Genomic DNA, 123829 nt, shown 5'->3' with positions numbered 1-123829 from the left:
CAGCCTAAGGATTGATACCTTCGCATGGGGTGGCTCGAACCTTAAAGAGGGACAGAGGAAGGCTAAAGACCAAAGCAGGCCCATCACAGTGATGCACCAGGCCGAGTCTGTGTTGCGGCAATAGAGTCACAGCCCCCCTTCCAAGGGGAAGTGGAAGGTCGCATGTCAATACTGCAACAGCGAACACTGGCTGTCACAGTGCGACGCATTCAAGAAACTGACCACCGCTGAAGTAAGTCAGTGGATTAAGGCTAACCGCCGCTGCTTCCGCTGCGCTCACGGCCACATGGCAGCAGAGTGCCGCCTTAAGAAGAAGTGTGGCAAGTGTGACAGCGCTCACCTCGAAGCACTGCACGAGTGCAACAAGCAGAACCCAGCTCCATGACCAACTCGGGAGCCGACGTACTCTACATCGACCCCGCGAAGAGTGGTAGTTCCAGAGTGCTCCTCAAGGTGGTCCGAGTGCTCCTTAGTCACCGGGATAAAATACTCAACACCTACTCCGTCCTTGACAACGGGTCGTAGAAGACACTCCTCCTTGCCTCCGCCGCAACCCAGTTGGACCTGCGGGGACCCGAGGAGACCATGACTCTCCGTACCATTCGTCGAGACTTGAAGACCATCAGAGGTGAAAGTGTCTCGTTCACCATTGCAGCGATTGACCAGCCTGAGAAGCGGTACGTCATTGGCAAGGCATTCACGAGCTATGACATTGGCTTGTCACGTTACGATTACCCCATCCAACAACTGAAGGAAAAGTATGACCACCTACGGCAACTGCCCATACCGCCTATCAGCGGCGCCACACTGACCCTACTCATTGGGTTCGACCACGCGGACCTCATCGTCCCTACGGACGCGGTCCACATCGGACCCAGAGGATGCCCAGCCGCTGTTAAGACCCGGCTGGGGTGGACGCTCCAGGGACCCCTCTCCGGGCCTTCCAGCCGACCAACGTCCACCTGCTGCCTTTACACCAAGGCGAGCGACACGGACCCCACTCTCCTACAGCACGTTGAGCGGTTATGGACACTAGATACGCTGCCATTCAAGAATGAACGGAAGATGGTCCGGTCCAAGGAGGGCAAGTTTGCCATCGCTCTACTAGAGCAGAAGACTACTAGGGTCGAGGTCAACGGCGTGCCTAAGGGAGCGACGCACCACTACCTACATAGCACTGAGCGGCGCCACGCCAAGAACCCCAAACAAGCGGCGATCTATCGCGCAGAGATCGAGAAGCTGGTGGCGGCCGGCCACATAAAGAAAATCGATGACCGCGAGGCAGAAGGGACGACAGAGTCCTGGTATGTGCCCCACCACAAGGTCACACACAACGGCAAAGACCGCATTGTGTTCAATTGCAGCCATCAGATTGGACAGCAGAATCTGAATAGCCTACTCCTGCCCAGTCCCACACTTGGACCCTCCCTCCTCTGCGTCCTGATACATTTCCGTCAGGACAAAGTGGCCATCAGCGGTGACATCAAGGGGATGTTCTTACAAGTCCGGCTGATGGAGGAAGACAAGTCTTTACTGAGGTTTCTGTGGAGGGAGAGGCTCGACGACGAACAACCCTCGATATACCAATGGGAGGTACTCCCCTTCGGCACCACCTGCAGCCCGTGCTGCGCCACGTTCGCGTTACAGAAGCATGTGGCCGAAGACCCCGGAGCTGGCGATGATGTCCGACACAGCGTTGAGCGATGTTTCTTTTAAAGATTTATTTTTTAGCGTTCATCACTTTTTACTACTGGGCAGTCCAGTAGAGAGAGAGAGAGGAGGAACAGGAGACAGAGTGGGGGGAAGACATTCGGCAAATAACCATGGGTCCGGGAATCGAACCCGGGTCGGCCGTGCCGCGACTCAACGCGTTATGTGGTTCGCCACTGGGGCGCCCGTTGAGCGATGTTTCTACGTGGACAACTGTCTACAGAGCGTATCCACACCAGGAGAAGCAGAGAACATCATGATGAAGCTACGGGCTTCGCTAGCCAAAGGTGGATTCGACCTCCGACAGTGGGCCAGTAGCGACCCTCAAGTCCTCCGGCACCTCCCTCCAGAGACAAAGGCAGCGAGACCTGGATGGTGCACACCCCAGGCGAAGCGCAAGAGATTACCCTGGGTCTCGTCTGGTGCTTTAAAACGGACTCGCTTCACTACCGGCACACACCTCTGAGGACGGACCAGGAGGCGTCCATGACTAGGCTGACCACTCGGCGGAGTGTGTACCGAACACTCGCCAGCCAGTACGACCCCATGGGGTGCATCCTCCCCTACACCACCCGGGCAAAGATGCTGGTGAGAGAACTATGGGCAAAGGAGCAGGGCTGGGATGACCCCATACCCGAGCACCTAGCCGCCAAATGGAGAGAGTGGGAGGATGAACTCGTCTTACTCCGCGAGGTTACCATCCCGCGGAGCTACTTCCCTCCTACCATGCGCTTGGAGACTTGTGAGATCAACCTGCACGTCTTCAGCGATGCCTCGGAAATGGCATACGGATCAGTGGCCTACCTGAGGGCTTGAGAAGAGGGAGGAGAAGTCCACGTAGCTCGAGGATTGCTCCCCGCAAGCAGCAGTCGATTCCGCGACTGGAGCTCTGCGCAGCCCTGGTAGGCGCACAACTCGCCAAAATGGTGAAAGAGGAGCTCACCATACCGGTGCCTGAGATCATCCTATGGTCAGACTCTATGACCGTGATCACCTGGCTCCAGTCCCCCTCCTGCCGGTACAAGGTGTTTGTAGGAGTCCGCATATCGGAAATCCAGGACCTGGTAGGAGCGGAATGTTGGAGATATGTTGACACCAAGCAGAACCCGGCGGATGTCATCACACGGGGGATGTCCCTAGCTGACCTCACCCGTCCCAACTCATACAGTGACCGTCCAGAGTTCCTCAGACTCCTGGATGGGGAAGTGGCCTATCCCAACACCTCGGGATGCGAACCAGGACGAGTCAGAAATAAAGAAGTCCATGTTCTGCGGGCTGAGTCAAGCCCAGGCCCCAACGGGCCCAGACTTAGACGACTGCCAGACTCTGGAGAGTGCCCAAAAAAGGACATTCCTCTGGCACCACCAGGAGCTCCCCCCACCACAGACCTCAGTGCAGCCACCTACGAGGAAGCGGAACTCCTGGTGCTGCAGAGGGCGCAGAGAGACTCTTTCCCAGAGGAAAGGGAGTGTCTGACTAGGGCGAAGCCGGTCCCATCAGACAGTAGACTCATCACCTTGGCCCCAGAGATCGACGCCCAGGGCCTCATTAGGGTGGGGGGCCGGTTGAGACGGGCCCCGGACTTGGCCGAGGATGTGAAGCATCCCATCGTCCTAAGCAACCGACACAGGGTAACAGACCTGATCATTCAGAAGTATGACGAGGTGGTGTGTCACGCGTGGACTGAGCGAATGTTCGTGGAGATCCGGCGGCGCTTCTGGATACTCCAAGGGAGAGAAGCTGTACGCCGGTTCCAACGAACTTGCCCTACCTGTCGCAAGTGGAGAGCACAGCCTATTATACCGAAGATGGCAGATCTGCCTCCCTGCCGCCTCAGAGTCAGCGAGCGGGCCTTCCATTCCACGGGAGTGGATTGCTTCGGGCCCTTCAATGTTAAGAGAGGAAGAGGAACAGAGAAGAGGTGGGGTATTGTGTATAAATGCATGACCACCAGAGCTGTCCACATTGAGCTCCTCCAGTCTATGAGTACAGACTCGTTCCTCATGTCCTTCCGGAGGTTTCAGGCGAGGAGAGGGACCCCCTCAGTACTATTGTCCGACCAGGGGACAAATTTCCGAGGAGGAGACACGGAACTGAGGGAGAGCTTCCTGAGCATGGGTGAGGAACTCAAGGCCCGCCTCGCTCCGTCTCAGGTCACCTTCCAGTTCAATCCACCGAATGCTCCCCATTTCGGGGGAACATGGGAGAGGGAGGTCCGATCAATTAAGACTGCTCTGTACACCGTGCTTGGAGCCCAGACGGTGGGCGATGAAGTCCTAGCTACGGTCCTTACTGAGATTGAGGGAGTCCTAAACTCCAAGCCCCTCGGCTACATTTCAAGCGACGTAGCTGACGTCGACCCCATCACCCCAAACTACCTCTTGATGTGGCGGCTGGACCCTGCACTTCCTCAGACTGTGTACAGACAGGACGAAATGAGCGGAAGGAGAATGTGGAGACACAGCCAAGTGCTGGCCGACCAGTTTTGGGCTCGCTTCCTCCTACACTACCTACCCTCCCTTCAGACCCACCATAAATGGGTGAAAGACAGAGACAACCTGACTGTGGGGACCGTCGTGATGGTCATAGACCAGTTACTACCCCGAGCTACGTGGCCAGCCGGCCGTGTGAGCCGAGTTATCAAGGGCTCGGATGGGAAGGTCAGAGCTGCAGAGGTCATCGTCCAAGGGCGGACCTATACCAGACCAGTAGCTAAGTTGATTGAGCTTCCTGCTTTCCCTGACTCCCCTGACAATGACGATAACCCATCGACTTCATAGCTTACCCCCAACTCCCCATAGGCCCTTATGGAGAGATCGACTTGACATTTGATATGAATCTGTACCCCAATTTTTTGTTTGCTAATTAGATTCCGACTAATTAGGGTGCGGCTGTTCTGAAGGTCCAGATTAACACCTAAAGTCCACGTTTATTATTTTCTATACCTTATATTGTTTATTTGTATAAGATATATATTTACGCTGTTTATTTACCTGAGAGTATTTTTATCATTCGCCCTTTTCATATGTCCCTTCATCGCGCCGTAGACAGCGTGAGTCCATGCACCTGTAGAATGTACGTAAAATGCCCAGTGTTGGCGCAGCAGGAAAACAGCTACAGCGAATTACGAGAGAGCTGGTTTGCTAGTGAGATGTAATTAAAACGTTGGTGAGCTACGAGTTGGAAACGGCAGCGTGACATAGTTGGGAGAAGTAAAGTAATATACTTCGATATAGATCTGCCGACGTGCAGATAGCAAAGGACGGTGGAAGAGACTTTGGGCTGAGTTCAGCTGCGTTCTGGATTCAGCTAGCTACTGCGGTTAGCCCCCCTATCCAGCGACGACAGGACTGTCTCCCACGGGTCTACTCTGCATCGAACATCGTCTCCGTCCTCGTCTTTCTCCCTCTGGCTATTCACCACGCCCCCTCCATTCAGACCTCCAACGATCTGGTACCATTAGTTTAGGACCTATAATAATTCTGACATTCGTTGCCTATAAATTGTATAATTCATTCGGACATTGTTCCATGTAAATTGTATTTGTATAGGGAAATCAATGTTAAATATTACATGTGTGTTTTATGTTAAACATTAAATGTGATTATTCAACTTGGTACCCTTGTCCCCTCCCAGTTAATAGAGTGTCCGCCATCTTGTGTATATTTAATATTGGTTAATTAATAATTTAGTATTTGTCAAGCTCATTATTTAAATACAGTCAGGGTTGTGTAGCCCCTCAGCTACACTCACCTAATAATCATTTCCTCCCCATGAAGAAAGAGCCATCATGCACCTTGCAATATATTGTGTAATTCATATCACCAGTTCATTCATATTAACAGTTTCTGATTAAAAAAAATGTAACAGCATAAAAGGCCAAAAAGAAAACATTACACAGACCCCTGAAAATATCATGTTAGCTGTCTTAAACAACAGCTTAGAGGTCATGTGTTCTGTTTGGGCCAAGTCTCATCATGGCTGATATCCCATATTTACAACAGCAAAGCCAAGTGTCGCTTATTCAATTAGCTTCCCCTCACCTATCCCCCAATGTCAAAAGGCAGACGTGCAAACTGGAAGTAGGGTAAAGGTACTTTAGCACTGTATCCTCTAAACATAACAATGATGACCTTTCCAACCAGCACTCCAAGTCAAATTGGCTTTGTCCCAAATACCAAGACTACTCTACTGTTTCTATATATAGCAAGCTCACAAAGCTGGTTCAAACACCACATCAAATATTATCATTGGCACAAAGCAAAAACATCTTAAGCTAGGATTATAGAGGATTCTATTATTGAACATGTTTATCTAGGTTGTGTGGACAAGTACGAACCCGGAATAGATCTATGGATACATCTTTCATTGTAAAAGGTCTTGCCCTTGATGTGACTCTATATGAACTCAAACAGAATGGCTGTGACTCTGTGTTTACTGAAAGAGCTCGTGCTCAGCCCACATAAACACACAAATCATTTCTCAAAGCAAAGTGTCACAACTCAACCGTGCAGGCCAACCTTGAGCCACTACCGCTTATGTAAGGCTTTGGTCTTCCGGTTAGGATAGCACTACAGTGTATACCTTGAGTGTCCTGAAAGGCGCCTTATAAATAAAATGTATTATTATTATGTTAATCCATTGCAGATTACTGATTACTTGCTTCAAATTGTAATCAGTAACGCAATCAACAAGAAATCGGATTACTTTCAGTAACTTTAGGATTACTTCCCGAGCAGGTAAACATGTAGATGTAGAGACTGTGTATTGTCACCATCTATGACCAGTATCTGCCTTTCTTTAGATGTGTACAATTATGTTAGTGGCTTTAATATCACAATTTCAAATGTGTTGCTAATTAATCAAACAAGTAATAATCACATTTTATTCCTCTAAAGTATTATCTGATTATTGCTGTTTTACAGTAACTGTAAGATATTACTGTCATATGGGCGGCTGATTGGCGCAGTGGGCAAGGCGCTCGCCACTAACGCAGGAGACGCTGGGTTCGAGCCCAGCTCTCGGCGTTGCTACCGGCTGGCCGGTCGTTCATACTAACACAATTGGCAAGTGTTAGAGGGTGGGAAAAGCCGGTGGGTGGGGATTGGACGTTGTGGATAGCGACTCCTACAGGTCGGTTTGGTTACACCGGTGCATACGGAAGCAGGAAGTAGCGGGGGCAGCATGAGCCTCCCACGTGTTACTTCTCGCCACTGAGAGTTCGAGCTGCTGAGGTGAAAATATGCGACAGGCTGCCTCCTCGTGTACTGGAGGGGACACGTGATGCAAGGCTTCTATCCTCACTACAGCCGACCAGTGGGAGGCATAGTCTAGCAGCGTTCAAGACAGGGGAGGGAAGAATTGGATAATACGAAATTGGGATGGGAGAAAAATTGAAAAAATGGGGAGAAAAAGTGGATAAAAAGAAAAAATATATATATTACTGTCATGCACCTCCAAGCCTCCAGGCTTCCCGCCTTCTATAACCCTTGGTTTATCTCACTCTATCCAAACCTAGCTACTCTCTCTCTCTCTCCTAAGTACAGGATAGGGTGCAGGTGTGTGAAGACCGGAGGAGCAGCTGATTGACATCTACCGGCTGATTACTCTTCCTATTTAGACCTGGCTTAGATGTCATGAGGCTGCCAGATCGTAGTTCCTTATTACCAGTCAGTCCGTATTATCTTGCCTTGTCTCATGTCAGTCCGTGTTCTAATTGCTTTACCTAACGTTTCTTGTCATCCTTGCTCGCAGTTCGTTACCTGGCTCCACACCCTGTTCCCGCGTATTGGATCCCTGTGTATGACCTCCGCCTGCCTGACCATTCTCTCTGTGTGTATCCCTGGACAGTTTGAGAACCCGCTCCCGGCTACGACCCTCCGCTTGTCTGACTACCCTGAGACTCGTTCACTCCCTGGACTGCCTAGTGACCTGGTTTCCATATTCTTATTTTCTTATTAAATACACCCGTCATTTGGGTTTTCTCTGATTCCACATCATCTCTGCATGTTTGTGTCTGCAACTGTGTTCTGGCTTAGTTAAACTATTACAATTACAATGTGTGTGCTCACACTTGTTCTTGATAATATCTGCTCTGTATGTAGGGCTGGACACATACTGTAAATTGATGCTGAGGACTAGCAGGAGATGACAAGATAAGATAGGGGTGGTAGAACACAATGTTGCATCTTTCTCTCCTTCCCCCTGTCTGTCTTTACCTCTCCTTCCCTCTGTCTGTCTTTACCTCTCCTTCCCTCTGTCTCTCTCCTTCACTCTTGTCTGCCTCTACCTCTCCTTCACTCTTGTATGGATCTCTCCTTCCCCCTATCTGTCTCTACCTCTCCTTCCCTCTGTCTCTCTCTCCTTCCATCTGTCTGTCTCTCTCTTCCCTCCTTCCCTCTGTCTCTACCTCTCATTCCCTGTCTCTCTCTACCTCTCATTCCCTGTCTCTCTCATTCCCTCTCTACCTCCCCTTCCCTCTGTCTCTCTCTCCTTCCCTGTCTGTCTCTATCTCTTTCCCTCTGTCTCTCTCTACCTCCCCATCCCTCTGTCTACCTCTCCTTCACTCTGTCTCTCTCTCATTCCCCCTGTCTGTCTCTACCTCTCATTCCCTGTCTCTCTCTCTTTCAGTCTGTCTCTACCTCTACTTCCCTCTGTCTGTCTCTCTCTCCTTCCCTGTCTCTCTCTCCTTCACCCTGTCTGTCTCTACCTCTCCTTCCCCCTGTATCTCTCTCTCCTTGACTTCTATTGGTGAGGTGGCTGTCTGTCAAAATGAAGCGCTGTGACAACCAAAAAGGCTCTCGCAAAGACATGGATGATTCAGGTGGTGCAGACGGAGGGTGAACGGACGGATGAGATGTGATGGAAAGACTGACATACTGTATGCACTGAGACAACAGAGGGAAATGGTGTGAGTTAGTGAGACCCACGAGGACAGAGTCTGTGTGACAAATTTCCCAGCTGATTGGACAACAAAGTGACTGTCTTGTCTTGTAAATAAAATGACAGGGTAAATAATGCAGTGTGCGTGCATCGCATGTAAAGTGTGATATCAAACCAAAACAGAATTTGGTGCCACCACAATATCACAGAAAAGATGATGAACCAGAATACTGACTCATAGCCCAGTCAGAGTGGCATGTTTACTCTCCAACGCTACATTAACTAGACCTGAGCTGTAGGGAAACAAGCCCCACCTGGTCCATCTGCAGGCTATTAAGTGATGTAAGAGTTCCTCTTCCTCTGATGAAATAAACTATGAAATATCTGGTGGGTTATTTAGTGGGACATTCCATCTTCTAGTGTGCTAACAGAAGAAATCATTGAATTATCGATTCGTTCATTTGATTTGAAATGCGAAGTAACTGGCAGGACAAGCATTTTCAAACTTTGCTTTAATCCCTGAAGAAAGGGAACAAAGGACAGACAATAGTAAAACAACAAATGATGTAGACTAGAGTGTGCTGCTAGGTTCACAGTCGTTATGGTTTATCTGATAGTTTACTTTCACAGTCTTGATGGTTTATCTGCTAGTTTCACAGTCCTTCCTGATGTTTATCTGCTAGTTTCACAGTCCTTCCTGATGTTTATCTGCTAGTTTCACCATCCTGATGGTTTCTGCTGCCCTGCATCTCATTCATACCAGTCACTGTGTGCGTGTGTGTGTGTTCACATGCCACTCAGCAGTTTGCTCAATAGTACCTGGGTGAGAAGAGGAACCTGAAATGAATCAAACTAGCACACAACTAATTCTCACTCTAAATACTGTGCAGTGTGCACACACGCGCTCACACACACACACACACACACACACACACACACACACACACATACACATACACACACATCAACACATATTCCAATAAAAAAAACTGACAGGAGGCCACAGTAAGCAAGCCAGTCAGTTGCCCTATTTCACTATGATGTTACTATGTAGACAGAAGGCATATTGCTGCCATAGCAATGTATTATTAACAACAACAGCTGTATTGAAATTAGATTTGTAAATTGTCAAAGTATTACAATTGTTCTTTATTACAGTTGTAGTTATTATAAAATCAATTGACAAAAGTAATACATAAGCCTTGTCTTTCAATTCAACAAAAAGCCATTGCAATAGTTAAAAAAATAGCTAAATCATAACCCCAACCCAGGACACATTCCGTTTCTATAGCGACATCACAGTGAAACAGCACAATTTCCTTGTTGGTGGAGACACAGTGATGTCCTCTCTGGATATGTCCTATAATGTCCAAGTCTTGCTTCCAAACTGTTCCCTAACAAGTGTGTCCGCTTGCTCCTCGCCTGCTGCTCTCGTGTCAGGGAACGCTTCCTCCCCGGTCAGTCTCCTGACAGCCTTCAACCACACTCCAACCGGTCTCTGCATGGCCTCCCCTCCAGCTGGTCGTCCTGGAGGCTGGTTGTCCAGCCTCATCTCCCTGGTCGTCTCACTGACTCTGGCAGACGGTTCCTCCACTCTTTCCTCCGGCCGCCGCCTTCTTCCGTCTCTTGTTGAGCAGCGGGTTGCTGGACGTGTCCAGGTCCTTGATCTTCACCTGGTCGTAGTCCACACGCATAGTGGCCAGAGCACTGGTCATCTCCTCCTGAGAGAGAGAGAGAGAGAGAGAGAGAGAGAGAGAGAGAGAGAGAGAGAGAGAGAGAGAGAGAGACAGACAGACAGACAGACAGAGAGGCAGGCAGACAGACAGACAGATAGAGAGGTAGACAGACAGAGAGGTAGACACAGACAGACAGATAGAGAGGTAGGGAGAGTGGAAGATTCAGAGTTGGGTTTGATTGATTGATTGAAAACTTTATTAACAGATTGCAGAATACAGTACGGCTCAATGCACACAATTGTTAAGGGGATGCAGACCAGAGAAATAATTTCGTCTTGTTTACATCAGGGTCCCCCATTTTCAATTAATCATGAAGTGTATGGGTCTCTGAGTACATTTCAACCTAGATGGTAGATCCTCTGATCCACACATCATTCATACCAGGGAGCTACTGGTTCAACCACAGTCCTCACATATCATATGCTATGATACATTATGATATGATATGATATGATATTTGAGCATTTAGCATTTAAAAAAACTTTTTTTTTGTACCTCATTGTTTGCATTTTGTACTTAATTTTGTACTTCAGGTTGTACTTTAGTTTGTATATTGTATATTTTGTATAGTGTTTTGCATAGTGTTTGGACTTTATTCCTTTTCCTTTTTTTTACTGTATGAAGCACATTATATTATGAGGGGGCTCATACAGAACCAAGCTTTTCACTGTAATGTACATGTACTTTATACATGACAAATAAAACTTGAACTTGATATGATATGCTATGCTATGATATGTGTAGAGAATAAACTATAGACTAACTCCTAAACTACAGACTAATACAAGCCTGCCTGGCTCCCTGTGATGGCTGCTTCCCCCTTGTGGCAGTCAGAGAATCAGTTTGAGAACAATTGAATGGATTTTAAAATAAATACATTTTTAACTATTTTAAACTTTGAGGAAATGGTCTGGAATTAAATTTACAATCTTGATATTTTGAATGGGAACACATTCAGTACTTTTATTTGGTCAACATTTCTCAAATCAAGACCAACGTCTGGGTGTAACCCCCCCCCCCCACCTCCAATGTACAGCACCCGCCCACCCACCCAACACCACCCCACCCACCCAACCTCCCCCAATGTACAGTTTCTACGTCAAATGTATATACACTCTTTTTCTGGACACTTTTTGTATCACAAACAGTACTGTATTTGCAAATCTGATATGTCATAAATGTATAGATGTAGCAGTACTGTCTATCTGTATGTCATGTATGTCATATATGTTATGATGAATTGAAAATGGGGGACAATGATGTAAACAAGACGAAAGTCTTTCTCTGGTCTGCATCCCCTTAACAATTGTATGTATTGAGCTGTACTGCACTGTACCCATTCTGCAATCTGTTAATAAACTTTTCAATCAATTCAATCAATCAAGTCAGTATACAGGTGTAATGTCAGCGAATGACCAAAGGGTGTCAGTGTTGCTGTACTTCTCACCTTGACGTCATCCCACATCTCCCGGTCCTCAGTCAGAACTCTGGTGGTGTGGAGAGGAGTGGAGGGCACCACCATCGACTGCTGCATAGAGGAAATACACTCACAAATGTGAGATAAACACACACACGTGCAGACATGGAGGCACACACCGGGGTTGCTCAATGTAGGACCCATGGGTAAATTCTGGCCTCCACATCATTAGTTTTGGCCCTTCAAGTGGTTCCAGATATTCTGTTTAGCCTATTTTGATGTAATTAAAAAAAAATCTTACTTGGTACAAGGTACAAACACAAAAGTAGACCTAAGACACTGTTATTTACTTGTTGCATTTATTAAATGATCGATGTCCAGTCACACTATTTGGACCATGGCTCTCCATGTCAAAACCTTTGTGCACCCCGGCATTAGACAAACCCCTACACTAGACAAACCCATACACTAGACAAACCCCTGCACTAGACAAACCCCTGCACTAGACAAACAGGAAGATGTAACCACATGCAGTAACATCCATACATCCACTCTTTCACTTCCCTTTTATCAACATCAACATCTATCAACATCTAACATCAACACATATCAACATCTAACATCAACATCAACATCTATCAACATCTAACACAGGTCTCTGTAGAGCAGGGGTGGGCAATTATTTTTCCCAGGGGGCCGAATGAGCAACTGAAAATATGTTGGGGGGCCGGGCCAAAATTCCAAACTCAATTATGCATAATATACATTTTATTTCTATATAAAAAGCAGTAAATGGCATTGTTTTGACCCCTGGTAAGAGTGTATGTTATTATTTGGCAATTAAAATGTGAGGTTAGCTTTCAAAAATATCATTTATTCAAATAGAATTTATTTCCAAAATGATAAACAAAATGTGAAACATTAATAACAAAGGGCATTTTGAGTTTCATATACTATTGAAACAAGGATTTTCTTAGCTTTCTAAAGACATCACATCATCTTATAGCAAAAATAAACAAGACATGTCACTGAACTGTGTAAATAAAAGTGTCCCCGTTTTGTAGCCTTTTTTACTTTACATGCCTATATTAAACATTTAATGTTTTCAGAACTGTGCAAAAAAAAGAAGAAAAAAATATCAAGTGTCCCATTTCACTTGTTATATTTCCACATTTTAGTGTTCTTCAGTTCTTTTTTTTTTTTTCATTCAGTGTGAGAAATCCAGTCTCTGTTGAGCTTTAACAAGTCCATCAAAGTCAGGTTGCATGTCTGAGGTGGAGATGCGAAGCACAGCTGCCAGATGTTCATCAGTGAGAGAGGATCTGTACCTGGACTTGGTAAACGTCATGACTGAGTATGTCTGTTCACATATGTAGGTGGATCCAAAGAGAACCAACATCTTCTGAGCATATCTCCTAAGCGTATATTGTGCGTGTGAACGTTGACATGAAAAGAAAAAAGTAATATTTTTTTATTTATTTTTTTATCGTGTAATCTTTCGCGGGCCGGTCAGAATCATACAATGCCGTACAATGCCCAGGTCTGCTGTAGAGGCATTCAACCTAGTTGACAGAGCAAAGGATAGTTGATTGATTGAACATTTTATTAACAGATTGCAGAATGGGTACAATACAGTACAGCTCAATAAACACAATTTTTTATTTTTTTTTTATCCACTTTTTCTCCCATTTTCTATATTTTTTCCCATCCCAATTTCGTATCATCCAATTCGACCCTCCCCTGTCACGAACGCTGTTTCTTGCCTCCCACAAGCCGGCTGCAATGTGGACTAAGTCACACATAGCACAAGTCCCCTCCGGTACTTGAGGTAACAGCAGTCGCATCTTTTCACCTGCGCAGCTCGATCTCTCAGTGGCGAGGAGTAACGCGTGGGAGGCTCACGCTGCCCCCGACACTTCCTGATTCTACTGCGCAGGCGCACCAACCGACCTGTAGGAGTCGCTGTCCGCAACGCCCGATCCCCACCCATCAGTTTCCCACCCCCTAATACGGCCAATGTGTATTAGTATGAACGACCAGCTAAACTGAAAGCAATGTGGAGCGCTGGGCTCGAACAGGCGAGCCCAGCGTCTCCGCATTCGTGGCGAGCGCCTTGCCCACTATGCCACGTAGCCGCCAATACACACAATTGTTAAGGGGATGCAGACCATGGGCCCTGTTCCTCGTACCTGGCTAACTGAGTTAGCCGGATAATTTTCAGCATAGCTTGACTTAAGCCAGACCTTTCCGTTCCCCGACGTTGGATTTTCTAAATCGCTATGGCAACAGATCAAAAAGTTTTAACCTGGTCGAGGGCAGGGTTTAGTTCAGTTAGCTGGATAAACCATGGCCACGCCCTCGCAAAGAGCTTCCTGAAATAATTCTCACAGTCTAGATCTCATTATACCAGTCTGAATTATGTTTTTGTGCTTCGTTTTTCTAGAGGGGGCTTTTGAAATGTAAAATAATAGACCTAAAATGCTGATAATAAATCATATTCAGCCTATGGATTTACTTTGACCTAAATAATGCACGTCATATATACGGCGCTCGGAGTCGCGATACACACACTATGTGGTTATTTTAATAAGGGAGCATTGCAAATGTGAATCCCATGGGGATATTTTTAATGAATAAAACGGGCGTTTGGCTCTGATTAGTTTCATATTCTCCGCTGTTGATGTATTTGCTTAATGGAGCACCCGGATTGTGTTTCATTCAAGCATAAATTGAAGCGTCTTTATGCGTGGACTGTGGATTATGAACTACGAGGAATCTGAATCTGTGGATTGTTGAATTGTATCACTGTCACTCACACGTTATTATGATATTGTAACTGGGATTAAAATGTCTGATGAGATGAGCTGTTTGACGGATTTGAGAAATTGAATGAGCCGTTGACATTTGATGAATGCATTTGAGAAAATGCATTTATCTGTTCAATCACTGTTATCTGATGATGAACATGGTGTCACTGGTATAAACCAAAGGTTAATCAATTCAATGCATGTATGGATGATGACCGAAACAGATTAAAACCTGATTAATAGTGAAACTGCAAGCCTTAGCTTATCAGTGAGCTGGATGCAATCCTACCTGGAGGGGAGAGAACAGATGGTAGAGGTAAACGGTACTCTACCCCCCCCCCTCACAGTGAGCTGTGGTGTTCCACAAGGAAGCATACTAGGACCGCTACTCTTCCTAATTTATGCAAATGACATGTCGTCAGCCTGTGACTGCAACTTGTTCCTGTTTGCAGACGACTCAGCCCTGCTGGTCTCTGACAAGAACAAATTGCAGGTTGAAAAAACCCTCAGCACGGAACTAGGCAAAATCTGCATATGGCTCGCTGATAACAAACTATCATTACACATGGGCAAAACAGAGTCCATTCTCTTCGGTTCAAATAACAAACTCAGCAAGACCGACGGATTCTCAGTTACAGTGGGTGACAATATTGTCACAAGGAAAGACGAAATTACCTACCTGGGTTCCATCCTAGAGGCAAATCTTTCCTGTGACAAAATGGCAACCAATGTAATAAAAAAAGTCAACCAACGAACTAGATTCTTGTACCGGATCTCCTCTCTGGTAAACAAGAATACCCTGAAGACTCTGGCAGGAGCACTCATTCAAGGGTACTATGACTATGCGTGCACCTCATGGTACCAAAGCACCTCAAAGGCGCTTAAAACAAAATTACAAACATCACAAAACAAACTGGTCAGACTACTACTTGACCTGAACCCCAGAACCCACCTCACCCCTGCCCACTTTGCCAACCTAGGATGGCTTAGAGTAGACGACAGAGTACAGCAACTTGCAATGGGCCTGGTCTACAAGATACACTATACGACCGGGGTGCCCATGTACATGTCAAAATACTTCCCAAAGGTCAGTGAATACCACAACCACTACACCAGAGGAAGCTCAACAAATCATGTTAAACCCAGATTCGGCTCAAACAAGGGACTAAACACGTTTCGCAATTATGCCACAACAATGTGGAACGCCCTACCCAAAGCTGTAAAGGAATGTGAATCCCTGCCCACATTCAAAACCGCTCTTAAAGAGCACCTACGCCTACGGGAGGCTGCAATTCGAAACTGGCCACCGTAAATGCCCAAAACCCCCACCACCTCCTAATAGACAGTCTCCTCACCACCGCATGTATATATTCCCTCCCCGCCGTATGTATATTTCCCTCCCACCCACCCACCCCCTCCTAATGTACAGTCCCCTCCCCATCATATGTATATACTCTGTCAGGATCTAGGGGTAACAGTACTGTATATTTGAATACCGTTATGTCACAAATGTATCAGTACTAAATACCTATATGTCCCTATGCCATAAATGTCATGTATGTTGTGTATGTCATAAATGTCTATATGAATTGAAAATGGGGGACCCTGATGGAAACAAGACAAACGTCTTTCTCAGGTCTGCATCCCCTTAACAATTGTATGTATTGAGCCGTACTGTATTGTACCCATTCTGCAATCTGTTAAATAAAGTTTTCATTCATTCATTCATTCATTCATTCATTCATCCCTCCAAGCCTCTCTGACACCGTTATTTCGGGGGTCGCGCCTTGAAAACTTTGAGAACCATGTATTTATATATAAAGTACATGATACCTAAGCTGAGCGCATACAGTACAGATATCCTCATAAGTATCTATTAATTCGTATCAATTAGATACTCTTTGGGCCTGTTTGTATCTACTTATTCTGAAAGAGTTGAACTAATTATTTTCACTAGCAATAGATCTCATTCGATTATTCATTCCATTAAGCCTACTGCCAGCAGGCACATTTAAATAAATATAATCTGATTGATTGGGGTAATGAGGGATTTAACATTAGCCTATAGATTATGCATTTAACTTGTCGGCAAGGCTATTGAGCCGTACTGTATTGTACCCATTCTGCAATCTGTTAATAAAGTTTTCAATCAATCAATGCCGTTAGAAAATCAGGATTTCTGCGATTGACACCTGCTGTCTTTTCAGGTGAGGCGGCCGCGTCTATACTTTCCGTAGCCGCATTTCTGGCGGTCGCTCTCTGATTGGCCACTGACTGACGCTCTCTGATTGGCCAATGACATGTTTGCCCAATCGCGTGACGAGCTGTGTCTTTGCCCATTTCCACGTCGAACAGCCTGCAAACTACCTGGCGTTCTATCGGCATGCTCTAAGACAAACTCTAACCTTAACCAACTTCGAAAGAGTGCCTAAGCTTAACCGTCGAAAGAACTTGCCGTCACACTCTAAGACAAACTCTAACCTTAACCAACTTCGAAGAGTGCCTAAGCCTAACCAGTGTAGAAACTGAAGTCAGCCAATCAGAGAGCGTCTGCCAGAAATGCGGCTACGGAAAGTATAGACGCGAGGCGGCCGCGCGCAATTATCAAGTCTGGTTGGAATTAACGATCAGCGTCCGAGGAACAGGGAAAGCCCAGATTCAAACATCGGGTTAATTGAATCTGGATAATGGGACTTTTGATCGACTTAGTTGAACCAGGTACGGGGAATAAAGACTTTCGTCTTGTTTACACCAGGGTCCCCCATTTTCAATTCATCATAACATATATGACATACATGACATACAGATAGACAGTACTGCTACATCTATACATTTATGACATACCAGATTTACAAATACAGTACTGTTTGTGATACAAAAAGAGTTTAAAAAAGAAAGTACATTTGACGAAGAAACTGTACATTGGAGGAGGAGGTGGGAGGGGGGGGTTGGGTAGGTGGGGTGGGGTGGGGGGAGGGGGTAACTGTACATTGGAAGTGGTTGGGTGGGTGGGGTGGGGGGTGGGGTGGGTAGGCGGGGGGGGGGGGGTGGTAACTGTACATTGGATTATCGACAAAACCTTACTTGGTCAAAGAAGAGGGTCTCGTGTATTACTGGGTTAGGACATTTACTGTACATTGGAGGGGGTTGTGTTAGGATATTTACAGGGGCCAGTTTTCGAATTGCAGTCTCCCGTAGGTGCTCCTTGAGAGTGGTTTTAAAAGTGGGTAGTGATTCACATTCCTTTACAGCTGTGGGTAGGGCATTCCACATTGATGTGGCATAATTGCGAAACGTGTTTAGTCCCTTGTTTGAGCCGAATCTGGGTTTAACATGATTTGTGGAGCTCCCTCTGGTGTTTTGGTCGTGGTATTCACTGACCTTTGGGAAGTATTTTGACATGTACATGGGTACCTTAGTCGTGTAGTGTATCTTGTAGACTAGGCCCATTGCAAGTTGCTGTACTCTGTCGTCTACTCTAAGCCATCCTAGGTTGTCAAAGTGGGCAGGGGTGAGGTGGGTTCTAGGAGTAAGGTCAAGCAGTAGTCTGACCAGTTTGTTTTGAGATGTTTGTAATTTAGTTTGTAGCGCATTTGAGGTGCTTTGGTACCATGAGGTGCAAGCATAGTCGTAGTACCCTTGAATGAGTGCTCCTGCCAGAGTCTTCAGGGTATTCTTGTTTACCAGAGAGGAGATCCGGTACAAGAATTGAGTTTGTTGGTTGACTTTTTTTATTACATTGGATGCCATTTTGTCACAGGAAAGATTTGCCTCTAGGATGGAACCTAGGTATGTAATTTCATCTTTCCTTGTGACAATAATGTCACCCACTGTAACTGAGAAGCCGTCGGTCTTGCTGAGTTTGTTATTTGAACCGAAGAGAATGGACTCTGTTTTGCCCAGGTGTAATGATAGTTTGTTATCAGCGAGCCAGGTGCAGATTTTGCCTAGTTCCGAGCTGAGGGTTTTTTCAACCTGTAACTTGTTCTTGTCAGAGACCAGCAGGGCTGAGTCATCCGCGAACAGGAACAAGTTGCAGTCACAAGCTGACGACATGTCATCTGCATAAATTAGGAACAGTAGCGGTCCTAGTATGCTTCCTTGTGGAACACCACAGCTCACTTTGAGGGGGGTTGATAGTGTACCATTTACCTCCACCATCTGTTCTCTCCCCTCCAGGTAGGATTGCATCCAGCTCACTGATAGACTATCAAAACCAATTGCTTTTAGCTTGTCAATCAGAATGGTGTGATTGACAGTGTCGAAGGCCTTTTGTAGGTCCAGCATGACCATGCTGCAGTATTTGCCCGTGTCCACCTCTTGTTTGATGTGGTCGTTTAAATAGAGAAGGCATGTGTCAGTGGTACAATCCTGTACAATCCTGTACAATTCTGTACAATCCGGTGTAGTGGTAAACATAATGCTCACTAAATAATTATATTATAGAATATATAGTAAATGTAGTCCATAATTACTTCTAAAGTATTTCTATTTTTACACATGTCAAAAGAAATACAGTATGTGTACCTTTTCCACCACTGCCTACAGTTCTGGAAACTATCATGTTGCTGATCATATTGTTCAGATGGAACTAACTGTGAAATAATTAAGCAATGATACACAAGTAGAAGTAGAAGAGCCATAATGTGAGATTGTGGCTCTTACTGTATGCGCTGCGGTTTCAGGCACGAGGCCAAATGCTGAGTACCGTAGATCTAGATCAGATAGATCCATGTAGAGAACCACCCCAATATAAGTCATATACTGTACTTCAATAGTCCGTAGATCTAGATCAGGTAGATCCATGGTAGACAGTACAGATGGTAAGCGCATTTCCCATGATGTTGGAGTGTTGCTTTAACTAACTGGTATTATATTGCATTATGCAGTATATTGTAACACAGAGACTCACATTGATCCAGGGCTGGTTCATAAACTGAATGATGGTCATTCTCTCGTTGGGGTCTGTCTTCAGCAGCTGGTAGATCAGGTCCTTGGCTGGAAGAGCAAAGCCGACCACAGATAGACTCAGGATCAGGACTCCATTCACACAGTAGCCCCAGTGGGAATCAAACCCCTAACCATGGTAGTGTTGCCACACTCTATCTATAGAGCTACACAGGACCTCAATTTTTACAATAAAGAGTATTTCTACCTTTACCCGAACACCAATACACCAGGATATGTGAACCTTTACTGGAGTACTATTCTATCAGGGTACTTGCACCTACATATTCTACCAGGGTACTTGTAGTTATGTCAGAGTACTATTCTATAATATCAGGGAACTATTACCAGAGTATCATTTTACAAGGGTACTTGTACCAGAGTATTATTTTACAAGGGTACTTGTACCAGAGTATTATTTTACAAGGGTAATTGTACCAGAGTACTATTTTACAAGGGTACTTGTGTAACGGATGGTATCGTGAAGCGCAGTCACGAAGGGCTGCGGTGAGTAGCGGTGCTCACACGCAGATGCAGACACGTTACAAAGCAGTGAATTCACCTCTTGGTATAGCGGTCTGTGCTGTTGCACGCGGCGTGGGAGACCCGTGTTCGAAACTCCCTCGGGGCATCGAAGTTTGAGGTGACGTTGTCACAACTGTTACACTTGTACCAGAGTACTATTTTACAAGGGTACTTGTACTTGTACCAGAGTACTATTCTACCAGATAACTTGTACTCGTACCAGAGTACTATTCTACCAGATAACTTGTACTCGTACCTGAGTACTATTCTACCAGGGTACTTGTACTTGTACCTGAGTACTATTCTACCAGGGTACTTGTACTTGTACCACTATTGTACCAGAGTACTACTGTACCAGAGTACTACTGTACTAGTGTAGTGATCTCACCTTCCTGCGACACCTCGGCCCACTCTGGGTTGGGGAACTCATACTGGCCCATCCTGATCCTCCTCTTCATCCCTGGAGAGATGGCCTGACCTGTGTTAGAGTAGAACGGAGGGAAACCACACAACCTGGTGGAGAGAGAGAGAAAGAGAGAGAGAGAGAGAGAGAGAGATGAAGAGAGAGAGAGAGAGAGAGAGAGAGAGAGAGAGAGAGAGAGAGAGAGAGAGAGAGAGAGAGAGAGAGAGAGAGAGAGAGGGAGAGAGAGAGAGAGAGAGAGATGGAGAGAGAGAGAGAGCGAGAGAGAGATGGAGAGAGATAGAGAGAGAGAGAGATGGAGAGAGATAGAGAGAGAGAGAGAGAGAGAGAGAGAGAGAGAGAGAGAGAGAGAGAGAGAGAGAGAGAGAGAGAGAGAGAGAGAGAGAAAAAAGAGAGAGATAGAGAGGGAGTGAGAGAGAGAGTGAGAGAGAGATAGAGGGAGAGAGAGGGGGAGAGAGAGACAGGGAGAGGGAGAGAAAGAGAGATGGAGAAAGAGATAGAGAGGGAGGGAGAGAGGGAGAGACAGAGAGAGGGAGAGAGAGGGTGGGAGAGGGAGAGGGAGAGAAAGAGAGAGAGAGACAGAGAGAGACAGAGAGATAGAGAGAAAGAGAGAGAGATAGGGAGAGAGAAACAGGGAGAAAGGGACAGAGAGAGAGAGGGATCGATAGAGGGAGAGAGGGGGAGAGAGAGAAAGAGAGAGAGACAGATAGAGAGGGAGAGAAAGAGAGAGGGAGAGAGAGATAGAGAGGGAGGGAGAGAGGGAGAGAAAGAGAGAGGAAGAGAGAGAGAGGGGGAGGGAGAGAGGGAGAGAAAGAGAGAGAGACAGAGAGGGAGAGACAGAGACAGAGAGAGATAGAGAGAAAGAGAGAGATAGGGAGAGAGAAACAGGGAGAAAGGGAAAGACAGACAGAAACAGGGAAGCAGCTGCTCTCACTTTCGTATTTGAATACATGTAGAATGTACTGATATTTATGTACACACACACATACACACACATACACACACACACACACAGACACACGTGGTACTCACAGGATGTACATGATGACACCCAGAGACCACATGTCACATGACTTGTCATATTTCTCCGGACCCAAAACCTCAGGAGCTTATCGATGATGAAACACACAGACAGAAATAGGGGCAGAGTTATACAACACAATCAGAAACGAAGGTTATCCTATAACCCTAGTTACATGACTTCTTGTGAGCATTTTGCTCTATGGGATTTGACCTCATGACCTATATATCACTGAAAGTGAAAGGTTTCCGCTACATGCACCTTCACTTGTCCGGCCACGCCCATTTCCGCCGGCATGCATATAAGCGAGGGGTGTGACCGTGCTTCTCCCTTCCCGAGTCTTGACCTTCATTCGGAAGACAATCAGGGGTCATCAGTGAGTGAGAACAGAAGGCTCACAAGAACTCTTATAGGATAACCTTCGTTACATTTCGTTCTTGTATCTCATTCTGCTCTATGGGACACAGGAATGGAGCAGGATGCGGAGAGCCCAACAAATGCACCCGCTGAGGTCCCCTTACAACCATCAGGACATTGGGGAGGGTCCGGGCCCCCCCACCCCTCCTAGTGGGACAGGACCCCGACTGTGCGAAAAAAGGGGACAGCACCCAAAGAACGCACAAGGTGAGTAGACCGCGGGACAGAAGCACCGTGCGCCCCGCTCGCTACTAGGGTAACGTACGCGAAGCATAAGCCTGTGTTACCGCTCCCACACCTCGTGGGGTCGGGGTTGTTAAACCCTGACGCTGCCGCGAGATGTCACGTGGGGTCGGGGTTCCGAACCCTGACCCCGCAGGCAAAGCCGTAGCAGCGGGGCATGGAGGAGGTCCCAGCCCCATGGACCACTCAAGGCAGGCCTGCCGCCGAGTCCAGGAGCCAGGACCTGACAAAAGGGACCTGGTGAGGTTAACGAGGCCGTGGCATCGAGACCTCCCCAGGCGTTTACTCGTGACACCACCCTTTACACCGCCAGCGCATCGGACAGGGCACAACAGGTGAAGGCCCTTCTCCGCCTGGCACGCTGTGAGGAACCCCTGAGGAAGAGGCTCTGAAAAACTCCCGGAGGAGGAGGCTCTGTAAGGAGGCTCTCTCTCTGAGGAGGAGGCTCTGAAAACTCTCTGAGAGGGAGGCGCCGAAGAGCTCCCTGAGGAGGCTCTGAAAACTCCCTGAGGAGGAGGCACCGAAGCTCTCTGAGGAGGCTCTCCCCCATAATCCCGTGGGGTCAGCTGGTATACCGAGGAGACAAGCACTCCAAGAGAAGAGGTTGATCCCTTAACCCAGGCCGACAGACAGGTAACAAGAGCAAAGCTCGAACTGCGCCCCGACTCCGCCAGTAAACCGACCCTGCCACGAACCCTGACCCCGCCAGTAACCTCGCGGGGTCGGGGTTCAGAGAAAGAGTTTGACACAATTGGCAGACATTATAAAACATGCAGGGCGTACTCTCGTGGGATCGGGGCCGAACCCGGACTCTGCCAGTGAGTTGACTCCGCTACCGGCATACCGGGGAGACAACCACCCCAAAACAGAAAGGTTGCTCCCTTAACCCATTGAATCCGGGAAACACATCTGCGTGTATATACAGGCTATATAACACATTAAGGTGTTTCAGGCCTAAAATGGGTTAACCCAGGCCGACAGGTAACAAGAGCAAAGCTCGACCTGTGCCTGGAGGACCGGGAACTACACAGGAGCGCTTAGAGGGGCTGACTGCTAATAAACAGCACCCCGATGGCCGAGCGGGGAGGGATGGGAGGAGCCCCTATGGCGTCCGGTCCGCCCTGGCATTCCCCCCCCGGAAAAGCACAGGGCCCTTCGGGTTAACAGAATATATTGTATGAGCAATGCTCGCCTGTGACCCGGCGGGCACCGGGTTGAACTGATCCGGCTCGGTGCGACCAGGATGAGTCCCGTGTCCTCCAACGCTGCTGCGCCTCTTCAAAGGAGAGGGGGAAAGGTACACATTTCGATCAAAAACACCACAGGAGGCGCCACCGAGACGGTCTGTATACGTAATCGCACAGCTCATGGTGGCCCACCCAACGGGCGTGAAGCCCCCCTGCTGATGCTCGACCTGCCCCGCCATTTCCCCCCGGAAATGCATGTGAGCCCTCGAGCTGACAGATACATTTTCACGAGCAGCGCTCGCCTGGGGCTCGGCAGAGGTAAACTCCTTCCCGGCCGACCGCATAAACGCCGTTATGCCGTTCGGACAGACCAGGGCGCTAGTCCCTAAAAAGGCTGTTTCAAATAAACACTCAAGAACATGCCCGGGGCCAGCGCTGACATCGGTCCCATAGTACCAAGCACTGATATTGAACAACGTTTAGGCTCATAAAACCTGAGAACCGTGTTTGGGAGAATTCTAATAAGAAAGAGCCCCCAACTCAACGTCTCTCCCCCCTATTTGGGTAAACCGGGGGAAGACTGGTCCTCGCAAGGACACTGACACGCCGGGGTTTATATATATATACAGAGCCTAGGGAAAAAAACATCTGTCACAAATTCCTCTCTCACGAGAGGGGAAGACGCCAGGTTTATCCCGGAGAGACCTCTCCTTTGACCTCTCATATGCAAGCATGTGCTCGCTTCATTGCTTTGAACAACCAAACACAACAGCTAACCACCAAACCGTGGGATCTGGGACTACGTCCTTTTAAAAGACGTGTCCACCCGAGACCCCACGTCTCCGTTTCAAAGCAAAAAACTTGCCACCCGCCATGTTTTACCTTACCACGTAAAGCAACAAACATATACGAGGTGAAGAGGGGCAGAGCCCTTAGCCATGTGCTGATGTACATTGTTTTGAAAAAGCCAAACACACAAGCAAATCACCAATCGCGAATTCAGGGTCTACGTTTGTTCAAAAAACGTGTTCACATGAATCCCTGTGGCTCTCTTCACAAACAAGAAATGCCGCCCGTCTGGGCTCCCCATTGTTATTTCATACGATGCATACACAAAAATACATAGTGAAAAGATCACACGTTTGTTCCAACAAAACTTGCCACTCATTAGTCTAGTCCCTCGCCGGTCACCTCTAATGCCTGCTCGACGCTGACACGGGTGCGGGGAATCCCTAGTGACGGGAGCGATTGTTTTAGGCTACCTCCTTGCCACACGCACAGTCAGAACTTCACCAAATTGATATAACACATCTGAGGAGTGGTTTATATCCCCTCCCCCCCCAACCAACCTCACGTAAAATGAAGAGACATACGGGGTGAAAGGAGAGTGTCTTCAGCCGTGTGTTGTTTTTCCAAACTAACACATACGAGAGCATATGGCCATATGCACGTGTCATCGTTTTAGAAAAACCACAACACAAAGCTAGCTACCAACCGCGAGCCCTGGGTCCACGTTTGTCTAAAACTTGGCCACACAAGCACCTGCGGCTCCATTCACAAGCAAGAGCCTAGTCCCGCTCCCCTTACCTGCTGCTGGGTGCAGCGCATTCTCCTCGAGGTGCGCTCCATCTGCCGCCTCTCTCTCCATGTTTATGTCTCGCGGCGTCTCAGGCCTCTCGCCGTCTGGCGTCGGGGAATTGAACACCGACTTTTGCCAGCGAGGCATCAAAGATGAAACCCCCGCCCCCTCCAAGTAACACCTCTGGAATGTGATGGTAGGAGAGCGCAAGGCCCTCTCTGGCACCAGCTCTTCCGCAAAACCGAAGGGGTTTTTCCCTCTGCGGCCCGCATACTCTTCCTCCTTCTACCAACCACCCGCCCTGCTCGCTCACCACCGCTCTTAGTGGCGGGAGCAAGCAGGTGGAGAGCTTGTGAAGCAATCGTCTGCCATCAGAGAGACCACGCCTGTGTCGGGGGTCCGTTTGATGGAGATGCTGGAGCTACCTTTCTCACGAGCAGTGTTGGGCAAGTTACTTTAAAAAAGTAACTAGTTACAGTTACTAGTTTGTGACAGAGCGGCTTTAACCTGCCAGGTAAAAGTGCGCCTGTCCCTTTATGTCTGTCAATTACGGATGCGCTCATCTGGGATCTGATAGCGGATAAGAGGTGAGACGTCAGACGGTGGGGGGTTGGCCTGGTGAGACGTGAGACAGGAGACGTGCGAAGTCATGACGTGGAAGTGAGAGCGGCGAGTTTGAATGTTGTTTACCTGAAAGAAGACGTGCAGCCGATGTGAGGAGCAGGAGAACGTGAACCGGAGTTAGAGAAGTTGAAAACGGCCAGTAAACATTACCTAACACGGGATGGATGAGAAACGGGGATAGTCCGGAGACTCCGGACGTCCACGACCTGGTCATCTTCACCCAACGCGGACTTCGGTGCGGTAAAGTACACGCTGCACTGTTGGTTGCGCTCCTGTTCCGAGGCTGTGACGCAAGCGTCTCCGACTCAAACATTCCCCTCTCCAAGCTTCCTAACGACGGCGACACATAGCCGAGGCCAAACGCGCCTCTATCTCTCTCTCTCTACCCCTTCAGCCCAAGCCAAACATCTCTCTCTCTACCCCTCCAGCCCAAGTCCAACGCCCCTCTTTTCCCCCTACTCTCGCATCACACACCCACACACACACGCACACACACACACACACACACATATTTTCGTTAGAGACTTTCTATTTTTTCGTTCATTCACACAGTTGCGTGGCGGTCATCACGAACTCTTTGACATTTGGAACTATTGGCAAATGCCTATATACCTGTTCACCCAATGCACTGAACTGCGTGAACGAACTGGTCTGTAAATGAATTGTTTTGTGTTCTAAGAGTTTTTCTTTTTGACTAATATCCAATACATGGACATTTTGACTGAATTGGGCATGACTCCTGAGTGTTTCTTTGTTATCAAACTCACCTAGTAATTATCTTGACCATTAGTCCAGACCTATAAATCAAATTATTATATTATTTGTCTAATGAAAATTATTATTATTATTTGTCTTATGTGGTACAGTCTTATGCCGGAGCTATAGGCCTAATTAACCAAATCAAAAAGGTATTTTTATCTTCATTGGCAGGGGTTAGACCTGTCTGGCGCCCAACGGTAAAGGTTATAGGCACTATAAGTGGACACCGCTACATAAAATGGCGCCCAACGTGGGGCTGAGGGCCTAACTGAACCAAGGTTTAAAGGTACTGTGTTAAAGAAAAAATATACATATATGTTACTTGTTGTTTTCTTTAAAGGTGCATTCTGCTATTTTGGTTATAGGTGCATGGCACTATTTTCTTTGAAGGTACATTACCCTATTTTTGTTTAAAGGTGCATGGCACTATCTTCTTTAAAGGTGCATTATGCTATTTTGGTTATAGGTGCATGGCACTATCTTCTTTAAAGGTGCATTATGCTATTTTGGTTATAGGTGCATGGCACTATTTTCTTTAAAGGTACATTGCCCTATTTTCGTTTAAAGGTGCATGGCACTATCTCCCTTGAAGGTGCATTATGCTGTTTTGTTTAAAGGTGCATGGCACTATTTTCTTTAAAGGGGCATTATGTTTTTTTTGTTTAAAGGTACAGTTGACAACTTTTGAAAGGTGAAACAAATTATATTGTGAAGGTTTGAAGCATTGCTCGACTATGTGGGTTCATTAATGTGCTGTGTACTGCTCTAAATAATTGATTTTGGGTTTATAACCTTACATAAAGCACATTCCACCCACTGATTTCACAATGTCTAAGGGCGCAGAGGCTGCACCAAGCAGCCCGCCTCCAAACCCACCAGACCTAGACACAAAAACAGAGGGTCTAGGGTGGGATCTAAAGGGACCAGACCCTCCTGATGTTGATACCCCCTTAAGGTCTGATACGGAGAGACCTGACCAAAGGGGTATTATACAAATGAGAATTGAGAATTTTCAGCGTCGAAAGGGGGAGGAGTCTCTAATGCATTTCCCGGCGACAAAGCCTAAAGAAGGTGTGCATTTTCAGGAAACACTAATCGACCTCCAAACGGACCCTGCTTTGCTAACAGAGGAAACCAATGTTCTTCTGCAACCTGAAAAAATCTCAATTGACTCTGGAGAACACAAGGCTGCCTCTTCAGACTCCATATCTTCCCCAACCTCCGACACCTTGTCCCCAATTGACTTACCAGTAGTCATGGCTACCCCGGCAAGGGATTTGAACCAACTGGCTTACCAAACTCAGGGAAATTGGTTACAGTTGTGTCAGACAATGGATCAGCAGAAATTGAGAATGCAACAATTGACCAAATATGTGCAGGACTTCAATACCCGCTCTGACCTAAGAATCCAAGCTATTGGAAATCAGTCGGTGGCCAACTACACTCATCTCAAGACATGCATCGTCACCCTCCAAGATAATGTGTTAAAAGAAATGGATAATCTGGCCAAAACCACCAAAATCATAATGGCTGATGAGAATCAGGCATCTGAACAAACTCTTACCCAGCAGATCAATTTCATGGTGGTACAGTCCCAAGTAGAAGTTCAGAAGGAAATCAAAGAGGTGAAACAAGTCACCCAGGAAGGAGTGGATATGATATCCAAAGGAGTGGAATACTGTATTACACAGGTGACTCGGGTAAACAGCCAACTGGAGGAGATGAAAGTAAAGATGAAGGAGCAATCGGATAACCACGAGAATAAAGTTCTCTCTATGGAAAAGAAACTGGATGCTCTCGATCTGAAACTCACTAACCTTCCTCCCACCTCACTGTTTCATCCCGCAACTTTGCCTATAGGCTCTATTTTCACACAACCTTCAGCATGCAGTACAGGTTCTCCGCTGGCAACGGCCAGCTCAAGAACTGTACCAACCACTGCTCCAACCACATTATCTACAAGATCAGTCATCACCAAGAGTATCAAGCTGACTTTTCCAACCTATGGAAAGCTGGATGATGACCCTGATCTACTGAATTATCTGACCAAATGCCATGATTTTCTGGCGCTACAGCCCTTATCCGACTGGGACCTCCTGGCAACGTTCAGAACCGTGCTTCATGGTACGGCTCGTGACTGGTGGGAGATTGCCAGATCCTCTGTAACTACATGGAGCCAATTTGAAACTGCTTTTATGTCTGCTTATCTAACTGATGATTATGAAGACGAGTTAGCAGACCGAATCAGAACAAAAATCCAAGGAGAGAAGGAAACTATAAGAGACTTCGCTTTCTCTTATAGGGCTCTTTGTAAAAAGTGGAAACCCTCTCTCACTGAAGAGCCCATAGTAAAAATGATTTTGAAAAACATCAAACCGTATCTTGCAAGTCAACTCCGAGGGCGAGTTCAGACCACCGAGGAGTTGGTGCGTCTGGGAATCCAACTTGAAAGGGATCACGAGCTCCAACTTGAGTATGACAAGAGGACCAACTTAAGAGCTCCTCAAACTCAGAATAGGACGCTCAGCGTTCAAAATCGAGTCCAGGATGGACCGCCTGTGATGTGTTGGAGATGTAAGGGACAACATCCTCCTGGATCTTGTCCCCAATATACACCTCCTGACCACTCTAAATCTTTCAATCGACAACAGAAACCCTATTCTGCGCCGAAAGGTCAACACCCAAGTAAAGGCTTGGTGTCCACAAGGAAATTAGGCCTGATAAGTGCTCTTCCTCCTCCTCTCGCTCCTTGGAGGCTGTGTCCACCGGCTTGGCCGCGTCGAAGATGGAGGCGCCGCCGCCGCTGGAGGCCGGGGGGGCAGCTCCTCATCCTTGCAACAGGTGCTGGATGCACCCTGTATTCCAGCAAGAAGGATTCTGGAACACTTCCGATATTCCTTGCACAGATATGGGAGGAACAACACAAAGATGCCAAGATTGAGACCATCTTTAAGGCTCTGGCTGAGGAAGGAAGTTCTGTGAAAAATGACTACGCAGTCCTGGAAGATAAGGTGTACCGAAAAACACAAGGACAAGATGGACGGTGTCATTATCGGGTCTATGTCCCAGCAACCCTGATTCCGCAAGTCCTCCGGGCTTACCATGAGAACCCGCTATGTGGACATGGGGGTATCTTCAAAACCTACAAGAGGCTTCAGGAAGTGGCATTCTGGCCAGGAATGTGGACCGATGTCAAGGCACATGTCAAATGCTGTATAAAGTGTCAGAGCCTGAAGTCCGACAACAGGAAGCCTGCAGGAATGATTCAGCAACATTCAGTAAAGGGACCAAATGAGTTGCTAGGAGTAGATATAATGGGACCCCTTCCACGCAGTCCAGAACGAAATGAGTATCTTCTTGTCCTAGTGGACTATTTCACAAAATGGGTGGAATTCTTCCCCATGCGACAAGCAAACTCGCAGACAATCGCCCGCATACTGAAGAAAGAAATCTTTACGAGATGGGGTGTGCCAGATTTTATATTGTCAGACAGAGGATCACAGTTTGTGTCGTCTTTATTCAAAGAGCTCTGCGAGAAATGGACAGTGACACCCAAGCTTACGACAGCCTATCACCCACAGACGAACATGACAGAACGGGTGAATCGCACTCTGAAGTGTATGATCTCCTCCTACGTGGAAGACAACCACCGGAAGTGGGATCAGTACTTACCAGAGTTCAGATTTGCCTTGAATTCGGCAGTTCAAGAAACCACAGGAGTTACCCCTGCAGAGTTACAGCTTGGAAGGAAACTGAACAGTCCAATGGACAAAGTCCTGAGAGGCAAGTCTCTTCCTCCTGATGCTCAGGCGTATGATGTGGTTCATCAGCTGAAGACTCTCCACGCCAAAGCCGAGGAAAGTAGTAAGAAGGCTCGTGTGAGACAGCTACGGAACTATAACAAGAACAGGAGGGATGTCAGTTTCAGGTTCCAAGAAAGGGTGTGGGTAAGGAATTTTCCACAGTCCAGTGCAGCCAAGAACTTTACTGCCAAACTGGCCAGCAAGTGGAAAGGACCCTATCGTGTCATAAAACAAACTGGTCCCGTCAACTACCAAGTTGTACGAGAGGACACTGGTGGAGATGTGAGAACAGTACATGTCTGTAACCTCAAACCTTTCTACCCTACAGCGGAGGATTTGGACGAACAGGAAAGGAAGGAGGTCCTGGAGATATTAAATGAAGATAGCTCAGAGGACGAGTTCCTGGGTTTCGAGTGACTGGTGTTCACCACCAAAGGTGGTCTTTCACAATGGGGGGAGAGTGTGACAGAGCGGCTTTAACCTGCCAGGTAAAAGTGCGCCTGTCCCTTTATGTCTGTCAATTACGGATGCGCTCATCTGGGATCTGATAGCGGATAAGAGGTGAGACGTCAGACGGTGGGGGGTTGGCCTGGTGAGACGTGAGACAGGAGACGTGCGAAGTCATGACGTGGAAGTGAGAGCGGCGAGTTTGAATGTTGTTTACCTGAAAGAAGACGTGCAGCCGATGTGAGGAGCAGGAGAACGTGAACCGGAGTTAGAGAAGTTGAAAACGGCCAGTAAACATTACCTAACACGGGATGGATGAGAAACGGGGATAGTCCGGAGACTCCGGACGTCCACGACCTGGTCATCTTCACCCAACGCGGACTTCGGTGCGGTAAAGTACACGCTGCACTGTTGGTTGCGCTCCTGTTCCGAGGCTGTGACGCAAGCGTCTCCGACTCAAACATTCCCCTCTCCAAGCTTCCTAACGACGGCGACACATAGCCGAGGCCAAACGCGCCTCTATCTCTCTCTCTCTACCCCTTCAGCCCAAGCCAAACATCTCTCTCTCTACCCCTCCAGCCCAAGTCCAACGCCCCTCTTTTCCCCCTACTCTCGCATCACACACCCACACACACACGCACACACACACACACACACACATATTTTCGTTAGAGACTTTCTATTTTTTCGTTCATTCACACAGTTGCGTGGCGGTCATCACGAACTCTTTGACATTTGGAACTATTGGCAAATGCCTATATACCTGTTCACCCAATGCACTGAACTGCGTGAACGAACTGGTCTGTAAATGAATTGTTTTGTGTTCTAAGAGTTTTTCTTTTTGACTAATATCCAATACATGGACATTTTGACTGAATTGGGCATGACTCCTGAGTGTTTCTTTGTTATCAAACTCACCTAGTAATTATCTTGACCATTAGTCCAGACCTATAAATCAAATTATTATATTATTTGTCTAATGAAAATTATTATTATTATTTGTCTTATGTGGTACAGTCTTATGCCGGAGCTATAGGCCTAATTAACCAAATCAAAAAGGTATTTTTATCTTCATTGGCAGGGGTTAGACCTGTCTGGCGCCCAACGGTAAAGGTTATAGGCACTATAAGTGGACACCGCTACAAGTTACTTCTTCCAAAAAGTAACTAAATTACTTACTCAGTTACACATTATAAAAGTAACTAGTTACTTCAGAAAGTAACTATTGCGTTACTTTCAAGATTTTTTTTTTTACATAAACAACATACACAAATCTAAACTATTTTAATGTTGCTGTGGGACAAAGTGAGACTAGCCTCCAATCAAATGCCATGTATGTAGATATTATAATTACTATGTTTATATAGTGGATCATACAAATACAAACAGAATAGATGTTTTGGAACTTTTGATATGTATTGCCCCTCAACTGGCCACAACTGGGCAACATTAAATTATGCTTGTTAAGCAAAAATAAATAACAAATATATACTGATTGATTGAACATTTTAATTAACAGATTGCAGAATGGGTACAATACAGTACGGCTCAATACACACAATTGTTAAGGGGATGCAGACCAGAGAAAGAGTTTCGTCTTGTTTAAATCAGGGTCCCCCATTTTCAATTCATGACATTTATGACGAAAGTCATTTATCTGCATCCCCTTAACAATTGTATGTATTGAGCTGTACTGTACTGTACCCATTCTGCAATCTGTTAATAAACTTTTCAATCAATCAATCAATGACATACACAACATACAGATATAAGAATCTAATCGAATCATCTAAACTAATCTAATCATGACATTTAAGACATGCATGACATACAGAGATATATATATCTCTGAGCACCTGAAGCCTGTGCTATTAAACCAGGAAGTGCAGCACTGTTGATAAGGCTGTCGGCACTGCAGTAGAGCCACTCAGTGCCCTGCGCTGCAAAGAGTGAACACAAAACGCTCATGGACCCGTGGTCTCATGTTGACTGAGTCGCTTGTGTTGTTCGTTGGATTAGTTTTGGATTATTTGGGCTCAAAATGTACACTACACGGACCGCGGTCTCATGCTGACTGATCAGTGATCGCTTGTCTTGTCGCGCTGTGTGTCAGACTCTGGATGCTTTAGACACCCGCCCACCTCCACCTCTGATTGGCTTACCATGACATTTTATTCAACCTCAGCCAATCGTCAGCATGTATGCGTGGCTCGCGCACTGCCCACTAAACAAGGAAGAACATATTATTGCCTCTCGGTCGCAGAGATCTGTCTGATGAAAGAAACAGGTTCATTCATAGTAACGCGCCGCATTTTTTTGCAGTAACGCTAACGGCGTTATTAAGATTGGAAGAGTAATCCGTTAGATTACTCGTTACTGAAAAAACGAATGCCGCTAGTAACGCCATTACTTATAGCGCCGTTATTCCCATCACTGCTCACGAGTGAGGGGCACTTAACGGGCGGCACTACACTCAGCGCTGCATGCCACTGGGGCGAACGGCAGAGGTTGGGAGGAGGGAGCGCTAGTGGAGCCCCAAGAAGGGCTTCTCGAGTCTTGGTGGTGATGCCATCTCGAAGAAACAGCAACAAGAAAACTATAAGCTAAATGTCCACTGTCTAAAGCGCACCTGTAGCCAAACGCTTCCGAATGAAAAATGAGGGAAGGGAGAAGCACGGTCACACCCCTCACTTATATGCATGGGTGGAAATGGGCGTGGCCGGACAAGTGAAGGTGCATGTAGCGGAAACCTTTCATGAGGTCATAGGTCATGAGGTCAAATCCCATAGAGCAGAACAAGATACAAGAATGTAACCACCATGACCTCAGTTATATTATCAAATTGAATCGCAATTATATTCTTAAAAAAACCTGTACAAACTGACTTTTCAATTCATTCACTTATACATTCCTTATTTCATTTTATTGTTGTACAAATAAACATGGTGGATATATCAAACACAAACATATAGATTGTTTTGCATAAAGAACGGATCTAAAGTCGAAGGTTATGATAAACACGTTGACACAGTTTTCAGTCAAACAATAGATGTGTTCAACACTGTTGTTTGATGAACATTGTTACTCAGCTGAAAGAGTTGTACCCTTCCTGCTGACTTGTTGTACAGAACTTGTAAGTGACCCTTTAGCTCAGCTGGTTAGTGCGGCTGCCTGTGGATCCTATGGTCCCAGGTTCAAATCCACTCGGTTACACGTCAGCTAAATGACTTAATGTAAACGTGTCCTGATGCCTCAGACGACACTTACCCACCTAGTAAGGCGTGTAAGGTGCCGTGTACACAGAAAGTGTTTTTTTCAAGGCGGAGCGCTTTGGATATCAAAAATATGAATGCCCAGAGTGCTTCCAAAGCGCAGGGAGCGCTTATTGTTGTTAGGTTACGATTGTCACGTCATCTGCGTTATTAGTACAAATAGGTAGTATATTACTGGGTTGTCAGACACCGCAAGAATCAGCCTCTCCTCTGCCATGTTTGTTGATCTTTTTTAGTCCCGCCACTTCCTTGATTTCGATTGGTCGGTCGAAAAAAGTGACATTGATGAGCAGGGCTCCTCTCCAAATGTTGAACAATTTTCTACTCGAGGCGCCCAGAGCGCTCCGCCAAAAAATGCTAGCCGTCGAGAGCGCTAAAACGCGAGGCCTCAGATGACACGTATCCACGTAGTAAGGAGTGTATAACTTAATGTAAACGTGCCCTGATGCCTCAGATGACACGTATCCACGTAGTAAGGAGTGTATAACTTAATGTAAACGTGCCCTGATGCCTCAGATGACACGTATCCACGTAGTAAGGAGTGTATAACTTAATGTAAACGTGCCCTGATGCCTCACATGACACGTATCCACGTAGTAAGGAGTGTATAACTTAATGTAAACGTGCCCTGATGCCTCACATGACACGTATCCACGTAGTAAGGAGTGTATAACTTAATGTAAACGTGTCCTGATGCCTCAGATGACACTTACCCACGTAGTAAGGAGTGTAGCAGGGAGTCTGTAGGGGGTTATGTAGCGAGGTCTCCTTGGCAAAGCCAAAGTCGGTTAGTTTGAGAATTCCTTTGCTCTCTGGACAGGTGTAGAGCAGATTCTCTGGCTGAGAGGAAAGAAAGGAGAAGGAATCATTAGTTTGTCAGTTAAATATGAGACTCTGAGAACTGAAACAAGTCTATATAATATTGTATATAGTATATATTTCATAACTGTATAAACACACTGTCCTCAGAGGGAAATTGAGTCCCTGGAACACTGTTTGACAACAAGTAGACATGTTGGCCTGTAGGGCTAAAGCCACGGTAGCTCTGCTACCTGACAGATAATGAACAACACTTTGACCTGCAGGGCTAAAGCCACGGTAGCTCTGCTAGCTGACAGATAAAGAACAACACGTTGACCTGCAGGGCTAAAGCCACGGTAGCTCTGCTAGCTGACAGATAATGAACAACACGTTGACCTGCAGGGCTAAAGCCACAGTAGCTCTGCTACCTGACAGATAATGGGCAACATGAACAGTAATGTTAATTATGATTCTGTTGCCTGAATCACATGCCTTGGTTTTGTGTCTTATCAATCTCCCTTGACATAATTGTGTTTGTTTGGGCCATGTGATCATGTGGTCCTGTGGTCATGTGGTCATGTGATCATGTCATGTGGGCATGTGGTCATGGCTGACAGTTAGCAGGGGCCTATCCGCCAGCTATGATAACTGTCTAATCGTGTGCAGAGCAGGCAATTTTGTTTACAAATATATTTACTTTTAAAAGAAGCATCTTCTAGGCTCATGTTTGGTTCACAGTTCCTCAAAATGATAACAATTTTATTTATGATGATGACATAATAATAATAAAAAGAATAGTAAATGTGTTTTGTAAATTAATTGAAGTCTCTGGGAATGTAAACAAATGTCTCTCCCCAAACATAGTTACCCCTTTAAGCATATTCTACACCTACCTGCATCGTACCCCTTTAAGCATAATCTACACCTACCTGCAGACCACCCGCATTTCATTGTATACCTGTATGCCGTGACAATTAAAACTCTTGACTTGACTTGACTATACTACCCCTTTAAGCATATTCTATACTATACCTGCATAGTACACCTTTAAGCATATTCTACACCTACCTGCATAGTACACCTTTAAGCATATTCTGTGATATCTACATTTAGATATGGAAGCGGATACGAATCAGTTAGCCTAGCTTAAGGGAGAGGTGTTTCTGGCCAACAGCTAGGCTAGCTGATCCGTATCTGCTTCCATTAATTTGTGCTAAGCTAGGCTAGTTTATGTTATATGACATTGTTATGTCGTTATCTTTGTAGATCTGTCCCCGAAGCCTGTTTTTGGGCTTCGAACTTCGTCAGGGTTTTTCGAACGGACGTTTGAACCTTCGTAAATTATTTATAATAATAATAATAATAAAAAAGAAATAAAATTCAAATTAAAATATCTTTATATAAAATATTCTCAAACTAAATCCTCAATTTGAATAAAGTGATTAATCTGATTAAATTAGTATTTTTTTTATTAAATCAACTTTCTTTAATGAATATAACTCATCAGTTTCATCAACATAAATAATCCAATAAAGGCACGGTTGGTACGAAAGTGATGGTGACGTCTTGATGGAGCGCTGAGTGCCAAGCGGATGCCGATAGGCTACATCATTTATGATAAATGTTTTATTTAAATTTTTATGACGAGTCATATAAGACAATAGTATAATACTATAATATTAGTGTAGCCTAATATTTATCTGCAACTGTGAAGAAAAAACCCATTGGTTTAAACAGAATGAATAGACACATAATTTTTTTTTAAATAAAATGTTTTATTAAACATTTACAATTCGGTGCGGCTAAGTGGAGCAATGGGCAAGGCGCTCGCCACTAACGCAGGAGATGCTGGGTTCGAGCCCAGCTCTCTGCGTTGCTTCCGGCTTGGCTGGTCGTTCATACTAATACAATTGGCAGTATTAGGGGGTGGGGAGGCATGGTCTAGCAACGTTCGAGACAGGGGAGGGAAGAATTGGATAATTCGAAAAATTGGGATGGGAGAAAAATAGAAAAATGGGGGAGAAAAAGTAGATCCAATTTTTTTTTTTTACAATTCGAATGTTGATTTAGAATTCGAACACCAACGTAACGAACGAAGGTCCGAACGTTCGAGCTCAGCCCTATATCTTCGTTGTTACGTCATAATACAGTTGTTCTGAGGGGGGGAGAGAGAGAGAGAGACACACACACACACACATACACGCAGAGAGAGAGAGAGAGAGAGAGAGAGAGAGAGAGAGAGAGAGAGAGAGAGAGAGAGAGAGAGAGAGAGAGATAGCGAGAGAGAGAGAGAGAGAGAGAGACAGGGAGAGACTACAGGGCAGTATATGAACAAGGCCTTCTCTGCTGTCACCTTGATGTCTCTGTGTGCGATGTCCACATTGTGGAGGAACTGGATGGCCGTGCCAATGTCCCTCATGATCTCTGAGCCCTCTGGAGGACAGGAGAGGACAGGAGAGAAGAGAAGAGAAGAGAAGAGAAGAGAAGAGAAGAGAAGAGAAGAGAAGAGAAGAGAAGAGAAGAGAAGAGAAGAGAAGAGAAGAGAAGAGAAGAGGAAAGGAAAGGAAAGGATGACCTCAGTATATATATATAATATATATATGTTGAGGTGCTACAACAAGCACAATGAAATCTCTTTGGGCAGTCCACCCAAAATAAAAATAAAAATATATTTTCCCCCTTACCTTATGGATATATCTGCCTTCACTCAAATACAATGGAGCTGAATGTCACTTGGTTTGTGGCTCAAAGCACCAAAATAATACATGGTAATAATACATAATACAATAATAAAAGTCAAAAGCAACGTCTCTTTCCAGAAATCATGAATTACTCAAGAATATCCACAGACCTTGTTGTGAACAGTTTCATGTAGGAACTATTTTCTAACAAACTACACCCCCATAATAATGAATGTGCCACAGTGTGTCATTCAGCTCCATTGTATTGGCATGACGGCAGATATCTCTACGGCAGATATCTCTATGGCAGATGTCTCTACGGCAGATATCTCTATGGCAGATGTCTCTACGGCAGATATCTCTACAGCAGATATCTCTACGGCAGATAGCCTATGTCCAAAACTAGGCAAATCACACCAAAACAATCTGGGAGGATAGATCTATTTTTTTATTTATTTTTTTAATGAACTGCCCCTTTATCCCATTGGGGGCCAAACACATAATATTACGCGTTTCACCGCCAACACTTGAGTGCCAAACACGTAATAATACATTTTTAGATCCTTTGATATTTTTCATTTGATCCCCGTTCTAAACGATCATCCGGATCACTCTAGCCGTCCCTGGCTCGTTTGCCTACGTTGGAATTGTAATGCAGATCGAATCTCACCAGGTAGCAGTATCGCCTACCTTTTGAACTCAGAAAGAAATGGATCAGGAGAGGCAATGAATGAACTGGACTATCAAGACTCGCTCTGAGGGGGAGGAGCTCTTCCAAAGCAATCGCTAGCAGATCTGCTCGCCTCAAAACCTATAGTGTCCCATAAACACGTGTAATTACATATAAACGAGTAATCGTGATCGCCGATGGGATCATTGGAATTATTCTTTTTGGATTACCTTCTGGCTAAGGTAAGGACCCCCTATGTCTATTTTACCGAACCTGAAACATGTTTATGTAACGATCACAGTGTCTTACTTTACCGGACATAAACCAAGCGCTTTGTAACGATCGCATTTTCGGGGTAAGACTACCCCCCCCCCCCCCCCCCCCCCCCGTTGATAATTTTGTGAAGGCACATACCTTTGATTTGGGAGTATTTGGGGTTTCAGGGGATCAACCAGAACGGTTTGGGCTTATTGCATATAGCGCGTTTTATCTCGCGATCTATGGAAAAAGACTGGATTATCTTGGAAATGGGCGATGTTTAGTGTGTAATAAACTACAAACTACAGTGTGTAGAAACAAACTCTTTTTTACATGTTGGACTAGAAATAGTGTCTGTCAAATGAGCCATACTATTGTCTCCATAGCTATAATATAGAATATACAATAGCTCCGCAAAGATCGTGAAATATCGCGAAAATGGTCATGAAAAGCTGGTGCTAGACAGTGAAGGATGGGGGAAGCTTGTGAAATATAAACATAATAATAGTAAAAATAATACATTTAATATTTGTCAAAATTCATCCCCAAAAATGCACACAGTTTAGAATTAGCAATTTCAGAACTACAGCCTGAACTGAAACTGAAGCCCAACCACATCACTACCACAATACATCATAGCATACGTGATATTCCATTCAATTTGATTAAATTCTTCCTGAAGAATTTGGTGAGGTTGTTTTCACCCTCTATCCATCCATCGCTCCGTCTCCAGGCCTCACCTTTCTCAGTGAAGGCCTGGTCCCCTCTGGCCTGGATACGACTGAACAGCTCTCCGCCCTGCATGCTGGCCACAGAGGACAGACAGAGAGACACAGTTGACCCAATGCTAAGAATCAAAACAACACAAACGCTTGCTTCTCACTAGATGGTTCTTCTAGTTAAATCTATTTTAAGGGTTGAAGACGGACACAAAGTGTCATATAGGTGAAGCATTCTCACATAGAGGGAACTGGTCTTCCACAAAGTGCCTGGAAGCCACAAACTGAGCCTGGACCTCTAGCTGCCCAGACCTGTTTCAGTGGGTGGGAGTACAGTACTTGCCTTGACAGACAAGCTCCTTCAGCCAATCAGTGTAACAAAGTTTGCCAAATCCAGTCAGAAAACGAAAAAGAAGTATTTTCCACCAAGAAAGTCCGCTAGTGAATACTATTGTTTAATTGTTGTTAGTAAGTCTATTTCTGTTATAACTGCACTTTGGCTGTTTATTCTACTAACGTTAACGTTACTGCTCATTGTGTTTATTCTACTAATGTTAACGTTACCACTCATTGTGTTTATTCTACTAATGTTAAAGTTACTGCTTGTTGTGTTTATTCTACTAATATTAAAGTTACTGCTTGTTGTGTTTATTCTACTAATATTAAAGTTACTGCTTGTTGTGTTTATTCTACTAATGTTAACGTTACTGCTCATTGTGTTTATTCTACTAATGTTAACGTTACTGCTCATTGTGTTATTCTACTAATGTTAAAGTTACTGCTAATTGTGTTTATTCTACTAATGTTAACATTACTGCTTGTTTTGTTTATTCTACTAATGTTAACATTACTGCTTGTTTTGTTTATTCTACTAATGTTAACGTTACTGCTCATTGTGTTTATTCTACTAATGTTAACGTTACTGCTCATTGTGTTTATTCTACTAATGTTAATGTTACTGCTCATTGTGTTTATTCTACTAATGTTAACATTACTGCTCATTGTGTTTATTCTACTAATGTTAACGTTACTGCTCATTGTGTTTATTCTACTAATGTTAACGTTACTGCTCATTGTGTTTATTCTACTAATGTTAATGTTACTGCTCATTGTGTTTATTCTACTAATGTTAACATTACTGCTCATTGTGTTTATTCTACTAATGTTAATGTTACTGCTCATTGTGTTTATTCTACTAATGTTAATGTTACTGCTCATTGTGTTTATTCTACTAATGTTAATGTTACTGCTCATTGTGTTTATTCTACTAATGTTAATGTTACTGCTCATTGTGTTTATTCTACTAATGTTAACGTTACTGCTCGTTGCTTCAGGAGACACCATTACTGTTTTGCCAACAGCAGCCTGTATTTAACCAATAAGGGGCTGTGTTCCACTGGAGGACAGAACAGCTCCGATTTCACAGCAATTGCTGGAAATCGATGTGAATATGAGGAAGGTCGATCTATATCGCATGGGTAGAAAGACATTTCCAGGCTGGTGCTTCACATCTAAAAAAGGATGTCTTACAGGACTTAAGTAAAATAAAATGAAGTGAATGAACACCAAGTCATATCTGATAACCTACAGTATATACTCAACAAACCTGTACCTACCAGCCTTCCACGGAGAGGACACACACACACACACACACACACACACACACACACACACACACACACACACACACACACACACACACACACACACACACCACACACACACACACACACACACACAGCCATGTTTTCAAGTTCATTGTAGGGACATTCCATATACATTCATTCACTCCCTAGTCCTTACCCTGACCTTAACCATAATATGTAACTACATGCCTAACCCTGACCTTAAAATAGCTCTTCTACCTTGTGAAGACCACGGTTATTATAGTTAACTAAACACAAAAACTAGGAAAAACATTAGTTAACTGAAATACAAAATTTAAACTAGAAGATAGAAAAAAACCTGAAAACTAACTGAACGATATACGAACTAAAATAAAATAAGAATATACAGAACATGTCTTTAGTTTCTGTCTACATGACTGAGTCAGTGTCATTCACATGTGTTTGTATCAACATTACCTATTCTGAACTTCTTAAATCCTGCCCCTGACAAATACCCCCATATTATAATAAACACAAAACTAAACTGAAACTAGTTACAGGTTTTTTGGATTGCATAAACACAAAATTCTCAAGTATTACACAATTATCAAAACCTTACACTCAAGTAGCAAAACATGGGCCCAGATTTCCACCACTATAAGCACAATGTCAGCCTCACACTTTTTGCAAAACAATACACACAGTGATTTGCAAAACACTAAACAAACATGAAGATGTGTTTTTTCTCTCCATATACCCAATTCAGTCAGCATGTCAACATCACAGAGAATCACAACAAAACATGTCCCAGTTTCCCATAAATTCTCTGGCCAGATCCATCTAGGCGAAGAGATAATGTCTAGTATTTTCTCTTCTTTTCCCTATTTAATAATTTTTTTTGTTTTACTGTAATTGTAACCTGTACTGGATACAGTATTTTTTTTCTTTTTCTGATATTTTCTGAACTTACAGTGTTATGCACACTACTGTAGTAGCATGAAAACTGGGACATGTTTTGTATTTGTATTTGTATATGGAGAGAAATGTATTATATTTGCATCCGTCTGCAGAATTGGTCTTGTGTAGTGTTTGGTGAATGTATTGTATATTTGCCCATTCTGGGGGCAGGTGGGGCAGGGGGGGCGATCCCGTTCGAATCTCACCTCAGAGAGTTGCTTGTATAGTGTTTGGTGAATGTATTGTATATTTGCCCATTCTCTGTGTACTTCACTTACAGTGCTCTAATCACTGAGAAGTAGAATTGCTAAAGGTGTTTTAGGTTAAGCACAGTAGTGTATAACTGGTTCAAACAGAATTAAGTCATATGAAACGTGTGTTTCATATGGTAACAAAATTAGGTTTTTATAAATTTGTGTTTAGTTTTTACAAGAGTGTTTCATTTAGCAAAGGATCTGAGGTGTTCTGCTAATTGTGTGTGTGGTTGTGCTAATTGTGTGTAGTGTTTTGAAACATCGGGCCCTGTTTTCAAAATCGTGCTTAAGCAATCGGAAAAAACTGTAACCCACTCTGGAAAGTAACTGGAACTAGTTAACCCACCCTGGAAAGTAAGTGAAACTAGTTAACTCACTCTGAAACTAAACTAAACTAAAATCAGATAAAAAATACAAATATATAATAACCCTGGTGGGGACCAACCAATATCCACACAATGACAAAAGAAACAAACACAATGACAAAAGAAACAAGGACACACACACACACATACAGATTGGTCACTACACTAGACAAAGCTGTCTGAATGAATATGTGATAATGTCGGAAATTCCAAATAGGCTACATTGTTAATGTATAATTTCTCTGTTATCACTCACACACACACACACACACACACACACACACACACACACACACACACACACACACACACACACACACACACACACACACACACACACACACACACACACACACACACACACACACACACACACACACACACACACACACACAAACTTAGTTAGTTGGAGTGCATTCGTTTTTACAGCCCAATGTTTCCTGGTAATCAGACTGAATTGTGTTCCACTTCACTTCATTGAATAATCTTAAAGTAGGCGGGACAAGTGACTCAGGCCATCGGTCTTATTACATGAAGAGTGACAGAAGAGACAGGTCTGTCTTATTACATGAAGAGTGACAGGAGAGACAGGTCTGTCTTATTACATGAAGAGTGACAGGAGAGACAGGTCTGTCTTATTACATGAAGAGTGACAGGAGAGACAGGTCTGTCTTATTACATGAAGAGTAACAGGAGAGACAAGTCTGTCTTATTACATAAAGAGTGACAGAAGAGACAGGTCTGTCTTATTACATGAAGAGTGACAGGAGAGACAGGTCTGTCTTATTACATGAAGAGTGACAGGAGAGACAGGTCTGTCTTATTACATGAAGAGTGACAGGAGAGACAAGTCTGTCTTATTACATAAAGAGTGACAGGAGAGACAGGTATGTCTTATTACATGAAGAGTAACAGGAGAGACAAGTCTGTCTTATTACATAAAGAGTGACAGGAAAGGCTAGTCTGTCTTATTACATGAAGAGTGAAAAGTCGGTTCTCAGCTGGAACCGAAAAATAGTTGGTTTTCCCTTGCGAACCGTGACATCATCAGTGGGCGTGTCATATTCTAGGCTGTGAAGACAAGAGAAATCGGCGAACAGCAGAGGTTCGGCATTGCACTCAATCAATCCATTCAACAGGAAGCGTTTTGTGACTGATCTCAACATGCGATTAGATTCAATGTATCGTTATTATACAGCACAAGTACAATACACCATCCAACCAGAGTGGATAAATAAAATGCTCCAGAAATAAATAAATGCGTGGAGAAACGGCTTAGTAAAGCAGCCTCAGCACGCGAGCACACACACACACACACACACACACACACACACACACACACACACACACACTGTATACGTGCGAAATGAATCGTTCCAGAAAAGTAGGCTTCTATTATTCTAATGACTTGTTTTATTAGGTATTACAGTAGTAAGTCCTACTATAGAATAGAACATGACATATTAGCATGACATCTCATTTATTAATGTCAATACTGAACGACTGCGCAGTTGGCTCTTGACAAGTGTAAACTATGGATTAGTCGGTCGCAGTCAACCAGCACCTGCTAAGGGGTCAGACCCTTTAGCTCAACTGGTTAGTGCGGCTGCCTGTTCTGTGCTGGCTGACTATGGTCAAATCTCTTGGTTACAAGTTTTCTTTTTTTATTTCATTCATTTATGCATTTATTTATTTCTGGAGCATATATTTATCCACTCTGGTTGGATGGTGTATTGTACTTGTGCTGTATAATGACAATACATTTGAATCTAATTTCATTTTGAGATCAAATCGTTTCAGCTCTACCTGTTGAGTGGATCAGCATGGTGCAGATGCAATGCCAAACCTTTAAAGCTGTTTTGCACACGGCACATTTAGCCACTGTTGTGTTTACTTTCGCCTCAGTAACACCCCCCCGTTGATGATGGAGGACCGTGGAACGTTGGTTCTGCTTAACACTTTGATTGAATGCCCATCACGAGAATATTTTTTTTTTTTTTTTAATTAGCAATCTGAATTCATATTTCATCAACCGAGTCTACCGTTGGAAAATCAGCCACCCCAGGCGCTCAGATGTGAAAAAAGCGCCCCCTATCGTCTCCCAGATGGTAATTCACCCTTTTGGATTGGACTCAATGAAAATGAATGAGAAAAAAAACCCGGACTCCACATTTTACTTCTCACTCACGCAACCGGCGTCGATCAGCTTCACTCTGGACCCTCAGAGCAGCGGGGATTATGTGTTTTTACAGTATACGCGTGGGATCAATAAAAGGATAGATTTTTCGAATAGCGATCAGGAATTGGAATAAATGATTTGGATACCATCTGATCTCAGGTAAGGAATCTATGTTACCAGTCTTAGGATAATCAGACCCGTTTTCACAGAGATATAAGCTTTTATGTGATTATGTGATATGGCTGTTTGACTCTAAGAGCGATCAGGAACCAGCGTGCACATGTACACATATACTATCGATAATCTAGCGTTTATTTGAAAACGATTCATAAATAGGCCGACAAATAACAACGTTCTAGAATATTACAGTATGGGGTGATTATCATGGAATCCTCTTTTTTTTGTGAAAACAGGGGGTTTTCTAAATGCAATTTTTTTTATCGGAAATGAACCGATAAAAAAACAATCTGCTTCGACAATGTTGACTGGAAATAGGTCATTGATAATGCGACGGGCAGATTAGACACATAGCCATAATTTAAAACATAGATTAGGCGATATTAACGTTAACATTGGAGTGGATGTGGGCACTCAAGCACTAAATGAGCGCCCCCTGCTGGGCACTGAAAGTGTTAAATAGGTGTAAACACGGGCTGGTTCACCAGAAAGCACCAAGGTTCAGAGGCTCCAGAACGGAGCCGGAGCTTGAACCAGAGCCCTGCCGGTGTGAAAGCGTCCTGAGTATCTTACCCTATAATACTACCAGGGTGTCTGTGTGTCTTACCCTAATAATACTACCAGGGTGTATGAGTGAGTTTAGCATGTAAGTCACAGTATTGTAACCTAGTATCTTCCTCTACACCTACCTGTCAAAAAGGTGAAATAGGTCATCACTATGCACCCAAATATAACAAAAATTCCTTAAAAAAATATCCACTGAATGTGGATATGGAAACATTCTGAGTTTAAATGTCAAAATGTTTCTAGACTGTAACCATGGCAATTCTGTTGTTCGGTCAAATAAGACTCACTCCATTCATTTCTTAGAGTCCCTTGTCTGCTTATTTTCCCAGAGTCTGCTTATTTGACTGAAGAGTCACCAGCTGAGAGTTCCATGTCTTGGTTCCTTCCTGTCTCTGGTTAGTCATCTTTAAACACTTCATCATTGATTATCAGAGGAATAGCAGTTAGCCCTAGGCCTTAGGTGTGAAGGATTATGGGTAATGTAGGATAAGATAAGATATTCCTTTATTGATCTCCTTGGAAAATTCGGGCATTCATAGCAGCATAAGGGAGGGGGAGGGGAGGTACAGGTATGGACAGGGTAATAGTCTGACAGTTCTTACCACTCCATAATGATGAGCAGGCACTTCTTCCCGTGGTGCATGTTCTCATACAGACTGAGAATGCGAACAATGTAAGGCCCCCGGATACTCTCCAATGTAGCTCCACCTCTCTTCTGGCCTTGGGACAGTCATAAAGGATCTGAGAAGGGGGGGGAGAGGAGAGAGAGAGAGAGAGAGAGAGAGAGAGAGAGAGAGAGAGAGAGAGAGAGAGAGAGAGAGAGAGAGAGAGAGAGAGAGAGAGAGAGAGAGAGAGAGAGAGAGAGAGAGAGAGAGAGAGAGAGAGAGAGAGAGAGAGAGAGAGAGAGAGAGAGAGAGAGAGAGAGAGAGAGAGAGAGAGAGAGAGAGAGAAGATAGCAGCTGTGAGTGGAACATTTATACCAGTGAACGAAGTGGATTGATTTTCCAGGACAGGATCTGTTCTGTTAGGATCTGTTAGGACAGGACATGATCTGTTAGGATCTGTTAGGACAGGACATGATCTGTTAGGATCTGTTAGGACAGTATCTGTTAGGACAGGATCTGTTAGGACAGGATCTGTTAGGACATGATCTGTTAGGACATGATCTGTTTTTCTTTCTTATTTTTATCATTTGAATTAATTAAAGCCTTGGCTTTGTTTTCATAAGGCTGACTATCTGTTTGAACCACTTATTTCCTATGTATTGTTATTGTTGTGATTATTATTATTATTATTATTATAAAGATAATGTCTTGTAACAGTTACCATTTGAATACAAACCTTTTCAATGCAGGGTAATTTAAAATGTGTTGGCTACAGTTGATACAACTCTTCCAATGACAAATTGATCCATGTCAGGATTTGTTGTTGAAGATTTTACATTTAGCTGCAACCTGTACAACTATTACAGTGTACATTTGATCCATGCCAGCATTTAATGAAGATTGCTGCTAGTGTCTCCAGTCTGAGCCTGAGGCTGCCACACTGGAGCTAAATGTATTGCTTCAATCATTTGAAACAGAACACAGGATTAAACATCTCACTGTGAAAATAATTATTTTGGCACAACTGTTGGCCTAGTTTAAGTGTTTAATAATTTACTATTCACAGGGCTTTGCGGAGACTGTGGTGGAATTTTTGTTATTTATTTTTTATTTTTTAATTAACAAGCAGCAATTGAAGTTGGCTGCTCTAGAGTTTCTTTAATAGTTGTCATACAGAAGTACAGAATACTTTCATACAAAATGCTTCTTACTGTTACGCTCCAGAGACTGTGCTAGACAAGATAGTATCAAATAACATAGTATAGCATGTAAATTAGAAGTAGAAAATGAGGTCCCAGTGTTCAGTATAGACATATGTACAATGTTCGATGCAGAATAGACGTAACTGAGTTACCATATAATATACAATACTATGCAGTGTACTAATGTACAATACTATATAGTGCAAAGCAGAAATGGGATGAGGTACAATTTAGGTACAATTTACAGTAAGGTGTACGAGTTGTAGTGCAATCCTTCATCAATAAATATAAAGTGTGGGGAGTGGGTGCTACAGTGTGTTTGTTTAAAGTGAGTGTGTGCTATAAAGTGTGGGGAGTGGGTGCTACAGTGTGTTTGTTTAAAGTGAGTGTGTGCGTGTGGATGTGTGTGCTATGTGCGTTTGATGGTTGTTGTTGTGTAGTGTTCATTGTTCGTTGAGCAGCCTGATGGCCTGGGGATAGAAGCTTCTTCTGAGTCTTTCTGTGCTCGCCTTGAGACTCCGGTATCGCTTGCCTGACCGCAGCAGTTCAAAGAGGCAGTTGTTCGGGTGACTGGAGTCTTTAATGATTCTCTTAGCCTTGCCCCTGCACCGCTTGTTGTAAATGTTCTGGAGGGTGGGGAGCCCCCCTCCAATTGTGCGTTCGGCTGAACGTGTCACTCTTTGTAGTCTGCTTCGGTCTTGTGCAGTGCTATTCCCAAACCAGGAGGTGATGTTGCCAGTCAGGATGCTCTCTATTGTACATGAGTAGAAGTTCTTAAGGATCTTCTGACTGACTTGGAACTTCCTTAGGCGCCTGAGGAAGTAGAGGCGTTGTCGTGCCTTCTTCACAACACTGTCAATGTGTGTGGTCCATGTCAAGTCCTCGGATATGTAGGCTCCGTGGTACTTAAAGCTGTTGACTCTCTCAACCGGTGCCCCGTCGATGCTGAGGGGGCTGTAGTCCTTGACCCCCGACCTCCTGAAGTCCACAATCATCTCCTTTGTTTTGCTGACGTTCAGGGAGAGGCTGTTTTCCTGGCACCATCCCGCCAGGACCTTGACCTCTTCCAGGTAGGCCCTCTCGTCGTTGGCAGAGATCAGGCCCACCACCACTGTGTCGTCAGCCAATTTGATGATTGTGTTGCTACTCCGCTGAGCCACAGTCGTGTGTGTACAGGGAGTAGAGGAGGGGACTCAGAACACAGCCCTGGGGGGCCCCTATGTTGAGGGTGATGGATGAGGAGGTGCAGTTGCCTGCTCTCACCACCTGGGGTCTGCCCGTCAGGAAGTCTAGTGGTTAGCCTCAGCAGCTAGTAGCTACTGGGTGCTATGCTAGGATATCCACTGTGTACACTACATAAGGTACTATGGCTATGTTCACACTGCAGGCAAAAGAGACCTGAATCTGATATTTTCACGACAGTGTGAACAGCAAAAATCACATAAAATCTGATCTTTTCAATTCTGATTTGGGCCACTTTCATAGATCAGATACAGTTGTTTCTTTTGCAATGCGACCTCAGTCTGAACAGTCAGGTCAGAACTTTTACATCACATTCATCACAATTCTGTGGCGGGAGTCACAAGTAAAAAAAGTTATTAAGAAGTAAGTAAAAAGTAAGTAAAGTAATGTTCAGTCAATATACATATACAATATACAATACAGAGTAAAATGAGTAACAGTGAAGTACAATGCCGATATGAGATGAGGTACAAAACTTGGGGTAGGGTGCAAATGAGGTATGAATGTAGTGCAAATCTCTTTAATAATAGATACATATAAAGTGTGTTAAAGTGTCTAAAGTGAGTAAAGTGAGTGGTAAGGTGAGTGTTTGTTTAAAGTGAGTGTGTACATGTGGATGTGTGTGCAGTGAGTGTAGATGATGGGTTGTTGTTACATAGTGTCATTGTCATTGAGCATCCTGATGGCCCAGGAGTTCAAAACTTTTAATCCCTATCTGATCCGATCAGATTTTTAAATCCCATTTTTTGTGATCCAGGATCAGACAAATCGGCCAGATTTTGTCCTGGTATTTCAAAGCAATCCAGGATAGGTTCACCCTGATCCAGATTCAGACTTTTCAAGATGACTAGATCCTGAATATCAGTACTTTAATCCTACCGATCTCCATCTAGTGCAGGAGTCTCAAACTCAATTTACCTGTGGGCCGCTGGAGGTAGAGTCTGGGTGAGGCTGGGCCGCATCAAATATTATATATGATCTTTTAAATTTTTTTGCAAAATCATCTCTGCCTCTCTTTGTTAACTACAACAAGCAATGCTGTTTGTTATTTAAGATGAGGTCGGACTCGGCACTGACAGATTTGTGTTCATTGTGCTGCTTTTATAAAGCCTCAAATGACGGCTTACAATATTTCATGAAAGCAAAGTGTTTTGTTTGTCTAAGATTTAAAAAGGTTTAAACTTTACAGCACTGACAAAGTTGAACAAAGTGCTGTACAAGTTCCACGACATAAAAAAAAAAAAAATATATATATATATATATATATATATATATAAAGATTTTTATTTTTTTTTTAAACTTTGATGTCAAGTAGGGGGCCGCAAAATATCATCCAGCGGGCCGCAATTGGCCCGCGGGCCGCGAGTTTGAGACCCCTGATCTAGTGGATATGAAAAAAAGGATGACAAGGACCACATTGCAGAGACATCTATAATGTCTAATTATATTGTTAAATACATAAAGGACATAAAATCACAATGGAATTGTAATAAAAAAAAATACTCCCACTAGGGTAACAACAAAAAAACATTTATTCAAAGGCAGCTGATCATCCAGGCGTGCTTTGAGGGACTGAATTCTATGTGAGGTTTCAATTAGCTGAAGGTGATGAGTGATGACAGATGATGGACTTAAAAAAATATATATATATATTAAGATATTTATTGTTTAATCTAAATTACATTTATGATTGACAATATTTGTTGTGATACTTTTATGAACATAAACATTTATGTCATCAGCATTTGGTTGAAAACAAAATAGGCCACCACAAATGTGACCAAAAGATAAAAAATTTAATTGATTTGCCATGAAGGCTAAAATTATTTATTATTATTTCAGTTAACAAACTTTGCCATTTTATTTATATTGCCATTTATTTTTAAATAAACTGTATAGTACATTTTGCTCTGGTAATCCACTGGAAATCCACCCCTCTGGTGGGATCAAGATAATCCAGTTTTTTTGGGATCAGACTGATCCCAATCGTGTGTTGTCGGTTTGAACTACCCATTTTGAAGATTTTATCCAGATTAAAGCTTGGATTTGATTTCCTGATCCAATCAGATAGGGATTAAAAGTTTTGAACTCCTGGGCCCTGGGGATAGAAGCTATAAGTATTTGTGGTGATACTTCTGTACAAGCAGAACCTGAGGGGACGTCTCATAACCGCTCTGTTTGAAAGCAAATTGAAAGAAGAAATGTTTCTCATTCCTCGCCCCCATTATCATCATCGGCTCACAAGTTAACTGACCTCCACTGCACATCAACTTATAAATTAAACTATAAACAGTGACTTCAGTGTCAGTTTAGTGCTCAGAATTGCAGTGTGAACAAAGCCTATGATTGGCTCTCTGCAGAGCATCGGAGCAGCTGTGGGGAAGGTTATGAATAGACATTACGTCTGACTTTTGTAAGAATATCACAATCTCCACAATCTCCCTATGAAGGCATATAAATATGATAACAGAATTGTAAAAGGGGGGCGATCATCATGTCACCCACCGCTACATGATACTATTCCTCATATTGCTAGGGACCCTCAGGAACTCACTTAATGGGCCCACTTTGTCCCTAGCTGTGTTCTCCCAGTCACACATGCAGCTCAGTGCACACAAACAGTCCTGAAAGAAGACTCCCACACACACAACCGAGCATATATGCGAACACAAGCACACAAATGTGAACGTGCATGTCGTGCATGCACACACACACATGCACACACACACGGCAGGAGAGAAGCCTTGACATAGCATGGTGGTTATTTTGGGATATGACAGTGATAGAGGGGACTTCTGTTTCACAAGGAGTTCACGTTGCACTCTGGTGAGACACACACAACACAGCTATACTCATTCACAGACTTAGAACACACACTTACTCTGAACGTAAACTCTCAAGCGCTTGACATTTAAATCCTTCAGAGCCGTACGCTGCGTTCCAAACGGTGGAAATGCTCACAGAAACAGGGTTGGTTATACGTTAAAAATATAATCTATTACAGATTGCTGATTGCCTGCCAAAAATGATAATCAGTAACCTAATCCACTTGAATGCTCAAAGCCTTGGTTTTAAATCTCTAGTTGAAAGAGGGGGGGGGGGGGCTCACCCCAGAGGAGCACAGACTCTGTTTGGTGTGTGTGGAATTGAGAATGAGGATAATTTGTTTTACTGTCCTGATTGAGGATATACGGGAAATACTTTTGAATAAAATGTCCATTTATGTAGATTTTCTTGAGTGGGATGAAGATTTTCTTTATTATAATATTTTTCTTTTTTTTAACCTTTATTTAACCAGGTAAATGCTTGAGATCAAGGATATCTTTTACGAGCAAGATCTGACCAAAATCGTTTTGCCAAGCCTGGGAGAGAAGGCAGAATACAGAATACCGAGCTGTAATCTGTATTTATGTAATGTAATAATGGAACACTGCAACAGTATTTTTGGTGTCTTATAAACCCATGAGGGTTGGACACTTTGTGTGCATGACACAACAATAAAATAATCAATCAATCAAAAAAATTAAAATAACAAAAAATAATAATAATTAAAAGAAGAATGTCCAGTAGTATGTTCATACTCTATGGAAGCCACAGGGTGAGGTTTTGGGAGTGCAGTGCATCTCCTCAGTCATACAGTCAATGACACTTCTGGTAAAGGACATCATTACACCCCATAACTAACATAATGATGACACCAACTGAACGTAGATTTGATATTGGCTCTTACAAAACAATTCTTAGCATTAGATTCAAAATTCACTGTGGGTTATTATCCTGGAAATTATATTCTAACTAAATACACCTTTACTCTCTGGTGTGAAAGAGGAAGGAAGGCATAGCGTTGTGTTTCAGTGTCTGGTGATAAAAGTGGAAGTTGAAGCTTCCGGTGGTTCTCTTTCTACGCTACTAGTGAAAATACAGCTTGTGGCCACTGCTCTCATTTCCTGCATTAAAAGAGAATTGCCTATGAAATTAAATGTCTATTTCACTGGTCCTGTTCACCGACCGGTGCGTCAGCAAGGCAGTCCTGAAAGACCCCTGATATCTAAACGACAAACTGTTTGAGCTCATGCTGTCTGGCAAACGGTACCGCAGTCTCAGGTCCACATCCAAGAGAACACTGAACAGCTACTTCCACCGAGCAAACAGACTACTGACGGATAGACTATTAGAATAGATTAAAAAAGAATTATCACACAACCATACACACAAAAGCACCTTAGAGACTTATACACCATATACCTTGTATTGTATTGTAGTCTGTATAGAATATACGTTGTGTATTATGTTTAGTCTATAGTTTAGTTTATCATTTTAGTTTATAGTTTATTTAGTCTATAGTTATAGTTATAGCTTATATTTATAGTTTGTATAGATAGAATATACGTTGTGTATTATGTTTACAAATCTACTAAGGTTGAGGAGCCGGGAAAAACAAGCATCTCACGTTTTTCTGAACGTATGTACATTTTAAAAAACTGTGACAATAAAATAATCTTAATCTGAATCTGAATCTGGTTAAAAGGCATATAAACACAAATGAAAAGGTGAGTAGAGAGAGAGAGAGAGAGAGAGAGAGAGAGAGAGAGAGAGAGAGAGAGAGAGAGAGAGAGAGAGAGAGAGAGAGAGAGAGAGAGAGAGAGAGAGAGAGAGAGAGAGAGAGAGAGGATAGCAGCTGTGAGTGGAACATTTATACCAGTGAGCGAAGTGGATTGATTTTCTATGATTTCTGAAATGGCTACTGGGGAAAAGAGGAAGAACTGAGGGAGAGGTAGTGTGAAATAGGTGTTTCATAATTATAATTATGGTGTGTGCGTGTGTGTGTGTTTGTGAGTGATAGAGACAGACCAGTGTGTGTGTGTGTGTGTGTGTGTGTGTGTGTGTGTGTGTGTGTGTGTGTGTGTGTGTGTGTGTGTGTGTGTGTGTGTGTGTGTGTGTGTGTGTGTGTGTGATAAAGAGCGAGAGTGGGGGAGAGAATAAGGAGGTAGGACAGAGAGTGAGAGAAAGGGAGATAATTAATCTTGTGATGGACTTTGTAATGCGAGGTCACATTATGACTGCCCTCTGCAGACACCATTGGGGCTAAAAGCACACCTGTTGTTCCCGATCCCTCTATAGAGTGTGTAGACCAATCAACAGCATCCTCATCCTCCTCTAAACCAATCAGATCGTTCTCCCTGGCTGCTGTGGCAGACACACTGTGGACAGTAAACTGCTTTCATCTGTACCAGCCCCACACACACACACACACACACACACACACACACACACACACACACACACACACACACACACATACACATACACACACACACCCAACTACAACTACTAGGAACCTAAAAAGGACAAGAACTACGGATGAATGAATGAATGAAAACTTTATTTAACAGATTGCAGAATGGGTACAATACAGTACGGCTCAATACACACAATTGTTAAGGGGATGCAGACCAGAGAAAGACGTTTGTCTTGTTTACATCAGGGTCCCCCATTTTCAATTCATAGTGACATTTATGACATACACAACATACATGACATTTATGGCATAGGGACATACATGACATACAGGTATTTAGTACTGTTACATTTGTGACATACACGATATTCAAATGTACAGTACTGTTCCCCGTAGATCCTGACAGAGTATATACATATGATGGGGAGGGGACTGTACATTAGGAGGGGGTGGGTGGGTGGGAGAGAAATATACATACGGTGGGGAGAGAAATTGCGAATATATACATACGGTGGGGAGGAGACTGTACATTTGGAGGGGTGGGTGGGTGGGAGAGAAATATACATACGGCGGGGAGCGAATATATACATGCGGTGGGGAGGAGACTGTCTATTAGGAGGGGGTGGGGGTGGGGGGGTTTGGACATTTATGGTGGCCAGTTTCGAATTGCAGCCTCCCGTAGGTGCTCTTTGAGAGTGGTTTTGAAAGTGGGTAGGGATTCACATTCCTTTACAGCTTTGGGTAGGGCGTTCCACATTGATGTGGCATAATTGCGAAACGTGTTTAGTCCCTTGTTTGAGCCGAATCTGGGTTTAACATGATTTGTTGAGCTTCCTCTGGTGTTGTGGTCGTGGTATTCACTGACCTTTGGGAAGTATTTTGACATGTACATGGGTACCTTAGTCGTGTAGTGTATCTTGTGGGCCCTCATTTATCAACCTGACGTACGCACAGATATGTGCTTAACCCGTGCGTACGACCATTTCTAAGCAAAGTGTGGGATTTATCAATTCGAACTTGAACTTGACTTTGTGCTTATGTCTACGCACAGCTCTGAGCATGCTTAGCTGACGCCCAGTGGTAGAATATCGTTACTACGGCATATGCGCTCCTCAGTTCATGCATTAGTTTCAACGCGGAAATAAGCTTTCCGTGCATTACTTCCAACACTGGCGTGTTCAACTTCTGTATGACCCGTAATTCATTATAGTTCATTGTAAAATAGCGACAGTAGTGTAATTATAACGGGCTCATGCGGGAACAAGAGGTTGGCTTGCTTGTTTGGCACAGGGGGCAGAAGCAGAACACCCACCTCCAAACGCCATTAAATATTGTTTCAAATAAAAAGCGACATACTATTATTTTGTGTCATGTTTCCAAATAAGATTGGCCACAACGGAATGCTTTCTACTTCAATTTGTTGATTAGAATAGATTATCTCGCTCCGTTGAAACTTCACTGAGCTCAGCACACAGACATGATAATAATAATAACAACAACAATAATAATAATAGCTTCATTTTACATAGCGCCTTTCAAGAGACCCATGCAAGGTCGCTTTACATAGATGGGGGGGGGAATAACAAAGTAATAAAGATAGTGGACAGACTATGTAAATATGATGATGGGATTCAAGTTCGCGTTTTTATTGATCATAGGCATGCTGTCAGAGTATGGTGTCATAATCAAACATTCTAGAACATTTGTCGTCACAGATCATGTCATAATAGAACATAGGCTACATGGCATGGTCCATCGTGATATTGTGTAGACTGTTATTACTGTACCACCCATTGTGACAACAGCCTTGTGAGCTCCCGCACACAAACATGATGGAATTCAGTTTGTATTGATCACATAGGCAGGCTACATCATAGATGGCAGTGAGATTCATTGTTCTTGTATATGCTCTCGTATTATTGTTTATATAGGCTACCCAATACTGACATCAAAATAGATTGTATGCCTCTAGAAATCATATGCAGCAGGTAGAACATTTACGGAAAATCCGTCGCGATTTGGAATAAAATTGAGGAGAACTTTAATCCCTGGGTATACTATTAATCAAACAAAACGGAAAAAAGGCAGTCATATTCCAGCACGGTCTTTATTAGTGTTTGCGCTGCCCAGGCAGCAATGGTTAATAGATATCATATCCGACATCACCGTACGTGTACACGTCTGTCAGCCTGTCTCATAACACACTTCCCTCGGTTTAGTCCATTTTTCCACATTTCATGGGGGTGTCCCATTACGTATATGGTTAATCGGGGCGGTTTTGGTATGCAAATACGTGAAAGTGTGCACAAGCCTTAGCGTAGAAGCAAGGTGATATTTATCATGTGTGATAAATCCCGTTTTTTTTGTGCGTGCACACATTCTAAATTCTGTGCTTACGTGTGGAAATAGAAAATTTTCTGAGGAAACTTGATAAATGAGGGCCCAGGGGGGCCCATTGCAAGTTGCTGTACTCTGTCGTCTACTCTAAGCCATCCTAGGTTGTCAAAGTGGGCAGGGGTGAGGTGGGTTCTAGGAGTAAGGTCAAGCAGTAGTCTGACCAGTTTGTTTTGTGATGTTTGTCATTTCGTTTTTAGCGCCTTTGAGGTGCTTTGGTGAAAGAATGAATGAAAACTTTATTTAACAGATTGCAGAATAGGTACAATACAGTACGGCTCAATACACACAATTGTTAAGGGGATGCAGACCTGAGAAAGACGTTTGTCTTGTTTCCATCAGGGTCCCCCATTTTCAATTCATATAGACATTTATGACATACACAACATACATGACATTTATGGCATAGGGACATATAGGTATTTAGTACTGATACATTTGTGACTTAAACGGTACCATGAGGTGGTACCATGAGGTGGTACCATGACGTGGTACCATGACGTGGTACCATGAGGTGCAAGCATAGTCGTAGTACCCTTGAATGAGTGCTCCTGCCAGAGTCTTCAGGGTATTCTTGTTTACCAGAGAGGAGATCCGGTACAAGAATCTAGTTCGTTGGTTGACTTTTTTTTATTATATTGGATGCCATTTTGTCACAGGAAAGATTTGCCTCTAGGATGGAACCTAGCGTGTAATTTCATCTTTCCTTGTGACAATATTGTCACCCACTGTAACTGAGAAGCTGTCGGTCTTGCTGAGTTTGTTATTTGAACTGAAGAGAATGGACTAATGTAATGTAATGATAGTTTGTTATCAGCGAGCCAGGTGCAGATTCTGCCGAGTTCAGAGCTGAGGGTTTTTTCAACCTGTAACTTGTTCTTGTCAGAGACCAGCAGGGCTGAGTCGTCCGCGAACAAGAACAAGTTGCAGTCACAAGCTGACGACATGTCATAATGCATACTGCACGGTGCACCTTATGTGAATATACCAATGATGACCAACCAAGGGATATGTTCTGTAAGGATAGGTTCTGTAAGGATAGGTTCTGTAGGGCAGGGCTATTCAACTAAATTGTTCAGGGGGCCACATTGTCAGAAACCCAAGGGGCCAGGGGCCGGACTGCCACGGCGCCTCCCCGTGCTATGAATATATGTACACTTGACACAACACGCAACCACATTTTCACAACTTTTATTTAAAGGGGAACTATTTTACTATTTCTTTCACTATTTGGGCACTTTTACACAATTCCTGTGGGTTTATGGAACACCTCTGTATTTTTTATTTTTTTTAATTCATTGTTTTGTATTTCTAATCAAGTACTCAAAAACAGCATTTTTCTACCTCAAGATCTTAAGCCGTTTTGAGCCTGGGCTCCAACCACAGTGGGAACTGTGTGGAAACTCAGCTGATTATCATGCAGCGGTGTCTCTCTGACATCACAAATCAGCACATTTTCAGATGACTCAGTTCAGTGAGGGTGAATATTGTGAGAGGAGAATTGGAAGAATGCGCCAATATGAGAATTAGAGACATAGATCATATTAATATAGGTCCACATAGCTAGGAAACAATGCTAAACACTGAAAAAGGCCATTTATAAGATAGTTCCCCTTTAACTACATTGCAAAAGTAGTATACTTTTCAAAAAAAGTGCTTCATTTATGTGCCACATCTGCAACATCTCCTGCAAAAAGTGCTTCATTTATGACTGTGCAACAACTGCAACATCTCCTCTTCAACATTTCAATATAAAAATAAAATAAAAAACAAACAAGTGCATGATGTGCATCTGAACATTCTAACATCAACACTTGAACAAAAAAACACATTTATAGTGCAGCTGAGCTTATGAAAAAGTGCTTCATGTCTGTGCAACAACAGCAAATCACAGCATCTTATTAGCACTTATTGTCCACTCTTAACTCTCAAACATCAGGGGGGTGGGGGGCAGACAGGCCTAGCCTACATACACACATCTAATGAGAGCGATTGCACTTCTTTGACTGGGCAATGGGCCATGGCAGAGAAAGAGGGTTCATAGGAAGTGAGGGCTACCCGCAAACAGTGATGCAAATGCTCATTTGTCAAGGAGGCACGTTGCTTGTTTTAATGGCATTCATGTGAGAGAAACTGGATTCACAGGTGTATGTTGAGCCAAACATTGTTAGCACAGATATTGCCAGCATTTTTATTTTGGGGAATGTCTTGACATGAATACACTTTATCCAAAATGTTGTGGTGGATTCATTCTCAAGTGCCTGCTTCAGAGCAGATGATGCTTGCATGTCAATTATTTCAAGTTGCAGGAGACCTTCATCAATGTGAAGTGATGCAAGGAACTCTTGTCCTTTTGTGGAAATAGCAGCTACATTGGCAAATGGGTTGCTCACAAAATGCATCAATTCTCTGGACATGTCAAATTCATCAAATCGACTTGCAAAGTTTTCCCTCAATTTATCAATGAAATCTGTCATTAATTGAGTGACTTTTGGCTCAATTGTGCGTGTTAACGTTGACATGAAAAGAAAAAAGTAAAAAATAATAAAATAAAAAATATTAAAAAAAAAAAAAAAAAATTTATTTTTTTATTATCATGTAATCTTTGGCGGGCCGGTTAGAATCATCCCGCGGGCCGGATCTGGCCCGCGGGCCGCCAGTTGAATAGCCCTGCTGTAGGGGATAGGTTCTGTAAGGGATATGTTCTGTAAGGATAGGTTCGGTAAGGATAGGTTCTGTAGGGTATAGGTTCTGTAAGGGATAGGTTCTGTGGATAGATTCTGTAAGAGGGATAGGTTCTGTAGGGGATAGGTTCTGTAAGGATAGGTTCTGTAAGGATAGGTTCTGTAAGAGGGATAGGTTCTGTAGGGGATAGGTTCTGTAAGGATAGGTTCTGTAAGGATAGGTTCTATAAGGGATAGGTTCTGTAAGGATAGGTTCTGTAAGGATAGGTTCTGTAAGGGATAGGTTCTATAAGGGATAGGTTCTGTAAGGGATAGGTTCTGTAAGGGATAGCATGCACGAAGCACTGAGATGGCGGGGAGCAAGGTTGACGTGAGGCCTACTCTGAGTTTCCACAGTCTAGTAGAGTCTACCACTACCTCCTCTTACCATCAGAGCTCATTTAGCTGATGCTTTTATCCAAAGCTTGTACAACAAGTCAGCAGGAAGGGTACACCTCTGGTGGCTAAAGGTACGTGGTATTGTTTGTCTAGCAGTGCTGAACTTGAGCACTTCACTCTGAGTGCATACTGTAGTAGTATAGACATATTAGCAGAGTAGTATGTAGTAGCATAGTATATAGTAGATAGTAATATAGACATAGTAGCATAGCACAGATTATGCACCGATATGATATATTATACTGCACAGATTACTAGTCTGAGATATTGGGCCAATACCAGGCTAAAGTAGGGCATCAGAACGAGAGAATTTCCCCTGTACTATAATCAAACACTAGGCGTCAGATGTAACATGTCAAATCAAAACAACTTGACTTTCTGCCTTTTATTTAGTTTTACATAGGATGTTACACCTCGCTTGTGTTTCCAAAATGGGTTACATATCGTTAAGATATACTTTTTTTGGTCTATATTAATGAAAAAAAGGGAATATACTATTAAGTCAGACTCATCACAAATATTTTATGAAATAGTTGAGAACATGAATCATGTATATATAAATGGTTCCTTGAACATGTGATTTTCTATAGCTATATCTCTCTGGATATCACAACCCCCCCCCCCCCGTATCATCAATGAAGAAGTGGTACTAGTGCATCCTACACTGTAAGAAAAAAAGCTGCAAGAAAACGGTAAATGTCTGGCAGCAACGGTTTCCAAATACTTACTGTCAAATTACAGTAAAATTAAATACATTTACAGATTACAACCTTTATTTAATGGTTAATATTTTGATAAAAGGTAATTTACTGTTTTTATATGGTATTATTTACACTTAAAGTAGAAAAACAAAGGTAATCTGTAAAATAATACAGTGAATTTCCTGTGATTTTTTTTTTTTTACAGTGTAAAAAAGTGTAAAAAGGAAACCCAGATAGGCCACCTGGCCAATATGCCAAGGGAATAACCACAGTCAGGTCAGAAACTGAACAGAGAAAACACGTAAAACCAGCTGGACAGGAACCTTGTCAGGTTCCGCATCACCTTCAAACTCCTGCTCCTCACCTACAAATCCCTCCATGCCCTCGCCCCCCGGTACCTGTCTGATCTCCTCCACCAGTACACTCCATCCCGGAACCTACGATCCTCTGATCTAGGTCTCCTCTCCATCCCTCGCACCAGGTTACGGACTTTTGGGGTTGGCGTCCCCTACCCTCTGGAACTCTCTCCCCCCCGAAATCCGCAACGCCCCAACCCTGGACACCTTCAAATCCGCTCTAAAAACACACCTCTTCACCAAGGCTTTCCCCATCAGTTAGTTTTAGATTAAATTAGGTCCATTATCCCCTACTTTCCCTCATCCCCTCTTCCCCCTCCCCCCCTACTTTCCTTGCCCTATTTTTTGTCCTGATTGTAAAGCGACCTTGGGTTCTATGAAAGGCGCTATATAAATTTGATTTATTATTATTATTATTATGAATGTTAGCCTCCATAAGGAGCTGTAGCTTGCTGCTGTTCAGGACTGGCCAGTGGCCAGGCTGAAGGAAGGCACTCTGCCATGGATCTACCGGAATGAAACATTCACTTGGGGAATATGAGGTTCTAATGGAATTAACAGCTAAGGGGTAGTCAGCTCAGGAGTTTTGTCATGGAATGTTGGGTTTTCCCAGGTTGGTCTCGCAGTCAGACGAGGGAACCCTGTTGGCTGAAATTGAATTTGATTAAAAGGATGGTTTCCCCCCAGGCTGCCTGCAGAGTGGATTACCTCTCTGTGCCACCCATTAAACCTACAGTAAGGCCATCCATTACATTTAGCTTCATTAAAAAGCAACTGAGCCGGACAACTCTCATCAAGCAGCCGTCTTACATTCTCCACCATCGCTTCCCCCTCTCTCCTGCCTATTTTCTGTGCAATTAAAAACCTTTGCAATTATCAGGAGTGTCAATAGTGTTATAATAGTGTAACAGGAGGGATTATATGACACTGCTAGGCAACTGTGGAGTTTATTTAATCATAATGTAGAGATGCTGCTGGCTCTGGTACGATCCAGATTACAGTCTGATAAAAACAAACAATCACCAAGAGTTCTTCTGTGTATCACACTTTGTGTATATTTCATTTCAAACCTTTATTTAAACTCGAAAAGCAACTGAGGTTGCCCTCATTTACAGTCACGTCGAGTGTACACAGAGTTAAGCAAAAGAAGCATATAAAATCACAGAGAATATAAAATCATAACAGTAAGACAAGTAAGGATAACAATCAATTAAAACACGTACAACTTGATTGACAAAGGTTGGCAATCAAGGTTTTAAACTCTGCAACAGAGGGGAGAATCTCAAGCTTTAAGGACTGTTGGAGTTCATTCCATGAGCTAGAGGGGCATCATAGCAAAATGCAGACATGCCCTGTTCCGAGCAAACTGGACCAGCCAATCACTAACGGGTTCCATAGGTACCAAAATTATGTAGTATAAGGAGGTAGCTTACCAATATAAGGGCCTTAAAAATTAACAAATACCAGTGTTTGCTGTGCCTCTCCATCAGAGAGGACCAACCAACCTTCTCCTAAAGGACACAGTGATGAGTGTGGTTACAGATTATGCTGTTATAGATATATGTGGTTATAGATGTGCTTACATCTATCATTAGTGATTAATCTGAGGGCAGAGTGAGTCCAAGAATTTAAGGGTTGAGGCCACAGCATGTCTATAAATTACATCACCATAGTCCAGGAATGATAAGAAAACTGCTTCGACAACTCTCTTCCTACTAATCAAATGAAAGCTAGTTCTGTTTCTGTATAGGAAGCCAATTTCCTGTTGCAACTTTGAGGCAAGGTTGTCCACATGGAATTCAAATGTAAATTCAAAATCAAGCCACACATCAAGATATTTATATTCAGTGACTCTCTCAATGCTAGAACCACTTATGGTAGATATGTGTAAACCATCATTATTCATTGTTTCTGGCTTAGAAAACAGCATACATTTAGTTTTACAAGCACTAAGAACCAATTTAAGTTTAATAAGAGCTTCCTGGAGGGTAATAAAGGACAGTTGTAAGCTCTCAATGGCCAATTGTACAGAGTCAGCAATACAATACACAACAGAGTACAGCAACTTGCAATGGGCCTGGTCTACAAGATACACTACGCGACCAAGGTACCCATGTACATGTCAAAATACTTCCCAAAGGTCAGTGAATACCACGATCACAACACCAGAGGGAGCTCCACAAATCATGTTAAACCCAGATTCGGCTCAAACAAGGGACTAAAAACGTTTCGCAAATTATGCCACATCAATGTGGAACGCCCTACCCAAAGCTGTAAAGGAATGTGAATCACTACCCACTTTCAAAAACACTCTCAAAGAACACCTACGGGAGACTGCAATTCGAAACTGGCCCCTACAAATGTCTTAACCCAGTTGTACAGTAAATTACCAAGTATGGCTTTGTCAGTATTCCAATGTACAGTGTACAGTGTCCCCCCCCCCACCCCAACCCCCCCCCCTCCAATGTACAGCCCCCACCCACCAACCCCACCTCCTCCAATGTACAGTTTCTACGTCAAATGTATATACACTCTTTTTCTGGACACTTTTTGTATCACAAACAGTACTGTATTTGCAAATCTGATATGTCATAAATGTATAGATGTAGCAGTACTGTCTATCTGTATGTCATGTATGACTGTCATATATGTTATGATGAATTGAAAATGGGGGACCCTGATGTAAACAAGACGAAAGTCTTTCTCTGGTCTGCATCCCCTTAACAATTGTATTGAGCTGTACTACTGTACTGTACCCATTCTGCAATCTGTTAAACTTTTCAATCAATCAATCAGTATCTGGGCTTGACAACCATTCAGCGAAGACACAATATCATTCATATAAATAGTGAAGAGGACAGGACCTAGAATTTAGTCATTAATAAAAGTTTTGATTGGGCATAACCTGACTTTACACACTGATATCTCCCTGATAGATAATCTTGGAACCAATCACATGCATTTCTATCCAAAACCAATAGCAGAACATTTTTTAAGAGTAAAGGTGATCGACTGTATCAAAAGCTTTTGACAGATCAATATAGTTATACTATAATATATTCAGCATAGTGTGGGAGGTGTCCCCTTTCCCCACAGACATACTTGTCTTCTATCGTCAAACAAGCCCCTTAAACAGGTTCCTCAGAGAGTAGAGGGGCTTTTGTCCCTTTGTCCCCAGCGAGTGCTGAGACAGTAGTAGTTCCATAGTAATGGCACAAGTGTCGTCACCCCGACCCATCACCCCAGCTCTCTGACATGGAGAACATGAACAAACAGTGAAGCCATTCCTGTGTTGTCAACATGTTATGTGGCTGAATCTAAACAAATCCCAACTCGATCAAAATTGTATCAGTCAATAGATTTTTCTATAGGCTCCAACAGAGAGAATTGTAATAGAGGATGTACAGTATTTAATACTCCGCTCCACTATATCCATTTATAAAACAGATTGATACTATCTGCACTTCATATCAGTTAGCTACATTTGGCAACACTAGAATATATCAATTCAAAAATAATAATAATGATAATAATAATTCTCATCCACTCTCTCAAATATGATAACATTTGAATGCAGAGCTGGTGAAGTTGATCTGGCAGCTCTCTGCTCTCCTCTATACATGACAACAGTGTAGCTTATATCACACTCTTTCTGCCATGATGGTGTCAGTCTGTTCTCATTCTCTACCTCCTTCAGTCTGTTCTCATTCTCTACCTCCTTCAGTCTGTTCTCATTCTGTTCTCATTCTCTACCTCCTTCAGTCTGTTCTCATTCTCTACCTCCTTCAGTCTGTTCTCAGTCTGTTCTCATTCTCTACCTCCTTCAGTCTGTTCTCATTCTCTACCTCCTTCAGTCTGTTCTCCTTCTCTACCTCCTTCAGTCTGTTCTCATTCTCTACCTCCTTCAGTCTGTTCTCATTCTCTACCTCCTTCAGTCTGTTCTCATTATCTACCTCCTTCAGTCTGTTCTCATTATCTACCTCCTTCAGTCTGTTCTCATTCTCTACCTCCTTCAGTTTGTTCTCATTCTGTTCTCCTTCTCTACCTCCTTCAGTCTGTTCTCATTCTGTTCTCCTTCTCTACCTCCTTCAGTCTGTTCTCATTCTGTTCTCCTTCTCTACCTCCTTCAGTCTGTTCTCATTCTCTACCTTCTTCAGTCTGTTCTCATTCTGTTCATTCTGTTCATTTGTGGGGCGGCTATGGCTCAGGGGTAGAGCGGGGCGTCCAATGATCGAAGGGTTGGTGGTTCGAATCCCGCTCAAGCCCATGTCCATCCCATTGCCGTTGTGTCCTTGGGCAAGACACTTAACCTACTTGCCTCGTATGAATGTGTATGCATGTGAATGAATGTTGGTGGTGGTCGGAGGGGCCGTAGGCGATGATTATTCGCCACGCTTCCGTGAGTCTGCCTCAGGGCAGCTCTGGCTGCAATTGTAGCTTACCACCACCGGTATGACTGTGTATGAACGAATAATGGACTCTGTGAAGCGCTCTGAGTCAGAGAAGAGCGCTATATAAAATCCAATCCATTATTATTATTATTATTGTTCTCCTTCTCTACCTCCTTCAGTCTGTTCTCATTCTCTACCTCCTTCAGTCTGTTCTCATTCTGTTCTCATTCTTTACCTCCTTCAGTCTGTTCTTATTCTGTTCTCCTTCTCTACCTCCTTCAGTCTGTTCTCATTCTCTACCTCCTTCAGTCTGTTCTCATTCTGTTCTCATTCTCGACCTCCTTCAGTCTGTTCTCAGTCTGTTCTCATTCTCTACCTCCTTCAGTCTGTTCTCATTCTCTACCTCCTTCATTCTGTTCTCATTCTCTACCTCCTTCAGTCTGTTCTCATTCTCTACCTCCTTCAGTCTGTTCTCATTCTCTACCTCCTTCAGTCTGTTCTCATTCTCTACCTCCTCCAGTCTGTTCTCATTCTGTTCTCATTCTCTACCTCCTTCAGTCTGTTCTCATTCTCTACCTCCTTCAGTCTGTTCTCATTCTGTTCTCCTTCTCTACCTCCTTCAGTCTGTTCTCATTCTCTACCTCCTTCAGTCTGTTCTCATTCTGTTCTCATTCTCTACCTCCTTCAGTCTGTTCTCATTCTCTACCTCCTTCAGTCTGTTCTCATTCTCTACCTCCTTCAGTCTGTTCTCATTCTCTACCTCCTTCAGTCTGTTCTCATTCTCTACCTCCTTCAGTCTGTTCTCATTCTCTACCTCCTTCAGTCTGTTCTCATTCTCTACCTCCTTCATTCTGTTCTCATTCTCTACCTCCTTCAGTCTGTTCTCATTCTCTACCTCCTTCAGTCTGTTCTCATTCTCTACCTCCTTCAGTCTGTTCTCATTCTCTACCTCCTTCAGTCTGTTCTCATTCTCTACCTCCTTCATTCTGTTCTCATTCTCTACCTCCTTCAGTCTGTTCTCATTATCTACCTCCTTCAGTCTGTTCTCATTCTGTTCTCCTTCTCTACCTCCTTCAGTCTGTTCTCATTCTGTTCTCCTTCTCTACCTCCTTCAGTCTGTTCTCATTCTGTTCTCCTTCTCTACCTCCTTCAGTCTGTTCTCATTCTCTACCCCCTTCAGTCTGTTCTCATTCTGTTCTCCTTCTCTACCTCCTTCAGTCTGTTCTCATTCTGTTCTCCTTCTCTACCTCCTTCAGTCTGTTCTCATTCTCTACCTCCTTCAGTCTGTTCTCATTCTCTACCTCCTTCAGTCTGTTCTCATTCTGTTCTCCTTCTCTACCTCCTTCAGTCTGTTCTCATTCTCTACCTCCTTCAGTCTGTTCTCATTCTCTACCTCCTTCATTCTGTTCTCATTCTCTACCTCCTTCAGTCTGTTCTCATTCTCTACCTCCTTCATTCTGTTCTCATTCTCTACCTCCTTCAGTCTGTTCTCATTCTCTACCTCCTTCAGTCTGTTCTCATTCTCTACCTCCTTCAGTCTGTTCTCATTCTCTACCTCCTTCAGTCTGTTCTCATTCTCTACCTCCTTCATTCTGTTCTCATTCTCTACCTCCTTCAGTCTGTTCTCATTCTCTACCTCCTTCAGTCTGTTCTCATTCTCTACCTCCTTCAGTCTGTTCTCATTCTCTACCTCCTTCAGTCTGTTCTCATTCTCGACCTCCTTCATTCTGTTCTCATTCTCTACCTCCTTCAGTCTGTTCTCATTCTCTACCTCCTTCAGTCTGTTCTCATTATCTACCTCCTTCAGTCTGTTCTCATTCTGTTCTCCTTCTCTACCTCCTTCAGTCTGTTCTCATTCTGTTCTCCTTCTCTACCTCCTTCAGTCTGTTCTCATTCTCTACCTCCTTCAGTCTGTTCTCATTCTCTACCTCCTTCAGTCTGTTCTCATTCTGTTCTCCTTCTCTACCTCCTTCAGTCTGTTCTCATTCTGTTCTCCTTCTCTACCTCCTTCAGTCTGTTCTCATTCTCTACCTCCTTCAGTCTGTTCTCATTCTCTACCTCCTTCAGTCTGTTCTCATTCTGTTCTCCTTCTCTACCTCCTTCAGTCTGTTCTCATTCTCTACCTCCTTCAGTCTGTTCTCATTCTCTACCTCCTTCATTCTGTTCTCATTCTCTACCTCATTCATTCTGTTCTCATTCTCTACCTCCTTCATTCTGTTCTCATTCTCTACCTCCTTCAGTCTGTTCTCATTCTCTACCTCCTTCAGTCTGTTCTCATTCTCTACCTCCTTCAGTCTGTTCTCATTCTCTACCTCCTTGTGACGTACATGGGTACGTGGGTTGGTCATTACCATTATTGCTGTATTTATGACACCATCTGAACATCAGGTTAGTATATGTAAATGTGTTATGTTTTGTATGTGATGTGTGTGTGTGTGTGCATGATAGCTAATGCTGTCTCTTTTTCTCTTCCTGTCAGGTGCCGCCCGTCCCTACACTGAAGAGTGCTGATTGCCTAATGAATGACAGCTGATGGCAATCAACTCGAGAGGGACGGGTGGACAAATACCTGACAGCACACACACGTCTGGGCGCCTCATTCTGTCAATTGCCAGTGACCAGAGTGGAGTGGGGTTGCCATTGTTTACCAACTGTTGTGTGGATTGATCTTGTGTTGGCTTTTGTTTCTACCAGGTTGTTGTTGCTACCAGGTAAGTGTATATATATATATATATATATATATATATATATATATATATATATATATATATATATATATATATATATATATATATATATATATATATATATATTGTGGCCTCTGTGCTCATTCTGTTCTCATTCTCTAACTCCTTCAGTCTGTTCTCATTCTGTTCTCATTCTCTACCTCCTTCAGTCTGTTCTCATTCTCTACCTCCTTCAGTCTGTTCTCATTCTCTACCTCCTTCAGTCTGTTCTCATTCTGTTCTCATTCTCTACCTCCTTCAGTCTGTTCTTATTCTCTACCTCCTTCAGTCTGTTCTCATTCTGTTCTCATTCTCTACCTCCTTCAGTCTGTTCTCATTCTCCAACTCCTTCAGTCTGTTCTCATTCTCCAACTCCTTCAGTCTGTTCTCATTCTCCAACTCCTTCAGTCTGTTCTCATTCTCTAACTCCTTCTGTTCTCATTCTGTTCTCATTCTCCAACTCCTTCAGTCTGTTCTCATTCTGTTCTCATTCTCCAACTCCTTCAGTCTGTTCTCATTCTCTAACTCCTTCTGTTCTCATTCTCTAACTCCGTAATCTCCCTGGTTCCTCTCCTCCCTCCTTGTCTTTCTTTGGGTTTGATACCATCGCTGCCTGCATGATCCAGCTGGATTACTGTAAGCTAGTAAATATCTGTGTTTGGTCTGGTGGTAACAGGTGACAGCTCCATGACCAGTGTGTGTGTGTGTGTGTGTGTGTGTGTGTGTGTGTGTGTGTGTGTGTGTGTGTGTGTGTAGACACGTCCAACTTTCCACGGTTCCAAGAATACAGTGTCATCCATCTCTCTCATCACACGTCCCAGTATACGGCAGGATGTCTGGGTAGGGTCACAGTTAGGGGTGGAACGGTATGCATTCAAACCGTACACCGTTCTGTATGACCTCCACGGTTTGGGGCATGTGTGTATTGTTCGGTTCAGGGGATGCGCAAAAAAACATACATGCACGCACACACACACCCAGAGACAGAGACGGAGTAACTAAGTTAGCCGCTAGCTAAGCTAACTACGTTAGCCGCTAACCGTGGAAACGCTCACAGCGAAGTGACTCCACAACACCAGTTCCATTAGTGGGGAAGGGGGGGGGGGGGGGGGGGGGAGTATATTGACGAGGCTTGACAACAGAGGTTCAAAGATAACTTCATATTTATTGGCTGTTCGTTTATATATTGCTTCATGCATCAGGCTTCTCGAGTAGGGTCCAGCTGCAGACCCGGAGTCAAATACTGTTGGCTATTTACCTCCTTGTGTGACGTCACTTTAAATACAGCTACCAAGATGTTCAAAAAGCAAAAGAGAGTCGAGTCGAGTAGGTAGTGGTACCATGTAGTGGAAAAGCGGCATAAGAGAATACTTCATAATGTTTCATGCAATTAAAAAGTAAATATATATATTATATAGTACACATGATTTATTTATTTTAAATAACAGTGTCTGGGTAGGGTCTGAGTATATGGCAGGGTGTCTGGGTAGGGTCTCAGTATGTGGCAGGGTGTCTGGGTAGGGTCTCAGTTAGGGCTGTCTTAAATACTTCGAAGCTTCGTTCGATGGCACAAGCTTCGAACATAAAAGAAAATCGAAGTTTAAAAAAAATATATATATATTTGTGTGTGTGTGTGTGTGTGTGTGTGTGTGTGTGTGTGTGTGTGTGTGTGTGTGTGTGTGTGTGTGTGTGTGTGTGTGTGTGTGTGTGTGTGTGTGTGTGTGTGTGTGTGTGTGTGTGCATGGGGCCATTGGGTGGGGCCGGGGGACAAATACACTGGAGGAAAGTAACCCAGCTCAGCACTGCCCAAATTATATCATCACTATTGCCTGTTTGAAGGATATCATCCTCAAACACATATACACCTACATGCCTTGTAGAATTCCACACATAAGAAAGAAAGATACTGGGATGAATAAACAAAATAGGAAATAAAATGTAGAAATGCATGCAATACATAAATAAATATGAATCTCCATATATGAAATAGAACATTTAGATAAGGTGCTACTGAGATGTTTTGGTGAGTTCTTTGTTTTTTTGTGGAAGTAGCCCTTCTTAAAAATGCATGAACATTCACTGATAATTGGTCTGTAGTGGAGTCTACAAGGTCTACATTGCCGGACCATGTAGAATCCGGACCTTGTAGACTGACATAATTCTGTGCATAGTTTAGTCTACACAGGCCATATTTCAAATAATCAAAATCTTACTTCATTCATCTTAAACATTCTTGATTTGGGGGATTGGTAGTTCCCATGAAATCTGAAGTTGTTCAAACGACAACAGCGATCCACCTTGAATTAAATCACACAGCCGAGTGAAACCTTGTTGGCTGCGTCACAGTCACGAAAGGGGCTACTTAATTCATTAATCCAATCCACTTTATTTATAGAGCACATTTAAAAACAACGAAGTTTACCAAAGTGCTGTACAAGTCCCACAACATAAGATAAAAAAAAAATCATTAAAAAAAAAAAAAAAATAATAATTTCGAATTAAAATCGAAGCTCGGCCCCGAAGCTTCGATTGCCAAAAAAAGCTTCGAAGGTCAGCCCGTAGTATATGGCAGGGTGCCTGGGTAGGGTCTCAGTATGTGGCAGGGTGTCTGGGTATGGTCTCAGTATGTGGCAGGGTGTCTGGGTACCGTGTATCCTTTCCGCAACGGAATTCGGTTTCCGGGTTCCTCTGATTGGCCGCGACCCCCACGTGACCCGCCCCCCTATCCACCGCTCTGCCGCTGCCGCGCGCGGGAGAGTGAGCGGCCGCGGACTCGCTCGCTTCCTCAATTTATACGCATGGAAGTATTGACTGAATGAATGAATGAATGAATGAATGAAAAAAAAACTTTATTTAACAGATTGCAGAATGGGTACAATACAGTATGGCTCAATACACACAATTGTTAAGGGGATGCAGACCTGAGAAAGACGTTTGTCTTGTTTACATCAGGGTTCCCCATTTTCAATTCATATAGAACGACTACGCCGTAACAAATCATTAAAAAAATATACCGTTAACTGGAATATGTTGTGCCTTTACACATATGTTGGATTATGTAATTGGTTTGTCATGACAAACAAATAAAAAAATCGCGATTTACCCGCTGGCTACAACAACACACAGTGACTGCATGTAGTCAGAGCCAGAGCTCTCGCCGCGGGCTGAGCTCTGGTGTCCGCTGGAGCAAGCCAGAGACAGCCGGCGATGCGATATTTTATTTGTTTGTCATGACAAACCAATTACATAATCCAACATATGTGTAAAGGCACAACATATTCCAGTTAACGGTATCCTTTTTTAATGATTTTTTTACGGCGCAATCAATACTTCCATGCATTCGGGACCTCCATGTTTTGGGGGTATTCATCAGACAAATCGGATGCGGGGATTCGGCTCCCATCAGTCGGGCAAGAACTGCGGGTTTTCAGCCTCTCTCCTGCCTCTGAGGAAGTGGCTACAACATCAACACACAGTGACTACATGCAGTCACTGTGTGTTGTTGTAGCCAGCTGGTAAATCGCGATTTTTTTATTTGTTTGTCATGACAAACCAATTACATAATCCAACATATGTGTAAAGGCACAACATATTCCAGTTAACTGTATATTTTTTTAATGATTTGTTACGGCGTAGTCGTTCTATATGAATTGAAAATGGGGGACCCTGATGTAAACAAGACAAACGTCTTTCTCAGGTCTGCATCCCCTTAACAATTGTGTGTATTGAGCCGTACTGTATTGTACCCATTCTGCAATCTGTTAAATAAAGTTTTCATTCATTCATTCATTCATTCATTCATTCATTCATTCATTCATTCAGTCAATACTTCCATGCGTATAAATTGAGCAAGCGAGCGAGTCCGTGGCCGCTCACTCTGCCGCGCACGGCAGCGGCAGAGCGGTGGATAGGGGGGCGGGTCACGTGGGGGTCGCGGCCAATCAGAGGAACCCGAAAACCGAATTCCGTCGCGGAAAGGATACACGCGTCTGGCGTAGGGTCTCAGTGTGTGGCAGGGTGTCTGGGTAGGTATGGTCTCAGTATGTGGCAGGGTGTCTGGGTAGGGTCTCAGTATGTGGCAGGGTGTCTGGGTAGGTATGGTCTCAGTGTGTGGCAGGGTGTCTGGGTAGGGTCTCAGTGTGTGGCAGGGTGTCTGGGTAGGGTCTCAGTGTGTGGCAGGGTGTCTGGGTAGGGTCTCAGTATGTGGCAGGGTGTCTGGGTAGGGTCTCAGTGTGTGGCAGGGTGTCTGGGTAGGGTCTCAGTGTGTGGCAGGGTGTCTGGGTAGGGTCTCAGTGTGTGGCAGGGTGTCTGGGTAGGGTCTCAGTGTGTGGCAGGGTGTCTGGGTAGGGTCTCAGTGTGTGGCAGGGTGTCTGGGTAGGGTCTCAGTATGTGGCAGGGTGTCTGGGTAGGTATGGTCTCAGTATGTGGCAGGGTGTCTGGGTAGGGTCTCAGTATGTGGCAGGGTGTCTGGGTAGGTATGGTCTCAGTGTGTGGCAGGGTGTCTGGGTAGGGTCTCAGTGTGTGGCAGGGTGTCTGGGTAGGGTCTCAGTGTGTGGCAGGGTGTCTGGGTAGGGTCTCAGTATGTGGCAGGGTGTCTGGGTAGGGTCTCAGTGTGTGGCAGGGTGTCTGGGTAGGGTCTCAGTGTGTGGCAGGGTGTCTGGGTAGGGTCTCAGTGTGTGGCAGGGTGTCTGGGTAGGGTCTCAGTATGTGGCAGGGTGTCTGGGTAGGTATGGTCTCAGTATGTGGCAGGGTGTCTGGGTAGGGTCTCAGTATGTGGCAGGGTGTCTGGGTAGGTATGGTCTCAGTATGTGGCAGGGTGTCTGGGTAGGGTCTCTCAGTGTGTGGCAGGGTGTCTGGGTAGGGTCTCAGTATGTGGCAGACTGGCAGGGTGTCTGGGTATGGTCTCAGTATGTGGCAGGGTGTCTGGTGAGCAGTAGGCATGCTGCATATGGGGCAGTGCCAGAGCGCCAGGCACCACCATGTAGGTCATATAATAGATCACGTTCAGCAGGTATTTGCTTACAGCCTAGATCTACACATATGTACATGTTATACTGTACGTGCTGAGCGCTCCTGTACACCATGTGCATGCATGCAGCGTGTGCATGTGAGAGACAGAAAGAGAGATCATCCAGAACATGGGAAGTTATATCAAGTATAGTAGTTATATCAAGTATAGTAGTAGGTATATCAAGTGTAGTAGTTATATCAAGTATAGTAGTAGGTATATCAAGTGTAGTAGTTATATCAAGTATAGTAGTAGGTATATCAAGTGTAGTAGTTAATATATCAAGTATAGTAGTAGGTATATCAAGTATAGTAGTTATATCATGTTTAGTAGTTATATCAAGTATATAGTTATATCAAGTGTATTAGTTATATCATGTGTAGTAGTTATACCATGTGTAGTAGTTATATCAAGTAAAGTATAGTAGTTATATCAAGTGTAGTAGTTATATCATGTGTAGTAGTTATATCATGTGTAGTAGTTATATCATGTGTAGTAGTTATATCATGTGTAGTAGTTATATCAAGTGTAGTAGTTATATCATGTGTAGTAGTTATATCAAGTGTATTAGTTATATCATGTGTAGTAGTTATATCAAGTGTAGTAGGCCTGCCTCTCATTATGTTGGTCACCTGTTACCATCAGACCATGAGCATCAATAGCCTATGTATAAACCAAACTTCATTTTTCCTGCACTGGTGTTTCATGCTGCTTTGACTATAAACATTCTGAGCTGAAAATACATGTATATGGCTTGTGAATTTTAGTAGATCATTAATTAACAATATTAAAACATTTGCCCATTGTTGTGTCATTGACTTGTTCTAGTGTTGGACTCCTTGATCTGACTCAACTATTCTCTTGCTCTTGATTACCAGACTGATTATTACACCATGCAGGTCTCCACCTAACATTAGTAGTGAACTATTACGGTATCACTAGAAGACAATCCCACAAGTTGAGAGAGAAAGAGAGAGAGATGGAGGGAGAGAGAGAGAGACACCTGTGAAGTTGAATTCACTCTGTCAATCAAGTCTCTAAGAGCCTTAACATAACAGAAGGGCTGCAGAACCTCTAATCAGCATATGTATGACAGACACACTCCCGGGTGTAGACTAGGCTATAGGGCCTAGGCTATGAGGCGCCGAATGGGACAAAAGCCTGTACCTTCAGGGTGTAGACTAGGCTATAAACCTACCTTCAGTGTGTAGACTAGGCTGTATAGACCTATCCTTCAGGGTGTGGAATGGGCTATATATAGACCTATGTGTAGACTATAGGATATAGACATACCTTCAGTGTTAAGACTAGGCTGTATAGACTATACCTTCAGAGTGTAGAGACTAGGCTATAAACCTACCTTCAGTGTGTAGACTAGGCTGTATACCTACCCTCAGTGTAGACTTGGCTATATAGTATAGACCTACCTTCAGTGTGTAGACTTCAATGGCTATAGACCTACCATCAGTGTGTAGACTTGGCCTACCTTCAGTGTGTAGACTTGGCTATAGACCTACCTTCAGTGTGTAGACTTGGCTATAGACCTACCATCAGTGTGTAGACTTGGCTATAGACCTACCTTCAGTGTGTAGACTTGGCTATAGACCTACCTTCAGTGTGTAGACTTGGCTATAGACCTACCTTCAGTGTGTAGACTTGGCTATAGACCTATCTTCCGTTTGTATACTAGGCTGTAGACCTACCCTCAGTGTGTAGACTTGGCTATAGACCTACCTTCAGTGTGTAGACTTCAATGGCTATAGACCTACCCTCAGTGTGTAGACTTGGCTATAGACCCTCAGTGTGTAGACTACACTGTAAAACATTTATGTTTTTTCAGGGGAAATTCACTGTATTATTTTACAGATTACTTTTGTTTTTCTACTTTAAGTGTAAATGCCATAAAGATACAGTAAATTATCTTTTATCTAAATATTAACCATTAAATAAAGGTTGTAATCTGTAAATGTATTTGATTTTACTGTAATTTGACAGTAAGTATTTGGCAACCATTGATGCCAGACATTTACCGTTTTCTTGCAGCTTTTTTTCTTACAGTGTAGGCTGTAGACCTCCCTACCTTCAGTGTGTAGACTTGGCTATAGACCTACCTTCAGTGCGCACTTCTCCCCAGTCTTCTTATTGAAGCACCCAAGAACTTTCCCGTTGATCCCAAAGCCCAGCACCTGACTGGAGATCTTATAATCGTCCGTCACTGCGCTGCGCTTGATCTCCAGCTTGGGGTAGACGGGCGGCATGGGGAAGTGTGGCGACTCGCTGTCCTCTCCGGCCGCTGCGCTGCCTTTGACGGTCAGAGCGGGCTGTGTTTCAGGCAGTACCGGGGAGTCTGTCTCCGGTTCAGCTTTAGGCGCTTCCAAAGGTTTCTCCTTGTCCGTTCCATTTTGTAGCATGGTCACACCGGCGATGCGCCCGTTAAGAGTTCCGCCAGAATAAAGGGGTTGATGAGTAATTCACCAAGTGAAGCGTCCCGACTCCCAACCAAATTAATCCTTGGCCGGCAGCGCTGTTGCGCGCTTGTCTAGCGGTCCTAGGACACTCTTCGCAATGCAATGCAATGGCTTCAAACAGCAACTACTTTCTAACGTGAAAATACAATGAAAGAACATCCAGTTATTTAGACTTTTTTTTCCCCTAGTTAACATAAAATAAATTACTGAATGACCGTATAATAATTAAACTATGAACGTCACAATTTGTTGAGCTCCAAATTAATATTTCAGCATATTCAAACAGAACAAAACAACCAAGGTACTGGTGGGCCTATTCCAATCAAGCATGTCTTCATTGGATCATATACGTGACTAAAGGGAGAACCGCCGAGTGACTTCAGTTCCCGTTGATCTAGATTCTATACGGTCTTTGGTCAGGATTCGTCACTTTCCAATGTCCTTTGCTTGCATATGGTCAGGCACACCAAGCGCGTGCATAAGCGCCACCCTCCTCTATAAAAACCTTATTTCTCAACTGGCCAGCTGTCTCTTAAAGGAGCAGCGCAGACGCAAGTGAATCTACCTCAGTTTACCTCAACATCAAACCTGGAGACAGATTATTTATGTGGACATTCATATGAAGATACACATAGAGAGGCTGTAGAGCAATGATTTAAAGAGCAGAGGAGGAGTGATTCTAAGCAGATTTAATAGCTAACACTGTACTGCATGGTTTATAGACACCAGTAGAAAGAGTTCCAAGTCTAGAAGAGTGCGCTCAGTAGAGAGCAAATCTCCGCCAGGCGATATATCTTTGTAATTTCTACAATGAATATTCTGTTAGATTGTGACTGTATTCTCAAGGTGTTTCTCTGGGTACATTGGTCATGGTATTGGCCTACTTTGGCAAATACCTGCCTTGAAAAATGCCTGCCTTCTATCAGAAATGCAAGCTGAGCCATCATCCTGCTTAGCTACACTATTTAAGCATTACATCACACGCACATGGTCGTTAGACCCCCCTAGGCATGCTCAAATTCTCATAATGCATAATGCGCGTGGTGTAATGTATTTTATACAATTGGCGCATTCATCCAACCTTATTGCTATACAATAAACACACATTAATTGAAGATTTATTGACAAAACCACCCGCAGAAAAAGTTGTTCCAAAAAAATTAAAATAAGAGAAGTTGCTTCCGTGTGGAAGCAGCTCGGAGGTGCGCTGTTTCAAGGCAAGAATGAAGTGAGCGTGTGTTATTGGTTTGATTGATTGATTGCTTGAAAATCTTATTACAGATAGACAGTACTTACATCTTTATACAATTGCAGAATTCATCCAACCTTATTGCTATACAATAAACACACATTAATTGAAGCATAATGGAGATTTATTCACAAAACCATCCACAGAAAAAGTAGGTTCAACTTCTCTCTTTTTTTTTTAACCTACTTTCTATAGAAGCATCTAAGAATGAAGTGAGCGTGTGTTATTGGAATGATTGATTGATTGATTGAACATTTTATTAATGTCCGCCTTGTTTCAAACTGGTTATGCTTTGGCCCTCTTTCGAAGTTGGTTATGCTTAGAGTTTGGAATTAGGGCTGGTCGTCTATCGCCCTGCTCTAAAGATAAACTAAGCATAACCGACTTCGAAAGAGGGCCTAAGCATAACCAGTTTGAAACAAGGTAGACATTAATAACATTTTCAATCAATCAATCAATCATTCCAATAACACACGCTCACTTCAGTGGCGGCCGGCCGATAGGGGGCGCTGGGGCGCCGCCCCCCCCTGATTGAGAGAGAGGAGAAGAAGAACTTGTGTTTTTTATTTTAGATATTTTGAAGCCCTAAAAATAAACGAAACATGTTTAAAATGAATAATAATTACTATTAAAATGCACAATAACGTTAATATAGTATATAAATCATTGTTTTGTGCATGCTATTCTTTCTCCCCCCTCGTTTGTGATTGACGTCACAGAAATCTACCTACCTCCAAACCTGAGCGCTAGTCCTTAACGCACGTTGACTCGGCGTCACTGCGCGCAAGCGGCCAATGTAAATTAATCATGTAAATACATTTAGCCTATCAAGGGTCATAAATATGATGTCTGGGGGCGCGGCTTTCTAACGCTCAAACAAAGCAAGCAGTCACGCACTCTGTGCGCCACTGTTGTCACTCAAACAGAAAATACTTGCTGTTTCGAGGAGTATTTTCATTTTCGATTTCACAGCATGCCCTCTAACAGTGAAGTGAGCGTGTGTTATTGGATTGATTGATTGCTTGAAAATACTATTAACAGTGAAATGATTGTCCTTTTGACGAATGGCAGACAGACTTCCCGCGATTTATATTTTGTTCCACAATGAGTCATGACCAACCAATTACATAATCCAACATTGTGTAAGCAACTAACACATTCCTTGTTTTTTAATGAGTCGTTAGGACGCTATCAACACATCCATTCGTAAAGATTATTGTCCGCCATCTTGGTTTCATTTCTAAAAACTCGAACTGGCGGAGTGATTGTAATTCGGTTGTGGGCGGGTTCTGGGATCATGAGCGTGTATTATGAGAAATAACCACGTCTAACTTGACTGTTTCAGCCAATCAAAATCAAGAAATGTGCATGCCATTGTATAAGCTGTTGTAACTAAGATATTCACCTATAATCACAACCCTGCTTAGCTATACACTATGCTGTTGTAACTAAGATATTCACCTATAATCACAACCCTGCTTAGCTTAACCTCTTAACAGGCGGGCACATTTTGCATAAAACGCCTGTCAATTGTATACCCAAAGTAATTAGCGATTGATACTTTATACTTATAGCACATGCAGGAGTCTGGTCTCTTTGAAAGGTAAGATTCTGAAGTTTCTTACACAATAAAAATCGCTTTGAGTTCTATTACGAGAAACAGAGGTTTGAACACACTGAAATTAAATATTTGCTTCTTACTTTTGTGTTGACTTGTCTCCAGATGCCTGTTTTTGGGTTCCTGCTGAGAGGTAGGAGCTGGAAAACATAATGGTTCCATAGCCTGAAGTCTTAGTCATACAGGTCCAAAGTTTATAAAAATCCCACAGAAAATGTGTTTTACAAAGGTTTTTGTAATGTGTGTACCGCAATAATTCAGCATGATTATCCAAAATGGCCATCCACAGCCATTCATTCAGATGCGCGAGTCAAAACAAAGAATTTCAAATTTCATTGGCTACAATGGTGGTCAATCATTTTCGCAATCAGCGGCGACTGGTCAGTTCAGGACCAGGCCAAACCAGACATGGTCACTCAGCCGATCGGCTTGTCAAATGACGCTCGTTGGATGTTTCGTCTTGTAACTCGAGGTTGGATGCACACAATAGGTAGAGTGTGGTGATGATCGAAAGGCGCAAAATTCAACTTTCCAACAATGTATTGGTTGATCTGCAAAAATACAGGGCTAGGCCGACAGACAAGGGCAAAGTGCTGCGAAGTGCACATGGGCGCACTGTTGTTGTAACTAAGAGATTCACCTATAATCACAACCCTGCCTGCTTAGCTACACTATGCTGTTGTAACTAAGAGATTCACCTATAATCACAACCCTGCTTAGCTACACTATGTTCTTGTAACTGTAGCCAGGATGGCACGGTGGTGTAGTGGTTAACACTTGTCACCTCACAGCTAGAAGGTCCTTGGTTTGATTCCCGTTTGGGGACCTGGTTGCCGTGTTGCCAGGTACCCAGGTGGGGTATCTCCCGGGCCTTTCTGTGTGGAGTTTGCATGTTCTCCCCGTGTTCGCAAGGGTTTCCCCTCCCAATAAGATAAATCCAATAGAAAAACATGCAGATCGCTACCGCTGTCGCGTCCCTGACTTGGCCATGCTCCCAGCTGCCCATGGGGAGAAGGACGATGGGATGGGTCAAGTGCAGAGAGACCTTTCATCGGCGACTCCATCTGTGGTGCATGTGTGTGTTAATCTGCATGACAATTAAAGACTTCTTCTAACTAAGAGATTCACCTATAATCACAACCCTGCTACACAATGTTATTGTAACTTAGAGATTCACCTATAATTGCAACCCTGCTTAGCTTAAACAATGTTGTTGTAACTAAGAGATTTGCTGAATAAATTATCATTTTAGTGCATAGATCACTTTTATACTAGATTTCACACAATAATTTCCTGGTTGATAATGATGGTGACCTAGTACTACGAGCCTGCGCCGGAGGAAGTGGCTGTCGGCGGCGAGAGAGGTCGGGCGGTCTTCGGGATCCAAGACGAGGTCCGGGAGCCACGGCTATCCCTGCCGGGCCGCTACGGAGGAGCACCGGAGGGGTGTCAGGAATTCATCACCCAGTGTTCACTCGTGTTCCAGCTGCAGCCACGCTCATTCCCCTCCGCCACTTCCCGGGTCGCATACATCATCACCCTCCTCACTGGCCGAGCGCTCTCCTGGGCTACGGCTGAATGGGAAGGTGGGTCGGTAATCTGCCACAATGTGGACGCCTTTACCGGGGAGTTGAGAAGGATCTTCGATACTTCCTGGGTAATCTCGATTTACAAGGCCGGGGTGCGGCTACTCGCCTGCCGGCAGGGCCTCCACACTGTAGCAGATTACGCCATTGATTTCAGAATCGTGGCTCGGGAGGCAGCTTGGCCTGAGGTCCCCTGTTGTGTCTTGTTTGTCCAGGGGCTCTCCGTTCGGATGAGGGATGAGCTCTCCGTTCGTGAGTTGCCGGAGAAGTTGGATAGCATTGTCAACATGGCGATCCGCATGGACAATCGGCACCGGGAGAGGGAACGTGAGCAAGGAACATCGGCGCAGGTACGTGTCCCTTCTTCTTCCGGTGTCGATATCTTTCCGCAATACACGAGTGAGCCACTGGGTGATGAACCCATGCAGCTTGGGGCGCTGTCGCTCTCGGACGAGGAGCGACGGCGGTTCATAGAAGAAAGACGCTGCTTCCGGTGTGGACGCACCGGCCATTGGTTCGGCAGCTGTCGGGCGTTGCCGGGAAAAGGAGGAGCCCGCTAGGTCCTGGGGAGGCGCTGGCAGGTGGGCTCAATTCCTCTGTTGCACAGGACACTCAAACTTTTTTTATTGTATCAGTAAGGTGTGGGAGCGACGTCAGGAGGACCAGGGCTTTGGTAGACTCAGGGGCGGCGGGAAATCTCATTCATGTTGGGTTGGTTGAGGAGTGGGGGATCCCGGTCGAGACGCTGGAGGTGCCCATTCCCGTTCAAGCCCTGGATGGACAGCCACTGGGTAGTGGAAGCATCACTCAGTGCACTGCTCTTCTGCACATTCAGGTGGCGGGTGGTGGGTGGGAGTGGGTACATTTTTTTGTCATTGTGTCTCCCTACTCTGTTGTTGTTTTAGGCCACCCCTGGTTAGCTTCTCACAACCCTGTCAATAATTGGTTCACGGGTGAACTCTCAATGGAGAACGGCGTTAAGTCGGTCTTCTGCGAGAGTTTGTCCGCCCCTCCCCCCCTCTTCTCTTTTGTCTCCCTCTTCTCTCTCCAGGATGGTGGGGAGCGTTGCAGATTCTGTCAGACCTACTAATCCCGATTTAATAGGTGTACCTAAGATCTATTGGGACCTAGCGGACGTTTTTAGTAAAACGCGTGCCAAAGCACTACCGCCTCATAGATCATACGACTGCCCCATTAATCTTCTACCCGGTACCTCTCCGCCCCGTGGGCGTATGTTCTCCCTCTCTCGCCCAGAGACTGGATGGCTTAGAGTAGACGACAGAGTACAGCAACTTGTAATGGGCCTGGTCTACAAGATACACTACACGACCAAGGTACCCATGTACATGTCAGAATACTTCCCAAAGGTCAGTGAATACCACGATCACAACACCAGAGGGAGCTCCACAAATCATGTTAAACCCAGATTCGGCTCAAACAAGGGACTAAACACGTTTCGCAATTATGCCACATCAATGTGGAACGCCCTACCCAAAGCTGTAAAGGAATGTGAATCACTACCCACTTTCAAAACCACTCTCAAGGAACACCTACGGGAGACTGCAATTCGAAACGGCCCCTGTAAATGTCCTAACCCAACCCCCTCCAATGTACAGTAATTTACCTAGTATGGTTTTGTCAATATTCCAATGTACAGTTTTGCTTGTTTGTACAGTGTTTCCCCCCCCCAACCCCCTCCAATGTAAATTACCTAGTATGGTTGTCAATATCCCAATGTACAGTTTTGCTTGTACAGTTGTACAGTGTTTCCCCCCCCCCCCCCCCCACACACAACCCCACCCAACCTCCTCCAATGTACAGTTTTACGTCAAATGTATATACTCCCTTTTCTGGACTCTTTTTGTATCACAAACAGTACTGTATTTGCAAATCTGGTATGTCATAAATGTATAGATGTAGCAGTACAGAAGGACGGTACCCAGCGACCGTGCATTGATTATAGGGGGTTGAACGACATTTCCATCAAGAACTGTTACCCTTTGCCTCTCATGGACACCGCCTTTGAGTGCTTACAGGGGGCACAGGTTTTCTCTAAACTTGACTTACGTAATGCATACAACTTGGTCAGGATTAGAGAGGGAGATGAGTGGAAAACTGCATTTAACACGCCCAATGGGCATTATGAGTATTTAGTCATGCCCTTTGGTTTAGCTCAGGGAGGGGCAACTGGCGGCCCGCGAGCCGCATGCGGCCCTCACCGACGCTCCATGCGGCCCCAGGCCAATATTTATATATAAAAAAAATAAAAATAAAAAATTGCATTTGACTAAGCGGTTGGCAGTCGACTACGGCTCCTTTCGATTGATTAATCAACTATTCGAGTAATAGGGGTCAGCCCTAGTGTGGACATATTCAACGCTGTTGAAAGTGCCGTGCAGCAATATGGGGGGTTTGATAAACTGTCCACTGTTGTTACCGATGGAGCACCCGCAATGAAAGGAAAACACACAGGATTCGCCGGGTTTCTAAGGCAGAGTGGCGTTGAGTGTCCAATGCTGCACTGCATTATACATCAGGTAAGTTCGCTAACATAATTTCCATCTATTGTGGGTCACTAATAATCAGGGGTGCAGTGGTCATGCCACGCGGTACCACGCCGTCCCAGCACTTTTCAGTAGTACACGCACGGATGTGCACGCGCGCACACAAAAATTAAACGTTATTTCATCTGATGCAGATCGCATGCACAAACATTGAAGTTGACATTCCTTCTATTGTGCGCCAACAGGAGAGACCACAAGTGTCTCATTAAAGAGAGAACCATTATTGACCCACTGTGAGGGGAGGGTGAATGTCATGCCAGTTTGATAAAGGGTCAATGGGAGGCATGTAGAATTGCACAAAAAGGAATGAATTATTCTGATGAGTATTGCACTTGGTTACTTGTTTACTTTTGTAGTGTTCAGATAACACTGAAATGCATGTTATGGATATGAAGCACTCAGGAATGTTTTGTTTAGTAGCAGGATAAAAGTTTATACATTTAACAAAATCATTTATTATTGCACTTTTGATTTAATGTTGTAGTGAAATGCAGCAGGAATGCTGCTTTGTGTTTGTTGAGCAGTGGGCTTTAAGTTCATACATTTATTTTAATAGAAGCCTTAATTATAATTTGTCATGTTTGTATATATTTGGGTTACACAGCAATACTTTCAAATTCAGCTGTATTTATAAATTCATAAAGTTGAAATTAAGCATTACTAAATGCGTTCGAAATGGAATAAAAACAAAGTTACAACAAATTATAATTGTTTATATGCCCCATTTAGGGTCCTACTAATCACCCCAAAGTACCAGAAAATACCCCAAAATACCCCAAAGTATACCCCAAAATACCAGAAAATACCCCAAAATACCCCAAAGTACCAGAAAATACCCCCAAAATACCCCAAAATACCCCAAAGTATACCCCAAAATACCAGAAAATACCCCAAAATACCCCAAAGTACCAGAAAATACCCCCAAAATACCCCAAAGTATACCCCAAAATACCAGAAAATACCCCCAAAGTACCCCGAAATACCCCAAAGTACCCCAAAATACCCCAAAGTATACCTCAAAGTACCAGAAAATACCAGAAAATACCCCAAAATACCCCAAAATACCATAAAATACCCCAAAGTATACCCCAAAGTACCAGAAAATACCCCAAAATACCCCCCAAATACCCTAAAATACCCCAAAGTATACCCCAAAGTACCAGAAAATACCAGAAAATACCCCAAAATACCCTAAAATACCCCAAAGTATACCCCAAAGTACCAGAAAATACCAGAAAATACCCCAAAATACCCCAAAGTACCCCAAAGTATACCCCAAAGTACCAGAAAATACCAGAAAATACCCCCAAAATACCCCAAAATACCCCAAAATACCCCAAAGTACCTCAACATATCCCAAAATACCCAAAAGTGGCTGGAAATATACCACATGGTACCACAAAATACCTCAAATGAAAAACTAAAATGTGCACATTTTGTGTAATAGTGTAATAGTGTAATAGTGTGTAATAGTGTAATACTGTAATACTGTAATAGTGTGTAATAGTGTAATAGTGTGTAATAGTGTAATAGTGTAATAGTGTGTAATAGTGTAATAGTGTGTAATAGTGTAATAGTGTGCTAGTGTAATAGTGTAATAGTATAATAGTGTAATAGTGTGCTAGTGTGTAATAGTGTAATAGTGTGTAATAGTGTGTAATAGTGTGCTAGTGTAATAGTGTAATAGTGTAATAGTGTAATAGTGTGTAATAGTGTAATAGTGTAATAGTGTACTAGTGTGTAATAGTGTAATAGTGTAATAGTGTGTAATAGTGTAATAGTGTGTAATAGTGTAATAGTGTAATTGTGTGTAATAGTGTAATAGTGTAATAGTGTGTAATAGTGTGTAATATTGTAATAGTGTGCTAGTGTAATAGTGTAATAGTGTGTAATAGTGTAATAGTGTGTAATAGTGTAATAGTGTGCTAGTGTGTAATAGTGTAATAGTGTAATAGTGTAATAGTGTAATAGTGTGTAATAGTGTAATAGTGTAATAGACACTATTACACACTACTACACTATTACACACTATTACACTATTACACACTATTACACTATTACACACTATTACACTAGCACACTATTACACTATTACACACTATTACACACTATTACACTATTACACACTATTACACTATTACACACTATTACACACTATTACACACTAGCACACTATTACACTATTACACTATTACACACTATTACACTATTACACTATTACACACTAGCACACTATTACACTATTACACTATTACACTAGCACACTATTACACACTATTACACTAGCACACTATTACACTATTACACACTATTACACTATTACACACTATTACACTTTTACACACTATTACACTATTACACACTATTACACTATTACACACTAGCACACTATTACACTATTACACTATTACACTATTACACACTATTACACTAGCACACTATTACACTATTACACACTATTACACTATTACACTATTACACACTATTACACTATTACACACTATTACACTATTACACTATTACACACTATTACACAAAATGTGCACATTTTAGTTTTTCATTTTAGGTATTTCGTGGTATTACACTATTACACTATTACACACTAGTACACTATTACACTATTACACACTATTACACTATTACACACTATTACACTATTACAATATTACACTAGCACACTATTACATTATTACACACTATTACACACTAGCACACTATTACACTATTACACTATTACACTAGCACACTATTACACACTATTACACTATTACACTAGCACACTATTCAATTCAATCCAATTCAATTTCTTTAATGACCACCCAGCCAGGCTGGTGGAATTTGGTTTCAGTGCATAGCATAGCAGTTCCAACATAAAAACATAAAAAACATAGAACATATAACATCACTTACAGCGTACATAAAAGAAAACACAATTTCATAGATACAGTTCAGAGTTTGTCCATGTCCATGTCAGCAGAGGTAAGGGGGGTTGCGGGGGGTACTACAGGGAGGGGGGGGGGGGGGGGGTGCTACAGGGAGGGAGTTCAGTGTCCGTATGGCAGTGGGGAAGAAGTTGTTTTTGAACCGGGTTGTTTTGGTGGTCAGGGATCTGTAGCGCCTCCCGGAGGGCAGCAGCTGGAAGATGTGGTGTGCTGGGTGAGTGGGGTCGGAGATGATTTTCCTGGCTCTCCTGATTGTGATTTGGCGGTGGAGTGATTCGAGAGAAGGGAGGGGGGTGCAGATTATTTTTGAGGATTTATTGATGATTCTTTGTAGTTTGTTTTTTGAGTGAGTGTCCAGATTGCTGTACCAAACAGTTATGGAGAAGGTGAGGATGCTTTGTATAATGGCCTGGTAGAAACGGAGCAAGAGATGTTTATTGACTCTGTATTTCTTAAGCTGGCGGAGGAAGAAGAGTCTTTGATTTGCTTTTTTGTGTATGTGGTCTGTGTTGGTTTTCCATTTGAGGTTATTGCTTATGTGAGTGCCGAGAAATTTGAAGGAATCTGTGGTGATTATGGGTTTGCCGGAGATGGATATGGGGGTTTTGGGGTTTGGCTGGCGTCTGAAATCTATGATGAGTTCTTGGGTTTTTGATGAGTTGAGAAGGAGGTTATTGTCTGTGCACCAATATTACACTATTACACACTATTACACTATTACACTATTACACACTATTACACACTATTACACTATTACACTATTACACACTATTACACTATTATACTATTACACACTAGCACACTATTACACTATTACACTAGCACACTATTACACACTATTACACACTATTACACTATTACACTAGCACACTATTACACTATTACACACTATTACACTATTACACTATTACACACTATTACACTATTACACACTATTACACTATTACATACTATTACAGTATTACACTATTACACTATTACACACTATTACACTATTACACACTATTACACAAAATGTGCACATTTTCGTTTTTCATTTTAGGTATTTCGTGGTACTTTGTGGTATATTTACAGGCACTTTGGGGTATTTTGGGATATGTTGGGGTACTTTGGGGTATTTTGGGGTACTGTGCTGTATTTTGGGGTATACTTTGGGGTATTTTGGGGTATTTTAGGGTACTTTGGGGTATTTTGGGGTACTTTGGTGTATTTTCTGGTACTTTGGGGTATACTTTGGGGTATTTTGGGGTACTTTGGGGTATTTTGGGGTATTTTCTGGTATTTTCTGGTACTTTGGGGTATACTTTGGGGTATTTTAGGGTATTTTGGGGTATTTTGGGGTATTTTCTGGTATTTTCTGGTACTTTGGGGTATACTTTGGGGTATTTTAGGGTATTTTGGGGTATTTTGGGGTATTTTATGGTATTTTATGGTACTTTGGGGTATACTTTGGGGTATTTTAGGGTATTTTGGGGTATTTTCTGGTATTTTCTGGTACTTTGGGGTATACTTTGGGGTATTTTAGGGTATTTTGGGGTATTTTGGGGTATTTTCTGGTATTTTCTGGTATTTTGGGGTATACTTTGGGGTATTTTAGGGTATTTTGGGGTATTTTGGGGTATTTTCTGGTATTTCCTGGTATTTCCTGGTACTTTGGGGTATACTTTGGGGTATTTAGGGGTACTTTGGGGTATTTGGGGTACTTTGGGGTATTTTGGGGTATTTTCTGGTATACTTTGGGGTATTTTGGGGGTATTTTGGGGTATTTTCTGGTACTTTGGGGTGATTAGTAGGACCCCTTATTTATCACATCTGTGACTATTATGGGCTATTTGAGTGATGGGGTACTACTACTACTACTACTACTATACGCGGGACTGCCGATAAACAATGCGGCCCCCCAGATTGAGTGTGGAAATTTTGTGGCTCTCACCATATACAAAGTCTCCAGCAGTTTTCCAAGCCCTGGTCAACGACGTGCTGCGGGATTTAATTGGGGTGTCGGTTTTTGTGTACTTAGATGACATCCTGATTTTTTCTCGCAATATGGTGCAACACCAAAATGCACGTTCGTGAAGTGCTAGAACATCTCCTCAAGCATCAACTATTTGTTAAGGCAGAGAAGTGTGTGTTTCACACTGACACCGTTTCCTTCCTGGGCTTTGTGTTGACAAAGGGTGATTTTCGCATGGATCCAGCCAAGGTGAGTGCAGTCTTGGACTGGCCACAGCCTTCGTCGCTCAACGAGTTACAACGTTTTTTGGGCTTTGCAAAATTTTACAGGCGTTTTTTTTCCGCTATTTTAGCGCCTTAGCCAATCCGTTAACAGCTCTCACTAAGTCCTCTCTCCCTGGCTTTGAATGGTCGCCTAGGGCAGAGTCGCCCTTCTGCTACCTCAAATGTCGATTTACGCCCCTGTACTGATTCGGCACGATGCAGAGACTCCGTTCATTGTGGAGGTGGATGCCTCTGGTTTCTGTTCCCATAACCTCTGTACCTAATGATACAGTCTCTGCCACAGTTAGTCTGAACAGCCCATCTGCCTTCAAGGATAGGAAAGGGCTTGGCCTAATCCATTTAAACATACGAAGCCTCCTTCAACAACATAAGTTAGACCATCTGAACATTTTAGTATCTCAGGCTGATCCTGATGTTCTGGTTTTATCGGAAACCTGGTTAAAAAAATCTGACAATGACTCATCTGCAGCTTTACAGCACTATAATTTATATAGAAGTGACAGAGCTGGCAGAGGGGGTGGGGTTGCAATGTATGTAAAATCCTGTTTGTCTGTTTCAGTATTGAATACCATCACAGTTCCAAAGTGTTTCGAATTACTTGTGCTGAAGGTTGATTTGGGGCCTTGTAACTCTTTAGTTTTGATTGGTGTCTATAGGCCTCCCAAAGCTGAGGCTAGTGCTACTGATAAAATTATGGATATACTATCATTATATTCTAATTCAGAGATGCTAGTGCTGGGTGATTTTAACTTGGACTGGCGAAATGCTGCTTCTAGTTACCTGAAGGAGGTGAGTGGTAACCTCTGCCTTACTCAGTTGATTACTGAGAGCACTAGACCAAACCCTAAAGATCATGCTAAATCCACTCTCATTGACTTGATATTTTCTAACAGATGTGACAGGATCTCTGCTAGTGGTGTTTTTGATTTAGGCATTAGTGATCATTGTCCTACGGTCTGTGTTAGATCCACAAAGCTGCTGAAATCAAGACCGCGTATTGTTCAAAGGAGAAATCTTAAAATCTTTAACCCCCAAACCTTTTTGGAGGACATTGCTACTAATAATAGTCTATGTTTAGCAGGGTCTGATAATGTGCAAACTGCACTGGATTCTTTTATAAAGACATTTAATTGCTTTGTAGATAAACATGCTCCTTATAAAAGGACTAGGATTAAGGATAGGGTGGCACCGTGGTTCTCAAGTGAGCTGTCAGCATTATTTTCTGAGCGGAACTCTGCGTGGTCACGTGCTAGACGCACTGGGGATACGCAAGACTGGCTTTCCTTCAGACAACTTAGAAATAGAACTACTGCAGCTGTGAGGAAGGCTAAATCTGATTACTTTTTAGACTTAGTCTCGAATTCCTACTCTAACCCAGCTAAATTCTGGGGTGCAGTAAACCTGTCAAAAAATAACCCTGCTACGTTGCCATTGTGTATTAATGTGGCTGATTGTAAAATCTCGGATCCTCAGGAAATTTGTCTTGCTTTCAATAAACACTTCATTGAGGCTGGGTCCTTATTTGACAGGTTGTCTACTGGGCTGGCTCCACTGGATGTTGACTCTGACCCTAGCCCAATCTTCGATCATGCCTTGTGTGTACCTACATTTTCCTTCCAGCCATTTTCATCTAGTGAAACTCTCAATATCTTGCAATCCATAGACCCTAAGTCAGGGCTATTCAACTAAATTGTTCAGGGGGCCACATTGTCAGAAACCCAAGGGGCCAGGGGCCGGACTGCCACGGCGCCTCCCCGTGCTATGAATATATGTACACTTGACACAACACGCAACCACATTTTCACAACTTTTATTTAACTACATTGCAAAAGTAGTATACTTTTCAAAAAGAGTGCTTCATTTATGTGCCACATCTGCAACATCTCCTGCAAAAAGTGCTTCATTTATGACTGTGCAACAACTGCAACATCTCCTCTTCAACATTTCAATATAAAAATAAAATAAAAAAAAGTGCATGATGTGCATCTGAACATTCTAACATCAACACTTGAACAAAAAAACACATTTATAGTGCAGCTGAGCTTATGAAAAAGTGCTTCATGTCTGTGCAACAACAGCAAATCACAGCATCTTATTAGCACTTATTGTCCACTCTTAACTCTCAAACATCAGGGGGGTGGGGGGCAGACAGGCCTAGCCTACATACACACATCTAATGAGAGCGATTGCACTTCTTTGACTGGGCAATGGCAGAGAAAGAGGGTTCATAGGAAGTGAGGGCTACCCGCAAACAGTGATGCAAATGCTCATTTGTCAAGGAGGCACGGTTGCTTGTTTTAATGGCATTCATGTGAGAGAAACTGGATTCACAGGTGTATGTTGAGCCAAACATTGTTAGCACAGCGTTTTTATTTTGGGGAATGTCTTGACATGAATACACTTTATCCAAAATGTTGTGGTGGATTCATTCTCAAGTGCCTGCTTCAGAGCAGATGATGCTTGCATGTAAATTATTTCAAGTTGCAGGAGACCTTCATCAATGTGAAGTGATGCAAGGAACTCTTGTCCTTTTGTGGAAATAACAGCTACATTGGCAAATGGGTTGCTCACAAAATGCATCAATTCTCTGGACATGTCAAATTCATCAAATCGACTTGCAAAGTTTTCCCTCAATTTATCAATGAAATCTGTCATTAATTGAGTGACTTTTGGCTCAATTGTGCGTGTTAACGTTGACATGAAAAGAAAAAAGTAAAAAAAAAAAGAAAAAAAAAAAATATTAAAAAAAAGATTTAAAAAAAAAAAATTATTATCATGTAATCTTTGGCGGGCCGGTCAGAATCATCCCGCGGGCCGGATCTGGCGTGTTCTACTGGTGTGGACAATTTAGACTATTTTTTTATAAAACTGGCAGCCCCTGTCATTTGTGAGCCATTGTCACACATCTTTAACCTTTCTATTGCATCTGGCATGTAACACTTCCTCCGGTCCTGGCCCTGTGGGACCAGGACTCAGACAGTCATATTCATCGCAAGTACCTCCCATTAACAATAACCCTCAGTCTACATTTCCACCCGGTGGGCTGATGCCAATCTGGCATCAGCTCACACACCAACTTATTGTTATTTATTGTCAGTTGTGTTTGTTGTGTTTATTATCTGTTGTCTCCACTTTGTTAGTCTTGTGTTCCCCTGTCTGTGGTTTGTAATTATGTTTTAGTCTGGTTGTTTGTTATTGTTTTCCCAGTACTCTGTGCTCTATTGTTTCTGTCTACCACACCTGTGTCTTGTTTGTAAATTACCCTCTGTGTCTTGTCAATTAGTCTTGTGTATATAGTCCTGTCTGTCCTGCCCTGCTGTGCGCGGTCATTGTTAAATGTTACCTGTGTCGTGTATGTACCTTGTGTGTTAGTAAACTGTTCATCGTCACGCTCTGTCTCCGGTCTCATCTATACTCTGCCATCTGGGTCCATCTGTCCATCATGCCAAAGAAGCGTAGGACTAATCGTAACAGAATGACCGCGCCGAACTTGGACCCGGCAGAGAGGAGAGACGGAGCCAGCTTCGCGCTCGGGATCCTGGGCGCTTCCGTCCTGCGTGCCGACCAGGCGACCGCTCCGGGTCTGGCACCATGGGACGCAGTGGCTGGGCCAGCGGCACCGATGATATCGGGTGCTTGCGCCACGGCCACCCCGGTGCTGGATCCCTGGGTGGGAAGTCGCCTGGTCCGCAGGGGAGCGTCGGGGACGGGGCGCGGATCCCGACGCCACAGCCCCAGGGGAGGGGGTTTCCAGGACCGCAGGTCTTCCTCGCCGGCCTGGTCGAGGTCTCCTCCGCCCTGGGAGGTTCCAGAAGACGAGCCACCACCATGGCAGACCTGGAGGAAGACGTCGGATTCCGCTGCCGGAGGGACCCCGGTTGGGGGTCCTGCACCGCGTCCTGTCGCCAGGGAGCCTCCGGTTCGGGGTTCGGCGGGGGGTCTCGCCACCGTGGAGACCCCAGCCCCAGGTCGCGCTCCGGAGCCGTCGTCTCCTCCTCCCATCCTTCCCTGCTCCAGCCCTCCTCGTCAGCCCCCTCCCCCCGTTCCTGTTCCCGCAGGCCCCGTCCCTCGAACCCCCATCCTCCCCCCCCCTCTTTTCGCCGATGCGGCTTCCGTCCCCCCCACCCTCCCCGTTCCCGGGGGGCCTGTTGGGTCGCCTGGGAGTCGACCTTCGAGGGCGGGGTACTGTAACACTTCCTCCGGTCCTGGCCCTGTGGGACCAGGACTCAGACAGTCATATTCATCACAAGTACCTCCCATTAACAATAACTCTCAGTCTACATTTCCACCCGGTGGGCTGATGCCAATCTGGCATCAGCTCACACACCAACTTATTGTTATTTATTGTCAGTTGTGTTTGTTGTGTTTATTATCTGTTGTCTCCACTTTGTTAGTCTTGTGTTCCCCTGTCTGTGGTTTGTAATTATGTTTTAGTCTGGTTGTTTGTTATTGTTTTCCCAGTACTCTGTGCTCTATTGTTTCTGTCTACCACACCTGTGTCTTGTTTGTAAATTACCCTCTGTGTCTTGTCAATTAGTCTTGTGTATATAGTCCTGTCTGTCCTGCCCTGCTGTGCGCGGTCATTGTTAAATGTTACCTGTGTCGTGTATGTACCTTGTGTGTTAGTAAACTGTTCATCGTCACGCTCTGTCTCCGGTCTCATCTATACTCTGCCATCTGGGTCCATCTGTCCATCATGCCAAAGAAGCGTAGGACTAATCGTAACACTGGCATAGTCCCGCAAGTGTGGAAATCTGCCAAGGTGCTCCCCTTGCATAAAGGGGGGGATAGGGATAAGATGGATAACTATCGTCCTATCTCCAAACTATCATGCCTAGCCAAAGCACTGGAGACCTTGGTAAACAACCAATTAAAAACCTTTTTCTCAAGTTGCTCAGTGCTAAGTACTCACCAATCAGGTTTCAGAGCAAATCATAGTACTATTACAGCTGTTACTTTGGTCACTAATGACATTATTTCAGCCCTGGACAATGGGAAGCATTGTGCAGTTCTCTTTGTAGACCTCTCAAAGGCGTTTGATACAGTAGACCAGGGGTGCCCAAACTTTTTTGAACCAAGATCTACTTTTTAATTTGCCACCTAGCCGAGAGCTACCAGCCCAAATTTGTCCTACTCTCGGCTAAGTTAAGATAAGATATTCCTTTATTGATCCCCTTGGGGAAATTCAGGCATAATAGCAGCATGGGGGAAGGGGGGGGGGGGGGGTACAGGTAGTAAAAACAACACAAATGTCAATATAATTTACTATCTAACTAACTGAAAAATATATTCACAGTGTCATAAGGTGCATAAGGCTAGTATTAGTAGTAATAGTATTACCCATTCAATATGCACATGACAGAAAATATTATATGCCATATAATATTTTCTGTCATGTGCATATTGAATGGGTAATACTATTACTACTAATACTAGCCTTATGCACCTTATGACACTGTGAATACTGTGAATATATTTTTCAGTCTGGGTTCCATCCGCAGTCAAACGGGCAGACGGAGCGCGTCAACCAGGATCTGGAGGGGGTCCTGAGGTGTTACGTTGCCGGTTGACCGGCAACGTGGAGTAGGAGGTTGGCCTGGGCAGAGTATGCGCATAATACCCTCCTCTCCTCCTCTACCGGTATGTCTCCCTTTCAGTGTCCCTCTGAGTGCCCGTCTCCTGGCGCTGACTAAGGTGATGGATGCCTCGGGGTCTTGGCCAAGATTGTAGTGACTGCTCTACATGCACCTCCGAGGCCTTGGATCAGTTATTCACCGCCGTCTGTCCGTGGTCCTGTCAACTGATTAACAGTATTAACAGACTGTTAACAGATTAACAGTCAACACGGTTTCATTGCTGGGTTAAGTACTTCTATTCTATTCACATAATACGCCTACTTCATATATCTACTCCATTCACATATATGCCTACCACTTGTATCTATTGCTATGTCCGCCTACTACAATCTCTTGAGCTGTCTAACGCCTGTCCCGTCTCCCTGTCTCCCTATGACTTGCTGTCCTGGAGTGTTGACCGGAGTGTTGGACGTCCCGTGACGAAGGCCGGGAGGTTGCGACCCCCTCTGCGTGCCCCCCTGTCTCCGGAGGTCTCGTAGTGGTGACCGGAGTGCCGGATGTCCCGCGATGATGTCGGGGAGTTTGCGACCCTCTCTGCGCCGCCCCTATCTCCCTGTCTCCGGCTGTCCCTGAGCAACGACCGGAGTGTTAAATGTCCCTTGACTAAGACGGGGAGGACGTGACCCTCTTTGCGCCGCCCCTGTGCCTCAAATAGATTCGCTATCAGCTCTATCTTTAATCTTTCAAAATGTTCAGTTGCTATCGCTATTAGCTCTATCTTTAATTTTTCAAAATGTACAGTTGCTATTGCATGCACTCATCTGTGTTCCACTACACACATGAGTGCATGCTTACCAACTGTCCGTCTGCAACACTACTATCACCAACATCTAAGAAGGGAGATCCCCCCTTGAATGGCCCTTCTAAGGTTTCTCTCCTCCACACTGCCTGTGGAGCTTTTTTCCCCCTATTGTTAGGTTTTAGTGAGTTTTTCCTTACCTTCGCGTGGGGTATGTCTGGGAGTGCTTGCATTCTTTCATTTATTTGTATTCATCTAAAAATGTTTGGACCTTATGGTGTTCTTGTTCTGTTCTTGACTTATTGTTATGTTTTCTTCTTGATTTGTTTAAAGAAGATCTGTACGGCCCATGGGGACATTAACGTGTGTTGTCGGGCCCTATAAATAAATTTGATTTGATTTGATTTGATTTGGGACAGGCGAGGGGGGAAAAAAACACGGGGGGCAAGCGAGCGGAGGAAAACGAGCGTGGCGGTTTCGGGGATGGCGTCCCCCACATGTTCCAGGCAGAACGAACTCGCGTTGTCCTCAGGGCTGGTCAAGCGTTTATACTCCCCTCCGTCACTGGGAAAAAGCCGGTGTGGAACGAGCGCCTCTAGGGAAACGTGCATGTCGGGACTGAGTGACAGCGTCACGCGACCTTTGGGGGGAGCTATCAGGCTGAGGCACCTGTTCAGATGCAGTCCTCACAACACCTCCATCGTCAGTTACATCATGGATGACAACGTGGACTAGTACAGAGCCCTGGTGGAGAGAGCTTCATAGGGTGGTGCAAGAGCAATCACCTCCAACCTCAAAATCAGCAAGACCAAAGAGCTGGTGGTGGATTTTAAGAGAGGCCCCAACAGAGGCCGCCCACTCTATCACCATAATGAGGAGATGCCTACCTAAGTTCCTGGGAGTACACTTGTCAAACTGGTCAAACTAGAGGTGGTGGCTGAGAGGAGGATGAGGAAAAAGCTGGACTGAATTATACTGGAAAACCCCTCCCATCCCCTCTATGAGCTAGCCAGAATGAGGAGCATGTTCAGCCATAGACTTATCCCCCCCCCCCACGACACACCATATTTTCAAGTAACAAGAGTTTATTAACAAACAATTTATTACATAATACATTTATACTGTGCGTGTGTGTGTGTGCATACTAAGGGACACACATCTGTGCAATAGCACATACCACCAAAATCACACATTGGCCCATGCTAGACACAAAGGGTATCGGTTGTCCAGCTGCTTTTGTATATTGTAGTGGTGTCACAATACCAAAACTTTGACTTCGATACCGATACCAGCCTAAGTATCACGCGATACCGATTCTAAAATGATACTATACAGCAAAAAACTAAAATATCAGGAAAAGTAATGGTATTATAGTAATGGTATTATTAAAAAGTATTATTAGATGACAGAACATGGAATTCTTTGTACAATTCTTTAATTCATAACAATTTATATTTTGACACCGTTGAAACGTAAATAATAAAAAATTATAAAATTATTCTGTTACAGCTGCTGAGCTATACACTATAGCTAATGTCCATTTGTTATGTGTAATCTCTCCACTCCACACTATGTTAGTGCTTGTGCCAGCACAGGAGATAAGATTTTATTAGAAAAGATGATATATATATACATGTAAATCAATATCTTCCTTTTGAATTAAACAGGTTCAGGAAGGATTGTTAGCCTAATGAGAGAGAGAGAGAGAGAGAGAGAGAGAGAGAGAGAGAGAGAGAGAGAGAGAGAGAGAGAGAGAGAGAGAGAGAGAGAGAGAGAGAGAGAGAGAGAGAGAGAGAGAGAGAGAGAGAGAGAGAGAGAGAAAGAGAGAGATCTCCGCCAGGGTTAGCTTAGCTTAGTTAGCGTTAGCAGCTAACATTAGTTAAGGTTTTTACTGCGACGTGGGCATACAGGAAAGGCAAGGATGCAAAGGCAGGGCCGGATTAACGACCGGGCTGTCCGGGCCGCGGCCCGTGGGCCTCTAGTGATGAGGGGCCTCCAAATTTTTTTTTATATATATTTCAAAAAAAAATTGAGGCCCCTCGTCACTAGAGGCCTTTTGGAGGCCCCTCGTCACAAGAGGCCCCAAATTATTATTATTTTTTTTTTTACTTTTATTTTATTTATTTTTGGAGGCCCCTCGTCACTAGAGGCCCCACCTTTTATTTAAATTTTTTTTCTTATTTTGGAGATCGATGTCATACTGAAATGAAAACATATTTCATCAACTAAAATATTTAGTCAACAAAAATATTTCATCAAGCGTCTTTGAGCACCTGGAAAAGCGCTATATAAAATAGATGTATTATTATTATCAACTAAAATATACAGTACGTCACACCCTGCGTCTGCAAGTGGCTAATCTTGAGTATTTTTTCTCCTCTTCATAAGAGTTTGAGGTTTTCCGTTTGAGGTAAAAACAGCAATAAAAAGTCAAAACTTGCATCTCCACATCCCAGCCCCGACGCCTGAATACTTTTACCAACGGATTTCCAGTTCCACGTTCGCGTTCTGCGCTCTGATTGGCCACTGAAGTTTCTGGTAGCGCCAATCGTGTGACACCTCTTTCTTTCACCGGTTAAGCTTAGGCACTCTTTCGAAGTTGGTTAAGGTTAGAGTTTGTTTTAGAGCAGGGCGATAGAACACCAGCCCTGATTCCATACTCTAACCTTAGCCAACTTCGAAAGAGTCAGTCAAAGAAACGTCAGTCAATATTTCTATTGTATTTTTTTTCTTTTATACATACATGCATACATACATACATACATACATACATACATACATACATACATACATACATACATACATACATACATACATACATACATACATACATACATACATACATACAGCCCCACCCCCACCTAATAGACAGTCCCCTCCCCACCGTATGTTCATTTCATTTCAAACCTTTATTTATACTCGTGAAAGCACTGAGGTTTCCCTCATTTACAGTGATGACGAGTTACTGTAACAAAGGACACAAATATCATAACAGTTAATAATTACAATGAATTACAATTACTACAATGATGGATTAAAAACAATTACATGATTCAGTACATAGGTCAAGTGCAATGCCTTTAAACTTTAAAACTTGACGGGAATGTTCCGAGCTTTAGAGTCTTTTGCAGGGTATTCCATGTGTATGGAGCATCGTAGGAGAAGGCAGACTTTCCAATGTAATGTATATATTCTCTCTCCACCGTATGTATATTTCTCTCCCACCCACCCACCCCCTCCTAATGTACAGTCCCCTCCCCATCATATGTATATACTCTCTGTCAGGAGTAACAGTACTGTATATTTGCATATCATATATGTCACAAATGTAACAGTACTATATACCTGTATGTCATGTATGTCCCTATGCCATAAATGTCATGATGTCATAATTGTTGTGCATGTCATACATGTCACTATGAATTGAAAATGGGGGACCCTGATGTAAACAAGACAAACGTCTTTCTCTGGTCTGCATCCCCTTAACAATTGTGTGTATTGAGCCGTACTGTATTATTTGTACCCATTCTGCAATCTGTTAAATACAATTTTCATTAATTCATTCATTCACAGACAGACAGTAACACAGGACAAAAACACATTTCAACCCCCTCCCTTCCCTAATTATAATAAAAATTTACATTCACGTAAAAGTAAGCTTACTATTCTAATATTATATTCTTGTCTCCCAAGTGTGTGCATGTTTTTTTTCTTCCTGAGGATGGCGCCATCCCCCCATCTAAACATGATGTGTTTCTTTTCTCTTCTTGATTGATTGATTGAAAACTTTATTAACAGATTGTAGAATGGGTACAGTACAGTACAGTACAGTACAGCTCAATAATTGTTAAGGGGATGCAGACCAGAGAAAGACTTTCGTCTTGTTTACATCAGGGTCCCCCATTTTCAATTCATCATAACATATATGACATACATGACATACAGATAGACAGTACTGCTACATCTATACATTTATGACATACCAGATTTGCAAATACAGTACTGTTTGTGATACGAAAAGAGTCCAGAAAAGAGTATATACATTTGACGTAGAAACTGTACATTGGAGGAGGTTGGGTAGGTGGGGTGGGGTTGGGGGGGTGGGGGGGACTGTACATTGGAGGTGGTTCGGTGGGTGGGAGGGGTGGGTGGGTGGGTGGGGGACACTGTACAACTGTACAAGCAAAACTGTACATTGGAATATTGACAAAACCATACTTGGTCATTTACTGTACATTGGAGGGGGTTGTGTTAGGACATTTACAGGGGCCAGTTTCGAATTGCAGTCTCCCATAGGTGTTCTTTGAGAGTGTTTTTGAAAGTGGGTAGTGATTCACATTCCTTTACAGCTTTGGATAGGGCGTTCCACATTGATGGCATAATTGCGAAACGTGTTTAGTCCCTTGTTTGAGCCGAATCTGGGTTTAACATGATTTGTGGAGCTCCCTCTGGTGTTGTGATCGTGGTATTAACTGGCCTTTGGGAAGTATTTTGACATGTACATGGGTACCTTGGTCGTGTAGTGTATCTTGTAGACCAGGCCCATTGCAAGTTGCTGTACTCTGTCATCTACTCTAAGCCATCCTAGGTTGTCAAAGTGGGCAGGGGTGATCAAAGTCCTTTTAGCTTGGCCCTCAGAGCCCACCACTTCTAAATATTCTATATATTTTTTAAAGTGACATATAAAAACGCCACTGTGCGTGCGTGCACGTGTATGTGTGTGTGGGGGGGCCTCCACAAGAATCTGGCCCAGGGGCCTCTGAAGTCTTAATCTGGCCTTGTGCATTGGACCCGTTGCTCGCAGAGTTTTCACTGCACATAGAAACAGCGCGACTCACGAGAGTTGTCACAGGGCTGTCGAACACAAGGCTGAATAGCTAGATGTCAAAGCTTCTCAAATTTAAGGTCTGCGCTGCTCTGTGTCTATTATGAAATGACAATTGCGCATGACACTGTTGACACGGCCACTACGCAAAGCTTGTGCTCTCTCAAACACACACAGCGCTCCGGTCACGCATCCACCCAACTCATAGAAAATACAAAAAAATCAGGCTATTACTCGCACACTGTGTTCCTAAATGATTTTTCCGGTTTGCACACATCTATTTTTAGCAGAACATTTTAGTGAAATGGTCGCAGTGTAGAACCCTGACTACTGTTATCACTATTATCGCCATTCTTACTTTGTTCTTTGTTCTATGTTCTATGTTCTATTATTATTATTATTATTATTATTATTATTATTATTATTATTATTATTATTATTATTATTATTATGATGACCTATTCTGCCTGTACCCCTCCCCCATGCTACTATGATGCCTGCATCTCTCCAAGGGCATTAATAAAGGAACACTTGTTTGCAAGATTAGCTGTGGACAGACAGACAGACAGACAGACAGACAGACAGACAGACAGACAGACAGACAGACAGACAGACAGACAGACAGACAGTCAGTCAGACAGACAGACAGACAGACAGACAGACAGACAGACAGACAGACAGACAGACAGACAGACAGACAGACAGACAGACAGACAGACAGACAGATAGATAGACAGACAGACTGACAGACAGGACCAAACACATAATCTCCCCAGGAATACTGCCTACTGCATACTGCCTGGCAGATGATAAATTACACAGCTTCTACCATCATTGCACTCCAATATCTATTTGTAAAAGAGATACACATTTTCCATACTAATTGCACTTGTTTTCCTGATACTCAGCCAGCCTGCATTGAATGATGTTTCACTCCATTATTTAGTCTGAAAGTTCTTGCACCGTGACTGAGGAATGAAATGGCTCCTGGTAAAAGGGAGTCAGCCAGAGGTGGAAGGCATCTGATAAAATAACTTCTTTGAGGCAAATAATCTTACATGACAGCTTCATTGGATTTGGCATCAGTGGTAATGATTTATTACACAAACGAAATACTTGAACAGAGACTGAACTTTTTGGCAATATACCTAAAGTGCAGATGTAGTATCTGCTGCTTAAGTTTAATAAAATAAACATGACTACAGTCAACATCGCTGTGGCCACATAATATACAGTAAGAACTGGTTATGATAGTAAATTGTGTGTTAGTTCGTATATCGTTCAGTTAGCTTTCAGGTTTTTTTTCTATCTTCTAGTTTAAATATTTTATTTCAGTTAACTAATGTTTTTCCTAGTTTTTGTGTTTAGTTAACTATAATAACCGTGGTCTTCACAATGTAGAAGAGCTATTTTAAGGTCAGGGTTAGGCATGTAGTTATTATTATGGTTAAGGTCAGGGTAAAGGACTAGGGCAGGGGTGGCCAACCAGTCAGAGACTAAGAGCCACAAAAAAATTACTGTGGTACCACAAAGAGCCACACCATATACCAGCGTTTCTCAACCTTTTTTTTCAGTCACGGCACCCTTCATGTGTTTATAGGTCTCACCCTCTGGCCTCTGAAGTTGCTAATGTCTTTTTTATTTGGGCCTCACAGGGTTAAAAGTACCCTGTGAGACCCACGGTTTCAAAATTACAAAATCACTTTTAGCCATTTAAAAAAATAATGTTTATTTAAAAAATGTTAAAGGGGAACTATTTTACTATTTCTTTCACTATTTGGGCACTTTTACACAATTCCTGTGAGTCTATGGAACACCTAGGTTTTTTTCAAAAAAAATGCATTGTTTTGTATTTCTAATCAAGTACTAAAAACCGCATTTTTCTACCTTAAGATCTTAAGCCGTTTTGAGGCTGGGCTCCAACCACTGTGTGGCCTGGTGCCAACTGCCACATCAACTGCCACATTATTATGCAGCTGAGAAATCTCTGACATCACAGATATGCACATTTTCAGATGACTCAGTTCAGTGAGGGTGAATATTGTGAGAGGAGAATTGGAAGAATTCGCCAATATGAGAATTAGAGACATATATCCTATTAATATAAGTCCACATAGCTAAGAAACAATGGTAAACACTGAAAAAAGCCATTTATAAGATAGTTCCCCTTTAAGCACATGTATAGTCAATTGGTCCTGTTGTTCAGCCTCACAATGCTATTTGATAGTAAATGTGTTTATATGTCCCACCCTCTGGCCTCTGAAGTTGCTAATTTCTTTTTAATTTGGGCCTCACAGGGTTAACCTCTTAAGCCCGAGATATACAGTAAAAGTGTATATTTTCAGCATTATGTTTGTTTACCAATTATTTGAACTGTTATTAGTGAAATATAAGATTATAGAAATCTCAGGGCATTGAGTCTGAAACCGGCGCATATTGACAGGAGGAAGTGGCACAGCCAAACGTGAGTGTAGTCTTTTGAAGGAAGAGACTCAGGGCTTTCAAATTTCGAAAAACTACCCTACCCAGCTCACACCAGCCCCTGTCAATCATCTGACTTCTGGATTTACTTTTTAATTTCTCTTATTTTTTGGTATTATCTCCCACAAACCTGAACGTTATTGCCATAAAACAGAACGCAGTTAGTTTCTCTACCTTTCTGTGAACGTCTTGCAAAAAACGGTGTTGCAATATGATGAAAAATGGTGGAGAAATTTACATTATAAAAAAGATGGCAGAATTCAGTACTGTATCTACAAAACCTTCTGTTTAATCATCTTCCCTTTATTCATTTGCTTAGATTTTTCAGGTCTGGTCAATTTTAGCATGGTGTTATTTACAGTCAAAGATAATATTTTTTTTAAATAGAATTGATATTCTCCTTTGGTTCATTACAATTTACTCAAGCCTAGTAACAGACACACTATTTCTGACACTGATCCATATATGTCCCTAGATTCAGATACCAAGAACATGCAAATGGACCATTTAAAAAAAAATTGTAAATGTTTATTCTACGTCCTTATGGAATGAGTGACATAAAAAAATGAAAAAGTAAAAAAAAAAAAAAAATTTAAAAGAAATTAAAAAAAAAAAAAACATTAATTTTTTTTAATTTTTTTTTATGGATGGAAGAGCCGCACATTGACGGGCAAAGAGCCGCATGCGGCTCGCGAGCCGCGGGTTGGCCACCCCTGGACTAGGGAGTGAATGAATGTATATGGAATGTCCCTACAATGCTTGAAAACATGGCTGTGTGTGTGTGTGTGTGTGTGTGTGTGTGTGTGTGTGTGTGTGTGTGTGTGTGTGTGTGTGTGTGTGTGTGTGTGTGTGTGTGTGTGTGTGTGTGTGTGTGTGTGTGTGTACATTTATATTAGTGTGGTCAGTAGTCCAGTGCACAGATGAGAGCCACTCCCTGTTTGATCCAGTGCCTCTGGGTGAGATCTGTGGGCAGTTCCACAGCAATGACATTTATTCACATGTGCATAAACGCTTCTGTCTTCTTCCTTTACAGTAAACTGTACAGTGTCGCATATTATCCAGTAGTCTAATCTGATAACACAGGATGCTGGCTGTGAGCTGAGGGTGGAAAATATAGAGCTGCACTTTCTGAAGCTTTCTGAAACTGGACACTGACTGGAGTCTATTTTAGGCAAGTAATAAACCAACCAAGAGGTACAGACAAAAACAAGAGTGAGCAGCTACTACATCTACTGATCTATCATAAACTATCATAAAACAAGAGTGAGCAGCTACTACATCTACTGATCTATCATAAAACAAGAGTGAGTAGCTACTGATCTATCATCCTGAACTTCCCCAAGGGGATCAATAAAGGAATCATAAACTTGTATTTATACAGGGACGATTTACTGGGCATTTATACAATGGCATGCACATTTCTTGATTGTGATTGGCTGAAACACTTCTTTCAGACGTTGTTATTTCTCATAACACACTCCACGTGATCCCAGAACCCGCCCACAACCGAATTACATTGTTTCCAAATCACTCCGCCGTTCGTGTTTTTAGGAATGAAACCAAGATGGCGGACAATAATCTTTATGAATGGATGTATTGATATCGTCATAACGACTCATTCAAAAACGACAAAGTCACGTGGAATGTGTTAGTTGCTTACACAATGTTGGATTATGTAATTGGTTGGTCATGACTCATTGTGAAACAAAATATAAATCGCGGGAAATGTGTTGTTAGATGGCATTCATTGTAGAACCTCCCTCTCCTTCAAAAGGACACTGTCATTTCACTGTTAATAAAATGTTCAATCAATCAATCAATCAAATAACAACCGCTAACTTCACTGTTAGATGGCATGCTTTGTAGCAACCTATGTATAGATGTAGCACTGTCTATCTGTATGCCATATATGTTATGATGCATTGAAAATGGGGGACCCTGATGTAAACAAGACGAAAGTCTTTCTCTGGGCCCTGTTTCTTGTACGTGGTTCAACTAAGTCGATCAAGATGTCATTATCCAGCTTCAGTTAACCCGATGTTTGAAGCCGGGATTTTCCTGTTCCAAGAAGGTGGATTCAGTCTCGTTAACTCAAGCCAGACTTGATTCTCAGGATCAGTGCGCGCGCCCGCCTCAGCTGAGAAGACAGCAGGTGTCGATCGCAGAAATCCTGATTCTCTAGCGGCATTGATTGATTAATTGATTTAAAACTTTATTAACATATTGCAGTACGGCTCAATCGCCTCGCCGACAAGTTAAATGCGTTATCTATAGGCTAATTTTAAGTCCCTCATTACCTCAATCAATCAGATTATATTTCTTTAAACTTGCCTGCTGGATTGAATAATCAAATGAGATCTTGCTAGCGAAAATAATTAGTTAACTGTTATACAGAATTACGATACGGCTCTCTTACCCATTGATTGATGTATAGTCAATCTTTAACTTATCTCCAATGTGGTCTAACGGGTTGTTCTTTTGACTTTCACACAGACGACCGGGGTTCAAGACCCTAGTCGTCTCCTTCTTTTTGCAATATAGGAATAATTCAATTTGGTGCACGTTGAGAGCTATATAAAGAATGACATCCTCAATGCATGTAGATTTATAATATTTTAACTTAAAACCAGGCTACTTTGGCGTATAATCATTAATATTATATTCAAAAAAATCATATTGGAAAGACCGGGTTTTGAACCCCGGTCGCTGGGTTGGCAGGCTTGAGCACTACCGCTGGACCACTGTGCCAGATGGGATAAATTCATTGTTTATACATTAATGAACGAGAGACCCGTGTTTAGAATATCCTTTGTTATGAATGAAGTTTATCTCTTTATCCTCATTCATTAATGTGACGTCAACGGCTCATTCAATTTCTCAAATCCGTCAAACATCGCATCTCATCAAACATCTTAATCCCAGTTACAATTAAAATAACCACATAATGTGTACATCGCACGAGCGAGCGCCACCGTCGCCACGGTATATATAACGTGCATTATTTAGGACAAAGTGAATTTAGTATCAGCATTTTGGGTCTATTTTACATTTCAAAAGCCCCCTCTGGAAGAATGGAGCACAAGAACGTAATTCAGAATGGTATAATGCAGATCGTAGACTGTGGGAATAGTTTCAGGAAACGGGCCGCCACTTCTTTGCGGGGGCGTGGCGATGGTTCAGGCTAAGTTGAACTTGAACTCTGCTTTCGACCAGGCTCAAACTTTTGGATCTGTTGTCATGGTGATTTGGAAAATCCACGTACATGAAACCGGAAAGTCCGGCTAACTCAGTTATCCAGCTAAAGTTATCCGGCTAACTCAGTTATCCAGGTACAAGAAACAGGGTCTGCATCCACTTAACCCATTCCAGAGTATAGTCGGGTTAACTCGCCATGCGTTCCGTGCCAATCACGAGTATACTCTGGTTTTAATCATTATTTCTTTTATTAGCGATATCCATAAATGTTTCATCCATCCAGCCTGACGTTATCATTGGGAATGGGTCTGAGCTTGCAAAGGGCAAATACCGCCGCCTATCGTCTCCCGGATGGTATTGCACATCATTGGATTGGATTGGCTCGGACTGTGCATCAGAAAAAAAACTCCGGTCCGGGGTTTCCCTTCTCGGGCAAGCAGTATCATGTTACCACATTCACTGGGGAGGCTGGGAGCAGCGTCGATTATGTGTTTTGGACTATAACGTTGGATCAATAAACGCAATCAATATTTGGAATGGCGATCAGGAATTGGATTAATCTTTTTGCAGATGTGAGGTAAGGACTCTATTTGACCAGTCTTGGGTTAATCAGATGTTCCTTTCTCCGCCATCGGAGCGTGTGTGTGTGTGCGTGCCGTTAGCGCTGACCAAGGCACCCGATAATCGATTTTTCAGCCCGCTTCTCTAGCGTGCATAAGGACACATATACTATCGATAATTTATTTATTTATTTGAAAACTATTCATAAATCAGCCGAAAAATGTCAACGTGTTTTGTGTATTACACTAAAGGGCTATTATCACGGATTTCTCTGGAATTACTAGAAATCTCCAAAACTATACTCGTATAACGGTATAAAACGGAAATGTACCAATGAAAAAACTATCCGTTTCGTACATGTTGACTGCAAGCAAGTCATTGATAAGCGACGGGTGTATTAGACCCATAGCCATAATTTAAGATATAGTTTAAGCGTTCGCAAATATCCCTGTCACTCCCATTGACTTCAGTGCTGGCACGCTAGACCTAATTTGGTCATATGGGCGTGGCTCTGAATGAGTTAACAATTGTGTGTATTGAGCTGTACTGTATTGTACCCATTCTGCAATCTGCAAAATGTTCAATCAATCAAATAACAACCGGTAACTTCACTGTTAGATGGCATGCTTTGAAGCACCGCACCTCCCAGCTGCTTCTAGACACGGAGGCAATTTTTTTTTTTTTTTACCTACTTTTTCTGCGGATGGTTGTGAATAAATCTCCATTATGCTTCAATTACTGTGTGTTTATTGTATAGCAATAAGGTTGAATGAATTTGGCCATTGTATAAAAGTATTACACCACTTGAAGTCGTGTGTTATAGAAATTAGATGGGGATCTAACGACCCTCGGCTGCGCCTCGGGCCTAACAACCACCCATGATCTACATTTACATTTAGGCCCTGTTTAGACGGAAACGCTAGCAGGTGAATCCGCAAAAATATTTTTTCGGATGTGCCTTTCGTTTATACGGAAACGGCGTTTTTACGGGGTGAAACCGTAAAAAAGTGAGACCACCTTCTAGGGTGGAATTCCTAGAAACGATAAACCTTTGCGCTATCATCTAAACCAGACCTGGGCATTGTATGATTCTGACCGGCCCGCAAAAGATTACATGATAATAAAAAGAAAAAAGAAAAAAAATATATTTTTTTTTACTTTTTTCTTTTCATGTCAACGTTCACACGCACAATATACGTGTACCTAGGATTTGACTTGATTCAACAACAAAGCAGTCGGGGCAAGCCGAAAACGGTCGAAAGTGTGGTTATTTGAAGTTTGGATTTTTTTTTCACAACTGAGGTAGGTAGATAAAAATTTTAGAGACTAAAGTACAGAAAAAAGGTACCGTTGGGTACCGGTATCGATTCACAGGTACCGGTACCGTATCGGTTCAAATGTGGTACCCATCCCTACTGAACACACAACTGCAGGGCAAGGGCATTTTTGCTCATGAAATGCATAGCCATGTGAAAGCCTTCATGACAAAGTTGCAATTAATTTCAAGGCAACTAGGCAGCAACAATCTCAAACACATGAAAACCCTGAAAGAAGTCAAACCATCAGCTGATCACCGGCACAGGTACTCATCCATGTTGGGAGCACTGCATGATGAATTTTCAAGGTGTTTTCAAGATTTCAAAAAGGTTGAGGATGAAATGCAGCTGGTTTCCTCTCCCTTTACCTGCAGTGTTGATAGTTGTTCAGCTTGAACTCATTGACCTGCAGTCTGATTCACTACTGAAAGAGCACTTTAAGTCAGCATCACTGCTAGAGTTCTACTCTGCTCTCAAGGAGGAGAACTTTCCAAACATGAGGAGACATGCTCAGAAGATGTTGGTTCTCTTTGGATCCACCTACATGTGAACAGACATTCTCAGTCATGATGTTTACCAAGTCCAGGTACAGATCCTCTCTCACTGATGAACATCTGGCAGCTGTGCTTCGCATCTCCACCTCAGACATGCAACCTGACTTTGATGGACTTGTTAAAGCTCAACAGAGACTGGATTTCTCACACTGAATGAAAAAAAAGAACTGAAGAACACTAAAATGTGGAAATATAACAAGTGAAATGGGACACTTGATATTATTTTTTCTTTTTTTTGCACAATTCTGAAAACATTAAATGTTTAATATAGGCATGTAAAGAAAAAAAGGCTACAAAACTGGGACACTTTTCTTTACACAGTTCAGTGACATGTCTTGTTTATTTTTGCTATAAGATGATGTGATGTCTTTAGAAAACTAAGAAAATCCTTGTTTCAATAGTATATGAAACTCAAAATGCCCTTTGTTATTAATGTTTCACATTTTGTTTATCATTTTGGAAATAAATTCTATTTGAATAAATGATATTTTTGAAAGCTAACCTCACCTTTTAATTGCCAAATAATAACATACACTCTTACCAGGGGTCAAAACAATGCCATTTACTGCTTTTTATATAGAAATAAAATGAATATTATGCATAATTGCGTTTGGAATTTTGGCCCGGCCCTCCAACATATTTTCAGTTGCTCATTCGGCCCCCTGGGAAAAATAATTGCCCACCCCTGATCTAAACTGTCAAACCGCATAAAACGATGACGAAAGGGTTGTCAAGACTCTCGTCGCGCGTACTGCTTACATCACAGGCATGCGCCAGTAGCCTAGAAGCGTAAACAAAGCATGTCTGATTCTATCCATGGCGATCACCTGAAGGCTACATTGGCAGTACTTTTAAATACACAAGAATCTGTCCCGCGGCTATCACAACTATTAGTACTGGACCCACTGTCTGTGAGTGACTCTGCTTTGGTCCAATCACATTCCCCACCCACAGTCTGCGAATCAGAGGCAGAGTAGGGCGGGTCTTCACAGCACATCATGTGACATATGCGCCAATTGTGTGACAGTGGGGCTCCGTCGTCTCGAGTCGTTACAGCGTCGTCTGCACGCAGAATTCCATCCCAAAACGCTAGTCTAAACGCAAAATTAAAAGACGACTTTTGCGGTTTCTGTTCAGACTCTCTCCGTCTAAACGTAGCCTGGGTCATTTAGCTGACGCTTTTATCCAAAGCGACTTACAAGTTCTGTACGACAAGTCATCAGGAAGGGTACAACTCTATCAGCTGAGTAACAATGTTCATCAAAGTGTTGCGTGTTACAGTGTAGGTTAGTTTATTAGGACAAGTGCATGACAGTAAGGTTAGTTGGGGTTAGAGTTTTTTTTTTTTTTTTTTATATTATTATTTCAGATAATGGTTGAAGAAGTGCGTCTTAAGTCGACGGCGGAAGATTGGACGGGTTTCGGCTGTCCTAACTGGGGTGGGTAGTTGATTCCACCATTGTGGGGCAAGGACTGAGAATAGGCGGCATCTCTTTGATGACCCTCCCGGGGCTTGGATAGGAGTAGGTCTGAGGCGGCCAGAAGATGCAGAGCGTAGGGGTCTTGAGGGTGTGTAGTTAGAGACCATTGACCAGAGGTAGGCGGAAGCGGTTCCCTTTGCCGCACGGTATGCTAGGTCAAGTGTAACACTTCCTCCGGTCCTGGCCCTGTGGGACCAGGACTCAGACAGTATTCACAAGTACCTCCCATTAACAATAACCCTCAGTCTACATTGCCACCCGGTGGGCTGATGCCAATCTGGCATCAGCTCACACACCAACTTATTGTTATTTATTGTCAGTTGTGTTTGTTGTGTTTATTATCTGTTGTCTCCACTTTGTTAGTCTTGTGTTCCCCTGTCTGTGGTTTGTAATTATGTTTTAGTCTGGTTGTTTGTTATTGTTTTCCCAGTACTCTGTGCTCTATTGTTTCTGTCTACCACACCTGTGTCTTGTTTGTAAATTACCCTCTGTGTCCTGTCAATTAGTCTTGTGTATATAGTCCTGTCTGTCCTGCCCTGCTGTGCGCGGTCATTGTTAAATGTTACCTGTGTCGTGTATGTACCTTGTGTGTTAGTAAACTGTTCATCGTCACGCTCTGTCTCCGGTCTCATCTATACTCTGCCATCTGGGTCCATCTGTCCATCATGCCAAAGAAGCGTAGGACTAATCGTAACAGTCAAGGGCCTTGAAGCGGATACGTGCAGCAATGGGGAGCCAGTGCAGGTCCCTAAGGGTGCTTTCTCACTCACCATTCGGGGTCGAATCAGAGCCGGATCGCACCAGAAAAGGGTGTGTCAGTCCTAGTGAGAACGCTCCCCCCCGTCCCCCGGGACGCTGATTCGCTCCAAACCTGGACCGCTGAAATAGGTGGTTCCGGGTGCGCGCGGGGGGCGTGGTGTGCGAGCTTGTACCAAAACACGGGAGAGGCTTCTGTATCAACTTGCTGACACACACAACGTCGTTCGTTACTGTAATGCTTTCATGCTTGCTTGAATTTTGGGCAGATGAAAACATACAGCAACAACTGGACAATACCCACAAAAATGATATTTATGGGCAATTTGCGAGTTCAGACCTCAACCAAACAAGCATGTAGAGCCTCACGGCTCAGTGGATGAAAACATGAAGCCACGTTACAAGCACAAGACTTCCCTGGCTTGCATTAGGCCTGGCATTTTTTTTGCCATTGCTATGTCCACTATACATTGGTTTCTTGTTCGAATGCATTTATTTCGATTAGACCAGTGGTGCCCAACCAGTCGGCCGTGATCGACCGGTAGATCAATGAAATGCAATATAATTGCCGCAAGCGATGGGCTAATGTTAGCTGCTAACTAGTTAAATAGGCTAAGCGTTAACCCTGGAAAACGCTCAAAGCGGACTCCACGACACCAGTTCCATTTGTGAGAAAAGGGGGGTGGGTTATATTGACAAGGCTTGACAACAGAGGTTCAAATATAACTTCATATTTATTGGTTATTTGTTTCTATATATCAGCATCCAGTCTCCACCGGCGTGTTAAAACTCTTCCTATGTTGATGTTCGAGCGTGACATCATCGCCTACGGCAAGCTTACACGCTCAAAACGCAAACCGTAAACAAAACCCAGAGCGCACCAAGACTGAGTGTGTACGCAAACTAGAGGGGGGAGAGGGATGGGTGGAAGTTCGCACCCAAGGACGAAATGAGGACGGAACGGACCGGAACGGACCCGAATGGTGAGTGAGAAAGCACCCTAAGAAGTGGGGTGACATGGGCCGACTTCGGTAGGTTTGAGATCAGGCGGGCCGCTGTGTTCTGAATGAGTTGAAGAGGCTTGGTGGCAGTGGCCGGGAGGCCAGCGAGCAGTGCAATGCAGTAGTCGAGGCGGGAGATGACTGTTGATTGGACAAGGAGTTGGGTGGCTTCTTTTGTCAGGAAGGGGCGGATCCTTCTGACGTTGCTCAGGATGAATCTGCAGGTTCTGGTTGTCGCTGCAATGTGAGCAGAGAAGTTCAACTGGTCGTCGAGGACAACACCAAGGTTCTTGGCGGTCGGGGACGCGGTCACAGCTGCATTCTTGACTGTGATGGAAAGGTCGGTCAGGGGGGAGGATTTGGCCGGCAGGTGGAGCAATTCTGTTTTGCTTAGGTTTAGTTTGAGGTGGTTGGTGTGGTTGGTCGTCATCCAGGCGGAGATGTCGGACAGACAGGCCGAGATCCACTCAGAGACGTGGATATCTGAGGGAGGGAAGGAGAGGAAGAGTTGAGTATCATCGGCATAACAATGATACGAGAAGCTATGAGACGTGATAATGTTACCCAGTGATTTAGTGTAGAGGGAGAAGAGAAGGGGTCCTAGGACCAAGCCCTGGGGGACACCCGTCCGCAGGGGGCGGGTCACCGACAGGGTCCCTCTCCATGACACTTGGTAGGAGCGGTCATTGAGGTATGATGTCAGCCATGTCAGCGCAGAGCCAGCCACTCCCATTCCTGCGAGGGCCGCGAGGAGGATCTGGTGGTTGACTGTGTCGAAGGCTGCAGATAGATCTAGGAGAATCAGGACAGAGGAGATCTCATTTCTATAACACACTCCGTCACGTGATGTAATGCTTAAGTACAACACCCTGCTTCACATTCATACAGTTCATATTACATTGACAACAGAGAGCTGCCCAGTACAACCAGTATTGTACTGTTGGCCACTGAGCAGCTCCACTGGAGCAGTTAAGAGTTTAGTGCCTTGCTCAAGGGTACCTTACGGTCACAAGCTCATCACGCTAACCTTCTGGTTACCGTTGCCCTGACTGATGAGGCCATCCATCCTCAGATACAGAGTACTGACTGATGAGGCCATCCATCCTCAGATACAGAGTACTGACCGGCGCGTTTGAGGGTCTTGTAGATGGGGCAGACGTAGACTCCAGAGGGTGGAGGTTTACGGTTGGGCTTTGGGATCATCCAAATGATGGCCATCTCAGTGTAAAGCTCCTTGGGTCTGGACTGGACGAGCTGGCCTTCAGAGACGGGTAGGTCTGGAGAGAGAGAGACATCCAAGAGGACAAGGGCTTCAGAGATGGGTAGGTCTGGAGAGAGAGAGACATCCAAGAGGACAGGGGCTTCAGAGACGGGTAGGTCTGGGGAGAGAGACATCCAAGAGGGCAGGGGCTTCAGAGACGGGTAGGTCTGGGGAGAGAGATGTCAGAGGCAGGGGAAGCTGTGGTAAACTATTAAAACGTTATGCCACCATCCGCCACAGACTGTTGTCAGTATTCAGGTCTTCTTTTAACAACAAAACCAGAACCTCTAATAACAGGTACTTTAGGAACTTTCAGTGACTCCCTACTTCATACTTCTTGATGGGTGGTGTCACGATAATAGATACAGTATACCCTAACTTTCTATTGTAGCTCTAATCTATGGCCCTGTTATATTTCCTTTATTCTAACTCTAAAGCATTTACTGTAATACTATAAAGTGCTTTCACAATAATTGTGTGTTAATGGTATGAAAATCAATAAAAACACTATTGAGAACGAATAGTTGTAGTATAATCATCTTTTGAGCTCCCAGTATGTTGCTCTCTTTGGAAAATAAGACGAGAACTAACAAAAAATGAAAGGCTCTGCAGAATGTTTCAGTTGATGCTTCACTGTGAGTGACTTAAACGAGATAAAATAAATTCACCAGTACAACATTGACATCAGGTCAAGTCACTTAAGGCAACACCGGTTAACATCGGCCCCCGGAAATTGTGATCTACAATAAATTACCCACAGGATGTTTAATTTCCAAGTCATCTGTGGTAATCACTAACATCAACAGGAAGCAGTGTGTGTACCAAGCAGTGGTTTCAGGGTGCTTGTGTGTGTGTGTGTGTGTGTGTGTGTGTGTGTGTGTGTGTGTGTGTGTGTGTGTGTGTGTGTGTGTGTGTGTGTGTGTGTGTGTGTGTGTGTGTGTGTGTGTGTGTGTGTGTGTGTGTGTGTGTGTGTGTGTGTGTGTGTGTGTGTGTGTGTGTGTGTGTGTGTGTGTGTGTGTGTGTGTGTGTTTCTTCCCCTCAGCAGCTCACCTAGTAAATGAGTCAGGTGTCCCCCTGCTCCACCCCCCCCCCTCTATGGGGAGCTGCTAGGGCTGGAATTTTAAACTCTATTTTGCACTGACAACATATCATTAGCCATTGCACTTTATTGTCTTGTCTCGTTGTATCACTGTTTTGCCCCGTTTTGCACTCATTATTATATGAAAAAATGTTATGCACTGTACTGTAAATGCCGTATCACGTTCCTATGTGTTTTTTTGTAAACGATTAAAGTTATCTGAATCTGAATGTGTGACTTGCCTTGGCCGTCCACATGTCAGGCACAGCGTTGATAAACAGGCTATTGGCCATGAGCTCCAGCTCTGATGACATCACTACCAAGCCCTTCGAAGCCTTCACTATGTCACCCAGACTCTGGGAAATGACCGCCAGCAACCCGTTATACCTGATACACACAGAGAGAGGGGTGAGGGGGAGAGAGAGAGAGAGAGAGAGAGAGAGAGAGAGAGAGAGAGAGAGAGAGAGAGAGAGAGAGAGAGAGAGAGAGAGAGAGAGAGAGAGAGAGAGAGACAGAGAGAGACATAGAAAGAGAGGGAGAGAGATAGAGACATAGAGAGAGAGACATAGAAAGAGAGAGGGAGGGAGAGACAGAGAGAAACATAGAGAGAGAGAGAGAGATAGAGAGAAAGAGAGACACAGAGATAGAGAGAAAGAGAGACACAGAGAGAGAGACATAGGAGACATAGATAGAGAAAGAGAGAGAGAGAGAGAGAGAGAGAGAGAGAGAGATTGATTGATTGATTGATTGATTGATTGATTGATTGATTGATTGCAAACTGTATTAACAGATTGCAGAATGGGTACAATACAGTACAGCTCAATACAAACATCTGCTAAGAGGATGAAGACCAGAAAAATACTTTCGTCTTGTTTACATAAGGGTCCTCCATTTTCAATGTATCAGGAGGGAGAGAGCTAAGCAGTCTGGTTCATTACAAACCAAATAATCCATTTCAAACATTAACATGACAATTAACATTCCAAAGTAGTATAAAGGGTAAAAACACATTAATTGATACAATATAACAATTAAATCAACATCTAGAACTAGGATGAACACTAACTAAGTATTGCTGATATACACATGAAACCTAATAGGGAGGTGTAGTGGTTACGTCTTTGCTGTTTCCGGCCAGTCCACCATCTTGAAAACACAATGTATTTTGGGGTGGAACGGTTCACAAAATCTACGGTTCGGTTCGTATCACGGTTTTGTTGTTACGGTTTTCGGTTCGGTTTGATATATGTTGTTTTTTTATTAAAAAAAATAATTACACTCCAAAAATACCATACATCAGCATAAGATATATATAGCCTAAAAATAATCCAACTTTTCAGTTATTCTCAAGGACGTAGTCATGCAAAAACTGAAAGAATGAGGCAGTTTGACATCAGGCACATTATTTTGACAGTGATGGTTAGAGCTAGGAGAGAGAGGGGAGGTATTGCTGATTTAAACATGCTTCTCATTTATTTGGTAAAAAAAAACATTTATTCACCTTTAATAATGTTTGGCACACAAATACCAAACTGACTGAAAAATATAGGCAGCATTTGTCAAAGTATTAACTTAGTGCAAACAAACAAAATAATTAAACCTTTCTGTTTTTGTGGCCACATTATAGACAAAGCCCATCAACATAAAGTATGCATATGCTCAACCAGCACTAGACTTTCTTATCAAAAAGGAAACGTCACTGTTATTTAAAATAAATAAATCATGTGTACTAAATATATATTTACTTTTTAATTGCATGAAACATTATGAAGTATTCTCTTATGCCGCTTTTCACTGCATGCATACCTAATCGACTCGACTCGCTTTTGCTTTTTGAGTGTCTTGCATGCCGTATCTGAAGTGACGTCACACAAGGAAGTAAATAGTCAACAGTAACACTGCGTTGGAAGGAGAAGCCCTGATGATATAATATAAACCAACAGCCAATAAATGTGAAGTTATCTTTGAACCTCTGTTGTCAAGCCTCGTTAATATACCCCCTTCCCCAAAAAATGGAACTGGTGTCGTGGAGTCACTTCGCTTTGAGCGTTTCCATGGTTAGTTAGGAGTTCGTACCGCACGGTGTACGGTTCGAATGTGTACCGTTCCACCCCACTATTTTCCCATTGCCCATTTCTAAATCGTCTCGTTTAAAATAAAGCATGAACATTTGCATGGTGTACCTTTCTGTGCATATTCATCCGCAATCTATAGCTCAACATGAAAATATGAGCAATTCATCGTAAAAAATAATGGCAGAATTTCAACCAAAAAAACGCTTAAACAATAATTTTTGTGATAGAAGGGAACAGATTTTGTGCAAAAATGGAAAGCTTTTCAATGTTCATGAGGCAGAATTGTTACAATAGCCGATAATCCATTTTCCCAATGATAAATCCCTATACGGGTGGACCTCGCAGGCGGTCTAAAGTGACGTCAGACTACACCTCCCTATAGATCTTAAAATAAGCCATTATGTCCTTATCTCTCAGTTTTCAGCATGTTGATGTAGCATTGTATGTGGCCTCTAAGCCCTATTCCATTTATACCAATAAAGCTTATCTGAAACTTAGCCGGATGTGTTTTTATTTTTAATTCTCTAGCAGCGATGGCAGTTGTCTTACTGAGATGATGGCCCACCGTGAATGAATCCAGGGGAAACGCAGGACGGTGTTCATGGACTCTTCATAGAGGACAGGGTACTTGGTCATCACCTCCTGGAGACTGATTTGCTGAGGGATCTTCTCCATAAGGCCGGTCACTATCTCCTCTACTATCTACAGAACAGGGAGAGGCAGACAGACAATGACAACGACCTGAAACATGAAACTGATCCAATTTTCACACAGTCAGTGAATACATTCCCACTTGGCAACTTTGCTTTGTTTTGGAAAATAAAAATATTTTTTGTCCAACATTTTCTATGAAGCTTTGTTCATGGAGGACAATACTTTGTGACAAGAAGATGCAGTTTGTCTGTCAGACTGAGAAACCGAGCCTGTTTTTAAAGGAACACGCCAAATTTTTTGGAAATTAGCTTACCGTCTTCTCCAGAGACAAGAAGATAGATACCAGTTTCCTTGTTGTGTGTTCAGTAGAAAGCTATCTGGCTGCATGTTAGCCTAGCTTAGCACAATGAATGGAAGTGGACATAGCCGGTTAGCCTTCGGGAGAAGTGTTAGTTGGACAATGCCTAGGCTAACCGGCCATGTCCGCTTCCATTCATTGTGCTAAGCTAGGCTAACGTGCAGCCAGATAGCTTTCTACTGAACACACGAGAGGAAACTGGTATCCATCTTCTTGTCTCTCTCTGGAGAAGACGATAAGCTAATTTCCCAAAATGTTGCGTGTTCCTTTAAACAAGTCCAGCATGATTAGACTGCAAAACCCAGTACACTGTGTGTGGAGGACAATGCAAATGTAAAGAATACAAGAATTGAACATTCAAAGTTCCAAATCTGTAGACACACACACACGTACCTCCTCCCTGGCTCCGCCCCCGCTGGATGCTGCTCTGGGCTGGAGTTGAACCACAGCTCCCAGCAAAGCAAACAACTCATTCTGGGCAAAGCTGATGTTGGTGTTGTCATGGAGACCAAAGATCTCAGGTGTGTCATTGATGGGCAGGCTGCGGATATATACGCAAGGTAGCCCTGGGGGCACAATGGTTACCATGGCAACAGGTCATTTACTATACTTCAGTTCACACCAAACAGTGATGGGGGAGACAGGGATGTGAAGACAAATTCATGTTAATAATTAATAACTATTAATAATGAAAGTTACAATTAGTGTTCTATTCCTCAATGTCCCCTCAAAAGAGGTGAAAAATACGTTCATTAGAAGGTGTTATTGTCTATAGACAAGCAAAGGGCAACTGATTGATCACTCTACTACCAGTAATATAAAGATCCAAGTCTAAACTACACACCTGATAGTTTGCAGACACACATAACAATGTAGTGATTTTGTGTGCTCTGCACCCTGCTTTCATGTGTAAATATGATCATTATTAATATTAAAATATAATAAAAGATTAGCTCAGCCAATTCACATATTTCAATAGTATAGTATTCCTGAGGTGAGACACAGGGAATGGTTCTTGTTCAGATTCAGATTGTTTTAATGTCACATCTTCATACAGGTACATTGAGTGAAATTATTATGTTTTAGGTCCTCGACCTTACAATAAAATTGAATAAAAATAAGGCCTCAAATAGTGAGTATGCTTTCTATGGCACACCGGTAGAAGTTCACCAGAATCTGAGGCAACAGGTGGGCTTTCCTCAGTCTCCTCAGGAAGAAGAGGCATTGGTGAGCCTTCTTGACCAGTGCTGAGGTTCCAAGAGAGGTCTTCTTGAGCTCCTTGGTTTTCTTGGTGTTGAGGGCCAGGTTGTCGGTGCTGGACCTCCTCCCTGTAGGCTGACTCATCGTTGTTTTTGATGAGGCCCACCACCGCTGTGTCGACTGCAAACTTGATAATAGCATTGGTGCCATGTATAGGAGTGCAGTCGTGGGTGAAGAGGAAGTAGAAGAGTGGGCTCAGCACACAGCCTTGCAGGACGCCGGTGTTAAGGGTGATGGTGGTGGAGGTGAGATCCAGTTAAAGACAGAGGGGTTAATGTCGAGGTCCATGGTTTTCTCCTTGATCTGGTCAACGTTGAGAGAGAGGACCTCACTCCTGTAGGCTGTTTCATTGTTGTGATTAGGTCTATCACTGTAGTGTCATCAGTGAACATAATCACCATGTTGGAGCTGTGCGTGGCTACATAATCATAGGTGCACAGGGAGTAGAGGAGGGGGCTCAGGACACAGCCCTGGGGGTCTCCTGTGTTGAGGGGCAGACGATGGGAGGTTGGTGTTACTAGCCTCAAACTGGGCATATAAACTGTTCTGTGCTGCTGGTTTGGTCTGATATTGTGTGTAGTCCCTGCCACAAGCTACGTGAGTCATTGCTGCTTTAGGTGTGTCTCTATTCTCTCTTTGTGTTCCTGTTTGGCTGCTGTGATTTCACTACAGAGATTGTATTGTGCTTTCTTTAGGGTTCCCACAGACATTGCAAAATGAAATTCAAAGACTTTTAAGTACTTTTCCAAGCACTATTTTTTATTTTCAAGGATGTCCCTCGAAGGATACAATTCACTTTTAAATGCTGTTTTTTTTTAAGCATCTTCTTGGCCTGCTTGCCAGCTAGAGCATCACACGCGAATAAATGAGGAAAAGCAGTTGGAGCGTGCAAGACAGCGACTCATCAGATTTGATTCAAACAGAACAAAAAAAAAGAATTCTTGATTCAGAATAATTTGATCATGGATGAACAAAACATTCAATGCAAATGGTTGATTTGAATTTCAAGGACTTTTTAGCACCTTGTTAAAAAATTTGCTGTTTTCAAGGAATTCCAGGCCTTGACTTAAGCATTAAGCACTTCAAGGACCTTGTGCGAACCCTGCATCCTGACACGCTAAACTGCAATATTATACTAAACTGTGCTATACTGTCTATGTATCTTTTCTTTGCACAACCTTTTGAAGTGAAATATATTATTGGAACTCTTTTCATCGTTCTGCAAAGAGTTCCATAGTTTGATACCTATAACTGAGGTGCACCTTTGTTTTAAGGTTGTTCGTGCAAATTGGTGTTTAAAATTTAATTTCCTTCTGCTGTCATCTGGACAGGGAACGAACAACCTCTGTATATTTGCTGGTAATTCTCTGCATTTTGCTCTAAACAAAACTAATAAAGTCTGTATTTCAGCTAACTCTTTAAGTTTCAATAGTCTGGATTTAATAAATAATTCGTTGGTATGTTCTCTTGAATCTACATTGTGAACTATTCTTACTGCTCTCTTCTGTAATATAAATAATGGCTTTATGTTGCTTTCATACGTGTTACCCCACACTTCCACACAGTAACTCAAATATGGTAGGATGAGTGAACAATATAATAATATAATATATATTATAATATAGTATGTCATAAATGTCATTATGAGGGGGGGGGGGGTCGTTTATAATTCCGTGATCGTCGTTAAATGATTTATGTAGTATGGGTGATATATAGATCAGAGCAGTTTGCATCGATAATAATAAACAAAAACGCTGAAACTCACGGCAGCCTCCTCTTACCGTTGGGCGATGATACTGGAGCAAACAGATCCCAGTTATGTGATGGGGATCTAGGCGATCCATTTCCGGTTTGTATAATACTAATACACACGCCCAAATCATGTCGATTATTGAGTTATGGCAGCGATCCATATCCACGGTGTGTGGCTAGAGTCCTGGGATGATATGCGAGTGGCCGGACGGAATTAGGCGACGCACCGATATCCAACGTGCATATCCGGTTTGGCAACTCGCAGATCATCCACCAGGTGGCAGTATTGAAGCGTTGCAGAGTTGTGCCGGCTCACACAGCATCAGACAAGGCTCCGTGAGTGAAATATGAATACCATGGCGAAAATATGAAATATGATCAGAATAACGTTGTACGCCGTGATCTGGCAGAATTCGCATGAACTTGAAACCCGTTGTATGACGTTATTGGCGGAGAAAGTGTTAACAATTGTGTGTATTGAGCTGTAGTGTACTGTACCCATTCTGCAATCTGTTAATTAAAGTTTAAATAAACTCAAGATATTCAAGATATCTGGCCTCGCCACAGCTGTGCCCGCACAGTGCAATACTCCAATTCAGCCATTGGCAATTCAGCCATTGGGTGGGTGGCGCTGCTGAGCGGGACGCCAGACGCGTGTAGCTTAATCCCAGCGGAAGAGTGCAAGAGCGCTTCCGCATTCTTCGCCATACGCCAGTACGGTAATGCGCATTTCTTTTTCCTTCACCCAGGTGCTCGCGCGCGCGCATGCGCATGAGATCCCCGCTTGGTTCGACGCTTTGGTTCATATTAATCACATATTAACGCTAGCGCGCCATATTAGCACACATATATACACGCGATGGACGCAGCAGGCGATCACTGCTACTGTTATTCAGCCGCGCCGCAGCCGTGCATACAAGACATTATCCTCTAAGCCAAGCTGCACTTTAACATAGGCCTGGGTTGTTTTTATTTCTGTTAGCGCTGCCACTCTGCAGTAAACAGACATCACTGATATAGAGTGTCTGGTCAGTAACATGGGTCTAGAACCCACCTCACCCCTGCCCACTTTGACAACCTAGGATGGCTTAGAGTAGACGACAGAGTACATTTTCCTTTTTGAAAATCATCTGACATGAAGATGGAACACATTTTTGATGGTTTTGTTGAACATTTGTACGTCACAGGAGAGAAACCGTGTATTCAAAGAAAGCTATTAAAATAGTCTTTGAATCTAAATATACTTTCTTTGTAAAATGTGTCATAATGTAGCATTTGTGTGTGTAACGTACTGTAAAAAATAAATGTTTTTTCACAGGAAATTCACTATTATTTTACAGATTACTTTTGTTTTTCTACTTTAAGTGTAAATGCCATACAAATATAGTAAATTACCTTTTATCAAAATATTAACCATTAAATAAAGGTTGTAATTAGGGCTGTCAGTTTATCTGTATGTCATATATGTGCTGATGAATTGAAAATGGGGGACCCTGATGTAAACAAGACGAAAGTCTTTCTCTGCTCTGCATCCCCTTAACAATTGTGTGTATTGAGCCGTACTGTATTGTACCCATTCTGCAATCTGTTATTTTCATTCAATCAATGAAATCGTTATCGTTACAATGTACAGGGAAATAACATTATGGCGTTGCGAGTGAATCGCGTCGCGATAATATACATGTATTCCATAATATGTAAAGTACAGTTAACAGCTGCGTTGTGTTAACGTTACAATGTACAGGGAAATAACATTATGTGGTCCTCGTTTGGATAATATGTAAAGTACAGTTGACAGGCTACAGCTGCGTTGTGTTACGTTGCAATGTACGCGGAAATGCTGCGTTGTGTTGCAATGTACTACATGCATTCCATTTCGGCGTCTGAGCGGGGGGAAAGAAAATGCGCATTTGGAGGGCGTTACCGCGGCCAATCAGGGCAAAATGCGGAAGCGCTCTTGCACTCTTCCGCTGGGATTAAGCTACACGCGCCCCAGACCGCCGGGCCTGAACGCGCAGGGCCTGAGAGGAGATGCTTCCAGCTGCAGAACCCCAGAACCACCACAGTAGCGGCGCTTAGAGGCCCCGGCGCTTACAGACCCCGGCGCTTACAGACCCCTCGCTTCCATTGGCTGATTTGGGTCACGTGACCGTCCCACCCAATGGCTGAATTGGAGTGTTGCACTGCGGGCATTGGCTGATTTGGGTCACGTGACCGTCCCACCCAATGGCTGAGGTCCGGCGGCCGGAGACCCCTCGCTTCCATTGGCTGATTTGGGTCACGTGATTTGGGCTAACCAAAACACGGAAGTGAACACTAACAGATGTAAAGTTTGTAAACAAAATGGGGGCATCTTTGGACACCCCTGCGGCGTGTCCTTTGTGTAGCGATACATATCGGGACCCGATCACGTTGAAGTGCAAGCATCGTTTCTGCAAGCGCTGTATTGGAGTACAGCTCAACAATACATACAATTGTTAAGGGGATGCAGACCAGAGAAAGACTTTCGACTTGTTTACATCAGGGTCCCCCATTTTCAATTCATCATAACATATATGACATACAGATAGACAGTACTGCTACATCTATACATTTATGACATACCAGATTTGCAAATACAGTACTGTTTGTGCTACAAAAAGGGTCCAGAAAAAGAGTGTATATACATACATACTTCCTTAACTGTCTCAGGTAGTAGAGGCGCTGCTTCGCCTTCTTTACGACTCAGTCTAATAATAATAATAATAATTTAGGACCTGCTCAAAGGTCATCAATCGGCACACATGCGATGCATGCATGCAATTCGTATCTGCGATTAACCCATCCCGTTGTCCTTCCCCCCCAAGGGCAGCCGGGAGCAGACGGGCATCAACGTGAGCCGCGCCAGGGGACCAATCCAAGTGCTCCTGTCCGTCTTCGTCAAGGACGCCACAGCGTTAGCGATCTATTGTTGTGCATGTTTTTCCATTGGGTTTATCTTATCGGGGGGAAACCCTTGCGAGCACGGGGAGAACATGCAAACTCCACACAGAAAGGCCTGGGAGATACCCCACCTGGGTACCTGGCATCATGGAAACCTGGTCCCCAAGCGGGAATCGAACCCTGGACCTTCTTGCTGTGAGGCGACAATGTTAACCACTACACCACCGTGCCGCTATCGTCTATGTGTGTTGTCCATGTCAGGTCCTCTGAGATGTGGACCCCCAGGTACTTGAAGCTGCTCACCCTGTCCATGGTAGCCCCGTTTATAACATTACATCTCTATATATTATATAACATTACATCTCTAACATACTGTAGTATTATAACATTACATGTCTAATATATTATATAACATTACTGTTACGAAGGATCAGATTAAACCGAGTATATATATTTATTTGTTGATATATATTGAATAGTATTTGTATATCGTTTGATATCCCTTGTATATTCCTTGTACATATACACGGAATATCCCTTTAGCCTACTATAGCCCATAATAGTTCATTCTCCTATTGGACAAAGGACCAGGCGCCAGGGGACCAGCCCCCGGAGTCAAGTTCAAAGTTACCGACAAGACATGTCTGTACTAGCCCCGGCCCTGCCCAGGGATACGGCGACAGAAATGAGAGTGGCACTATTTGTTCACCGTGCATATAAATATGGCGTAAGTGAATACAGAGGCACTTAGTCAGAAACTTAGTAACCAACGTGAAGCCTCACCCACGATACGACGTGCGGTGAAGTATGGCCTGTTTGGCCCCAGAATAGCATTGAGACCGCGTGCGAATTAATAACTGAATTGTCAGAGTTTGGCACTGTACCGCCGAGTGCGACGTATTTCTATTAAGTTAATAATAGTCTATTGTGTATGGTGCATCGTGCGGTTAGAGTTCTAAAGTGACCAGCATCTCCAACGCTTCCTCGTGTTAGCTAGATTCTTATCCAGGCTGGGCCGACCACATGGCGCTTTCATCCGAGGAGATCTAGGCGAGGACCGAATGGACATGTACACTGGATTACCTACCCGACGTCTGCATAGCCCTGTGCGGCTGGAATATATATTTGCTTTGGTACTGTGATTTGTGGAGCGGATAATCGCCGACGCCTGTGAGTGTTGGATTTACCCCCGAGAGGAGTCAAGGTCGAGTCGGCGCTCAGAGAGCCTGAGGCCGCCTAGCTTTCTTCACTGTGGAGCTACAGCCTACAAGAGAACCAAGCTGTATTCGTCTGCGGATCAAGAGTCTATCGCACTGTCTTCTGTACTCGAAGTCTCCCTAGATATCGTTGACCAGACGTTCTACTACCGACAGCTCTCCTACCCCCCCTGCCGGCTTACAACCGGGAGGACCCCTTCCAGTATATCCCGCTATATCATTAAGTGTACCATAGATATAATTCCCTAAGAGCCAGGTTGTATACTTGCCTCCTGCGTAACCAGAGAATGGACATTCAGTGTTGATTTGCCTACGAATACTCATTTGCCTTACAAGTGCAATCAAATGTAATATAAGTATCATATGTACCTTTTGCTCCATTAAATACTTGATTAATACCTTTGACTGGAACCGATTTCATTGTGGGAAGTGTTCATCATATTCATATATTGTGTACTGTATGGCCAGTAGTTAAAGTACATAAAGCGGTAGTGGTTTAATGATACCATACTTATCAATACAGTCAGGGAATTGTACCCCTCAGTTACAATTGGTCCTTCGAGCCGGAGAATAACTAGTGTAATATTAATATAGTGGTATTAATATTGAAATGGCCTATGATGAACACTCCACAAAACGGTCCTCCTAAAGTAGATCGCCCGCAGCGTAGACGGCAGCCACCTCAGTACTCAGAGGATTACGCTGCCAGTATACTACCTAGCCTTCTACAGACGGTAAACGCGGTAAAAGTAGAAAGTAAAAATGTCCGACCCTATCAACCAGGATACCCCGACCACAGAGGCCCTAGTGGGTTCTAATGTAACTGACCAAGCTCACGGTGGGGACCAGGAGGGAACCGACACGACTTTACCCCCCGCCAAGACCGAAGAAGTAGTCCCCGGAGAGCTCCGGGAGGAAGAGAACCCTCCAGAGATGGAACTCTGCACGGTACAAGATGAGGAGAGCGCCGCGGAGATAGAGCTCCAGGACTCCCCGCAGGAGAACGCATCTCCAACGAGTACTGCCAGGAGCGGATCACCTCAACCAGCGTCTTCCCCCAGCGAGGCGGACAAGATGCTGGCACAGGCGTTCCTCGCCAGCCTAGCAGCCTCAACAGAGCGCGATCGACTCCAAGCACAGACGCTTAGTGAGCGCGAACATTCTTCCATGGAAAGAGAACGCATTCAAGCGCAGCAACGGAGCGACGAAGATCGTATACGTCTAGAGATTAGACGCCTTCAGACGGAAGAGAATATGGCAAGAGACCGGGCCGACACCCAGCGTGCCGCTGCCGGTGCCCAAAGAGAAGCAGAGCGCGACAGAATACAAGCGCAGCTAATGGAGCAGCTGATCGCCAAGGCAACACCCCCTCCCTCCGCACGGGGTTCCAGGGCCTCGTCAAGACACGGGTCAAGGGCACCCTCCCCTAACCGATCAAGCGACCCTGAACTCGACCACCAGAGAGAGCCTATACCCCCCTCCGAACCCCTTCCCCGACCGGTCCCAGTGAGACCCAGCTACAAGGAAGGAACGGTGTACACCGCGGAGAGGCTAAATAGACGACCACAGGATCTAGATGACCTGACAGAAGAAGAAGAGGGAGAGGAGGAGAGTCAAGTCCGACAGCAGCACAGTACTCCACAGGACCAGGAGGTCCAGTACAGCCCAGGCTCTACCCCCGCGGCTCTGCGCTACAGACCCCCGACTCTATTCACGGGTGAGCATGACGCACGACCAGTCCCGAGGAATAGCACCTGGATACCCTGCCGGTACCAGCCCACCGAGAGGCGTAAGAGGAGACTCGCCTAGGAGGCCTCTCTTCCAACGCTTACCGATGTGCCAGCCATCTACGGCGTCATACATTGGCACACCGACGTTTCCAGACTTCACCCATGAGAACCGAGCACAGTACACGGAGTTACGGATGTGCTTAGAGACAATGATGGTTGACGTAGCTGATGAACGCCACAAGTATGCTATCCTATTGAAGCACCTCAAGGTGCCCCGAGCGCACAACATAGCGC

At 43.5% G+C, this 123829-nt stretch overlaps 1 protein-coding gene across 1 annotated transcript; it reads right to left on the bottom strand.

Annotated features, from left to right (window-relative positions):
• Nucleotides 1-9196: 9196 nt before the first annotated feature.
• LOC311230361 (MAP kinase-activated protein kinase 2-like) lies at nt 9197-74916 on the bottom strand. The gene is given in 11 exon segments (XM_084316630.1): nt 9197-10313; nt 11776-11856; nt 19465-19550; nt 20413-20537; nt 21478-21553; nt 34511-34637; nt 36952-37031; nt 38948-39012; nt 45635-45716; nt 45719-45773; nt 74130-74916. Coding segments are annotated over 11 exon segments (1233 nt in total). The 5' UTR covers nt 74430-74916; the 3' UTR covers nt 9197-10157.
• Between the last annotated feature and the right edge of the window lie 48913 nt (nt 74917-123829).

The sequence above is a fragment of the Notolepis coatsorum genome (genome assembly GCF_963971535.1).
Source record: "Notolepis coatsorum genome assembly, chromosome: 6".
Taxonomy (NCBI): Eukaryota; Metazoa; Chordata; class Actinopteri; order Aulopiformes; family Paralepididae; genus Notolepis; species Notolepis coatsorum.
This window is presented reverse-complemented; position numbering and strand designations above follow the sequence as displayed.